The 144,179-nt window shown below is 41.8% G+C and overlaps 4 protein-coding genes across 7 annotated transcripts; 3 read left to right on the top strand and 1 right to left on the bottom strand.

The window, feature by feature from the left end:
• The first annotated feature begins 2,551 nt into the window (after positions 1–2,551).
• C1H2orf76 (chromosome 1 C2orf76 homolog) lies at positions 2,552–20,757 on the top strand. 2 transcript variants are annotated; one of them, XM_032215647.1, is made up of 6 exons: positions 2,552–2,894; positions 6,423–6,576; positions 8,901–8,951; positions 16,963–17,000; positions 18,115–18,196; positions 20,324–20,757. In XM_032215647.1, the coding sequence occupies exons 2-6, from the start codon at positions 6,444–6,446 to the stop codon at positions 20,398–20,400; spliced, it is 381 nt and encodes a 126-aa protein (XP_032071538.1). In that variant the 5' UTR covers positions 2,552–2,894; positions 6,423–6,443; the 3' UTR covers positions 20,401–20,757. The 2 variants fall into 2 exon arrangements, with proteins under 2 accessions (XP_032071538.1, XP_032071544.1); XM_032215653.1 differs by lacking the exons at positions 2,552–2,894; positions 6,423–6,576 and adding an exon at positions 8,047–8,470.
• An 11,050-nt stretch (positions 20,758–31,807) lies between these two features.
• On the bottom strand, positions 31,808–61,741 carry STEAP3 (STEAP3 metalloreductase). The gene is given in 13 exon segments (XM_032208832.1): positions 31,808–32,541; positions 36,068–36,453; positions 38,664–38,698; positions 39,358–39,575; positions 39,577–39,668; positions 39,671–39,980; positions 39,982–40,017; positions 41,225–41,245; positions 41,247–41,273; positions 41,275–41,292; positions 41,294–41,508; positions 41,511–41,721; positions 61,484–61,741. Coding segments are annotated over 12 exon segments (1,851 nt in total). The 5' UTR covers positions 41,713–41,721; positions 61,484–61,741; the 3' UTR covers positions 31,808–32,250.
• Positions 61,742–106,898: 45,157 nt separating this feature from the next.
• LOC116502816 lies at positions 106,899–112,833 on the top strand. The gene is made up of 4 exons (XM_032208759.1): positions 106,899–108,198; positions 108,712–111,750; positions 112,152–112,237; positions 112,717–112,833. Exons 1-4 carry the CDS (start codon positions 106,899–106,901, stop codon positions 112,831–112,833), a joined length of 4,542 nt encoding a protein of 1,513 aa, XP_032064650.1.
• A 20,077-nt stretch (positions 112,834–132,910) lies between these two features.
• C1QL2 (complement C1q like 2) lies at positions 132,911–142,173 on the top strand. 3 transcript variants are annotated; one of them, XM_032234475.1, is made up of 3 exons: positions 132,911–133,404; positions 133,498–133,729; positions 141,994–142,173. In XM_032234475.1, exons 1-3 carry the CDS (start codon positions 133,028–133,030, stop codon positions 142,171–142,173), a joined length of 789 nt encoding a protein of 262 aa, XP_032090366.1. In that variant the 5' UTR covers positions 132,911–133,027. The 3 variants fall into 3 exon arrangements, with proteins under 3 accessions (XP_032090366.1, XP_032090364.1, XP_032090363.1); XM_032234473.1 differs by having other exon boundaries at positions 132,911–133,448; positions 133,479–133,729; XM_032234472.1 differs by having other exon boundaries at positions 132,911–133,729.
• The last annotated feature ends 2,006 nt before the right edge of the window (positions 142,174–144,179 follow it).

The raw sequence follows: 144,179 nt of genomic DNA, 5'->3' as shown, positions 1-144,179 counted from the left end.
CTGCACTGCTAATCTGCAGTGTATTTCTTGACTGCTTTTGCCTTTACTACTGTACTGATGGATAATCTTAAGAGACAGAAGCTATCCACCACGTCAGTATCTTTACTGTCATTTCTAAGGCTGGTTGTTCTAAGACTAGTTTAGCCTTTTTTGTATTTTATAATTTTAGTCTCCCCTTTTCACTGTGCTGCTTGAATTTTATTACTACAGTTTGCAGATCTTTTGCATTTTTGGCTGGGGCTGTAGTGTCATCAGCATAACAGAAGCTATTGATGTTTCTTTCTCAAGTTTTAAAATCATGTTAATCTTTATGTAATCCCATTTCCCTAACTCAGCAGATAGATTGAATAATAAGGGAAAGTGCCTTCTTCCACTCCTTTGCCAATCTGGAGCCAGTCTGTTTCATCATGTTCCGTCAATATTGAAGCTTTCTGACCTATATATAAATTTCTCATGAGGATAGTGAGATGTTCTGAGAGTCTGCCCTCCCCCTTACCACCTTACCAGTACTCCCCTTGTGGAGTACCGTGAAGTCATTATCATGGCAACTCCACTGCACTGTACAGTAGAAACCATTTTAAGGTACAACAGTCTGTATCTTAACAGAACACACACCCTGAAGGGTGTTAGGGGTGTCGTACCCCCACAGCACTTGTTTCCAGAGAGTAAGTCATCTGTGTACCAAGTTTGGTTGAAATTGCTTGAGGTATTATGCTGGAACACACACACACACACACAGCCATTTTTATATATAATCAGTGAAGCACATGACTGTTTTTTTTTTCCTTTCTCAATTATCTAGCATGCATTGACATGTCTTGTATTCATCAGGTTCTTTGAAAGTCAGCTTGAACATATGGCATTTCTTTTTCAATGTAGAGTTCTAATCTGCATTGGATGATCCTAAGTATTATTTTGTTAGCATGTGAAATGAGGGACCTAGAAAGTGTCTCTAGAGAATTTTGTATCAAGAAAGAGTATGGAGGGGTAGTTCAGAACTAGAAAATTCTGGACAAAATAGGTCACAGCATTGATTGAAACTCCTATTGCCCAGTGATTTCAGGTGATAGAAAACTCACTGAAAACTAAATTTGCTTTGATAAATACAATAGCAGAGTATATCAAAATATTAGTTAATTAAAAACAGTGGATATAAGAACAGTAGACTGCCAGATTAATGTAGATTTCTAGCTAAATGCTTAATCTGTAGAAATTAGCAGATTCTTTGAATCAAAAGGACTGTGTGTCTCTAAATCTTCCTAGTTCGATCTGCAACCATAGGTTCTTCTTTGATTCCTAGGATTATGCATTTTTAAACGCACTTTGGGTCGTGGTTTGCCAGCACTTCCAATGAAGGCTGCCTAAGGACGTTTTCATGAATATGCAAATGTTGTTCACTTCGTTGCTCTGTTTTCAGGAATTCTCCTGCATTCGTCCTGTTCTTCATCCTCTGGAAAGCAGCCTATATGTTGCAACTAGGAACCCGAAGTCTAACTGCGAAATAATTGAGGTTAACTCTTTGATATGTCACTCGTCTTCCACCCAAGTCAATCCGCAGTGGAGGAGGATTATAGGACCCCATGTGGCCAAATCAGAAAATGCAGTGGAAATGATGACACTCAAGCGATTTTTAACCAAGAGAAAGTTTTTGTCTTGCAACTTCTTTGTGTATAATAATGCAGATAGACAAGTGGGGGAAAAATCTAGTGTTTTATAAAACTGTGATCGTCCCCAACAAGACAGCGGTCTTTTCTCTTCTGGTCCAGGTCTGATTTCTAATCAAATAAGGGGATCACAAAACTTAAGAACCTTGAGGTTGGAGAGGCTGCAAAATGGGCAAAGTGGGGAATGGTGTAAGGACATTTTATTTTTATTTGAGAATTCTAGCCTTTGCTTTCACGACTATATTACTGCAGTGCTTTGCATAATTGTTGGAAAATGCTCTTTCTGCTGCAATAATATTTTATTATTAGATTTTTATGCCGCCTTTATTACTTTGTAAGTAACTCGAGATGGCAAACATACCTAATATTTCTTCCTCCTGGTTTTCCACACAACAATCCTGCGAGGTGGGTCGGGTTGAGAGAGAGTAGTGATTGCCTCAAAGTCACCCAGCCAGTTTTGCAACTCAGACGGGAGAATAAGCCTTTCGGGCGGGGAAGAATCCTACCCCAAACACGTGCTGAGAAAGTGGCATTATTTGGAAGTAAGGCATACTTTGATTTAATTAGGCACCTGAGGCTATTTTCGTTGTTCACAGAAGTTTATCCCAATAAAGTCGGCATAGATACCAAGCGCGTAACATTCTCCCTGAAAGTTTTAGAATGATTAGCGGAAAACAATTCACTGAAGAAAGGTAGAGGAAGGACAGCGGCACCTTTCACTGCAAGGCAAAGGCAGTGAAAATGCGAAAAGGGAATTCTAAGCTTTGTCATTGGGTGGAACGCAAAAAAGTAAGAGGAACAGCCAATCGCTGGTGAGAGGGGCGGAGAATAGTTAGCAAAAAAGGGAAAGGGAATTATAGGCTTTGTCAATAGAGTGGAAGGTTAAAGTGGGAGGAGCAGCCAATCGCCGGCGAGAGAGGCGAAGAGTAGTCGCAGAAAGGGAAAGGGAATTCTAAGCTTTGTCATTGGGTGGAACGCAAAAAGTGGGAGGAGGAGTTAATCGCCGGCGAGAGGGTCGGAGAAGAGTAGAAGACGAGTCTTCTTTCTCCACCAGGAAATGACAGGCGAGAGGCGACGAAGCCTTCTAGCCACGTGATTCGAAGGAAGGGGCGGGATTCATTTGACTGACTTCTCTGGGGCGAAGCGGCGAGGCGAGGAAGTGAGGCTCTCTTGAGGAAACTATAGGATTCTTAGCGAAGCCGTCCCGGGGAGTGGCAGGTGATTTCAGAGGTAAAACAATAACATGCACGGCGATGAAGCTGAAAGTGATGTGGACAGCGGTGCCTGCCTTTCCCACGTTAGCACGTGGGGAAAAGCCGGTGCGCGCAACTGGGTGGGCATTTTTGAGTAGAGCCCATTGGAGTTGGGTGGCTAACAAAAAACAAATGAAAATAGTATTCTTTTTCTAAGCTTTTTATTTTTTTTATTTTTCTACAAACAAACCAGAGTTACATCTTAGTACAAATAAAACAATACTCTTCATACTTAACACAATTAACAATCTTATAAACTTTTAGTAGTAATACACATATTTTGTTGAATTATAATCTTTCCTTAATTATTCCATATTTCAGTATAAGATTTTTATGCCAATCTCCATATTCTCGACATTACTTCTTTTACTACAGATATAATACCAATAATCATATTTGTTATGTTTAACAGACTTATTTAATTCTAATAGTAATACACAGATTTATATTGAATTATAATCTTCCCTTGTTCCCCTTTCTGATTTTTAGTTATGCCACTGTTATATTTTTAAAAAAATCCCCTTTCTAATCTGTTTTTAAAACAAATAAAACAATGTTCATCTTAGTTATATTTCACAAGTTAAATAATTATAATAATACACGTTTTGTTGAATTATGATCTTTCCTTATTATTTTGTTCAATAACTCTGGATCCACACTGTTCACACAATGATATGTTTGTAGAAAAATAAAAAAAATAAAAAAACTTAAAAGAAAATAGTATTTTCTTCTACTAGTAAAATAAGTCAATTAAACTCTGCTCCGTATAGTTGTAATGTTGTTATTACACTGGTGAGCTCGCAGGGGGCTTATGTCATGCATGCATACACACACTCACATACACGTGTACCCCAAAATGCATGTACAAATAGGAACTTGCAGTTTGTATTTTAATTAGATTACCCTTCCCGTTCTGTATTGACTCACGTGACGCTTGATCTATTATGACTGTCCTCCAATCTTGTATGGTTTTTTTTTGTGTAATGGTTGGATTACTGTTGCACTGGATTACTAGAGGTACCAGATGTGGCCTGAAGGAATCTGGATGATCATGAAATCTCAGAAAATAATGGCTCAAAATGGAAGGGCATCTCTCTTGCCCCCTACTGGTCATTTGGACATTTGCAGGCCAGATCAGGTAACCCTAGGATTCTGTCCCAAGATGGATGAAATCTGTTTTCTTATATCTGTGAACTTCCTGTATCATATGAAATATGATACAAAGTTTGGGATCTGCTGAGAAGATTGTTAATTTTTTAAAAACAATTAATGGGGCAGAGGAGGAAATGATAAGGGTAAGTTGTGGACAGTGAGAGGAAGAATATGACGGTAGAATAGGTCAGTATTGCAGTCTAAATATTTTCCGCATGGTTTTAATTTTACTCCTTCTGCCAACTTAACAGTTTGTTGCAGCATCTTGAAAATTAATGTGCCCCATGCGTCTATGTAGTAAATGTATGCATTCATCATGGGGGTTAACATTATGATAAGCTGTGTTAGCCTTCTGGCCATCCGGTATAACATACAAACCATTTTTTAAAGTAGCAGTAACCCTATTATCCTCCTTTTCAATGATACAAATATCTCCCCTAAAGGTTACCACATAGCCAATGTTAAGCAGAGCCCTAAATGATTGTAAGTTGAATTTCAGGTTAGGGACATATAACATTGGTAACTGCTCATTTAGGAATGAACAACATGCATTACCTTTACTGGACGCCTTCACCTTCCATCCATTTGCCAGAAATACATGTTCCTTGCTTGTGGTCATTTTTACAAACCTTTTTCTATCTCTAGTAATGCACTGTGATGCTCCATTATCAATAACCCACAAATCATGGTTTATTGGTGCATTGCTAGACATAGCCAAAGTAGACATAGCTAAGTTGACATTAGCATTTTTTCTAGCTCTTCCAGCATTCTGTTGTTTTGCCTTTTTACAGAACCTAGCTATATGTCCCTTAGCCCCACAAGAAAAACACTTTCGAACAGTATAGGCACTAGAATGTGATTGTGTTGGTTTTTCTCTCAGTTGTTCCCTTTCCATCCTTCTTCTTGACTCTTCCAACAGTCGTGCAGTAATGTCACTCAATGTTAGTTCATTTCCGGTTAGGACTTCAAGAGAAGTCCAAAAACATCATAACTCTCATCCAGTGAGGAGAGTATGATATAAACTTGATGTAGCTCAGAAAAAATTAGTTCTTTTTCATTTAGTTCCTGAAAAACCCCTTTCATGAAGTTTAAATGAGCTAACATATCTCCACCTTTCAGAAGACGTGCCCTAAACAGTTTGCATGTGAGATGTATGTGTGCACCTACAGTGTCACGTACATAAATTTTCTTCAAATTCTCCCAACATCTTGCAGCAGAATTTTCTCCACGAATATGAACTAATTGTTGGTCATTCACTGTTAGACGAATTATACGTAACACCCGTTCGTTGCATCGCTGAAAATCTACTATCCTCTTGGCATCATCATCGTTATCTGGATTCCAAACAATTACATCCGGTGGATTCTGTACAGCATCCCATAAACCTTCCCTACGCAGGAGTAGACTGCATTTCATAGACCAGGAAACATAGTTTGTTCCATCCAACCGGGTTATCATCAATAGACTTGGTGATGGGTCACTCTCCATCTTCTCCAGGATAGTGCAATCACTAAATAAACAGCTGTCTATATGCGGTATTGCTTATCAACACCAACTCTCCTTTAGCTATGTTTGGTACACTCTGGGCCCATAACCAGTGTTAGGTAAACTCCCCGTTGGGAGAGCGAGTACGTTCAGTGGGGCGTTGTGAGAGTTGTGTTGGAGAACACACAAACCAGCATACAGAGACACTGCAGTTTAAATAGGCTTTTACTTTTGTGGAAATAGAAGTATCAGAGTCCATAAAACATTCCAAGTCATACACGGATAAGACAGTCAGTCATCAATGTCTTTCAGTTAAGGGATAATCCAAATAACATAGTCCAGTATTATATAAACAGTCCGGTACACAAATTTTGCTAGCAGTTGCAAAACTTACAATAGCTCACTTTCTAACAGCCAGCTTCCAAAACATTCAGATCAGATCAGCCCAGCATCTAACAGAGAGCTAACAGTCATTCTGGCTCCCTCTTATGGCTGATTGAGGAAAACAGCAACCAATCACATTTTACAGTATGATTTAAAGAAACAGGTACAGCATTGCTATATGATTTATATATTGCCAACTCAACTGTTAGACCATATTCCTAACAATCTACTAAGTAATTTTCTATTAACATCACTGTTTTAGGGCTACTTTTTTTCATGCAGCTTTTAATGCTTCTTTTCAAAATAGTATTCAAATGTTTCTAAATTTCTGAAATAAGGATTACTGTAAATGAATAAAATAATTATGTACCTTCTAAAAATCTCTTTACGCCTCTTAGTTGATCTCTTATTTTCTTATTTTCCAAAGAAGTTCAGCTCTTTCAAAGGCAATAATTAAATGTTTTGTTTTGTTTTTGCCTTCCAGGTAATTTGCAGTTAATTTCACATGTCATCCGAAAGTATGATAGTTACCGTTCGTCTTATTCGCTCTTTTGAACATCGTAATTTCAGGCCCGTTTTGTACCGCAATGTTAACCTGGACCAGACTGTAAAAGAATTTATTGCGTTTGTGAAGAAGGGTAAGGAGCTGTGAAAATTGACTTTGCTGGTCAGCGCACTGAAAGTCTAATTGGCAGAGGGGAGGGGAGGAAGAAAGGGAATTTTCTGACAGCTCTCTGGGAGAAGAATTGGAGCATGCACATTTTTGCCTGCAAAATGCTTTTTTAGGCAAGCTGGAGGAAAAAAAAACAACCCAGAACCAGTGGTGGGATTCAGCCAGTTCGTACCACTTTGGGAGAACTAGTTGTTAGGTTTCTGAGCAGTTTGGTGAACTGGTTGTTGGAAGAAATCATTAGGGCAGAGAACCACTTGTTAAATTATTTGAATCCCTCCACTGCCCAGAACTAGAGTGCTGCAGTCAGCCAGTCAGGACATCAGTCATGTATGTGTTGGTTGGGCCAGTTGTCTGATTGGTTTATATATTATCTCCTTCGTTCCTATAGCCTTTCTGTTGGACCATGATTTGGAAAAGTCAAACTCAGTAACATTTTATTTCTATCAGAATATATGCTTTCTAAGGGATAATCAACCTACAAGGCAACTTTTTTTACAATATCATATGTTAAGAGATTGTGAGAGCCAGTTTAATTAAGACACTAGGCGAGAAACAGAGGGATGGTGAGTTCTGGTCTTCTTTTAGGGATGAAGTTAATTGACTTTGGGCCAGTCACTCTTTCTCCGCCTTAGAAAAATGCAATGGCAAACCACTTCTGGTAAACTTTGCCAAGAAAACTGCAGGCAAACAGTCTAGGCAGTCACCAGGAGTCAACACTGACTTAAAGGTTGCAGATAAATTTTTTAAAAAGTCATGTCAGATACTGAATTATAACATTTCAGTCTATATGATTGTTACAATCCATTGAATGGATTGGACAATGTTTACAGGTAGTCCTTGTTTAACAATGTTAACAAAAAACAACAATATCCCAATCAAGGAACTAACAATTCAGATAAACAAGCTAACAGTAAACCCAGTCAAACCCAGAACAGCCCAATTAAGGAAACACCAAGACCACTCTCACCAACAGTAAAAGCCACTAGTATATGAAATGAGAGCCAACCCACTCCCTTCTTGCACTGATGATGCTATCTAGTTGAGTAATAAAATGTCTGCAACAAAACAACCAAGCTCAGTGGGTGCTAATTGGAATCAGAAATTCCATGGTTAAATGACATGGGCGTAAGTTGAAAGACAACACGACTGCACCACTTAGCAAATCCTGGTTGCTGTTGTAAAGAAAGGATTAGGTGGGTCATTGAATGAAGACCTTACGTGCTTCTGGCTTGTAACCTCCTGCTGACTTTCTTATTGACTGTGCTTATTGGAAACCAGCAGGAAAGAAGGGCACAATTAGAATATATTGTATATCTTTTAGTTGTTATAGAAGAGGAAATATAAGAGGAAAAAATGGTCTCTCTGTGTGCGTGTGTGCGCACTGTAATATTTGTATTTTTTCCTTTTGTTTGTATTTAGATGTATATGGCCTCTTTGTATTTTTTGTATTTAAAATAAAAAAAAATATTAAAAAAAGAAGAAACCAGGAAAGGTTTCCAAATTGCAACTATGTATTCCAAGACCCTGTGACATCATCAGTACGAGGGCTGGTTGTAGCTACCGCTCATTCAGCACCGTTGTAAGTTCAAACAGTCATTGAATGAGTGGTTGTTAAATGAGAACTACCCGTCTTGGGTGTAAAAGTGAAAAAACAATAAACCCACCAAACCTAAAAATGGTAAAAACGTTTCATGCTATTGCCATGCTATTGTCAAGACATCAAACATGCCTTTATTAAAATATGACGATCCTTATCGGCCTGATACCAATCTCTGATACTTATAGCCATCCAGTTGTCTTGACATGGGAGTGTTTTGTCATGTCTTCTTGGGCGATGCTTTCTTTAGCCGATATTTCTGGTAAGTTCCCATCTGAGTATTAACGAGTTCTGACCCTGTTTAACCTTTCAAGATCAGTGAAAGTTGACTAGGTACTGCCACCTATTGGTCTCTTTGGGAGAAGATCTCATTGTTACCTACCATATGTATACGTCTTTTGTGAGTTCCATTGGATTTGGTGGAGTTTGACTGGTATTGAAAAGCAGCTTATTTTTCTCTTGGTCTAAGACACGGGTGTCAAACGGCGGCACATTGCCATCATGTGATGTTTCGTGACATTTTTCCCGTCACGGAGCTGGGGTGGGCGTGGAATGCGCATGACACATCTGGCATCTGGGCTGCCATTTTGACACCTCTGGTCTAAGATAATGGTCCAGGTGCTTATGTACATTGCTAAATTGCTAAATGTAAGGGAACACAATGTTGATTTTTATTTTTGCTCCCCCTCTAGATATCACATCGAGGACAGAACTTTTGCCGCCTTTCAGAAAATATACTTATGGTAATTTCCTTTCCTTATTTTTGAAACAACCTTTAAATATTAACACTAATTCTGCTTTGAATAAAGTAAGGTGCAATCCATGAAAGCATGGATATCTATTTGTCTTGGTTTTCTAATTCATTCAAACTTTCTTTGAAGATTTAACCCATAAAAGTCAGGGTTGGAGATCAGGGAATTAACATAGTGAGGTGGGGATCAGTGGTGCCAGATGTGGTGTACATTTAATTTTGTGTCTTAAACAATGATCTGAACGGTAGAAATGTGTATGCTGCGGAGGACCTTGTGGTTGGGAAGCAGGTGATTGAAATCAATTATTTCTGAAGACAATTTCATTTCTTTTTTCCCTCCCCCCCCTTTTCTCCCTTTTAATTTGCCTCTGGTTTTAAAACCCTAAATCAATAAATAAAGGCTTGCAATCTTATTGACTTAGTAATGTTCATGCAGGTCAATGTTACCAGTCTTTAATGCATGTATTCCTGTGAGTAAAGCTATTGAAGGAAGAATTTCCATTTGCTTCCTCTTGAGTAAACAGCATAACTGAATTGGCTTTTCTCTGGAGCTGATGGTAGTTGCATTACCGACGTGGGTTTAAAGATTTCCTGGTAGGAACCAGAGAAACCTGCTCCATCACTGGACAAGGTTGGTGAGTTATTAATGATGTCATCTACATTTTTGGTCTGCCCTGATACGATGGCAACATTAATCATTTCTTCAATCAAATTTTGTATTTTAATTTCCTGCTCATCCATGCTTCAAACAATTTTCTTAACAAACTTTGCAGATTGCATCACTGTATTTGTAAATCAGTCTTGCCTGTCATCTCTTTATTTGTGTTGATGCTTGTGACAATTAAGATCAAGAAAACAACGTTCTCTAGTATGATACCTGTAGAGAGGATAAAGTAGAGAAATGTCAGAAGTAATGTCTCATGGCAGAGGGTCAGGGATCTGGGTACTCAAGTTATTATAAGACATGTCATCAGAATATCTCCAGGTGTTGGGGAATGGAGACCAAGTTTTACTCAAAAATATCCCTGGCAGTGTATCAAATGTTTGAATTATGACCAAATCATTACTAAGATGTGCCACTAGCCCAACTGCAGGTGTTGGGTTGTTTATACCTCTATTGCTGGAGACAAGAGGCCCCTCTTTGTGAACCTATCATAGACTTAAAGACATAAAGAAAGGTATTATACCACTGCCAACTGATACACCTTCAGAGGTACACCTGCTGTTGTTCTGAAGGTCCAGACAAGTTGAAGGGATGTAGTTTGGCATGGTCTTTTCTTTGAATGTTTAATTATCTTTCCAGAAATTGTGAGTGCTCCACACTGGAGGTTTTTAAGAAGTGATGGGACAACCATTTGTCTGAAATGGTATAGGGCAGTGATGGCTGACCTTTTTGGTGCCAAGTGCCCAAAGCATGCATGTGTGTGCGCGCATACATCTCAAAATACAAGGCGAGGGGCTCCTGTGCATGCATCCTTCCCTACACATGCGACCCACCGCTGCGCATATGTGCACGCCCCTCGCGCATGCAACTCCCCCCCCCCATTTTTGGCATCCAGGTTGGTGCAAGCCTTCCAAGCCCAAAACAGGGTGTGGGGTGGTGGTGGGGCGCACACACACCTTCAAAATACAATGCAGGCGCCTCCCCCCACGCATGTGCAGCAGAGACCTAACGACCAGCTGGCCATTGCGAGGTGCGCATACATGTGCAATGGAGCTGGGATGGGGCGATGGCTGGCATGCCGGCAGAGAGGGCTCTGTGTGCCACCTGTGGCATGTGTGCCATAGGTTCGCCATCACAGGTATAGGGTTTCCTGCTTAAGTAGGGGTTGGACTAGAAGACCTCCAAGGTTTCTTCCAATTCTGTTATTTAGTTAATAACATTCTTGCTTGCACTGAATTCTATGACTTGTTAGCTGCCATCTTTCCACTGCTAGCGAGACCAGGAAAACACATTCCTGACAAAATGTTTCCTATCCAAATTTTTAAAAATAGGAAAAAAAAATTCCCATCCAACAAAATGAAATTTAATGTGGAGAAAAGCAAGATTTTACATCCATGCAGGAAAAATCAAAGGTACAAATACCAGATGAGGTGAAATCTGGCTCAAAAACAGTAACTATGAGAGGGGCCTTGGAGTGCTAATGGATGATCACTTCAAGACGAGCCAGCAGTGTGCTGCAGCGGTTTAAAAAGCGAATACACCCTTGGTTGTATAAGCAGAGGCATAGAATCAAAATCGTGTGAAGTATTAGTCACACTTTAAAAAACCTTTAGTAAGGCCACATCTGGAATACAGCATCAAGTTTTGGTCACCACGTTACAAAAAAAGATGTTGAGATTTTGGAAAAAGTGCAGAGAAGAACAACTAGGACACGGGTATGAAACTATTGTGTCACGTGACGTATCATGACATATTGCAAAGTTTTTTGCCTTTGCAGAGCTGGGGTGGCCATGGCCTGCACATGACACATCTGGCTCAAGGGCCGCAGTTTGACATTCCTGAACTAGGATGATTAAAGGCCTGGAGACAAAAACATGAAGAAGAGTTGCAGGATTTGGATATGGCTAGTCGAGAGAAAAGAAAGACCAGGAGTGACATGATAGCTGTATTCCAGTATTTGAGGGGCTGCCACAAAGAAGAGGGGATCAATTTATTTTCCAAAGCACCAGAAGGCAAGACAAGAAGCAATGGATGGGAACTAATTAAAGAGAGAGAAAACCTGGAATTAAGGAGAAACTTCCTAACTTCCTAACCAGTGGAACAACTTGCCTTCAGAAGTTGTGGGTGCTTCATCACTGGAGGTTTTTAAGAAGAGACTGGACAATCACCTGTCTCAAATTGTATAGGATCTCCTGCTTGTGCAGGGGGTTGGACTAGAGGACCTCCAAGATCCCTTCCAGCTGTACTCAGATTGATTGATTGAAAAATATCAGGCATTGCAATTCCATTGTACCGAGAACTTTTCCTTCTGGAATTGTATCTTGGCATTCAACTTCCACTTATTAATTATCAGAGTTGTCCTTGGGGTATGATTTTTGTAATATGATCCCAAAATGCTTTTTGGACTTGACTTACATGCTGAAATGCCATTCACGACCCACAATCTTTTGAACTCAGTTTCTTCCATGCTTCTGCATTTCAATAGCCAGCAACTAATTGTGAGGTCAAGAAGGGGGAATCAAGTAGGAGCTGGAAGCAACAAATAAGAATTATGTGCTGAAAGAATTTACATAGTAAGTAAGGCGCAAATGAGAGCAGAGACAAACAAACAGGATTCTAAGACGAAGTAATATTTAAATCAAAATGAATCAGTAAATTAAAAGATAAATTAATGAATTGTAATAGTCCAATTATGCCAATTATACAATAATGGGATGGTTTGAAATAATTAAATGTTTTGCTGTATATCTGTTAACATTCACTTAATGACCATGCCAGGTTTTTCAGTAAATAAATTTGCATGTTATAATGTAATGGACCATGCTAATGTAAAAAGAATGCACTAGCTGGCAAATGTTTAAAAATAAATCAAATAATACATCCCTTTGGATAAATAAAAAATTATACAGTATACCTAGACGTTTTATGAATGTCTGTTATATAGTATTTAATTAATTCGGAGAATATAATGCTAAAATATATGAACGTTAAAATTCTCCCAGGAAAATTGCATCACGTTTTTGCAGGGTTTTTTTAAAAAAAGCAAAATATACTAAACTGACAGAATTTGTTTTTTCCGAAAATAATAAGAATTGACAATATTGTATAACCAGCCTGTTGAGATTAAGAGACAGTAGATGGCAGAGTTCTATAGTAAAGCTGTTGCATGGTACACTGAGAGTAAAGTTTGAATAGGAATTAGTATGTTTTCAAGTTTTCTTTATTTGTTTTTATTTGTTATTATTAATTCATTTTTATTAAACCAACAAATTATGGGTTAGTGTTAAAAAAATAAAAGGGGACTTTTAATAGATGCTAGGGGATGGAAAGTAGAGGAGAGCCCCTTGAGGATTTGATTCATTTTCTCTTTGTGGTGAAAACAGTGTAGTTTTTTCCCCTTTTGGAAACATTAAACACATCTGGTATTTACAAAGATAACCGCAGAGTTAAGGTCTTCCCTGATGAGTTGATGTCAAGGGAATAAATTTTTCCTTCTGTTAGATCTACTCTGGGTGGTTGGGAAAGCAAGATCAGATAAACAGAAATGTGCTTATTAAACTTTTGCTTACTTCCCAAAGATAAATATGGTAAAATCTGAGTTTGAATATATATCTGTATATTAGTTTTGATTTCTAAATTATCTGAAGCCTGGTACAGGTGGCCCTTGATGACAACAGTTGAACTCAAAAATTTCATTGCTAAGCAAGACAGTGGTTAAGTGAATTTTGCCCAATTTTATGAACTTTTTTGCCCTAGTTGTTAAATGAAGTAAGACTATTGTTAAGTGAATCGGGCTTCCCCATTGATTTTACTTGTCAGAAGGACCCACAGGACCAGTGGTGGGTTTCAATTTTTTTTAAAACCTCTTCTGTAGGTGTGGCCTGCTTTGTGGGAATGGCTTGCTGGCCATGTGACTGGGTGGGAGTGGCTTGGCAGCCATGTGACTGAATGGGAGTGGCTTGGCAGCCATGTGACTGGGTGGGCATGGCCAACTTGTAAAATGTGGTGAAACTCAGTTAACAACGCTCTTGCTTAGGAACCAAAATGTTGGCTCAGAAACTCTGGCATTTGAAGCATGCAAGTCTTAAAGCAATCAAGTTACAAGACCCTTGCACCCCTTACTCTTTAGAAAAAAAAAACCAGTGGTGTTCAAAGTTGACAGCTTTAAGAGTTGTGGACTTCAACTCCCAGAATTCCTCCTCTCGCTCTTCATCTTGATGATGTGTGGACGGGTGGGGGGAGGGAGCTGGAACTGGTTCTAAACCGCACTATAGATTTGTGGAACCTCTTTTATAGAAGAGGTTAGAACTGGCAGGAACCCACTCCTGCACATGACCCTGGGACACTGCAGCCATCATAAATACATGCCAGTTGCCAAGCGTCCAAATTTTGATCACAAGACCATGCAGATGCTACAACTAGCCATCACTGTTTTTAGTTCTGTTATAACTATGGATGGTCACTAAACAAATGGTTGTAAGTCAAGGACTACTTATAATTCTTAGCAATATTTTATAATTAGGTGAGGGAAAAAAGTAGTCATTCTCTAAGGGGATAAATTAATGAATTTGAAGAATTTGTTCATATTTTTAAGATAGTTTAGGATTTACCCACTCCCCCCAATAAGTTGATCGACAAGAAAATACAGCTGCTGTAATGGCAGCACAGTTTCTTGATATGAACAAAGTTCAAGGTAAACCACATTCTTAGGTTGCTTTATATCAGGGGCAATGTTCCCTCTAATTTTTTTTCAGTGTGAGCAGAAAAGTATAGTGTTTGAGTGGCATATTTTCATGCCTGAGCACCTGAATTTTTTTCACAGATGTCACCTAAGACAACAACGAAATCAGTATTATTTGAAACTCAAAGTTATGTTTATTCAAGGTACCCACTTAATTAAAAGTGTTATATAATATCAGTATCACTTAACAACGCTCCTGCTTAGCAACCAAAATGTTGGCTCAGAAACTCTGGCATTGAAGCATGCAAGTCTTAAAGCTGTCAAGTTACAAGATCCTTGCACCCATAACCCTTTAGGGAAAAAAACCCCCAGGGGTCTTCAAACCTGACAGCTTTAAGATTTGTGGACTTCAACTCCCAGAATTCCTCCTCCAGTCATGTTGGCTAAGAAACTCTGGCAGTGAAGCATGCAAGTCTTAAAGCTGTCAAGTTACAAGATCCTTGCACCCATAACCCTTTAGAGAAAAAAACCCCAGGGGTCTTCAAACCTGACAGCTTTAAGATTTGTGGACTTCAACTCCCAGAATTCCTCCTCCAGTCATGTTGCGGCGACGTCATCTGCGTGGATCTGCTCCATCTTCGTTTTTTTTCACAGGGGTCAGGGCTGCCGCTGAAGATGCCAACGAGCCCCCGCTGCCACTAGAATAACTGCTGCCGCCTCCTCCTCCTCCAACATCACCAACACATTTTCTGCCCAGCGCTGCAGCCGAGGTGAAGTAGACAAAGCTCCCGCAGGCACCCCCGCCCATGGCAGCGGTGGCGGTGCCTCCCCCTCCCCTCGGAGCACCTCAGCTGGGCTCTGGGTTATCCCTGCCGCCGCCTCCACTGTGCTTTTGAGAAGCCATGAGGTCTTTTTTTCCTGCCTCCGCCCCCTCCGCCGCCTTCCTACTAGCTCCCGCGGCCTCATGGCTCCTCAAAAGCGGAGGAGGAAGGGGGAGGGATAACGCGGGCCCAGCTCAGGTGCTCTGCGTGGAGGAAGAGGCACCACTGCCACGCGCGGGGGTGCTGACGGGAGCTTTGGCCGGGGCAAACTACTGTCAGTCACTCCGTGCTCATCAAAACAAGTCTGGGGAGGTCCTTTGCGGGTGGCCAGTTCTAGCTGCCTGCAAAGGACTTCCCCGCGTTTGCTTTGCTGAACACGGGGCGACTGATAGAAATGACAGAAATCACTGCGCGGCAGTTAGAAATGGCTGTGCGGTGTTTTCTTGCCACGTACGTGTGCGGCTGCTCACCCGCGCACCTTAGAGGGAACAGTGATCAGGGGTGTCAAACTCAATTTCATTGAGGGACACATCAGGGTTGTGTTTGACCTTGGGGGGCTGGGGTGGGAGTGGCCAGCTCAACATCACTCGTCTCGGGGGCGCCTGTAGTGGCCTGAGCACTCTGCTAACGAAAACAGGCTCCCAAGCTCCATTTCCGGTTTTGACGGCCTCCTGCAACCCTCTACCAGCTTGGGAGGTCTGCCCGCGCCCCTTGCAAGCTCCATTTTTGGCTGCAATGGTCTCTTGCAACCTTCCGCCAGTGAAACGGAGCTTAGGAGGGTCACACGTGGTCCTTCCGAGCTCCGTTTTTGCTGGCAGAGACACTGTAGGCCAGTCCTTTGCTGTTTCTAGGGCGGCCTAAGGTCAGATCTAAGCACCCTGCAGGCCAATTCAGCTCCCGGGCCTTGAGTTTGACACCCCTGCTTTATACCATATATTTTTACTTTGTGTTTATAATTAAGCACATGCATTATAAAAGGAGGAATAACGAGTAAAGTATGCATGATAGCAGAATTTTTGTGTCGATAGCTGGACTGGCTAAAGTCTTAAAACATGCTGAATTAGGTTATTAAAAATCACTGTCCACATGCTCCCAAATCCCATGATGATTACTTGACTGGAAGTAGAAATAATCCTAACAATCTATTCTCTAAACTAAAATATATTTGTATGGTTTCTCTTTTAACCATATTACAATAAAACAAGAATAAGAAAACCGAACATTGAAATTCACATTGGAGCCTGAATTTAACTAATCTAAAGACATGCTGGTTGTTAACCTTAACAACTTTGTTCTGTGCGTTTAGTGTATTTCAGGTATATTTATATATGTAATTTGAAAACATGTTAAGAGAGAGGTCGTAGTTGATAACATTTTTAAGGCTGGCAACAAATTAATAGTTAAAACCCATGCAAGGGTGTATTTATACCAGTTGTATTGATTTAATTTGTTTATAGTGCTTTTATGGTGCAATGAAACAGACAAATATAAGTGGTTTATAATTTTATAATTTAAACAAACACTTTTGAAATAAATTCTAAAGCCAATGTTCAAATTAATCATAATGAAATAAATAATGACTGGCTGTAAACTTTCCATATTCTTATTTGGGGTCCATTGATAACCCTAACCCTTCTTTTTTATGGGTTTAAATTTATCCCTAGTGGCATCACTATGGGAAAAAGTGGTTTTATATTTCAAACTGTGATACCTGTCTAATTCTAGCAAAATGAATAAAAGTAATACTCTGCAGAATGAATGAAGCATGCACAAAATCAGAGAAGTGTCCATGAGTATTTAAGATCAAACCTGTCTCAAAGTAAATAATCTCTTTCAGATACAATGAAGATTATCCATCAAGCGCATGGCTCTAAGGTGCGTTTATCATTGCTTCCTTATTTGCCTCGGATGATGATAATGATATTATCCATTCTGTTGTGTCCGACTGTTGATGACGCAGGTCTCTCCACATCTCCCAATCTTGCACTGCTTCTTTGAGTTTTTCTATGCTGTGGCTGGTGTCAGCTTTGATGGTGTCCAGCCATTGTGTTCTTTGACAGCCCAGTTTCCTTTTTTTCTTTTTTTTTGCAAGAATTTTTTATTTTTATTAAACAAACAACACAAAAAAAATCATCTTACATTACATCTTGTAGAAAGTATGTCAGTTGGTTACAATTAACTTTCATGCATCTCTTCCACAATCATTACTTATTATTCATATCAGATGTCAAAGATTCTTTCCTTTATTTCTGTTGTGGCCTGTTGGCCACTGGCCCCTCCAGCAGCCAAATCAGATGAGGGGGAGGCATGGGAGTTGGGATCAGCAGCAAGGCAACCTGAGAGCTCCGAGGGGGAAGAGGGAGTGGAGCTCTCAGAAAGAGAGGGGGGGGGGAGGAAGGGAGAGAGAGAGAGAGAGAGAGGGGGAGGGAGGGAGGGAGAGATGAAGAAGAGGAGGAACAACTGGGTCCAATGCCTGATGCGCAGATGCTCAGAGGCAGAGGACAGGAGAGCAGTGGAAATCTGTGGGCTGATCCTTGGGATGGAAGTGCCACCGTTGCTAGCAAAAACCCCACCCTAGCTCTGGGGATAAAAAGCAGGGGGTGGAGTTGAATAGATGTGGCATACAACTATTCATCTTCCTGCCGGACAAATTTGTTAGCCTGCCTTGAGGGAGAAACTTTTTGCTGGTGCTCCTAATAAAGGAATCACTGATTGATTTCAGAGGGTTTGTCATGTTTGGGGAGCTGGGTCAGAACAATATCCCTCTAAATCAGGGATGGGGAACTATGACCCTTTTATTGACCTGTGGACTTCAACTCCCAGAATTCCTGAGCATGGCTGGCTCAGGAATTCTGAGAGTTGAAGTCTACACATCATAACAGGCCCTTAGTTCCCCACCTTTGCTCTAGATCATTCTAATGTTTATTTTCCCTTGAGCTTAGAAAATGTTGACACTCTCATTCCGCCCTTCCTTTCCCCATATTTCTAGACCAATGAACTTGTTCTGAGTTTAGAGGATGATGACAAACTCATCTTGGTGGAAGACAGCACCTTGAAAGCAGCTGGAGTAGGTAGGTTGCTCGTTTGAACTGACGGAAGATGTGGTTCATTGTGCTGGCCTTTATTCTGAGAACAGCTGACCGTATTTGGATAGCCAGCCGAAAAGCAAACACTATTTCTGGTGTGCTCGGTGCACAAACTGGTAATTATTCAGGAGCGGGAGAGGAGGCTGGCATAATGTACGTTCAAATTATTGGACTTGAGGGCACCCTGCCTCTCCCTACAGAATGTTAACGAAGGCATTCCTTTAAAAAAAGAAAAGAAGGTATGCCTAGAACTCTGTGGAGAGTAATTTTAAATGATTGACAGTTTGGTTATTAGAATTACATCTGCTCCGTCTTTTCAGTAACATTTAAATGGAGGTTTGGTTGGAAATTTAAGAAGGGGACCAGCGAGGAGATATGACAGAGGCATCTATTTAATAAAGCACAGCAGTGAAATCATCTCAATGTTTGAAGCGAAGTGCCCTTGTGGTATGTTACGCAGCAAGAAATGTAGAGAAAGAGGATTGTGTAGGCCAAACCAGGTGGCTGCAGGGTGCCAGTTAAATATTGATTTGGCATTGCAGGTAATCCTTGTTCAGTGACTGTCTTTATTTATTAAATTTGTTTGCTGCCCATCTTGCCACAAGGTAACTCTGGGATCAGCAGCAAGGCAACCTGAGAGCTCCAAGGGGGAAGAGGGAGTGCTTAATTCATCTCACTTGAATAACAATAACCAGGGCTGTGACCTTAAGAATAATTATAATGTATTAAAATAAGAAGTCATAATAATCATTAGAAAAAGGAAGAAAATTTCTTCATTTGAAAATTTTTTTGAATAAGGGTGCAAATCTGAAGCTTGCTCCTCATGGTGTCAAGGGTCTACAAACCCAGATGTGACCTCCTCAACAGGTCCTCTCATTGGAGAAAAACAAATTGTGAGAATAGAGCAATGTTTTAGGAGCAGTTATGATCTGATAAGCAAGGCTTAAACAGGGTGCAATTCAGGGATGGTATTCACTTACCTTCCCTACCGATTCGCAAATGTGAGCGCACGCAAGTGCCCATGCACGCATGCTCCCCTCCGTGCTTGCGCTCAGCTTCTGCGCATGCGCTTTGGCTTGAAAATGTGGGCAGGCCCACCCGCGATTTCGACTACCAGTTCAGGCGAACCTGTCCGAACCAGAAGAATACCATCTGTGGGGCAGTTCACCTAAAAGTTTTATACAAAGTGTCTGCCTTCACTTTTGATTCCTCCAGGACCCTCTTTTCTCTTTCTGCAGATTTCCTAGTCGATATTCAGTCATAGCTCTTCCCACTCCTTGCTCCTTTCTTCACGACACAGGCAGACTTCATTAACTTAACGGTTTAATTTTGAAAAGCGAGTGCCGAACTTGGTCGCTTCGCACTTCAAAGGGCTCCCACGTCTTCTAATTGTGATGACTTTCCATCAGCAATGTGTCTGCTCTGAATTAGTAATGTTGCTGACTTACTGTTTTAGAAGAAGTCCTTGACCTGCTGGTGGGAAGAACTGTGCTTGCTCTGAACCTCCGTGGTTCCTTGAGCTCTGCCAGATCCCCTGTGAATAATTAGAGGCATTTGAAGGTATTGCTGGAGAAGCCAATTTGTGTCTTTCACTTTGCATATTGTTGAAGCCTCATGAATTAATCATTGGCAGGAGGGGGGGGGGGAATTAGCTGCTTCAGTCTCGCATTTGATGGGTCATGAGGGAGAATGTAAAGTGACCTGTAAAATATTCTACTGATCCGCTAAGTATTAAATTATTACTGCTACAGGTTAATTTCAGGGGGAACCTGCCTCCCTTCTCACTAAATAGAACAAGGAAGTTTAAAATATGGGTTTAGCTATTTCTTATATTTTGAAACGAGAATACAATGAAAGAGAAGGAGTGGTGCTTTCAGCTTGTGGAGTGCTGTCTCAATGTTTTTGTTTTGAATTTTGTGTTTAAGCAAGGGTGCTTTCCTGTCCCTTCTACCAAGCCTACTATGTCTTCTTGCCATTGGGATCAGCTGTAAAAAGATGTTGAACCAACAACAACCTTAAATGACAGCTTAATTATTGCTATATTTTTTTCCACTATGGGAAAATTCTGGTCTTTCTCAAATAGGTGAAATAGGTGTGTTTTCTTCATTTCAGCGAATGAAACAGAACTCGCATTTTTCTGCATGGAGGATTACAGAAAATACAAGACCAATCCCGTTGCTACCTGGTGAAGACCAAGAAAATTGAGGAGGGGGGGAAATCTGCACTGTTAATGAGATAGTTTATCCTGAAATCCAACATTTATGTTAACAGGCATTGAGACTTTTATTTACAGCAATGCAAGACCCATTGAAGAGCGGGGGAGGGGACTACAAACAATGACATTGCTTTCTGACAAGACTAATTTCTCTTCCTGAAATGTGTGATTTTGTAAAATAATAATAAGCATACGCTGATACATTCTCTGTATGGCTTGCAAATAGGAATTTGTATGTAGATTGACAGAATCATTTATGTCAAAATGAAGATGTATCAGCTTCAGAAAAGAACCATGCATAAAAAAAACAAACGCCGGTAATCTTACCACACTGCAGCTTTTTTTTTAAAGAGTCCTTTGTATTTCTTCCCTTGTCTCTCCACAGCGTTTTCTTCAAGATTGTGAGGAATGATGAAAAATGCCTTATTTCGTTTGGCAGATCCATGCTTTATGCTGGGCTTGTTTCAGGGTTTATGCTGCTTTTAATGAATGAGGCAGAGTGCCCAAGAGTTGTTTATATAGTGCTAAACCTGTAGAAAGGGGAAAAATAACTTAAAAAATTGTCATTTGCAGAGTGAGCATCTAACAATCACCAAGTAACTTCTCCTATTGCCTTTGATTTTGGGCTGGGTAAAACTTTCTTCAGTGTAGCCATAACTTTTTCTAGTTCTCGTCATGGTAAGAGTTGGCCACTGTGATTTATGAGATATGGTCATTGTGGTATGATAACTATGATATTTGATACCAGAATGCATTTATGCTATTAAAGGAGCCCTTTGCAGTAACTACCCTGTTTCCCTGAAAATAATGATCTCCTCGGATAATAGGTCCAATCAGGCTTTTGAATTTAAGCCCTCTCCGAAAATATTGCAATACAGCAGCTGCCATGAGGTGACCATGCTTGCCACCTCCTGCACCTCGAAAATAATAAGACCTTCCTGAAAATAAGGCCAAGCGTTTATTTTGGGGGTCAAAATAAAATAAGACCCTGTCTTATTTTGGGGGAAACATGGTATTCTGTATCAACATGGTCAAGAATGAATGCTTGTTATTTCTGCTGCTCTTCTTTTAAGGATATAACAATGGTTTGGATTATGTTCAGACTGGACAAAATTCCTTTCATTATGAAAAGATACTGTCTCTAACGCGTTAACTTCCTTTGGAAGCTGGGTTGCATCACTTCACTTTCTGCCTGATGGTTTAGTTGTGCTGGCCTGCATTGAAAAACATTAGGAACCAACTCAAAGGGAAGTGTTAATATTGCTGTTTCATAAAGAGCACCAGGTTATTCCCAGGACTGAACAGTGGGGCAAATTATGGTCTTGTTAATGATGTTTCTGTATTTTGAATAGCTCTTTTTTAATTGGTCTCAACAGATGGCAACACCTGGCTGACACTGACTTAGCCTGGAAGCTAAGTAAGATTGGTGTGGGGTAGTGCCTAGTGAGAGACTTCCGGGAAACAGAGGCTGAAGACTAGATGGGGAACAAGGGGGAACATTCCAGAAAGGAGGCAGCGTGAAACACTTCTGCATCGCTGCATGACTATTGCCATGGAGTTTTCAGTTTTGGGCTTGACTTGAAAGAGACAATCTTGTAATCCTCCTGTAGTGGCCAGTTTTGCTTGTAGCACCGTGATGGCGAACCTATAGCATGCGTGCACACGGAGCCCTCTCTGCTGGTACGCGCGCCAGGTCAGATCTCCGTAGGCGTTTCTTTTGGGAGTTTCTGTTTCCCTGCAAATGACGAAGTGGAAACTCATGAAAGAAAAAGATCTTACCTCTTGCCGTGCTGTCGGTGTTGGGATGCCCCACTTGGTCTTCGAGTCTTTGCTGCGCATATCCATGCACGTGTGTGTTTGCGTGTGTCGTTGCATGTCCGTGTGTGTGTTCATGCGCATGTGCACCTTTCAGTTTGGGCATGCACACACAGGCAGTTTAGGCACTCAGTGCCTAAAAGGTTTGCCATCACTGTTGTAGCATATACAGAGAGTCCTGGACCTATCACCACAATCGAGCCTGCTGCTAAGAGAGACATTTGTTAAATGAGTTTTGCCCCCTTTTACGATCCTTCTTGCCAAGAACTACTAAAAAATACAATAAACACTACTTGGAGATTCATAATAGAGAAACATCATTAACAAGGCCATAATTTGCCCCACCGTGTGTTAAGTGAATCACTGCAGTTGTTAAGTTAGTAACACGGTCATTAAGTGAATCTGGCTTCCCCATTGACTGGTTATCAGGAGGTGGCAAAAGTTGTTCACTAGACCCCAGGACATTGCAACAAATCATAAATATGAGTCATTTGCCAAGCAGTTGAATTTTGATCATGTGACCATTGGGAGGCTGTAACAGTCATGTGAAAAATGATCATAAGCCACTTCTTTCTGTGCCATTGTAACTTTGAATAGTCACTAAACAAACTTGTAAATGGAGGACTATCTGTACATAAAGAAAAGAAGGAGAAATAGGTGCTCAGACTGGCTTTGGAGGGAGGGGGGGAGCAAGGGTTGATGTGGCCCGCTTCATGCAATTTTACTAAGCCAAAGTAAAACTCTTATTCTGATGTAGTAGCCACTTCAGGTTCCACCACAAAAGCGCGTAGGACAAAATCGCGCTCGACAAAAGCGCGCTGTGACGTCATCACAGCGCGACGAAAAAGTTCGAAAAATGTAAAAATAAAGCGAAAACCTTACCCTAAGCCCCCCAAACCTAACCCTAAACCTAACCCTAAACCTAACTCTTAACCTAACCCTAATCCTAACCCTAACCGTTAAAGTAACGAAAAACCTAACGCTAACCCTTAACCTAACCCTAACGCTAACGCTCTAAAGCTAACCCTAACCCTTAACCTAACCCTAACCCTAACCCTAACCCTTACCTTTATGTGAATCGGCTTGCTTTAATTTAATTTTTATTAATTTTTATTTGAATTTTTCAATCTTTTTCGTCGCGCTGTGATGACGTCAAAGGCGCGATTTTGTCGATCGCGCTTTTGCCGTCCGCGCTTTTGACGGGTCACGGCCACTTCATACACCTTTTAAGATAAGTATGACTTCTTTTATGAAGAAAGTCTCTATTAAAAAGTCTCTATTAAAAAAGCGCTCAGTTTAGGCCACCTTGATTAAAAGAAGAACTTAAACGAAGATAAGTGTTCAGTTGGGAGATACCTTTGGTGCAAAATACACATCTGAACTTGGCAACGAATCAAGAATGTTTGGGATTTAGTGGTTATTTGGAAGAGAAAGGAGCCTTTTGAATGTGAACTTTTCACTAGCGAAATGATCCAGGTTTTGCATTACACTATAGGATTTCAGCATTTTTGGAGATAAAAAAGATGATTTTGTCTTTGTCACATGAGAAATAACTTCTCTTCTAGAGAAATTGGAATATTTAGTTGATCTTTGGCTTCAGGGTAAAAACCAAATTGCTGGATTCTAGAATGAATACCAAAATTAAATTAATTAGCTATAAGAGTAATGCTGCAAAGAATCCAATTAGCTGTAAGAAGAAAAATAACCAACCATAGTTGAAAATAGGTCTGCCAGATCTGACTGTAAAAGCCAGGCCACCCCAGTAGAGCTATATAGAAATTTCTAACTCTTTTCTGCCATCTAGTAAGGACTTTTGCAACCTAGCTATACTAGGCCAAATGTATACTGGATTCAGCGACCCAAGTTTTTAATTTGGTATGAATTTTGTAGCTAGAATGCCAAGAATGGGACAAAAAATACTGGCAGGTCACCCACCATTTTTGGTATTGGCCCTTTAGGAAGTGTTTGGAGGAAAAATTCACCCACTCTCTTTAGATGGCTGAGATTCCCCCCCCCCCCCCAATTTTTATAATTAAGAAAAGATATTGCAAGATCCAAACTGGGTCACCGGGACCAGAGGTTTTGTCTTTCTTCCGAGCTTTTAGACTCATGCTGGAGCCCATCCTCTGGAAATTTCTCTCTACCAGAATATCTGCTTTGAGCTATTCTATGCTTTGGGTTTACGTGGTGCCTTCCTATTGATTGATTAGTGAGTTGATAGCCTGTGATTAGCAGTTTTTTTCTTGTGCTACCAAGTCCTTGGCTCTTAAGTACTTGATAAGCTGGTGGTAAATTAGCACTCCGGTTGACTGACAAGAGGCCATTTCCCAGGCTTCAATCATTTCCTTGGCTGTCTTTGTACCAACACGGCCAACAATCTTAGTAGCTGCAAAATGTATGTCCTTATTCAATGAAATGTGAGGCTACCCGTGATTACCTTTATAAAAGAAGATACACTATATTGCCAAAAGTATTCACTCACCTATCCACAAAATCAGACTCAGTTGTGAGCGAATACTTTTGGCAATATAGTATATTTCCATATCTTTGATTTCACATGATATGGGATCAACCCAGTCAAATTTTGTTAAATTTAATTGGATAGATTTGAAGTTTGTAGTTAACTGAAATATGATGCAGGCAAGTTATTTTAGTTTGCAGGTATTGTGGCCTGCCAGTGGCCAGCTGAGCTGGCAGCAGATTCGGACAGTGAGGAGGTTGGGGAGGAACACGGGCCAGTCCTGGAGTCTGGGGAAGGCTCTGATAAGGGCGCTGTGTCAGAGGCAGAGAGGGAGCCAGAGCTGTATGCCAGTTATCTTCAGAGTCAGACATCAGTGAGGCAGACGAACAACTGGAGCCTGTTCCCAGTGTGTGCATGCACAGAGTTGCCAGATGAAGGGAACAGCTAAAGAACAGGGGTCGACTTAGGAGTAAGGTCACAATTGGACCATGAATGGCCCATCGCAGAGGAAATAAAAGAGGAGCGAAAAGGGAGTGGAGTTTTCAGGAGAGAATTAGTTCTCTTAATTGGTTTGTGACTCTCCGAGACTCCTTGCCAAGTTTTGCAGATATCGGTCTGTCAGCTCTTCAAGCCAGATAAGTTCTGTGACTGTATATCCTCCCTTGAAAGACTTTGATGGATGTAAAATGAGCAGAATTCACAGCAAATTAATAGAAGAAGTTTTTGTCATGATAAAGGAGTTTGCTTCAGGCTCTTGAGAAGCCTAGGTCAGAACAGTAGGACTGATGTTCTCAAGTACTCTGCAACTCCTTGGAGTCACCCGGTTATTACCAAGCACCTGGTTTTTTCACATCAGGCACTTCTACAAGAAACACACTACCTTGAAATAGCAGTGTAGTTTACACAAATGCTAGAACAAAGTACTATAATGGATTTTGTCTTCAGCCAAAACCACAAGGTGTCAGCACAACTTTTCTTTCATGTAAGAGTGTGGAAAAGATGTACAGAATTGAGTGTCTAGTGAGGTACCAAAGGCTGCTAAGAAAAATTGTATGCCGTAAGTTTTTTTTAAAAAAAAGTTTAATGCTGAATTGCTACTAATACACAAATGAATGTAAACCTGTGAATATCATGTAGCACAGTTGTCTTTATATGGTGATCTGTTGTGAACTTGATTTCTTCATACATTTAAATAGTCATGTCCCGTTTGCTACTATATTACCATGTCATCTTTAAAAATGTTTAAGGCTTAATCTGCTCATTTTTCAGGGAGCATGCCCTGGTACCCTTCTTTTGAAAAAAAAAAAAGGTTAGGTTTCATGTCTCCGATTTGATTTCACTCCAAAATTAATTGGAGTGCTACTTTTGAATAAATGTGGACCACATGTAAAGCTTTAACTTGTATGTATAAATATATAACATTTCTTGTAAAGGTACTCGGTACTCAAAGATTCCAAATAATTACAGTTCTTTGTATTCATCCAATAGAATTGTTGGTGGGAGTTGTCTTAACGCAGCTGGACCAAAAATATAATCCCTTAAATCTCATATCAAATTAATATTGTGGCTTGGGAATTATTGCTTTAAAGAAGAAATTGAGTTTAGTGGAAACAAGTACAATTGCTAAAATTCCAGTTGATACCTAGGGAATGTTATAGGTAGTCCTCAATTTACAACAGTTCATTTAGCGACCGTTCGAAGGTACAACGGCACTGAAAAAAGTGATTTATGACCATTTTCACACTTATGACCATTATATGTAAACTCACTGAACAAATGCCTCATGTAGCAACAGAAATTTTGGGCTCAATTGTGGTCATAAGTGAAGGACTTACCTGTATAAGCTTTACCTGCAGAGATTAAGTTTTGCTGCCTGAATTTGAAACAAACTCATTAAAAAAACAAAACAGCTGCCAAATAAGCTCATTAAAATCCCATGTCCTCTTAACCAAGGGATTTGGATTCTTTTGAGGTAATTGTTAAAAATTAAAATGATGAATCTTGAATATTACCCATTGCCATTATCCCCTACTATTTCAGATGCATGCATGCATGCATGCATGTATGTATGTATGTAAATATTGAAGAATGACTCTTTTCTAAGTGGTCATTAAAGTGGGCCAATGCAATCTGCTCTGGTTCTCAAAAGTACTATGTGGACCAAGGACAAACCCCTGCCAGAGCATTCAGTCCATTCAGTTCTTTTTTAAGCAGGAATTTTCAACCTACTTTAGGAAAAAGCTCAAATTCCAAATTTTCCCAGGAACTTTGCAACTCCTGAGATATCTTCAGTGCCTTTCCCCTCGTTTCCCCAAGTTTGAAAATCTAGGATAAAATGAAAAGGAGATCTAGAAATAGTCTTTTACTGCAAATAAGAAAAAAGAGAGAGAAAGAGCAGGTTCTTTGCATCAGTTCATAGATATATCTTGATTACATTTTTTTTACAGTATCATAACAAGAATAATAAAATGTCCACTGTAAAGCAGGATGGTAACTTTACAATTCCCAAGGCACAAATTAGGCAGTGCAGAAAAACATTGACATAGGCAGTATGTTACCATTGTTTAGTTTTGCGGCAGATACAGAATATAGATATAAAAATAATTTTCAAGCGAGCATTACACAAACCTTTCTGTCCCAATATTGATTGGTTAAAAATGCAGAAACTATTTACAAAGAGGTTGTGTTTCCTATTGTGACGAGCGAGGGAGGGAGGGAGGGAGGGAGGGGAGGGGGAGAGAGAGACGGAACATGACTGGTTTCTTTTACAAAATCAAAGTCACTTTTAAAATGCTTCATGGAGATGGGAATGTTTCACAAAAACTAAAGCAATTCTGATGCTTTGCAACATGTACATGTGACATTCTTGGCAGCAGTCAACGACTAATGTAATAACTGTATGGACATCTTTGGATAATAGAGACAAAGGATCTATTAAATTGTACTTGTCAAGATTGTATATCCTATATACACTGTATGAAAGAGGACTCTGCCTTGCACTGCCCTGGCTGTTTAACAAGGATTTTTGCTTCTATTGGATAAAAACAGACACCTGCTAGGCTGGATGCTGCCACATTATTTCTCGCCATCAGGGTCAAAGTGATCAACCCTTGCACCATTTTCTTAGTGATGATTTTATGCCAGTGGTGTCAAACTGCGTGCAGGCCACACCCTCCCCAGCTCCACGAAGGGAAAAAAACATATAAGTTTGACACCCATACTTTAGGCTGTATTTCATCAATCCAAGTGCATTCTCAGCAATGGCCCTAGCCAGCTAGAGAATTCTAGGAATTAAAATCCTTACGTTGTGGGAGACATCCAGGTTCCAAAAAATGTAAAGTCTTTGCTATAGGGGAAAGTGTATATAAAAAAACCTCTTTGTAAAAATTTTAAGCAGCCGTGTCATTTGTAGGGACTGCGTGGCTGGCTTGAAAGCTCCTTCCCACTAGCCCTATACAGTAGGCTTGACACTTACTGAACTTCCACAAGTTATAAAGCATCATTTCTGGAACTTCTAAAGAGTCTTAATACATAAGCACAACCTTTCATACTACTCATTAGTTTCTATTTGCCAGAAAGCTTCTCAAAGGAGATCTGAAATTGGCTTAAGTGACTGTGGCACAGAACACATTTTGAGGTTTTTTTGTTTTTTTTGGAAATCCAAAATGTCAGAGTCCAAATGTTAAGTCGTTTCTAGCCCTTAACCACAGATGTACTATTTCGGCTACGCTATTACAGACGTGAGGTCATAATGACCACTCATACAATTTTCTTAATCTATGAAAATAATAGGTAGGATATGTTGGTAGATTTACTTTGTAAAGTTAAAATTTTCATTTATTGATCAATGTTTCATGGTTGGATCTAAAATTGATATATAGAGCAGTAAACCCAAAACTTTATTGATCTCTATAAAAATCACATCGCACAGGTCACTTTTCGTTTCTCTATCCTTGAACTTCAATCTTTCTGCTCCAATGTTTACATTGGTCCACTGAATGATGGTGCTAATAATTTCTTTGGAAAATTATAATTTCCAAATCTCTGAGGGGGTAGGTAGATTCCCGAGATTTCTAGCTGCTGGCCATAGTCCAGGTAATAGAGTACAATATTGTGACTAGCAGTTGTGGATTTATTGCTTCCAAAAGGTGCCGAAGACCATTTGAATTTGTTCTTGCCATATAAATTATTGCATGATGTAGATTGTACCTGGTCATCAATTTCATTGGGAGCTTCATCATCGCTGATGTCAGAATTGGCGGCAGATTCCTCATTGTCCATGACAAAATTTTTGTCGCAATCCGATTCTACTTCACTCAGTTCACTCTCTGCTTCTTCATAGCATTTTAGAACAGTTTCTTCGAAGTTTAGATCCCCAAATCGCACACTTTTTGGCAGAAAACTTGATCCCGATATTTAAAAAATATACGTTAACAGAGTTCTGCAGTCAAAAGACCGAAACTGAATTCAAACGGCGCTATAGTAAAAAATCAAATAACTAACGGAAGTGCGATGCTGCATACACTCTTATTGGTGGGAAAACAAAAGCTATTTGCAACTGGAATGGCCCATTTCTAAAAATAGGGGTGTTCCAAACATTTTGGAAAACTGTTGCAGTCACTATGAGCGTGGGTCTGTGGTTATGGGCTAGGATCCCAGATGCAGGCAGACAAGAACCAGATTGAAATAATAGGTAAAGAAACGATAAGCAGCTGATTCTTATGGCTACTTTGCAGTTATTTCCAGTCAAGATCCATGCCAAGATTGTGAAATAATTACAGAAATTATATTTCTTATTGCCAGCTTCCATGGGAACAATGGCTCAGGACCAAATTCTGCAAAGTTACCTGAAAATCTTTGCTGCATAACTTTATAGCCTGTTTAAACTGTGCCAGCCTCAGCAGAAATTTGTCTGGTAATGTAAGGAATACTATATGTATGTGTTCAATAGCATTAGACTTATATATCACTTATGCTAGACAGACTCCATGTGTAAATAGATAAATGCCACCCTACAAGGATTTGTGGATCCAGCAGGTCACTAGATTTCTGTGCACTCACCTAAATCTCAATAGTCCATTCACCTTTAAGCCAGCATTTTTACCATGTTTGTTGATCCAAGTTGGTTATATGAAACTAAGCCAAATATTATATATATTGTCTTACTTTAGTGATGTGTGTGACCCAAGCCAAGTAGCTTGTCAATGGGACTCGGTTTCCTGACTTCAAAATCTGGAACAAGCAGGTCTTGCTTCAAATGTGACTATAATACAGCTAAGTTCTTCATTGGATGATTACACACTTTCAGAATTGAAAGATTTGGCAAATTATTTGTAGCTGGGCCATTCAGTAGGCTCAATTCATATTAAAAGCAGACGCTTTGGAGTACACAGAACCTCTCTGTTAAAGCACCTTATGACTTTTCCTTGGATTATGTGGCAATTGCAACTGTTTTCTCTATTGTGCTCCGCTGCCAATTCTTTTAAAGTTCACACTGAAACTAAAATTATTTTAATATATATGAAGAATTGGCATCGCAATGCAGAGGCTGGGTGGGTGTACAGCCATCAATTAATAACAATGTCTATGTGCAGTAAGACAGCATTGGAACACTTTTCATTCTTCAAAGTTGTAAGACCATTCAAAATGTCACATTTATTTTGTTAAATTTAAATCTGTTAAATGTATTTACCTGCCTAGTTTAAGTTAACTTCTCTGCCATTGTATACGCTAATAGGTTGCCGGTACACAATTGCTGCCACTTGTCCCATTTATAGGCCCAAGCTTTATCTTCTTTGGGCAGTTTCTGCCCCCATCCGTTCACTGCTGCCATGGTTAACTGAGGAAAGGACAGCCCTCACAAATCTAAGCAGTCTAATCAAACTATTCAGGAAAATCCAACCCTTCATTCTGTGTTACCCTATGCCTGAGACAATGAGGAAATAAGAGAATGTAAAGATGCAGGATAAAGCACTCAGAATGGGGTAACTACAATACCTCTTAACAGTTGCACACTTGAGGGCCAGCTCTTTGGAATAGAAGAGCAGCTTTTGCTAATACTAATTATAAAAGGAATCCAAAGTCCATTTTATCTAACTGATTGAAGTGCTAAAAGGCTGCTGATCTAGAGCAGCCATTCCAGAATTGTCCTTTATGTGGATTTACTATGTCATTAAATGCTTTTCAAGGCCACTGTAATGTAGCATTTGTGGACAACTTGGCATCTGCAGAATCATATATATATATATATATATATATACACACATATATATTGCAAGAGAACAAGATCCAATCTCAGATTGCCGTGAGATCATGATATCTTAAAGCTCATGAGGTTCTATGCAAGATGCCAACATTTTAGGAGACCTGGTGATCTCCCAAGATTTTGAAATAGATGGAAGAAACATCCTTCCCTCCTTTCTTCCCCCCACCCCTAACCACACCAGGGAATACAAGTGGCATACCAGCTTGAATGTGGCATACTTATTGTTGCATTTGCTCAGAAGAATCAAGTAACCTGTGTGTGAATTTGTCCATGTAAGAGAAATGTGATGAATATTATATGTTGCAGCTATGTGTACATATGTAAAATATTTAATTCTGTCTCCATAATGGCTGATATTGTAGCCCCAAAGCTTCTTTGCCCATACCATGTTGTATATAGAACACTATGCTGAAAAGTTTTGGAAACAAGTGGAAGGAGTTAAAACACAGTTGCTACATCAGTAGCTGCAGCAGGGATGGGCTCCAGCAGTTACTATATCCAATTTGCTTGTGGGTGCTTCGTGCATGCGTGTTTGATGCGTGCTGCACGCATGCACAGAGCAATAAAAATTGCTCTGCGCATGCACAGAAGCAAAAAAACAAGAGAACCGGTTCAGGGGAGTGGTAAGCCTGGGTCGCTGCTGGTTCCAGCAACCCAGGCTGCCAAACTACTACCGGTTTGGCTGAACTGGGAGGAACACAACACTGAGCTGCAGGGTATTTAAAATAACCCTCCCTGACCTCTGTTGACTAACCTCTAGGCTGATTCCCCCTTCTCCTGTGATTTAAAGTATTTTCTTTAATAACCAGATGTTTGTTATTTGTTAGAATTAGTTCTCATTGTTTAATGGATAAGGGGCTGGGTATAGCTGAAAGTCCGTTTCACAGAACTTAAACATATTGTTTTTGCTCAGAAGGACGTCCAGATGTTATTCATGAGTGTGTGTCAGATTGTAGCCTTATGAGAAAAAAAAAAGACTGGTATCAGGGAAAAACAAAATGTTTCTAGTGTTGTGTTTTACCTTAAAGAAGCAGAATGCTTGTGTTTCCTCAATGATCTAAGTGAAAATTCTGCACTGATGTTTTTAAGGCAACCTTTTTATAACCTAGGAAATTATCAGTGCATTCTCAATGTTACTCTGTTTGATAACTTTCTCCTGAAATAAGATATTGCCCACCATTTAATGATCCCAAATAGGCTTTTTTAAAAAAAAACACGCACCCAATAAAAACAGAATCATAATGCTTCTTCACAATTGTAATGGAAACAGAGGTTCATCAGCATCACACAATGCTGCTGCTTTCTCCACTGGAAAATTCCCCGGATGCTCTTGGCAACGTGAACTTGACATACCTGTTCCGCTCCCACCCACCCCTGATGCGCTGCAGTCTTTGGCTCATACAAGGAAAGTTGAAAAAGAGCTTAGCTAGGATTATGGTGCATGGTACCAGGAGGGTGAGGGTGAAAGTGGGAGGCAGGTAAAACTTGTATTGGTTTTCATCAAAGGCTCTTGTCCATCCGTAAGTCAAGGTGTGGAATGTGCTGATCACCAGAGCAACAAAACCGAGGGTAGACTGAAAAAAGTGGGGAGGAATAAAGACCTGTTATTTTCTGTAATGTTAACTTTTATACTCTACTTCAGAGGTGTCAAACTAATTTCATTGAGGGCCACATTAGGGTTGTGTATGATCTCGGGGGTGGGGGTGGCTGGGCATGGCCAGGATGGATGTGGCCAGCTCAGTGTCACTCATGTTGGGGGCATGAGCGCTCTGCCAGCGAAAATGAAGCTTGGGAGGGCCGAACTCAGTTTTTGCTGGCAGAGGGTTGCAGGAAACCATCACAGCTGAAAACAGAGCTTGTACTGTAGGCTAGTCCTTTGCTGTTTCTAGGGTGGCCCCGATCTAAGCATCCTGCAGGCCAGTTCCGGCCGCGGGCCTTCAGTTTGACACTCCTGCTCTATTTCAAACATACATCCAGATCTGGAAATTTATCTTGATTCACTGCAGGCACTTAGCACTGAATCCTTGACTCAACAGAATTTAGTCTCCAGTAAACCCACAAGCAGTTAACTTACACATGAAAAATATTCCTGAAATGTGATATTAATTCTGTTGAAGTCAATGGAAACATAACTGTTAATTTTGTTAGGGTATTCAACCCCTTTCCAGTCATTTAGATGAGCAATGGACACCTGCACCCCAAGTCCAATGAGATTTTGAAAAATAATAGTGATATAGGAAATTGGAAGGCTCTGGGAGGAACTCTGATCCCATTACCATTTGTAAACTGAGCACATCATGGGTGCAAAAGGTTCATTTCTGCCCCTTCAAAAGACTTAAGTTACCACTTATAACCTGGTAGAGATGGGTTGAGCTGAATGCCAGGTGTGCTTCAAACTAAATGGAGATAAAGCTAGATGTTGGCCTGAACTCTCTCCTCATCAGCAGCCAAAGATATGGAGGAGGCCCGTGTTTACAGTGACACAGCCAGGGACTGTTACGAGTCCCAAACGATATATTAGACTGCAAATCTGGCTTGCTTTGACTTTTTAAAACAGTAATGTGTAAATATGCAAGACTCTGACATACGTTAAAGCATCTTGCCCTGTGCTGAATTGTAATAGACGGATTTGGGAAGGAAGTGCATTTTTTTAAAAAAAGAATCATTATGCCATTTCTTCTAGAAACAAGGACTGAGCAAATATCATGAGGGAGCCGTAACTGGTAATATGAAATATGTGCTTGGTTTACAAGCAGTTGCCATTTGGGAGGCCTGAGGCTCGCATGGCTGAAAACTTCCACATGGCTTCATGTGCCATAAATCTGCACATAATAGACATAGGTAGCTAAGTTAACAGAGCTCTTAGTTCAAATATCATCGAAACCTCCTTCAGACCTAACCCAATATATACCTTGAATCAAATACGTGGAGCAATAACTTTGGAGCCCTTGTGTGATGTTGTAATCTTTTTAGTAGAGCCTCAGCCAATAGAAAAAAATTCAACAGGATCAACCTTTGCTGGAGAGGGACATGGGTCCCTCTTTATCATTTATGTTGATAAATTTAAGCAAATCTATGTACGTATGGATTTCCCCCCTTTGCTTAATGCCTTAGTATGGCTGAATTCAGTCACTGTGACTTAACTGTATGCAGCAAATCATAATTAGAACAAAACCAGGGCTTTTGTCTAAGGACTCAACAAGCATCCTTCCTGAAAGGATTACGGTATTTTCAGCTAGTCCTTTATGTATTCCACATTATCTTATTACAACACAATGGTACAGCAACCATCTCTGAAAGTGCACAAGGCTGTCTGGCAGAAAGATTCCTTGCCTGTCAGAGAAAGTCATTAGCATTGACCTTGAAAAGGATTTTGCTTTTCTGGCTTATTACAGGAGTGCTGTAATCAGAACAAGAGCCCAGAAAGCCATGTCAGAGCAGGAAACAGAAAGACTAACCTAAGTGGATGTACAGAAGTAATTGGTGACATTGTTTGATTTTGTTAGAAACTTAGGACTGGTTTCAAAACCAGGAACATCTATTTATATTCTGGGTGATTTTTTCCCCCCCCAGTGCTCTGGTGTTTTAAGCTATATCTCTGTCTCATTAAACTGGATCAGCTTCTTGCTAGGATCTCTTTTGACGATGAGACAGCTCTGAGTAGCAAAAACTCTTCTGAGAATCGACCTGCTTTCATTCATCAGTATCCCTTTCCGTTACCCTCGTTTTCTTCAGCCATGGGGGATGCCTGCAACATCCTTCACCAGAGCAGTCCGCTGGATGTCAGGTGAAGGTTGTAGTGAACCAATGTCTCTCTTGAAACCAATGAAACTGTCAAGGTTTCCTATAGGAAATCTTCTTGGTACACTACAGTGGAGTTCCCCAACCTTTCTGGCTTGGTGGCCTGGAGGGGGGGCAGGTGGTTTTATATGCACATGTGCAAACGGCTGCAAGTGGGCGTGATGTTCGTGGTGATGGCAGTGTCTGCGGTGAGGGTAGCATCTGCACTACGTTCATGCAGTGCTAATGTAAGTGGGTGAATTGTGTGTGCCCATGCATGCCCACTGGCCAGCCACTCATGTGGCCTGATGGCCAAGGCCTGGTAGTGGGCTGTGGCGCACAGGGTGGGGACCCCTGCACTATAGGATCTTCTTGATGCACATGTGCGGTTTGTGGAATTTTGTCATCACTGAAATATTCACCCTCGCTGCCAAAAGGGTCCTTAAAGAAGTAAAACTGTTGTTATTATGGGGCTCTATTGAGAAAGATGTTTTTCTAGAGCCACCAACATTCCCCCCTCCTCAACTGAACTTAGGGATCCCAGGGTTTTCGGTCTTAATTTAATCCCCACTTTTGACCACTTATTCTTTCAGCCCACCCATCTCACAGGGCGGTTGTGGTAGTAAAGAAATAGGAGGTGGGGACCTGGGCTGGGTTCCGGCAGGCACTACTGCCGGTTTGCTCATGTGCGCACTTCGCACATATGTGCAGTGTAATTAAAATTGTTCTGCGCATGCACAGAACTGAAAAACAAGTTGGCGCCGCCCGGGGAACCGGTTCAGGGGCGTGGTAGGCTTGGGTCACTGCTGGTTCCAGCGACTCAGCTGCCAAACCACTACCGGTTTTGCCGAACCGGTCTGAACCGGTAGTACCCACTACTGATGGGGACATAATAGGTATGTATATATGCTGCCTTGAATTGGATAACATCTGGATGGCCAATCATCAACATCATGTAATAATCTGAGTTTTTGGATTCCACTTTCTATCTCGCTCAGAACAGAGGGTGGACTTCATCTCATCTAGGCCTATTTAATGCAGTGCTGGGCAATCTTCGTGCAGCTGGAAGATTCCCTGTGGCTTGGAGCCAAAGGCATTCTACTTCCTATTTATGTGGGCATCATCAGCATGTTGGTTCTCCATTCGAGGGATGCTGTCACAGAAGATATATTCACCTATGGTGGTTAGCAACAAGGCTGGATAGTGATGAAATTCTTTACGTGTATACTGAATGGACCTAAGAACACGGTCTCCTTCATCACCAGTCTGGCTTCAGGAATTCATTCTTTCTGTAGAACAACCTTGAACTGTAGCACTTACTTGAATGAAGCTGAATTCCCTCCAGTTGAGAGAGTTAGAGATGGACGGGAGTGAGGTTATGGCAAGTAACGAGAGCAAGCCCAGAGCCATGATACCAAAAGAGATGTATATCTCCATCCTCCAGACTTCCTCTTCCACCCAGGCATCTGTTCTCCTCTCCACCTGAAAGAACAGTTGGAAAGTCATGTTGAATAAACCAAGAAATGGGGAACAGGATGGTGAACTGAATAAAAGCTCGAGGGCAGGCTTAATTTCCATATAATGTTTGCCAGCTTCAGGATATCTTGAAACTTTGGACAAAGGAAGCCTGTCCTTCAGCCAACATTTTTTTCTGATCAGATACTGATTCCTAACCTCCATTTGACTTGAAGAAATAGGAGTGGGAACTTTTCATATCTGGGAATAGTCACAAGGGTTCCAACCGTCAGTTTTGGCCCCCTCCTACCATTGCCCCAGGCAGCTTCACACAGCTTGCATACACAATGTGGGGCTGTTTCATAATTGTTCATCAATGATAGTAAAGTTTAAATAGTTTAAGCTGGCACATGGTTAATTCCCATAAGTGACGTACAAGTGCTTCAGTTGTGCCACTGGCAATTAGCTAACAGCTTCCTTCCTATTGCTCTTAATACTGCATAAAAGGAGGGTTCACCTGTGTTTTCAATGCAGTACACTGTTTGTGCATGTGTTGGATTTTTAGTACTGCCCTCCCAAAGTTTCCTTTAAGTCACTTATTGGCATCTAAGTGTACTTAGGGTTTTGCTTCTCCTAGGCTGGATGGAAAGCTCTTTCTGGATCACAATCTGTTTAGAAACAATTTTCCTAGAGATGAGCATGTATCAATACACCAATCAACAACCATATATCTTGGCATAAAAATATTGCAAAGGAAAAGTTTCAGAGCTTTTGTAATTGTGCCATGTGGCTTAGGGCTGGGCAAAAACTTTTGATCAATCAGCAAGATTTAACCTGTTCCTTTTCCTGGTGGACACATGCGGATTGAAACAAAAATGTGAATTTAATTCTGCTGCAGGAGTGTCTCCCACTTACCTTCACTTACCATCTGGTACCAATAAAGAGAGTGAAACCTATTTATACCCACACGTAGGTATCTGGATGAGGCTGACAGCTGGATTGGCAACAAAACTATTATTCTAAACCCAGTCACCCGTATAGGAGCCACCGAATTGATTCCCCCCTATTGTTGAAATGCGGCAGAAAGAAAACAGAATGTCTATAACTCTCACCGACCTCTGCAAGTTTGTGCCAGGAATTTGGTGCCTGGAAGATCAAACCACACTTTGCCATTTGAAAGGTACAGTTAAAATGGCAAAGAGGCTCTAATTTCAAGCAAAGACCACAAACATCACTCTCTGAATGCTGGACAGCTTAAGGGCTTAATGGGATTTGGTTTAAATGCTTTTAGGAGAGAAGTCTTCAGGCTAATGGGGAAAAAACCTCTCAGAAATGGGATTTGTACTATATTACAGAGACTGACACTTAGCTCCTTCCATTTATTCTGTTAAATCAATGTGATTCATGAAGCTTGGGGGTGGGGGGGTAGGGATAACTAGCATAAGAAGAGAAAACAAACAGGCCAGGAAAACCTGCCTGAGATTATTTACAAAAATCACCCAAAAGAAACAGGAACGGAATTAAAAGCTATGGTGGGGATATTGTGTTCCTAGCAGCAAATACAGGAAGGCGAATGGGCAAGAGATCATGCAGGCAAGCTAGAATGGAATTGAAATTCTTGTTTTTTCTACACTGCATCTCTTATTCACTTACTTAAGTAGAACTGAGGTCCACTGGCATCAGTGGTAGGATTCAGCCAGTTTGTACCACTTTGGGAGAACCGGTTTAAGCTTCTGAGCAGTTGATGCAATGGGTGTTGGAAGAAATCATTAGGGCAGAGAACCGGTTGTTAAATTATTTGAATCCCACCACTGCCTGGCATCCACTTCATCAAGTTTATAATATTTATTGATAGGAAAAAATACCTGTAGTTCAGGGTTGAACTATGGGGTCCTTGCTAATTTAGAAACTGAAATGAACCATATATTGAAGTGTTCCATAGAAATCATCTAATCATACCTTAGATTTTGAGGTTAAGCATGGATCTTGACTTCCACATAGAAAGAAAACCACTTTTCTAACTTTTCAGAAGGGCAAAGGAAAACCAGGAATATCCACAGTTCACACTGGATAATGCCTTCTGACCCAGCTTTCCTCCTACTGGCTCAGGTGAATGCTATGTCCAGGATCTCCTTCTTTTCATCCTTGGAGAATGGGAACCTGGGCTAAATCATTCATGTCTCATTTCATGGGAAATACTTGGAAGCCTAAGCTAGCTAGAATATAACAGCCAGTTTTCTGGTATCTAGAATATAGACTAAGAATGGCTATGGAAATTTTGGGATGGAAAATCCAGAAAACAAGTGTGGAAGGAGACTAAAATCTCTTTGTTTTGTTGCATGGTTAATCAGAACAAAATGCCAGAAAGAACCCACATTTTGTATCTTTTAAAGGTACAAACATCATAACAATGGAGTCCTCAGAGCTCTCTGAGCTGTTTTCTTGCAGGACCTTTCATTACCGAAGTAGGTAACATAATTAGTGCTAATGAAACATCTGCAAGAAAATAACCAAGCTTAGGGAAGCACCACGGTTCAACCTTGAGCTACAAATACTCTCTTCTTTGATTACAACTATGGAATGAATGAATGGTGGGCAATCCAAACTTCCCCGGCTGAATGTGGCCTTAGGCTCCTCTATTCAATGAAGTCCTTCTGAGAATATTCAAAAACTTTAGGGCTAATTCCTGATAGCAGCTCAATGAAGTGTTTTCTGTCCTTAAAGTAACAATCTCCAAACTATCTCACTCCAAAGCTAAGAAAAAGCTCCCATGACATTCTAATCCTGGCAATTTGGTATCCACCATTCTACTGCGGCTCCCATCCTGCCAAAATATATTACAGTAGTCCTTGTCTTATGATCACAATTGACCCAAAATTCTCTTACTAAGACAGTTGTTAAATGAGTTTTCCCAATTTTATGACCTTTCTTGCCATGGTTGTTAGTTAGTAATCTAGTTGTTAAGTGAATCTGGCTTCCATACTGACTTTGTTTGTCAGAAGGTCACAAAACGTGATCCAATGACCCTAGGACACTGCAACCATACAAATCAGTTGCAAGCATCTGAATTCATGATCATGTGACCACGGAGATGTTGCTAGAGTTCTATTGTAACTTCGGTCACTAAACAAATGGTAGTTAAGTTGAGGGACTACTTATACAGCCCACTAACTAGCACAAGGTTGCCGGCAACTTGGAATGAAGCAGTGGAGCTAGGGATTCCTAAGATCATGCAATAAAAGGAGTAAGCAGCCAGCTTTCCAATTTCCTTCCTCAGGGTACCGTACCTGCTTGACGCCTCGTTGAGCACAGATAGCCGGTGGGACCGGCGCATGGGTAGGCACAGACTATAGACAGCATGCAATGCTGCGCAGGAAAAAGCTCAGGAGGCCTATCTGCTTCCGGTGTTGCAGCCACTGGTCAAGCCAGTCAGGGAAACGCCGGTACTTTGTGCAGTGGTACAGCTGAAGATGGCTGCGAGCACTCCAGGAAGGTAGACCAAGGAGAGCATGACGTAGGCCACGCAAGGCAAGGTGGTGTTGACGATCTCCACAGGGATCTTGTAGAATTTGTTCTTCTTCTCTCGAATGTAAGGATGCAAGACTTGCCGGATGAAGTTGTAGGTGTAGAAGCAGAGAAAGAGGCCCAGGGCCAAGAAGACGGGAATCTTCCAGGCAGGGAGGAGACGCAACGGAATATTCTCTATTTCCCGAGCTGAGAACAAGGCACCCATGTCCACTGGGATGAAGCCCAGGGCATGAGCAATTTCAGCAACAGCCCTGTTTGGCTTCTTGGTTGTCAGAGCAAATGAAGACCTGCAACGAAAAGAGGGGGGGGGGGAACATCTGGGAAATTGCAACCAGGAATCCAAGGCAGTTGTGCAACCAAAGGAATCTTAACAGGATAGTGTTGTCTAGTAGTTAAGGTTTTAGAATTGGACCTGAGAAGCCCAGTTTTAAATTCCTATTCAACCATGGGATTCATTGCTGATTTGGAGCCATTTCTTCTCTTTCACTCCAACCTACCATACAGAGTCAAGTGAGAGGAAATCCACTTGGATACCGTATGAGCTCTCAGGTGAAAGAGAGGATATAAATGTGGATGAATGGGTGGATGGATGACCACAGCAGCAGCAGTAGCAGCAGTGAAAAATGATTCACCTAACAACATTTTCTTTTCTGTTCCTGGATGCTTTTACTTCCCATGATAGTCTTATTCTTGAATGTGGAAATAAGCATTCCCCCAGTGAACCATTATGAATAACAAGCTTCTGGTGAGGGATCGTAAAAAAGGTACTGAAGTACTTTATATGAATTGTAATGAATCAATAATTTCTATAATGATGACTACCTCAATTACAAGGCCAGCCAGAATTTGATGCCTGAGCCTAATATTTTATTGGTTGCCCATCTATGAACAGCGTGTTGTCGTAAAGGTAGAGCTCAGGCTTCACAAGCAGGAGACTGTGAGTTTGATCCTTGGTAGTGGCAGATATTCTCTCTCTGGGAGCAAAAAGAAAATATCTGCTGTGAACTCCACATAGGGCATTCAGTCAGGAAATGCTCAGCTCCATTCAGCAGCCAGATTCCAGCAAGGGATTACAGGTTTTGTTAAAAGAAAAAAAAATTGTTGCCAATCTTACACAAGATAACTTTGATGACTTACAATCATACATATATGATGTATGATGGAGGATATATGTGTGTGTGCGTGCACCACACACACACACACACACACCACACACTCATAATAAATTAATCCAATTGCTAAAAGTCAATTATAGATGGGGAGGCAGGGTGGGAAGGGGAGATGGGATCTGTTATTAATCGATCAACTTCCTCCATTGGGGTGGAGATGGTTGATGCTTTTCCCTTTTTTTCCAAGCTAAATTCACACAGTTTCTGATGGGTCTAAACCTTACGCAGAAGAAACTGGTTAAAAAACTATGAGGAGGGGAAATCTCAGAATCTCAGAGACGCCGGTATGTCCACAATGTACCAAAGGGGGGGAAAAAAACATTACCTGTTTGTTCCCATCTCTGGAAACCTGACTGCAGGGTCCAGGCTGAAATGAACATTAAATCCTTTGACCCACTATGCAGGTTGGCAAAAGCGAGGCTAGATACTCTGCATTGGATTCTTTGTGATGATTTATTTCAGCATTGTTGCTAACATCCACCAGTACTTTGCCAGAAAGCTCGTTGTTGAGGTCACAGAGCGTGGTGTAGTGTTCTCTGAAAATTGCCACAAAGATGATATCGGCCTTCTTTATGGCGTCTGCCTGGCATGTTACCTCAACTGCAGAAGAAAGAGGCTGGTGTTGCGCTTCGGGTTCCGGCTTCCGACCACCACTTTGAAACCTGAGCACACCAGGCGCATAGACAAGGAGCGTGCAAAGTCTCCACTTCCCAGAATCCCAATTGTCCTGCTCCCAGCAGCTGGGGCCAGACTTAAATTACTGTCCGTGTTCTGATGATCTAGCAGTGGTTTGGCCATGTCGCCTCCTGGCATCCCGTAAAGCTAAAGCAAATAAACACAAGGTCATATCAAACATCCACATTGGGTTTTTTCATGAAGCATCTGCTTGATTATTGACGGTATATAGCTTAAGTCCCACACTGAAAGTTCTTTGAACATCTCAAATAAAAATCAGAATAATTTCTTTATCTCATGCAGCTGTACACTATAATATAAGTGTTGAATGTTATTATAACATTTATAATAAATACTTAAACACTTAAATCAGTAAATACTTTAATCAGTAAATACTTAAATCAGGCTTCAGAATTTGTCATTAAAATGTTGAATTATACTTAAGTATTAACTCATTAAGTAAAGAAGAAAACACCTACTTACAAACTTCATTTAAACTTACTTCTAAAATCTTTGGTGTTTCCTGATGAAGAGCTAAATTTTACTTTAAAAGCAAGTCTTAATATGTTTTTATAAATACATAGTGTTTAACAGAATATTTTTAGCACTTGAGTAAGTATGAATTAGAAAATATTACACATTTCCATGATTAGCTCATAAGAATTAAATTTCATGATGTTTCTATGCATATTAGTTTATTTAAACATTGTCCAACAACCTTTATTGTTTTTGCATTATCTTTAGAGAAAACATCAAAAACCTATCTGCAATAAAGATTCTGGAATAAATACAGATTAGAATTGCATTTCATAATATGAAACCCCTGATTTGAGAACCCATTCCTGTAATTACAGCAGAAACATTCTTATATACTCATTTAATCCAATGAACAAAATTATCAGCTTAAAAACAGATCAGTTTTTGAGCTCTATTTCAGAAGTTCCTTTTAAAAGCACTCTTAAAAGCTATACTCTTAAAGCAGCATGAGTGACATGCAGTCCTTTAGATGACATCCGATTATAACTCCCATTATCCCTCACTACTGGACATGCTAGCTAGAGAAGATTGGGAATGAGACAGCTTCAGAGCTAATTGTTGCCCAGTTCAGACTTCAAACAAACAGAACCTTATCTGTCTAAGTGAAATTAAGATATATAAATATTCAGTAATGTCAAGATAGAATTTACCTAGAGATTTGTCTCATGAACCAGTGATGCCTCAGTGCACAATGCAAGCTGTTCTCCCCACGGATAAGGAACTGTCCTAGTCTCTTTTATAGTCTGGCACCTGTGTTTTGCAAACTGCCATTCAAAATGAGCAAGGGCAGATTTGCAAAGTTTTAAATTAAACATTGTGCTCTCTTGTTTTGATTTGCCAAGAAAATAGATGATGCAATCCATCTAAATCTGAAGCATTACATTCTTTGAAAATAAAAGCAAAAGAGTGGTATTTTTAAAAGGAGAGAACTAGATGAAGTCTGGACTCTCATTAATGGTAGATTTAACTAAGACCATTGTTTGAAGTCAACATGATTAAGACAGCTTGTTCAAAGATTCTTATAAAGGAGTGTGGTCTAGTATCTCACCTTAAAACAGGTGAGTCAGACGCCATTGGTGGTCCACTAAGCCTTTATTTTTGCTGATTCATATGCAGTGCTTATCTGTAGCAAGACAGTGTTGGATATACAGAGATACCTTGTTCCTGCTTTCCAAAATTGGAACTAAGGTAAATCCAATGAAAATGACTCCCTCCTTGGTGCAACTGTACCCTTTGTTCTGATTTTGTTTGGAACTCATATGATACTGATGGGGAAAAAGCAAGGCGGTTTTTTTAAATCCCAAATTTTTAACTGCAATCACTTCTCCTTTCTTTCCAATCACAGCAGTAGCAAGAAAGATCTGGCATCTTGGTACAGGCAGAGAGAATAAGCAATGGCCCTGGAGAAGTTCTTAAGTGACTAAACACAGACAAGATCGTATAAAGTTAAGATAAAAGGCTTACTCTGTCCAGTCATGTCGGATTCGGGGGTGGTGGTGGTGGTGCTCATCTCCGTTTTATAGCCAAGGAAGCCAATGTTATCCAAGACAATTTCTGTGGTTATGTGGTCAGCATAGCTATATGCCAAAGGCGCATGGAACACTGTTACTTTCCCACCAAAGTGGTACCTGTTTGTCTATTCTCATTTGCATGCTTCTGAACTGCAAGGCGGGAGGGTATTAGTTTTGCACAATTTATTTCTCTCTAGGGCTGCATGGAAACATGGATAAAGTCTGTTTTTCAAAATGCAATTTTTGAAATATTTTAAAAATAAAAATCACTTTTAAGAGCAGTCCCAAAATTACCAGGAGTGTGATACTAATGGGAATTGCTCTGCATTTGGGATTATGGTTAGGCAGTTGCACTTGGGGTCCATATCATACTAATTTACATTTAGCTGGTATATATTATTGGGTTTTATTTCATTTACTGATATTGTATATTCTGAGGAGCCAATTTGGTGTAGTTGTTAAAGCACCATCTACAAACTGGGACACTATGAGTTCTAGTCTTGCCTTAGGCATGAAGCCTTTCGTGATTAGTCATCACTGCCCGGCAAGGACAGATTCGGATCTTAGGTCAGTCACTGCCTCGGAAGGAGGCAACGACGAACCACTTCCAAAATCATTCCAAGAAAATTGAAGAGACTTGTCCAGGCACAGGAATGAAAATCTCACTTGGAGGAATACACCCAAGAAAAGAATCTTGAAACCTCTAAGTAGCTTGTACTCAAGTTACACGAAGGACTGCTTTTTTTGCATTCTTAGATCAACAGTAAATCTATTTTACTAACCTACTAGTAACAATCATTACCCTGTCGATAAAATGGAAGGGTCAGTGATTGCTCTGCATTTATGGAACTCAGTTTTAGTAGGAATACACAGGGCTCCATTCCCATATTTTAAAGCTTCATGGTATTTATTTTGATCCTGTCTTTGTTAGTTTTTATAAAGAACTCAAGCAACAACATTTCTAACAGTCCTTCCTTCTCCTATTCTTTCTCCACAACAACCCTGTGAGGTGAGTTGGGCTGAGAGAGAATGACTGGTCTAAGATCACCCAGCTGGGTTTCATGCCTAAAGTGAGACTAGAACTCACAGACTCCTGGTTTCTAGCCTAGTTATTATAGTATGTATTTAGTATTTCTTTATCTTCTGTAAATACTATGCAATTCTAGCTGTATTGTATTTTTTAACAAACCATGTTATGAATGCTCATTCTGAATTATTTTTTTTAATACTGCAATGCTTTATGCTTTAAAAAATTCATAGTTGATTATTTATTGTAAAAACATATGCAGGGAGCTGTATTGGGAGGTTTTATTCTAAATGGCAGTCTGCAAATCTTTTAAATAGATAAATAATTACAGGCTATGAGAGAGGTAGCCAAAACAGTCTTTATAAAAGGAAACAACTTTGGAGAGTTAAGCTTTTATTGTTGTTGTCTAATGCAGCAGATATTTCAGGGCATTTTAATCTGCAGCTCCTTATTGTTGGAAATATAAAGGGGAGAACATCATCATATCCAGCACCTAGCAAGGATGTTGTTTGGACACAAAATAAAAGAAACCAAATTACTACACAAGGAAATAGAAGCATCAGACAGAGCAGCTTCCCTGAACATGGATGACCTGGATCATCTTAAACTTAGATGGTGACTTTGGTGTATGTATTCACAAGTTTTCCCATGAGATTATTAAAAGCTTGGTGGAACCATTGAAAATTAGTTTAATCACTTATCTTCGGTGAAGGAGGGAGAGCGGGAGAAAAATACTAATAAATACAGGTAGTTCTTTACTTAATGACTGTAATTGATTCCAAAATGTTTGTTGCTAAGCAAGGTAGCTGTTGAGGTGTGAATTTTGCTCCATTTTGCAACCTTTCTTAAAACAGTTGAGTGAATCACTACAGTTTTAAAGTTAGTGACGTGGTTGTTAAGTGAATCTGGCTTTCCCACTGACTTTGCTTGTCAGAAGGTCACTAAAGGTGATCACATGACCCCAGGATACTGCAACCATCATAAATATGAATCAGTTGCCAAGTGTCCAAATTTTGATCATGTGACCATGGGGGATGCTGCAATGGCAGTAAGTGTGAAAACTGGTCATACGTCACGTTTGTCAGTATCTTTGTAACTTCAGTCACTAAACAAATGGTTGTAAATGGAAGACTACCTGCAACTTCTATTGCCTCACTTTACAATACAATACAATAGCAGAGTTGGAAGGGACCTTGAAGGTCTTCTAGTCCAACCCCCTGCCTAGGCAGGAAATCCTATACCGTTTCAGACAAATGGCTATCCAACATCATCTTAAAGACTTCCAGCATTCACAACTTCTGGAGGCAAGCTGTTCCACTGATTAATCGTTCTAACTGTCAGGAAGTTTCTCCTCAGTTCTAATTTGCTTCTCTCCTTGATTAGTTTCCACCCATTGCTTCTTGTTCTACCCTCAGGTGCCTTGGAAAATAGTTTGACTCCCTTTTCTTTGTGGCAACCCCTGAGATATTGGAACACTGCTATCATGTCTCCCTAGTCCTTCTTTCTCTTAAACTAGACATACCCAGTTCCTGCAACTGTTCTTCATATGTTTTAGTCTCCAGTCCCCTAATCATCTTGCTCTTCTCTGCACTCGTTCTAGAGTCTCCACATCTTTTCTACATCATGGCGACCAACACCAGAACAATTCCATGAGAAGTTTCCTGATAAGCCGAAGGGTTCCCCTGGGGGGAAGAGGTGGTTAATTGTGTTATGTTAACTTTTATGTTATTCTCTTTTCAGGAAACGTTTTTCTTCTGAGGAGAGGCCGCCTGTCAGGCCTGCAGTTATATCCCTTTTAGGATCTCTTCCACACTCTCTCTTATTTCATTATGCTGTTTCATTAGTGTAGTAGTTGGGAGGGGGGAATAGAAAGGAGTAGAATTGTGGAATGTGTTGTTGTCATTCTTTTCTAGAAGCCCAAGGTCATCTTTTGTCTCCGCACCTCTGCACCTGAACTGGAACCAGTTGGGTGGAGATGCCAGCATGGGCGAAGAAGATTGGACCATGTGATGGATTTATGGGTGTGGGGATAAGATCATGAACTTTCAACTGGGTGGAATCCCAGGAAGTTTCAGATTTGGGATTCCACAGATGTAGCAAGATGTCTAACTTATTAAATTGGAACTTTAAGGATAGTTTTGCCTTGGACTCTGATTTAATTCTGCATGATACTTGGAACGCTGACATGGTTTGCTTAACCACTGCAGCATTTACTTAACAACAAAGTCATAAAATTGGATCATGTCACCCACCCGTTTTTAAAATTATCATGACATAACGACCATTATGAGCAGGCTCCATTATGGTTGTATATCAAGAACTACTTGTATAACCCCATGATGGAACTCAGAGAATTCCTGACAATTCCCTTGCGTATTTCAAAAAGAACATAAGGTTCAGTGGACTTAGATAGGTCTCCTATGAGTGCGAAGGGACGCCAAATTAAGCCAAGCAAAGTTAGGTCTGGTACATGGAGAGAAGACGACCAGAGAATCTAAGAATTGTCAACCAGACTGGGAAATCTTAAAAACGTCTTGAAAAAAAGAACAATGATCAACTTTAATAATGCTGCTAAGAAAACTATATTACAGATGCATCTATGATGCATGGAATGGCCATGGGATCATGTATGGCAGGGATGGCGAACCTATGGCACACGTGGCAGAGATGGCACACAAAGCTCTCTCTGTGGGCACAGGCACTGTTGCCAACTGGTCTTTGTGAGCACTGGAGCACCAGGAAATGGCCTGAAAACGGCCAAAAAATCACCCCCAAAACAGGCTGGTTTCTGGGCCATTTTCAGGCTGTTTTGGAAGTCATTGAAAATGGCCCAAAACGGCCTGAAAAATGGCCTGCAAAATGACCCAAAATCACGCTGTTTGTCAGGTCCTTTTCCGGCTGTTTGGGGACTGTTTTTTGGGCCAAAAAGATCCAAAAATAGCCTGAAAACAGCCTGAAAACTGCCCCAAATGCCCCCAAAACAGGCAGTGTGCGCTGTCCAGCTGGTCTTTGGGTTTTCGGCACTCCAGCACGCCGACATGCATGCTCATACACTCCGGTTTGGGCACTTGGGTGCTGAAAAGATTCATCATCACGGATGTATGGAATACCATGGGATGACCTCAGTTTGAAAAAGAGTTCACTTTCTTTTACTTATCTGAAGTCAAACAAAAAACACACACAAGATAAATTGTGGTTTAAGGCTGCATAATTTTGATTTACTGTTGCCAAATTTTGCATATTAGGAATTTTCATTTCTTATGTGGGTGTGGTCCTGCTTCTCTATTTTCTGCCCTTGACTTTCAAAGTGTTCTGTTACTGAGGCAGGATTGCAGTACATTTCTTCAATGGCTTTGGAAATGGGAAGGTTTAGAAGAACAGGCCATGGCTCAATGCCCAAGTTCTTTTAACCTAGATTGAAAGAAAACCAAACAAAGTCATTCTTGGCTAGTTTTTGAATGGGAAACTAGCAGGATATCACAAGTTGTAGAGTACATTGAATAGTTGAATGAAAATCAAGAAATGGTCTATCACTGTATCATAAAACTTCAACTTCTCCATGGAGTCACCAGGATAGGAGTCAACTTGATTAAGAGAGACTCACATTCCTTACTTCCACACATTCAGATGTACTCCCAAATCCTCACATATAGCTCACTCATAGTGCCTGGATGCTTAATTAAATCCTGGCACAATAGGATGAATTCAGTGGTGGGATTTAAATAATTTAACAACCGGTTCTTTGCCCTAATGATTTCTTCCAACAACCAGTTCACCAAACTGCTCAGAAAGTTAACAACTGGTTCTCCCGAAGTGGTGCGAACTGGCTGAATCTCACCACTGGCTGAATTGCCATCAGTCCAGCTAGCATAGTAAATACTAAACAACTATGACACACACACACACACTTTAGTCCAACAACTGAAACTCTAATGTTACGTAGTTTGCTCTCTAATGCTGTTCACTGGAGCACAATATCCATGTTTAAGGCATATTATATAACCTACTAGGCATAAATATTCTGTAGTTGCTTCTATAGAAGCAGATAAGGAATTAAGGAGTGATACTCAGCATTCTCTTCTGCACTGACACAGCTACTGAATCCCTTTGGAACTAAATCATTTTTCTACAGGCTTAGCTAAATCTGCAGATTAAAATAATAAATGGTTTGTTGTAGGCAAGACACATTCAAGGCCATCTGCAAAGGTTGCTAGCAAGTAAGCAGGCACAACAAAGCACCAACAGGATACAACACAACAGCCTGCTTTTGGCACACACACACACACACACACACACACACACAGCCTGCTTCCTTACACAGCCTGCTTCCTTGCCCGCAACCGCTAATGACTGATCACTTAAAGGTACTTTCAATGCATTTGCTTCTTCCTTTTTAAAGGGCACCAGGCAATTTATATATTCTACCCCCAAATTCTGCACTGCTTCTAGGAAGTCACATTTTCCAGAGCAAGCCAAGTCCCGGATTTTGTACTAGAGAAAATATAATACATATGGCTGGTGGACTAGTTGGAAAATGATCAGCTTGATGCTCTAGGGCCTTATGCTGTCCTTGGCCTAATTAAAACAGCCTCCCCACCCACCCAGTGACTAATTGGGACTGTTGGCAACAGCTATTTTCCCCCTTCCTGGTAGTCTTTAGAAGAAAGAGTGGAAAGAAAGCATGAAGGGATATGGAAGGAACGAAGGAAATTTTGCTCATATTTGCCATTATTCTCATTGGCTTTAAAGCCTCCCACTGATGGCATATGACTTGATGGCCTGGAGGGGGAGGGGGAGAGGGGAACCACCGGCCCGCCACTTGCACAGACCAATTCCAAACAGGCCACACCCAATATTAGGCGGTGACCTGGGGTAACGGAAACCTGGAAGTTTGCGCGCCGGAACACTGCTCTTTCAGGTTTTGGTGCTCCTGTGTGCATGAAGGCTAGCTGACCAGCATGCGTATGTGCACAGGAACACAGAAGAGGCACCAACGAGGCCATGCGTCCCACACAGGATGGCTCTACGTGCTGTTTCCTGCATGCGTGCCATAGGTTTGCTACCACGTATTTATATCCTAAGTTCTGATCCTGGTCAAACTGTATTCACTGTTCAGACAGGGTGCTTTTATTTTTCTAAAGGCTTTATTTAGCTCTCTTCACTGCTCAACGCCTTTCCCCCGAGGGCACCTTTTTCAAAAGGTATTTTGGCACCTGAAGTTGATCTGTTTTCCTAGGCACGGTTTCTATTCAAATTTGTGACCTAACATGTTTTGCCTCTAAATAGCAGTTGGAAAGTTGTGACATCAGGTCTGTTACCACAAACTCTCCTGAAAGGAGTCAGTGCAATGCAAATGGCACCAAAAAGGGCTTAGCGGAAAGACTACACAATGCGGGCAAAAGGGTGGCTGGTCCTAGCAAATCCACTCTAACACCAACATCACGAATCCGATAATAGCCCTGTGGGTTGCCAGAGCAAAATCAAGCTTAGTTTCACAGGTCATTATTATTATTGAGTTAACTAGGCCTTTGGATATACTGTATTTATTCATCCCTTAAATTATTTCCCTGTGTCTGTTTGCAAAATATTATTGCTTGGCTGACTGTTTCCTCAACAATGAAACCCGTTGTTTCCCCCAAAATAAAACCAGGTCTTATATTAATTGTTTCTCCAAAAGATGCATTAGGGCTTATTTTCTGATTAGGTGTTATTTTCAGGGGAATACAGTACTAAATGCATCCATCTGGCTGATGAGCTTAACTGGGACTTATTTTTGGAGTAGGGCTTATATTATCAGCATCATGAAAATCATGCTAGAGTTTATTTTCTGGCTGGGTCTTATTTTTGGGGAAACACAGTAGGATATTGCAAGGTTAGCATACATGAGAAGCCTGGCTTTTTTCTAGCCTAAGCAGGACCTAAGAAATCCTGAGGCTGGGTTCACACATGCTTAAACAGAGTGCCGAAAAGGGAGCACATGTGCGCTCAACGTGGCACTGAGTGCCGAAAAGGGAGCACTTCATGCATGCTCGTCTTGGCCACAACCAGGAAGATGAGCTGCCCAGGGGGCATGTGCATGCTGGAAAATGTACTTCTGGTTTCTGGTATGTGCGCCAACTGGCAAGTTTTCTGGTTACTACCACAAATGTGCATGCGCCAATCAGCTGGCTGGCGTGCATGCTCACACTGGAAAATGGAAGACCAGCTCTTCCAGCTTCCGGCACTGCCACATACACAAAGGCCAGCTGACTGTCGCGTGCACCTGTGTGCCAGAAATCTGGAAGAGGAATGGGCAACATCGAAAGAGAAATGGACAACCTATGGCGTACCATAGGTTTACCATCACAGTGCTAAACCAATGTTATAAAACATTCTTTGCCCAAACAAATGATTACTTAATATAATTATCTGATTCATAGCACAGTGAGCCAGAAATCATCCAACCCTATTTAGCCTAGTCAGGTGTGTTTTGTGTACTAAACCTGAAGAAAACTAGGAGACACTTTACATTTACAGAATTTGGCAGTATAGATAGTCCTTGACATACAACCCAATGGAGCCCAACTTTTTCTGTTGCTAAACAAGGCAAGTTAAATGAGTTGTGCTTCATTCTTTCTTTTTTTGCCGCAGTTAAGTGAATCATGCAGAGATGAAATGAATCTGGATTTCTCCATTGACTTTGCTTGTTGGAAGGCAGCTGGGAAGGTTACAAATGGTGATCACATGACCCCGGGACAGTACAACTGTCATAAGCACATGCCAGTTGCCAAGCACCTGAATTCTGATCATGTGACCATGGAGATGCTGAAATGGTTGTTAAGTGTCACAAAACCCATTCATAATTCATTTTCTCCCCAGGGCCTTAGTAACTTCAAACTTCAAATGATTGCAATCTGTACAAGGCTAGGTCTTTATTGCAAAACACTGGAAAAAATTCGTTAGAATGTTCTACTGGATCCTCAGTATTTAAAAAATTAACACGACAGCAAAATTAATGTAGCATTGTTAATCTATAGCTTGAAGTTCAATTGGCTATTAGCTTTATTAACAATTCCTACAATCGAATATCCACATGTGTATAAAGATCATTTTGGACAAAGCTATCAGATGGATGTTTAAATGTGTTTGTAATCTCTCCCTCCCCCCCCTTTCTCTCTCACACACACACATATATTTATGTAAATAAGAATTAATTTATTATTAAATAATAAAGAAGTCAATCAATTGCTGCTTTGGAAAAAGTATTTTTAGAGAGTTATGTACTTAAAGGAAATAGGTTGAGTGCCATGGTGTGTGTTTTGTATGTGTGGGTAAATGCATTGAATGAAACCATGAACCCCAATTTGATGGGGTTCCACAATTCAATTCAATTCAATCTACTTTATTTGTATGCTGCCCTTTTCCCTGAAGGGACTCAGGGCGGCTCACAGTTCAAGGGAGGGGAAAACAGACAAAATTACAAAACATAAAGACCATACACAGTTAAAAAGCACAGCAATCATACCATTCGAGTGGGGCAGCAAGTCTTTAGCCCCAGGCCTGTCGGAACAGCCAGGTTTTAAGGGCTATGCGGAAGGCCTGGAGGGTGGTGGTACGAATCTCCACGGGGAGTTCGTTCCAGAGGGTCGGAGCAGCCACAGAGAAGGCCCTCCTCCGGGTAGTCGCCAGTCGACACTGGCCGGCTGATGGAATTCAGAGGAGGCCTAATCTATGGGATCTTATTGGTCTAGTGGAGGTAATTGGCAGTAGGCAGTCTCTCAAGTACCCAGATCCAATACCATGAAGGGCTTTGTAGGTGACAACTAGCACCTTGAAGCGCACCCGGAGATCAACAGGTAGCCAGTGCAGCTCGCGGAGGATAGTTGTTTCGTGGGTGCACCTCGACGTGGGTGAATCGAGGTGCACCCACGATCGCTCGCGCGGCTGCATTCTGGACAAGCTGAAGTCGCCGAATACTCTTCAAGGGCAGCCCCATGTAGAGCACGTTGCAGTACTCCAGCCTAGAGGTCACAAGGGCACGAGTGACTGTTGTGAGAGCCTCCCGGTTCAGGTAGGGACGCAACTGGTGCACCAGGCGAACCTGGGCAAATGCCCCCCTGGTCACAGCTGACAAATGGTGTTCGAAAGTCAGCTGTGGGTCCAGGAGGACTCCCAAGTTGCGGACCCTATCTGAGGGGCGTACTATTTGACCCCCCAGCCTGAGAGATGGAACACTTGGCCAATTGGTAGGAGGGAAGCACAGCAGCCGCTCGGTCTTATCTGGATTGAGTACAAGCTTGTTAACTCCCATCCAGTCCCTAACAGCCTCAAGGCCCTGGCTCATCACGTCCATCGCTTCATTGAGTTGGCACGGGGCGGACAGATACAGCTGTGTATCGTCCGCATACTGGTGGTATTTTATCCCGTGCCGTCGAATGATCTCACCCAGCGGTTTCATGTAGATATTAAAGAGAAGGGGGGACAGGACCGAACCCTGCGGCACCCCATAGTTCAGGGGCCGAGGGTGGCGCAGTGGTTAAATGCAGCACTGCAAGGCTACTGCTAGAACAGCAGTTCAGCGGTTCAAATCTCACCGGCTCAGGGTTGACTCAGCCTTCCATCCTTCCGAGGTGGGTAAAATGAGGACCCGGATTGTTGGGGGCAATATGCTGACTCTCTGTAAACCGCTTAGAGAGGGCTGAAAGCCCTATGAAGCGGTATATAAGTCTACTGCTATTGCTATTGCTATTGATCTCTGCCCTCCGACTAACACCGACTGCGACCTGTCCGAGAGGTAAGAGGAGAACCACCGTAAAACAGTGCCTCCCACCCCCACCTCCCGCAGTCGTCGCAGAAGGATACCATGGTCGATGGTATCGAAAGCCGCAGAGAGGTCAAGGAGTACTAGGATGGAGGCATGGCCTCCATTCCTGGCTCTCCAGAGATCATCAGTCAATGCGACCAAAGCGGTTTCCGTGCTGTAGCCAGGCCTGAAGCCCGACTGGAATGGATCTAGATAACTGGTCTCCTCCAAGGACCGCTGGAGCTGAAAGGCCACCACCTTCTCAACAACCTTCCCCACAAAGGGGAGGTTAGAGACTGGACGATAGTTGTTTAGGACGGCTGGATCCAAAGATGATTTCTTCAGGAGGGGTCTCACCACCACCGCCTTTAATGCGGGGGGAAAGACCCCCTCCCGAAGGGAGGTGGTAACAACCGCCTGGATCCAGCCCCGTGTCACCTCCCTGCTGTTAACAACCAGCCAGGAGGGGCACGGGTCCAGTACACAAGTGGAGGCACCTACAGCTCTCATGGCCTTGTCCACGTCCTCAGGGGTAACAGCCTGAAAATCAATCCAGTGATGTCCTACCAGATTATCCCTTGGTGCCTCAGCTGGTTCTGCAGGATTGGAGTCCAGGTCTGCCCGAAACCGAGCAACTTTATCCGCGAGGAATTGGACGTAGTCCTCAGCTCTGCCCTGCAAAGGATCGCTCGCATCCCTCCTATTTAGGAGGGAACGGCTTATCCTGAACAGGGCGGCTGGGCGCGACTCAGCGGAAGCTGAGAGGCAATGTACTGTATATACTCGAGTATAAGCCTAGTTTTTTCAGCCCACTTTTTGGGCTGAAAAAAGCCGCCTCGGCTTATACTCGAGTCAGTGAAAATTTGCCCGAAATGGAGGAGAAAAAGGGGCGGGGCCATGCCGCTGGGTGACACTCGTGAATGGCCCAGTGCCCCTGTGAGTTTCCCCTCCCTCTGTGTCAGTTTTGCCGCGCAGCGCGCACCACACCATCCCCCCTCCTCACGTTCTAATGTAATGCAGGGCTGTCTTACGATTCCCCTTCCTCCCCCTCCTGCCGCTCTGCAACGATGTCCCACCTCCTCCTTGTTATGGCAAGCAGCCACATAGCGATGTCCCACCTCCTCTGGTACAGTGATCCAATGATAGGAATCACTGTGCCGTGTGTCATAGGAGGCGGGACATCGCTCCCGCGGCTGCACGGGACATCATCATCACAGCGGGACATCAGCATCATGAGGTGAGTGAAGTATTTCATTGAATACACCGCTAGTTTACTGTTTTTCTTTGAAATAAATATTCAAAAACATTATTGGTATCTATTTTTATTTTTGAAATTTACCGGTAGCTGCTGCATTTCCCACCCTAGGCTTATACTCGAGTCAATAACTTTTCCAGTTTTTTGTGGTAAAATTAGGTGCCTCGGCTTATATTCGGGTCGGCCTATACTCGAGTATATACGGTATGTTCTTGTCTCCCTTCTCTTCCAAACAGCAGATGTAGGGAGGCCCAATCTATCTTTTTATTAAAAGATGTAAAGTTAGACCCCTTCCCTCCTTTTTGTCTGGTCAAAAAAATAAAACTTAGTGTGACTTCTTCTCCTTGAAAAATAAAATTGAATTGCTATCTGAATGACAAGAAGTGCACAAAAGCAATTACCTCCAAATTGTTTTTCCTAGTCCAACTCCTTAATTCATATCATTTTGGATTGAGGGGTGAGGAATAACTGCTTTTGGAAAATGTTTTTCTATCCAGATAATTGATACTCCCTAACTTTCTATTAACAAATCTTTACTTGATCAATCACTAAAGCTGAGACAATTTTATTCCATTGCAGCAGTATTGTCGTATATTAAATATGAGTTATTAAATTTTTGATGAACTGCTTAATTTATGCAATCAATAAACAACATTCATCCAGTGAAAGACCTGTTGTTTTGTATGATCACTGTTCTTTTTTATTTCTTTCAATACAGCAATGCAGTACGATAGGAATAAAATGATAAAAATGTAAAAAGATGCAAGTAATAATAATAAAAAAAACTATTATGGCAAATCAGAAGTATTTCATAGTTAATTCAATTGCTTATCTTGGCCATAATATTGATATGGAAACTTGGACATTTATTTAGTGTGCAGAATACTTTTTTTCTGTCTTTAGATTTTAAAGGATTCTTTTAAAATTACTTTTGGGGATCATTGTGCTGTCAGTAATAATCTGAAAAGGGGATGGATTTAAACTAATTCTCCCATGTCAGGGAAAGACCCTCAACTGCTTCCATCACCATGTTCTCAGCAAACTGAAAACTCACCAAGTTTAAAGGTAATTTATTTGGAGACAAAATGTGGTTTTTCTTTCGGTTAAATCTAATGGACAGTTTTATCTCAGGTTTGCTCCCCAAAAATACTGCAGTAAAGAACAATTTAAATTGACATCACCTACTTAAATTCTGTATTACAGTTCATGCTCCCATTTCAGAATCCAACTACTTCATCCATCAGCAAGGGAACTAGTTTTTTGCTATAAATTTGGAATTTTCATTTCTGAACCAGAGAATTGCAAGGATCAATCTACAATAGGGTGCAGGCCTGGACTGATTAAACTTGTGCTCAGGTTTTGTTCTTGATGAAACAGTAGCTTCATGGAATCCTTTTCCCTCAGCATTCATTTGGTATGACAATAAAATAAAATACAAGTTGTCCTCAGCCTACAACAGTTCCTTTAGTGACCATTCAGTTACAATGGCACTGAAAAAAGCGGCTTATGACCATTTTTCACAGTTACAACTGTTGTAGCATCCCCCTGATCATATGCTTCAGATGGTTGGTAACTGGTTCATACTTATGACCGTTGCTGTGTCCCTAGATCATGTGATCCCCTTTTGCGACCTTTTGACAAGCAAAGTTAGTGGGGAAGCCAGACTCACTTAACAACCGGGTTACTAACTCATCAACTGCAGTGATTTACTTAACTGTGGGGGCAAAATTCACCTAAATGTCTCAAGTAATAAGAGAAATGTTGGGTTCAATTGTGGTTGTAAGGCAACCACAATTCTTGACCTACAGTGCAGGGCTGCTGTGAAGCTACATTTCACTCCACCCCACCATCTTTATATGGAAAAGTTAGCAAAATGGATTATAAATAAGTAATATGGACTTAGCTATCAATCAATATATTTCTGCCGTTTATATATTATTTAGAGCATTTATACTCTGCTCTTCAGCCAGAAAGGCTTTCAGAATGACGGGTGTGTGTCTGTGTGTGTGTGTGTGTGTGTTTTGCTACTGAAAGCTTCTATTGGACTGGATTCAAAATGTGAACTGATTTGGAAACTTGGATACCTCAGCTGCATTAGATAAGAAAAATGGGTCAAAAAGAGATATGTGGAAATTCAGATGTTTGCTGTTCTCTACTTTTGTTGTAAAATTACCTATCCCATTGCTTACAAAAAGACTTAGGTAGAATTGATCATATTTTCCATGACGCTTGGTCGTGCTCATTATGGGTAATCAGGTAAGAGAGCCTTAATTGATCTGAAGTCCCACCTCTGGCATTCTTTAAAGTTAAATCTCTTGGACATTTGCCCAGTGACAGTAACAAAACAAAAATCAATCCCCCTATTAATTTCTAATAAGAGGTAATATATGACTGATGCTTCCTGTTGCTTTCTTTTTAATTACTCAATTCCTGTACCTTTTTATTCTTCATAAATCAACCATGATTTCAGTGTCACAAATTCTGTGTCTTAATATTGAAGCTACTGATTGACGATCTAGCACTGCTGAATTGGGCACAGCAAACTAAACACTTTTCAGAATTCCAGAATTCTTATTGTGGATTACTTTCTGAAAATATTTTGGGAGAATTTACTCTGGGAAGCTAACAGAGAGAAGTCAGTGGGGAAGCCAGGAGGCACCTGTTAGTCTGAGTCTAGCAAGCAAGCAAGTGGCTGCTCCTGGGTGAGAGAGGGGATGAGGGGGGTACATGGGTTTGTGGGAGAGGTGCTGGATGATTGGGAAGGGTGTGTGGTAGGTGCCATGTGATTGGGAAGAGTACATGGGTAGGCAGTATAGGTCAGGAAGGGTGCTCGGATATCCACAAAAGTTAGGTAAGGCACACAGGAGGGCGGTGATAGCATAGGCTGAGAAGGATGCATGGGGGTCACGAGGATGTGCAAGAGTGCTGCATGGGTCAAGCAGGGTGGACAGTCAGGGGATGGCATAGGTAAAGAATAATGAATGAGGGTCACAGGAGTATGTGACAGGTGCCATGCACGCCAGAGATGGCATGTGGGTGGTGGCAATGTGGATTGGGAAAGATGCCTGGGAATGTTTAAGAGTGTGCAAGAGGTGCCATGCAGCTCAGAGATGGTGCAAGGAGGCTGGCAAGAGGTGGGAAGGGTGCATGGACTACTCAATACCTGCTGCATGTCAGGACTGATGTGGATTGAGAAGGGTGCATGGAGGGATTCAGGAGGTGCTGTGTGGGTTAGGGATGGAATATATACCTGGAGATTTAGTGGGTTTTGGCAACCAGAGACAGGCCCAGATTAAGAGACTGCTTTCCCAGAGACAGGTCCAGATTAAGAGACTGCTGGATGGGAGAGGGAAGATGATGTTCAGGGTAGCCGTGTGATCCGGGGAAGGCACACAGGGTAGCCTCCCCTTTCCATTAGGCAGGTAATTTCTGGGTAAGGTGGGAATGAGTGACTGGGAACATGTCTTCGATTGTTGAAAATGCAGATCACATGACGGCAGCAGCAGCCCATGGCACATCAGCAGTCACAACTTCTCCAAATAATGGGTCATGGGTTCCAGATTTTGGACACATTCTGTAAGTTAGCATACTTGTGGTTCCCAGATTCAAAATTGTTGACCTATGACACATTACTCTGTCCAGGTAAAAGCCATGACGACAGTTTTAGTAGTACACAGCTTGTTTCCTTGTATAATTACTAGTGCAGTCTAATGCTTGTTTAATAGGATGAATTTCCATATTATAGCAGTTAGCAATAGCAGTTAGACTTATATACTGCTTCACAGGGCTTTCAGCCCTCTCTAAGCGGTTTACAGAGTCAGCATATCGCCCCCAACAATCCGGGTCCTCATTTCACCCACCTCGGAAGGATGGAAGGCTGAGTTAACCTTGAGCCGGTGAGATTAGAACCGCTGAACTGCAGATAACAGTCAGCTGTAGTGGCCTTCAGTACTGTACCCTAACCATATAAGTGTTACCATAGAGCCATTCTGATACACAGAGAGAATGTGGGACACTTATTGTCGCAGGTACCAAAGTAGCTAATGGACGTCTTAAGAACACTGAAACTTAGAATCAATCCATGTATCCTCCTGCCAACTGCTACCAACTACAGGGAAAAAACAGTAAATGGAGCAGTTTCAACTTTTTCCTTTGAAACGAAGGATATTGCTACTATCCCCCACCCTTCCCCCCTCCCAAGAAACAAGTTTCTTAACAAAGGCAAAACACTCAAGTACAACGTTTCTGACAAAATTCTACTCTTTTTAACTTACAGCCTGACTGTTGGCATTTTGCCATATGTAACAACCAATATAAACATATGCTCTCTTAATCATTAGCTTTTTTTTTTTTTTTTGCCTTCCAGTCAATGTTGATTCCTGGCAGTTTTCTGGACAAGTCTCTGCTGGGTATTTTGGCCAGATTTTAGAAAAGATTTGCCTTTGCCAGCTTCCTATGGCTGAGAGTGTGTGATTGGTCCAAGGTCACCCAGCATTTGCTTTTTTTTTAAGGTAGGACTAGAAGTCACTGTCTCCCAGTTTCTAGTCTGGTGCCTTAATCACTAACTAAGCTAGCTTTAGGCCCAAATGTGTCTCAACCTTGGTGGCTTGAAGAGGTATGGATATTAACTCACTCAACATGCTGACTGGAAAATATTGAGAGTTGAAGTCCACATATCTTAAAGCCGCCAAGGTTGAGGAACATGGTTTAGGCAAAGAAAGATGTTGTTTGTAAGAGATACTGGCAGTCATAAGGCCAATCCTTATCAAGAAAGGTGCAGTAGGGAATGTTTGATGTCTGATAATTTGCTCTATTTTGTGATCACATTTAAAAAGTTAGGAAACATTTAAGAATTTGATGGCAGAGAAATTCACGAGTAGGCTGAACAACGCGTATATTGTTCAGAGCATTTTTTTTAAAAAAATCTTAAATGAAACTTTTCATTCATAAAACTTATGCCAACCAGCATGGCCTAAAATATGTACTCTCAATAAATCCTGAGGTTACCGAACTGGGAAGGCTAGTTTATGCCCACAATAAAAACATTTAGAAGCAAGATGGGAATCAATTGAATGTTTCATTCAAAAGCTCACCTTTTCCTTCATGTTATTTCACAGAAAGAGTGAAAAATTTCATGCCTTCCTAATCTAATCCACTGTTTACAATAGATATGAAATAGTAGCGGATAGATATAATTTTCTCCTCAATAGTTTAATCCAGCATTCAAGCAGTTAAGTATTTTGCGGCTGCCTTACTCAGATGCCACCATCTAACTCTGCTTTGTGGAATTAAAAAATAATAATAACAGGGATGTGGTTAATGCTTGAATGGGGGACCACCAGAAAATCATAAAGCTGCAAGTTAGACTGGAAACTTATTCTTGACAACAAAATCATGTCCATGGTCATTAGGAATAGAGCCCAACCTCAGTTATTTTTACAGATCTTGCTAATAGACTTAGAATTTACTTCATTGTCACTTTGAATGTACACTAATAGGCATCCATTAAAATGAAATTTTATCTCATACAGCTCTCAATGGGTCTTCCCTTTAAGATATAGAACTGAAAAAGTATGTGTTTTTAAAAATGACCTACTCTGACATATCTTCTCATTGTATTCCTTCTTTGCCATTGTTTAATTTATTTTTCTATTATTTTACTACTGTTCTGCTTACACTCCTTTCATTTTTCTTCCTGTTTATTATAAGCCCCTAGAGTACCCCCCCCCCCACGGCAACAGCAAATAAATTCAACAAATAAATAAATCGGTGGTAGGTAAACGTAAAAGATTTTTACTGGAAACTCCCCCCCTCCCCACTAAAGTCGACTAGTGGGACAGGGTTGCTACAACAGAACGAATCGAAGCAACACAGCCTATAATATTAAAGTAATCCAGGTGCACCAAGGGGAAAACCAGGAGCAGGCGACGGAGTAGCGCTACAAGCGATATACACCCCAGACCGACATTCATCCAAAACAGGTTTCAAGTCGCTCTTACACCGTCGCTTTAAACAGCACCCACAAACCGGACCCTGCATACACGCTTCAGAAAGCGGGAGCCCGGTAAACGGCCCTCTTTTTTTTATCTTAACGCCATGCAGATTATTCCTCTAAATCTAAAACATGAGAGCGGCCGAGCGATTAGTTTCCGGAAGGAGGGGAAGATGAAGGAGAAAAACGGCTCCCCCTTCCCCCCACTCTACACGCCAGACTCTTTGAAATAAAATAAAAAATCATTGGCTTTTAGAGTAAAGCGGAGCAAGAGAGAAACACAAGCGGGAGTGGAGAGGAGAGAGACTCGCCCGGAAGGGAAGACGAGGCGAGCGAACTTGGAGAGGAGGGTGAATCGAGACGGGAACCGACCAAGCCGCGTGTCTCGTAGGGATTTTTTTGGGAGGGGAGGCGTCTGGCTGCGAAGCCCTTCCATTGAGGGGGGGGGCATCCATTGAGACCTGCCATTGAGGGGCGCGGCCTGTGGCTCGCAAGGGGACCCAAGAAAGGGAAAAGGGGGCTTCCCTGGGCAGCAGGAGGCGAAGGCAGCGTCGCCTGTCGACCGGGCCCTTTCCGGCGCCTTAGGGGCTCCCCTATAAGCGCCCCTTCCACCTTTTTTCTTCAAGCAATAGCTCCTCGCTCCCTCCCACCCCCTCCCCCCGCTGGTCTTCCACGCACGGCCAGCAAATGGCATTCAGCCACGCAGCGCGAGAAGCCGCGACCGAATTGGGAGTCCAAGCCCAAGGGACGCCTGTTCGTGGTTCCCCCGCTGGGCTCCCCGCGTTCGGCCGGCTGTTCTACTCACCGCTCTACGGGGTCCGGGAGGGCAGACGACGAAGCGAGGTTGAAAGTGGGCGCTTTTTATTTTTTATTTCTTCATTTATTTGGCCGCTCTCGCAGGGCGAGGGAATTAAAAACGGCGGACTCCTCCCCTTCCCCTCCTGCCAGCTCCGTGTTGCTTTCCCCGCCTCGCTCCACGAGCGAGCTCGACCTGCCTGCCTCCTGATCCGGGCCTGGCACCGGTGCACGTGTTATGTGCGAGGGGGGCTTCGGCCGCTGTTGAGGAAGTACCGCGGTGCCCTTCGCCGCCTCTCCGGGATCCGAGACGCTGGGGGAAAGCGGCAGGGTGGGTGGCTCAAAGCCCCGCCGCGCTCTTACCTCTTGTGGGACGGTGGATCCTGAGCTCCGGCTCCTGGCACAAAGAGTCCAAATCCGTCTGGCTTTTTGATTGCTTTATCCGGAGAAACGCGCGTGCAAATGGCGAACAACCAGGTTTAATTTAAATAGGCAAACCTAGTTAAAAATCTACCCGAAAGGGAGCTAATTAGGTCGTTCATTCGACCCAAATCGGTTTTGGTTTGCAACAGATGTGATTCCCCCACGTCTTGAGAGGCCAATAGATCTCAGGTGAATCTATCTCCGTCTAATATTTTGATGCTGAAAAGTAATCTCACTTTGAGCTCCGAGAGATAAATGCAGTCAATATTATATAAAAGTTGTGTCCAATACAAGGGAGTCTCTAGTTGATTTTGAAAAAGCTGAGCGGGTTTTGAGTTGGTTCCTCCTTGGGAAGGAGACCACCAAGAAATCCAAGGCTGTAGGGTGGACTCACAAATTAATATCACTACTACTAGAAGCCAGCATAGGGAAGCCTCCTCAGTCTTGCTCCAAAGAAAAGCTTACACTGAGTTGAGAAGCTCAACAGGGACTTGAGGTTGGGAAATGCTGTTGCATATTAAAGAAAACTCTTCTGATTAATTGTATGTGTGTAAATGAAACTGACATTTACAATTGAGAGACATTGTTGATATACAGTCTCATCTCAGGTTTACTAGTCCCTATATTTGAGCTCAGCTTTTCGAAGTATTCCATCGCTCAGGCTGGGGGGTCAAACATTACACCCCTCAGACAGGGTCCGCAACTTGGGAGTCCTCCTGGACCCACAGCTGACTTTTGAACACCATTTGTCAGCTGTGACCAGGGGGCATTTGCCCAGGTTCGCTTGGTGCACCAGTTGCGCCCCTACCTGAACCGGGAGGCTCTCACAACAGTCACTTGTGCCCTTGTGACCTCTAGGCTGGAGTACTGCAATGTGCTCTACATGGGGCTGCCCTTGAGGAGTATTCGGCGACTTCAGCTAGTCCAGAATGCAGCCGCGCGAGCGATTGTGGGTGCACCTCGCTTCACCCACATAACACCTATCCTCCGCGAGCTGCACTGGCTACCTGTTGATCTCCGGATACGCTTCAAGGTGCTACTTGTCACCCATAAAGCCCTCCATGGTAGTGGATCTGGGTACTTGAGAGACCGCCTACTGCCAATTACCTCCACACGACCTATTAGATCTCATCGATTAGGCCTCCTCCGAGTTCCATCTGCTGGTCAATGCCGACTGGCAACCACGCGGAGGAGAGCCTTCTCGGTGGTAGCTCCGACCCTATGGAACGATCTCCCCGTGGAGATTCGTACCCTCACCACCCTCCAGACCTTCCGCACAGCCCTCAGAATCTGGCTATCCTGTCAGGCCTGGGGCTAAGATTGTAACCCGCCCGAATGGTATGAATGTTGTGTTTTAATTATGTATTGTCTTATATGTAAAAAGTCTGTTTCCCCCCCCTTTCCTTTTTGGATTGTGAGCCGCCCTGAGTCCCCCCAGGGAAAAAGGCGGCATATAAATAAACCTTCTAAATCTAAATCTTACAGGAATGTTGCAAAAACAACAGGGGGTGAACAATACGTGGATAATCAAGATTTAAATAAAACCGGCAATTGTACATTTCTAGGGTTCTTTTTATTGTTAGCTAGCTGATAACCTGGTGCTGCCCTGGTATTTATTTATAGGGGAAAAATGTCCAGACCAAACATAATTTCTAATGTTGGATTCCCCCCCCCTACCAGAGGGAGTCCCCTTGTGGAGTACTGTGAATCCATTACCATGGCAACTCCACTGCATTGTACAGTAGAAACCATTTGAAGGCACAACAGGCTGTATCATAACAGAACACCCCCCCCCCCTGAGGTGTGTTAGGGGTGTCTTATCCCCACAGTATTTGTTTCCAGAGAGTAAGACATCTGTGTACCAAGTTTGGTTGAGATTGAGGAGTTCCAGAGTTATGCTGGGATACACACATACACACACACACATAAGATTACATCAATGTATAAAGCTTCCCTTCCCATTTATGATTCTGAATAGGAAAAGAATTAAAAACAAAAGCATCAATTAATGAGATAAATAGAAGCCCAGTCTGCGTATTTAAAATTGATAACTTTTGCTATAACTATGTAACTCTATGCAATTTACCAGAACTAATCCAAAAACAAATTTAGAATAATTGAGGAAAAGTTTTTCATTTCTCAATTAGTTTCAGCTTCAGCATTTCATCAAGTCTTTTCTGGAATTATCTTTTTCATACATGACAATCGTCATAAATATAATGTGAGCTAAAAATGACCACAACAGGTGGCAGCGCATAGCTGACCTTGGTTGACTCAGAACAGAGATTAATCTATAGATAGAGAAAAAAATCATCCTGTAGGAAGGCAATGGTGGTCACTTAAGTGTAATGTTTCCCAACCTTAGGAATTTTAAGACGTGGACTTCAACTCCTAGAATTCCCCATTCAACATGGCTGGCTGTGGGATTTCGGGAGTTGAAGTCCATACATCTTGAACTTCTCAAATTTGGGAAACTCTGCCTTAATATCAAGGAAGTGACACAGACATATCTGTATAGCTATTATATTTGATGCAGGCTACTCTGATATCCACAGGATAGGGTCCAAAAAGTCAAAATAGTGGTTACAACAGCACTGACAAAACTATTCATTTTTATGTACATTGGTGGTGCCTGCCATCTTGACTTTTTGGACCATGTATAAATACTCCTAGATGTAAGCCATATTTATATAATTGCATGTTGTTTTTTAAAAAAAGTATCAAGAGCAAAGCTGGAAAGTGGAACATAAAACAGGAAGAGTATAAAGAAATGCAGAGAATGCAAGAAGCTTATTATGAAGCAGGAATGGGAAGCTGAAAGAAAGAGGCTTTCTTAGGCTGAGCAAGGATAGAAACGAGAGAGCAAGAAGATGGAAAGGAGCCATTACATTGGATGCCCCCTTTTCTCTGCAACTTCTGATTCTCCTGCTCTACAGCAACACACACAGATCACATCCATAAAGAACTTGTTTCTCCCTGTGTGTATAATCTATACGCATGTAGAACATGCCAGAGCATAAAAAGATGCCATAGTACAAATACCTGTTTCCCTGAAAATAAGACCTCCCCTGATAGTAAGCCCAATTGGGCTTTTGAGCATATGCGCTAAAATAAGCCCTCCCCTGAAAATAAGCTGCCCCGAAAATATTGCAACACAGCAGCAGCCATGAGGTGACCATGCTTGCCGCCTCCTGCACCTCAAAAATAAGACCTTTTCCAAAATAAGTCCAAGTGCTTATTTTGGGGGGTCAAAATAAAATAAATAATTTTGGGGAAAACATGGTATATATTAAGTTTTACTATGACAGGGTGGGCAACTAGAGCAACTTGACCTGTGGAATTCAATTCTCAGAATCCCCGAGCCAGTATGGAATTCTGGGAATTGAAGTCCACAGATCATAAAGTTATCATAGTTGCCCACTCCTGTTCTATGATATTTAGGAAAGGGCTTCCTGCCTGTTATCAAACAGTAAATGTGTTTCTTTCCTTGTCTTTGACCTTTTCAGCCTTTTCCTTTTCCTTTTGGAGAATAGGTATGATGTTTTCCTGCAACTGGGCTTTTAAAAAACTTCCATTGCTTTTAATAAAAGAGAACTTTCTTCCTTCAAGCCTAATTGTGGTATGGAGGATGCTGCAAGGATCAGAGTCTCAGGTCTATTGACACTATTTTTCTCTCTCTAAGCCTAATTGCCATATAGAAAGTGGTGAGACCAGAATTAATTATTTCCTCTCCATTGGCAAATCCGCTGCCTCACCTTTCTGGAGTGGCAATTAGGCCTGGGCAAAAAGCTTGCTGCTTCTGCCTTGGTTTAAAAAGGTCATCCAAGCCTCATATATAGGTTGGGATCTTAGGCCCCAGGTAAACTAATATCTCTGCCTTTCTGATTGCTTTGGTTCTCAAAAGCTCTTCGATGTTGATATTTCAAAAGGACTCAAAAGGGGAGGCAATGGCTCCTGGTGTAGGGAATTTTAAAAGGGGATTTCTGAAGAAAGCTAAATGCACTTGCCAAATTCAGAGCTGGCTTTTGCTTCTTCCGAGGTTTCTGCAAGCGATTCTGTTAGGAGTAGCACCTAAAACCCAGGTCTTAAGTTTGATTTCATTAGCAGAAACTTCCGTATTTAAATTGAGGTTGTGGAGTTCTCTGCTTTTCTTACTTTGTTTACATTCAATACTGAAAGGAGGGAAAGGACTGAAAGAACATAGGAAAGTGCACTTAGGGTAATAAAGATATATTATTGCTGTAGGTGATCCGTTACTCATTCCTTGTGATCTGTAGATTTTAAATTTTTTTAAATCTGTTTTTGTTACATAACCAGCCCATTTCCATTTCAATTCTTTTACTCTCTTGATGATATCATATCTTTCGTTTGTTTTCTAAGACATGTGCAGGTCTTTCTATCTTGCCTTGTAATCCTGAGCATGCATTTTTCCATGGCTCTTTGTGCCACTCGTAGCTTTTATAAGTATAAGTATAATCTTTATTGTCATTGTACTTAAATACAACAAAATTGGTTTTAATCTCACTGGTGCAAAATTATAGCAGAAACGAAAAAAGAAAGAAAAGAAAAAAGAACTAGTGTGTGCATGGAGTGATTGTGGTTGTCCAAGGATAGAAACTACCTTTAAACCTATTTGTTCGGCTGGCTATACTTTGATGCCTTCTGCCCGATGGTAAAAGTGCAGAGAGACACTGACCAGGGTGTGAATCATCTCTGAGTATCTTCCTTACTCTGCTAAAGCAGCGAGACCTAGCTATGTATTTTGTATCGATTGTGAGGTTAGTGTCCATGTTGCACCGGCATATTTTAGAACAGGTAGCACACACTGATTGAAAACTTTTCTCTTCAGCATGGGGGGAGGTTGTTCTTGAAAATTATGCTTGCTTTGTTGAATGCCTGCCAACCACACTTTAATATGCTGTTCAATTTCCTTTATTGTATAACCTTCCATTGAGATCCTTGGCACCAAGATTTTGAAGAAGCAAAATAAAATAAAAAGTTTTTGCACTCTGCAGACCTCCCCAAAACGGGCCCATTTTTGTTTAAAAAAGGGCATGCATAGCCTTTAGGAGGCTTATAGAGTGCTCCTAGGGACTGGGGATGGGGGGTGGGTGGGTGGGAAATGAGCGAAAAATGGCCTGTTTTTCACTCATTTTTGCCCTCCCCAGTCCCCAGCTCTCTGAAAGCCTCCTAAAACTATGCACGACCATTTTTGCAAAGGGGGCGGGGCTTCGGGAGGCCAAAAATGCTGTATCCAGTGTATAAGATACACCCAGATTTTCACCCTCTTTTTTTGAGGGAAAAAGGTGTGCCTTATACTCCAAAAAATACGGTATGTAGTGGTCTGCTACATCTAGTTCTTCTCCAGATATATGCTTTTTCTTTCTTTTGTGAATTTATTAAACATAACCTGGCTCTTTTTTCAAGTTTGTTTTTAAATCAAATGGTTCTCCTGCTTTGTGCAACTCCTGTATGTATCTTTGTAGCTGTTCTGGGTTCTGTGAGAAGACAACATCATCGTCTCTTAATGGCAGGTGGACCAAGGCAGTCATAGAATTTCAGACTGAAATTTCCTCTAGGATACCTGCTGTACTAGCTTACATCCCTACACCCAAAAGAAGCCTTTTAAAAAGCATATTGTTGAAAAAGAGCACTTTCAATGGGTGCGGTGTACTGTACATTTGGTGAGAACCCAGATTTAAACCAATAGCATTTGAGAGAGAGGAAATGGGCGAAGGAGAGGGCTTCGCTGACACTGAGCTGATTATAGGCAAAATCCAGTTTGCAGAAACCCACAGAGAAGAAATAATGACGGGTGGATTATGCTGCCATCAGCATGCTGTGACAAGATAGTATCAGTTTCTCTTCTTAGACAGGACCCTGACACATGCTTTAATTTTCTATTAGCAAGCCCATTTTATACTGCAGATATGTGGCCTGTTTCTGTGGGAGGGTGTGATGATTTTTTTTAAAAAAAATGTTATCAATAGCCAGTCCTTTACAGCCCCCGATGTGCCAAAAGTTATAAAGACTGATAACAGAATTTACCCTAGCTGAATGGGAGAATGCTGTTGACCTGAGAATAAGATACCGTATAAGACACACCTTTTTCCCTCAAAAAAGAGGCTGAAAATCTGGGTGCGTCTTATACATTGAATAGAGCATTTTTTGCCTCCCAAAACTCCTCCCCCTTCACCAAAATGGTCGTGTAAAGCTTTTAGAAGGCTTTCAGAGAACTCCTGGGGGCTGGGGAGGACAGAAATGAGTGAAAAATGGCCCATTTTTTGCCCCCCCCCAACTCTCAGCAGCACTCTATAAGCTTCCTAAAGGCTATCCATGCCCTTTTTTTGATGCAAAACAGGCCGTGTTTTGCTTGTTTTTGCCCCCCCCCCCCCCCGAGCACTCTACAAGCCGCCTAAGGGCTATTTTTGAAAACAAAAAACAGACCCGTTTTCATGAAAAACAGGCCGTTTTGGGGAGATTTGCGGAGTGCAAAACCTTTTTTTTAAATTTCCTCTTCAAAACCTTGATGCGTCTTATATACTCTGAAAAAATACGGTAAATAACTTGGTGCTTTCTTGTTCTTTTCGATTAGACCCCAAATGCTTACTAGGATTGCCAACCAAAGGCAGGGAGAGACAGGGTAGGTAGTCCTTGACTTACAACTATTTGTTTAGTGACTGTTTGATGTTACAATAGCAATAGCACTTAGACTTATTTGGGTAGTCCTAGACTTATGACCACAATTGACCCTAACATTTCTGCTGCTAAGCAAGACAATGGTTAGGTGAATTTTGCCCTATTTTATGACCTTTCTTGTCACAGTTATTAAGTGAATCACTACAGCTATTTGTTAAGTGAATCTGGCTTCCATTGACTTTGCTTGTCTGAAGGCCGTAAAAGCTGATTGCATGACCCTGGGACATTGCCACCATCCTAAATATAAGTCAGTTGCCAAACATCTCAATTTTGTTTATATGACCATGGGTCGTAAGTGTGAAAAGAGGTCATGTCACTTTTTTCACTGCCCATTTAGTCAATGGTCACTAAATGAACTGTTGTAAATTGAGGGCTATCTGTCTACCACTTCAAAGTGGCATTGTAAAAGTGACTCACACAATTGTAGCATCTCCAAGGTCATGTGATCAAAGCTCAAATCCTTGGCATCTGTTCCATATTTAGGACGGTTGCAGCGTCCCAGGGTCATCTGATCACCTTTTGTCAGATTCACTTAACAACTGTGATATTAACTTGCAATGATTCACTTAACTGTGTCAAGAAAGGTCATAAAATAGGGCAAAACTCACTTAACAGCTGTTTCACTTAGCAACAGAAATAGCTGTTTCACTTAGCAACATAAATGTTGGCTCAGTTGTGGTCATAAGTTGAGAACTACCTGTATTATACCATAATCAAGAAGATTATATTTAACCCTGCTGTGAAAAAAGGGAAAACTTGCGAATGTAATCATCTGATAGCAAAGGGTTTAGCTACAAACAATAATATCGGTATCAGCAGTAATATCAAGCTGCAAAGCAAGACAAGATGTACAGCTAGGTTGTATAGTCCTAAAGGGCTTCTAGGAGAGAAAATTTAAGCTATTCACCCTACAGGCTCAGACTTGATGCTGTAGCATGTGGAAATGACCTTGGGAGACAGGGAAGAGCCACAGCCAAGCTGGAAAAGAGGCTGTCTAGAAAATTGTCAGGAGGATCTTCTTCCTCTGTTTGGAAGAGTACAAGCGTATTGCCCCATTAATATCAGTCTAGTGAAGTAGTCCAGGGAAGACACTGAGATGAATGAATTCTAGCAAGATTACAGGAACAGAATCTTGCAAATTTTTTCCATCCTTTCTCATGGTCACTTTTACAGAGACTAGGGAAGATCCATTCTGAGATATTTGCAATGCCTACATTTATGCTGTGGGCTAAACTGCCTCTTATTTGACCCTGGCCCTGGCTGCCGTCCTTCCCTCTGTCCCCCAAGGTCATTTCCACATACCATTACAGACACATACATCATTTAAAAAAATGAAGGTGCAAGTGTTGGCTGTTTAAGCTGTAATATTAACCGCATAGGATATTTCCGTAAGAGATTTTCAGGATATAATCACCCTACATCATTTCTGGAATTTTACTAAGCATTTAACAAAATTGCACTCATGAAATCCCCATATTTCTTCACTTGTTTTGTCACTTTTTTGTCCTATAAACAAATCAGTTTAGAAAAAAGCAAGTATAAGCACAGTGAAGATTAATTACTAAAGAGAAAAACTTTCCACACAAAGCATTTTATTAGCTATGATGTTGGAAACTCTAACAAGCATACTTTGTAGTGAACAAAATTGTTCAAATAATGCTGGGTTCATTCTCCCCTATTCTGATGCCATAAGTAAAAAATTAGAAACTTTTCCTCTTTTCTCTAAAGTGAAAGTTGAGATTTGCAAAAGTATATCATACCAGACTGCTGGATATGTTGATTGGGTGATTAGAAAAGGCCATTCTATATTTGCAATGCAATATTTCTCAGGGGTTAAATATTTGCAAGCTTTTTGCCCGTTAACCTACTTTAACTGCTCGTAGTGCTGTAGTAGCATCAGAGCAAATGATTATAGATGTATGCTCTCCATTCCTGTACAAAGAAGCTCTATTTGAGCCAGGACTTTATGAGTCGTATTAGGCGAATTCTAATACAGTGACTTTGTGGGGCTAAAAATTCAGCCAGTCCCTCATTTATTTATTAATTATTTTAAAAGATGCATAAGTCTATCCAAGGGACGTAGTGGCTCAGTGACTAAGACGCTGAGCTTGTCGATCAGAAAGGTTGGCAGTTCAGCAGTTTGAATTCCTAGCACGGTGTAACGGAGTGAGCTCCCGTTACTTGTCTCAGCTTCTGCCAACCCAGCAGTTTGAAAGCGCGTAAAAAATAGGAAAGTAACAGCGTTCCATACACCTTTGGAGTTTAGTCATGCCAGCCACATGACCACGGAGATGTCTTTGGACAGTGCTGGCTCTTTGGCTTTAAAACAGAGATGAGCACCGCCCCTTAGAGTTGGGAACGACTAGCACATATGTGCAAGGGGAACCTTTACTTTTATCTTTAAGTCTATCCAAATGAAGTCAGTCTCAACAGGACATTAATAATGTATTCATTCTATAATGCCAGTGGCATTGTATGATTTCTTTTTTAATGACCCTATAGTCCCTTGATTCAGGGTGGGGTCATTGCAACTAGTTGGAGCTTAGTGTTGCCCAAGCAGAGTTTGCAGCAGATATTTTTCTCTTTGCTCTCTAAGAGAGAAACACCTGCTGCTGCTACCTAGGTTTGAACTCTCAATCTTCTGAGTGGGAGACAAACATCTTTACCACTAAGCCAACATGCCACTTTCATTGCATTGTTTATCTGCTTGTAATTTTCTCATCCTCTTTCTACTCTGTTTTCTAAGTGTTCTTCACTAACAGTTAAATACCATGGTTACTCCAAGATTCTGCTATAAAGTCAGAGTTTTGGTACATTTCAGAATCATAAAGGGATTTACAAATGAAGTTCACAATTAACACCCATACTTTGCTCCAGGAAATGGAGCATCATTATTTACTCAGCATGAGAACTGCAGATGAGATGACTTGGATATTTGCATAAATATAAAGAAAAATGTTTGTTTATTCTTTTCCCTGTCCCATTGTCTTTATGAAAATGCAGATCGGGGAAGGGGCCAGTCTCATGGAAGCCAGTAAACAGAACAGATTATAGCTTTGCTGTTTTTATTTTTGGCTGCTACCCTAAAATCACTTTCTAATCTTGGAGGAATCCTGGCATTTAGTCAAGCAGCCTGGGGACAAAGGATGAAGGGCAGTCTGTTGGCTGGCAAACTAAATATATAACATGGCCTGATGCCTTATGGATGCCTGGACCATGGGAGCTTCCAGCTAGTACAATCTGCTGAAAAATGTCAGGTCCATGCAGAATAAGTATTCAATCATTCCTTCACCCACCAATCTTCTGAACAGCTTCTCCTCCCTACCTCCTGCCCTTAGTTTTTTTTCTGCCTTATTCTTCTCCGCCCTCCTCCTTTTCTCATCTACCAATCAATCAGAATAGAACTGGAAGGGATCTTGGAGGTCTTTTAGTCCAGTGGTCCCCAACCCCCGGTCCGTGGACCGGTGCCGGGCCGTGGAGTACCTGGCACCGGGCCGCGCAGCGGCCGGGGGCCATGATCGCTGCAGCGGCCGGGGGCCATGATCGCTGCAGTGGCCGGGGGCCATGATCGCTGCAGCGGCCGGGGGCCATGATCGCTGCAGTGGCCGGGGGCCATGATCGCTGCAGCGGCCGGGGGACATGATCGCTGCAGCGGCCGGGGGACATGATCGCTGCAGCGGCCGGGGGACATGATCGCTGCAGCGCAAAGGCTCCTGGGCCGTGCGCAAAAGCTCCTGGGCCGTGCGCAAAGGCTCCAGGGAAGAGAGCCCCGCGCTGGTACGCACGTGATATATAAACAATCAATGTGTCGTCGCGAACAACGCCCCCCCACTCCTGCGCGCGCTCAGCGGGCCACGGTAAAATTATCAAAGGCTGACTGGTCCGCGGCGATAAAAAGGTTGGGGACCACTGTTTTAGTCCAACCCCTTGCTCAAACAGGAGACTCTATACAATTTGAGATAAGTGGCTGTCCAGTCTCTTTTTAAAAGCCTCCAATGATGAAACAGAACTTCTGAAGGCAAGTTGTTCCACTGGTTAATTGTTCTCACTGTTAGGAAGTTTCTCCTTAATTCCAGGTTGCTTCTTTCCTTGAGTAGTTTCCAGTTGTCCTGCCTTTTTGTGCTTTGGAAATAAGTTGACTCCCTCTTCATTGTAGCAGCCCCTCAAATACTGGAATATTGCTATAATGTCACCACTAGTGCCTCTTTTCTCTAGACCAGCCATACAAGTTCCTGCACAATTCTTCATGTGTTTTAGTTCCCAGGCCTTCGGTAGAAATCAATCTACTCACATTCATTTTCATATTTTGCTCTCTCGTTTGCATCTACAATCATACATGTGAAATAACATGAGACACACAATAAATTGAAAAATCATGTCTAACAGTTGCTGTGAACTCCTACAACAATTTCCCGCTTCTCCATAGCTCCAGCATTGCACTAAGTAGCCTGAAGATGGGTCATAAGGGGCATTCATTTTGTCAGATGTCTGCAAAAGGTGGGGAGAGGGAGGGAGGAAATCAAGCTTAAAAGGGAAACCAATGAAGGAAAAATGCTTGGAGTCAGGAATGGGAGTTACATAGAATAGCACTCTTTGCTATGAAAAATATACGCAATGTTTAAGTAATACGTAGGTAGTTTGAGAGCTCTTAATTTGTTTAAGTGACAGGACAATCTAAGAACTGTAGCAGTCTTCCCTTAAGAAGTTTGGAATAGCTGTCTTTCTAGATTGCAGCAACTTGTTCTGAGATAAGCAGAACATGCTCTCATCTGGTATAAGGAAGGCCCGTTAACCACGTTACAAAGACAGGAACCCACAATTCTATCGTTGACCTGCTCCCAACTCATTGCAAAGACAAGCTCCACCTGTCCTTGCTTGTGCCACATATAAGGCCACACCGCACAAGGCCTGCTGTATGGCCTGTATGCTGCCCTTCATTTTCTAATAGGAAATGTCCTTCATTTCTCTGCTCTGATTGGCTACTGGATGTTGAGGTGGAATGACTCTTCACTCTGGTCAGGGGTGGGTTGCTGCTGGCATTACTGCCGGTTTGGCGTGCAAAACTTTTTGTGCTCACTTTGCTCGTGAGCATTTACATCTAAGAAGGTCTACGCATATGCACAGCGTTAGAAAAGGGAAAAAATACATGTTTGCAATGAAGATTGTTCTGTGCATGTGCAGGCCCAAAAATCAAGTTGATGGCACTAACAATAGAACTGGTTCGGGGGCATGGCGGGCTGAGTTACTACCTACTTGGCCAAACCGGTCCAAACTGGTAGAAACCCACTTCTGCCTCTGGTCATCAATTGTTGCTCCCTATGGTCAATTTATCCAGGGCTTCTGGACTGATGAAAGGCTGGTCTTTCCTTTCCTTTTTAAAGAACCAGTTGACATTTCCCCTTTTGATCCTAGTGAATGGGAGGTTAGATAAAACCCTTCCTTCCTTCCTTCCTTCCTTCCTTCCTTCCTTCCTTCCTCATTTTAAAAGGTGAAATTGACAATTCTGTCAGTTTCCTGTCTAGCTAGGATGAGAGGAAGAATGATAAAACGACTATACTTTCTCTCTCTTTCTCTCCCTCCCCTCTTCTTATGGAGTAAAATTGGCAAGATTTATTCCAGTTTCTTCTTCTGGGTGAACTGAGATGATCTTTTCTCCACCAGTGGACACACCCAATGGGAAAGTGCCAAACACACAAATGGGAGCCCATAGAGGTCTATCAGTGGAAACCATACATGCTTAAAGAACTATCTAGAAACGTTTCCTTTCCTTGCACAGGAGCAAAGGACAAAAACCAAGGAGAGTCCACAAGTGGTATTCTAACTGGTCTAAGGAAAACATTTGTTCAGTTTCATTGGCAGAGCTTGAAATCCAGGCATTAATTTCTTCAGATGGTTTATTTCTAACTGGTATCCACAGTTAAGCAGCTTAAAGAGGCCATGTGAAATTGCCCTAAAATTCAAGGATTCTTTTTTGTTGCAGAATATATTAATTAATATATTCGCACATTGGCTGTTGCTAACATTCTTCCAATTTACTTAAAATATTAAAAATTACTATGACAAAGAAAATCCGAAGGAATTTGGTTCTAGGAATATAACATGACCAATTCCTCTACCTCTCTTGCTGTTTAAGTGTGTAGCAAAAAGCCTCTGTCACAAACAGCTTCCCAGTGAAAATACACAAAAGGGTACTACCAATCTTCAGCAATTCATGGAGTTACATGGGAGATTCCTTATCTGAAATATGCCTTCTGTGAAATGAGAGAGAGAGGTTAGGAAGAAGGCTATCCACCCACCAGTGTTTGAGGTGGAGAATTAAGATAAAAAATAATTCAGAGGGAAAGGAAATGCAGGAGTTGCCCACAGTGATATTTGCCTATGGAAAGTAGCCATTTTGTAAAGATGTGGGTAAGCAAATATATGCAGGTGAACCAAATAGACTACGTTTTTTTTTGTTGTTTTGTCTCCAGGCAGCATCTCTTGAAATCTGTGCACAGGACGATGACAGGTTAAGTACTGGCACTACTTAACCCATTTTGTCTGCAACATGAGAGGGCAAAAGTCACAGTGAAAGGATTTGACAATTGCTGCATGAACTCTGCTGGGGAACTGCAAAATGGAGCAAACCTCTAAATTGGTGCTGAACAATTTGGTGAAATAGGTCACGAACTAGCTTCTTATTTCAGTTCATATTCCGTTTAAGTTTGTTTCTTGGGGATGACATTTCTTTAGCCTGCAATACAATTATAACAATTTGTGTGACAGAGATATATCTAACATTCTCATTACAAGGAAAAGAGCTGAAAGTATTCTGTTGAATATAGTTGGAATGATCTTTCTGATCACCACCTAGTGGATAAAATGGATTTTTTAAAAAACTTCAGAAACATTTCAAGAATGCATTTCTTGTTTTTCTCGAAAAAGAAACAACTGTTGGTAATGCATTAACAAATAATGATTCTGACTTATTCACCTATAGTGATAGCTGAAGAATTCATTACCACAATGGCTACCACTTAGAGATAGTTTCCAAAGAGATTAGATAAATTCCCGAAGAACAACATTATTATGTGTTGGTATCTTTTATTATTATTAATAATGTATTAATTTGTATGCCACCCAACCCTCAATGACTCTGGGTGACTCACAACAATCAAGCAAATAAATTACAATAAAATCAGTAAACCGTAAAATGTAAAAACAGGGGTCTCTCTTGGACTTGCTGGAGGGTTGGGAGAAAAGTCAGGACTTCAGTCTTAATGATTGCCCTAAATAACAGCAGTGGGGCAGCATCTGGATCTCAGGGATACTTCATTCCAGAAGACAGGTGCCGTTTCAGAGAAAGTATGCTTACAGGTTCTGAAAGAAGACGTTTAATCAAAGCAGTCCTGAGCGAACCAACCTTACAGGATCAAATCGGTCAGACTCTGGTGGGAACACTGACTAAAGGAGAAGGAGGAGTAATGAGGTGTGTCAGAATGGTTCCAGTGGAGGAAAGTTCATAGACTAGACTAGTGAAGCCTTATCTACTGGTTCCCAAAGGGAATACAGCCAACCTGGCAAGATTCTTGTAATACAGGTGATCAACAATAAAGAGACTGCTTTGACCTAGTCATGAATTTATTTTGGTTCCTTGCACCTATCAACAATCTCCTGCATGCCTGTTGTACAGGAGATGCAACCTGATTGCTATTGTTTCCAATAGTGCCAGGATAAGAGACTGCTGGGAATCATAGTGCTTATATCTTGTTGATGGTGTGTTTAAAGCACCAGACTGCTAATACAGGAACAGCAACACGGGCTAACAAGGAATACCTGGTGTGCTGATCAGTTGTTTGGTGGCCAGCAGAATGGCAGCACTGTTGGAGTTCATGTGATGCTTGGAGCCAATAAAGGTGCCCATATTGGAGGTGGGCATGGTGAATTTATGATACTGGTAAATGCTGGTAATCTGCACAAGGCTGCTTGTATGTTCTGTACTGGTCCTTGTGTATTCTTGCATATCGTCGTATGTTCTGCAGGATTGATCTGGAGTCCCCAACCCAATTGAATATGATGAGTATGGGGGCTCATTTATAGAGCAAAGGCAACATTTATCTGTGACTGACAGTCTTTCTTGAGCACCTAGATATTGCTTTCTTTTAGTTTGATTAGAAGTTGAAGGAAGAGCTTGCTTAATATTTAGGAAGCCCTCTGCACAATGGGTGGCAATGGAGGGAAGACAGTAGTAATTAGTATCAGATCAAAGAGAATAAAGGAAAAGAAACACCTTAATAACAGCTTAATAATAAAACAAAAACACCATTCTAACCATTGTGTGATGGCGTAATGGTTAGAATGCAGTACTGCAGGCTATTTCTGGTGACTGCCTGCTGTCAGCAGTTCAGCAATTTGCTTCTCACTGGCTCAGAGTTGACTCAGCTTTCCATCCTTTTGAAGTCAGTAAAATGAGCACCCAGATTGTTGTTGGGGGAATATGCTGACTCTATAAACCCCTTAGAGAGGACTCTAAGTAAAGCACTGTGAAGCAGTATATACGTCAAAGTGCTATTGCTATTAATATCATTTTCAAAACAAGACACAAGTTGTAAGTAGGGGCTGAGCCATTTGAACTGAGAAGTTATCCATGTTTAATCAACAGCTTCTTGTTTTCAGAACTTACTCTCTGGTAAACATTTTTAGGCCTACAGCCTAAACTCCACTTACAAAGGAATAAGTCCATTGAACACAACATAAATTAAAAAAGAATGAGGTTTACCCAGTTATTCTATTGTAACTCTATCCTTAAATCAGGAATGCAAAGATTTCATGCTTTGACTAGGGCAACATTATCAGAGTTATAAGTAGCTCTTCTCCCAGAAATCAAGGTGCCCCAGATACATTCTGGAAGTATTTTGATTGATGCCAATGGTGTCCTAGACCAGTGTTTTTCAACCACTGTGCCGCGGCACACTAGTGTGCCGTGACATAGTGTAAGGTGTGCCGTGGAAAAATTACTTTATATATAGTCAATATAGGCACAGACTTAAAATTTTTTAACATTTTCTAATGGTGGTGTGCCTCGTGATTTTTTTCATGAAAAAAGTGTGCCTTTGCACAAAAAAGGTTGAAAAACACTGTCCTAGACACAGAGCAGTTTTGGCATGGTTAGCAAACTGCAGGGTATTATTTCTGTAGGCTAAATTAGATTAAATTAGAAGAGTTACAATAATAGAGCCTCTCCCCTTAATGTGTACACTTGATGTGTCTGCAGGAATAGCAATGCAGTTCATTCTTTTAGTCAAAGAAGACACTTGTGTTCAAGCCTTGCCATTCTCTGCAAATGACAGCAAAACATGCTTATGGAGAACCTCTTCACAGGCCAGAAAAGTCTTAACACATCCCCTAGAAGCTGTTCACACTTCCTTAGGGAAAATCATCTTCACTTTGAAAAGGATTAGATGAAATGGCTTTTTAAAACAAAACTCCCTGAAACATCATTTAATTAGCTCATTCAGTGAAGTGGTCATTGAAGATTGGCAAAATATTTTGAGCAAAGAAAGAGAGAGGCAGCTTCTTTGGAAATTGCTGTAAGCTCATATCAACAGAGAAAATACATGGAGAGCTGTGTTACCATAATCCAATACTGGGGTCATTGATAGCAGTGACCCCAAGTTCATCAGGCAAGAAGAGTGGGTGATAGAGACCAAAACTACATGGATTAGAAGGTAAGCAGATGCAACTAAGTGTGTTTCTGGAGGAAGGATACAGTGATGGATTACATGCCTCTCAAAACCTGTAGTAGCTTTGAAGAAGATCTTATCTAGATAGGGAGAGCTTCACTTTGTAGAAAGCCACAACTGTCCTTGCCATGGCTGTGAATTCCAGGAGTTGCAGTCTAGACAGTTGAAGGATCCCCTAACTGAGAAAGGATGACATAGTTCAAAGACAGACCAAGGTTTTAATTCTCATTCTTTCGTATGAATGAATGAAAGAAACTCTTGTATTTATTTTTTGTCTATCATCAGAAACCAGAAAGATTGTAGGTGGATTATAGAATGTACATATAACATTCAGGACAAGTCAATATAAAAAACAAATAATGACTTAAATCTTCAAAGGATAAAAAGAGAACCTCCGTCGCTTGGGAAATGTACACTTTTCCATAAAATACTACCGTTGACTTAATGAAATACTACAGCTGTGTGACAAACATCTAGTTTTGGGAGTGGATTGTAAAGGTCCCTCAATGCATCTGATGAACAGAGCCCTTTCCAAGAGACCTGAAAAGGTGGAATTCAGTGACTGTTTCCCCCAAACAGTCTCTCCTATGTAATTCAATTTATGCATGTTGCCAAAATTGAACTTGTCCCAGTCTGGTCATTTATGGACGACCTGCTGAGAATATCTCTCCTGCCACCCCCAAACAAACAGAACAAAAGAAATATATATATGGGTGGCCAAACTATTAGACCTTCTTTCCCCAAGGAGATATGCCCATAGCTAGTTTTGCTCCTTGTTAAAACAACTAATACAGGATACTTGGGCATTTTGAGATTTTGTAGATTTTCTTTTTTATGTAGCAGATCTCATAAAAGGGATTTGTATGTTTCACTGCACATATATCTTCTGTACTAATTAAATGTATCTGGCAAAAAGAGAGTGGATTTCTACACTGGAAAAGCCTAATTCCTTGAAATTAGATAGAAGATATGTGTGATTGGAATCAAATTTGAGCATGAACTGAGCAAAAGTTTTTCCAGACCAATTTCTTCCCTGACCTCCTAAATCGAACACTTTAAGGCATCTTCTTGAAACCAAGATTTGTAAACTAATGTATCTTTGGTTCAGGGGAAAAAAAGAGATTTAAATTAAGTGTTGAATAAAATTAGGCCGTGCTCTGAATTTACAGTTCAGAGAAGCACTAAGAGATCACAATAATTCAATTTTATTGAAAGAGTAGATAAAAGAAAAATGAGACTAGAATATGAAGAACTAATTTGAATTGGTAGGGGAAGAAATCACTGCCTGCCTGAAGAAATAATGAAAAACTTTGAATATTGCTATTCGTACCACTAGGGAATTTGACTACAATTTTCACAACTGAACCTTTTCTTCTACATTGAAGCACCATATGTCTGGTCAATGTTGAAGGATGAATAAGCAGCATCTATTAAAACTACTTTCATTTTTACTATTTATTTCTGTGAGTTTCAACCCCCCCAATCAAAACTACATATAGTAGGAATATAAGATACTTTTTTTTCAGTGGAGGGCAGAATTTGGAAATAAGTTGATATTTAGGCAGGCAATGAAACACCATATTTTATTTGGCTGTCAACATATTTTGCAACTTCTTTTTAAAGACTCTCTTCCCTCTTATGTTGCCTTGGTTTGTAAAATATGTTGCGGCTGTTTGTTAGGGCCATAGTGCCAGACAGCAATGCTTTTGTAGAGCTAAGTGAATAAAGTAACAGCTGTGTTTATACTCTGAGCTATCACCAGCTCACTTTGGAATATACAATGCACTTTATAAAAATTCAACTATAGGGTCTTCTCCTAGCGTTACTTCATGCAGGGACACAATTAGCTAGATATTGTGGTTCACCGGTTAGCATCTCCCCAAGTGATATTCCAAATGAACATTGCATTTTTGATATTTACAGTTCAAACATAAAGCTTAAATTGCTAAAACTCTGCATTGTGACAAACAAAATGATGTTTACGTGTACTCATGTTCCATACAAAGGGTCACAGAATACAGAAACTATACTGTCTGCTCATCTCGTACTAAAAAAGAAACATCGTACAGTTGCTTGGGTGTTGATTAATCACACCGCACCTTAACAGAAAGGAAATTACAGATGTGGGAGGTTGCATCTTGTGCTTCCTTGCCAAATGTAAGCTCACAGTTGACATATGGAGTTGTGCGGGCCAATTAAGTAAGGTTCATCTCTTCTCACTGGTATGTGACTTCAGAAAATGGGCATAAGTTTATATATCAACTGCCTCTCAAAAGTACGGCAAAGAGGATGCAGTTTCAAACTAACCTATGCTCACTATCCCTTCTGCTGACTTCAAAAGAGAAAAATATCAATAGCCAGACAGAGCTCACATGCCAATAAGAGAATTCAAAGGCCAAAATCCAATCAATGTCCTGCTACTTCAGTTACTACCAGTCAGTGGAGGGTTGCTTTCCTGTTGCTACCGGTACGCTGCTCGTGGTCTGTTCATGCACACACTGGATGTGTGCTGTGCACGTGCCAGACATGCGGTACACACTCCACTGCCCCTGCAACACCTAGCTGCTCATCGGAGGTTGCGCAGATGCTGCAGGCTGTATGCACATGTGCAATTGGCCCGGTTGCTTCAAAAACAGGTATGGAACGCGGGTGGACCAAACGATCCACCGAACCGGTACGGTGGCCACTGCTCCCAACTACTACCGGTACGACTGTACTGGGCCGTACCGGCAGGAACCCACCACTGGTACCAGTCCTGAAATAACAAAAATCTTTACACATGATTCTTAAAAATCAACACACACACACACACACACACACACACACACACACACACACACATTTTTCAGCCCGCATATTTGTTTGGTGATTTTTCTTTCTTGGAATCTACTGCGTGAGAAAGAATTTAGAAAGCAAAGGAGAAAAAGGATTATCGGACAAAGGAGGGTATCAGAAAGAGACATTGAATTCAAGCATTGTACTAAACCATGTTTGCTCTAACTATTGTTTCTTGAATCAGCCATGGTTGGCTGACTTTTTATAACATGCTAAACTAAATCACACTTTATGGCTCAGCGTAAGAGGTCGATGAGCCTTTACAAATGTCCATCCTCACTTTTGTTTCTGTCTGCGAACACCAGGTAGCACCCAACAGACTACCTGAGGAAATGAAGGCTTTGACAGACACGATTTTTCCTTTGGGAAAACGAATGTAATCTTCCATTCACCTATTTTACCCTACAAGGTTGTGTATCTCCAGGCTGGCAAGAAAATTGAAGTTTTATCAGGTCCCTAGAGAACTGCTATTGTAGCTGGGGCATTACATTCATCTCGGTAGCTTGCAGATTGCACAGGCCTGCTGCAAATGAGTGTTTTCAGAGCCACGGCTCAAACTGCCTGTGGCCAACACAGCTCTTTTACATTCCCATCAGCAACTAATGGGATCAAGAATTGCTTTGAGTGACATGTATGAAAATGCCCTCCGTAGGTTTGGAGAGGGAACCAAAAAAATGTAACTAAATGTGTTCTGCCATCTCATTGAAAATGGAAAGCTTGCAAGGCCTGGAGCAGGATAGTTGCCCCATTCTGCAGATGCAGTTTATATATCTACTTATGACTGATTTCAAGAATCATTCTGATTAGTAGATTGCAGGCCAGGTACGGGATGAAATAGAATCAGTTTACTCAATAGTGTGTTACTCAATAGATAGAGATGGTGAGTGCAGGCATACATTCACTGAGACCAGCTCAGGTGTTCTTAAGTCCTGCTAGACTCTTCTTTGCAGAAATTCAAGGAGTTTGCATACAGTAAACATACAATTTAGGAGTCGCCACATTCCAATGACACCCTGCCTACTCAGATTCCCTTCACCTACTTGTTCAGACTGAAAAAGCTGCTTGGATGGGCAGTGAAATGCCTCACACCAACAAGAAGGCAAGTCCAGTTGCCGTGACTCAGCTTCCAGATGACTCCACCTGGATGGCTGAGAATCTTCATTGATATTCATACACAATAAACTTACAATGGCCTGGCTGCTGAAGAATGGAAGCAAGTATCTCAGTCAGGAAGGTTGGTGAAAACCAAGGAACAGCACAAGCCAGTAATATTGAAGGATGGATTTGCAGCCCATAGAGCTTTGTGATTTATGCCTCCCTCCCTCCCACCGCAATCTACATAGGGAAGGGAAGACCCTCAGAATGTTAGCTGAAGGAACATTCTCTTTCTCTCTCTCTCCCTCCCTCTCTCACACACACACCACACACACACACACACACACGGAGGGAGAGGGGGGAGAGAGAATCATACAGAGTATTTAGCATGGGTAAAAATTTAAGCTTTTTGAAATAACATAAAAAGAGCAAAACAAATATATTTTACTTTCTTATTCTTCTATACATAGATTACCAAAGAGCAAAAAAAAATCCACACAGAAAGTGCTTTGATTAAAAACTTAACAATCTGCTGGAAGAAGGAGATAGACTGTCTTGTAATAAAGTGTCCAAAAAAGCAACATCTATTAGGTAAAAATAGAAAATAGTACAACTGGACTTTCTGTTATTCTTGATGCTGTAAGGAGGGTTGAGAGAACAAAGTCACTGAATGAAACGTAGGGTCTCTCATCCACATATGTGATTTGAGAAACATGTTTTTTAGGCAGGAAACAAACTCACTCTTAATAGCCCCCACCATCCTCAATAGCCCACAGCAGATGTCCACACTTAAGAGATAAGGAGATAGCTAGGTCTATTCATGGGCAAATGCCCTCACTCAAGATCCAACAATGCTACACATCTCACCACATGTCACCTGAGAAGATTACATCACCCAGCAAGGCTCAATGAAGTCTGGGACTCAGGACAGCCTATAATAGCGTTGGTGAACCTTTTTGGCATTGAGTGCCGAAACAGGAACGCGTGCGTGGGAGAGTGCTGGAAACTGGAAGAGCATTTCCCCGGTGCGCATGTGCACATTGGAAACTGAGCTTCCAGTTACCGGTGTGCACATGTGTACCAGTCACCTGGTCTTCCGGTTTATGGTGCATATGTGTGCGCGAAGACCAGCTGTCCGGTGCATATGCATGCACCAGAAACTAGCTCAGCTTCCTGGCATGTGCATTAGGGAGCTGCTCTTCTGGTTTCTGGCACTCCCGCACATGCGAAAACCAGCTGGCTGGCACGCATGTGCATGTCGGAACCTGGAAGAGTAACAGGTGACGACTGGTGTGCCTGGAGAGATGGCTCTGCGTGCTACTTCCGGCACGTGTGTCATAGGTTCGTCATCATGAGCCTACAGAGTTGCCCCTGCATGGCCCAGTCTGACAACCAATCAGAATACAAGCTCAAATTCAAAAGCCCAGAGAGGACATAAAACTCAGGCACCCTCAGCATTTCTTCACCTTTTTTTTCTTCACCCAATATCTTCAAAGCATGTGATCCTGTCCACCATTGAAACCATCTTTCCAAACAGCCACCATGTTTCCAGTGTCTTTCTCTCCACTTGGAACTGAACCCAGAAGGACATTTCTTCTAACAATGGCCATAGATGGTAACACACTGACAGAATAGATAATCAGAAAGATGGTAAGATGGCTCACAGTTCTCTTGTAGTTACCTGCATTTGCTTCTGTTTGCCTTCTTTAAAAAAACCTGGAAGAAATGTTTAATCCAGGTTTTTAAAGTGCTATAGCATAGATAGATGTCTGGTGCCAATTAGAATGCTGATGGTTGTTAAATTGCTCCAGCCCTTTTTTCCCATCTGGAGAAACAAATATGAATAAGGCTTCCTGTATCTCTTGACGTGTTTGGAAGAGGAACTCTCATCAGATTTGCTAAACTGTAAAAAGCTGCAATAAACTTTGTCTGCTTTTAAATTACAGAGAAGCTGCTCACATATTTGTTGCCAAGTAGCAGGAACCTGGGTGTTTCTGTTTCTGCCTCACAATTTAATCTACAGGTATAATCTGTGAAGTTCTTCCTTCCTTATTGACATATCAATTGAGCAATTCCTTTTATAGGTAAAGGTGGTAAAGGTTCTCCTTGCACATATGTGCTAGTTGTTCCCAACTCTATGGGGAGGTGCTCATCTCCGTTTCAAATCCAAAGAGCCAACGCTGTGCGAAGACGTCTCTGTGGTCATGTAGTCAGCATTACTAAACAGCGAAGGCACACAAAAAGCTGTTACCTTCCCACCAAAAGTGGTTCCTATTTTTCTACTTGCATTTTTACATGCTTTCGAACTGCTAGGTTGGCAGAATCTGGGACAAGTAATGGGAGCTCACTTACGCAGCGATAGGGATTCGAACCACCAAACTGCCAACCTTTCTGATCGACAAGCTCAATGTCTTAGACACTGAGCCATTGCATCTGATAATTTCTTTTATACGCTTCACTAAAAGTACTGGCACAAGGCAGGTCACAGCCCAGGGAATCAATCTTCCTCCACTGTTTCATAATAAAGCTTTCCATATGAAAAAAATATTGTATTTTCCTCAAACATAAGTTGCTTAGGCCAGGCTGAACTAGATCAGGTTACCAGTCTAGTGAAGAAGGGAAGACAGCAGGACAGTGCAGAAAAGAGTGACAGGTGCTCACCTTCTCTCTCTCTTGCTATTGTCACTGACTCTGACTGCAGCTTGAAAGAAAAAAGGACCAGAAGTTGTTGTAGCAGTTATTGTTTCCCTATTTAAAGGAGACTGATGATACCCACAGGCTTGGCAGCTGGAAAAGTGCTTGGGCCACCCCAGGCGCCTAACATGAGTGATGTCAACCTGGCCACGTCCACGTTGGCCACGCCCACCCTGGCTCCCTGAGGTCAAACACAACCCTCAATGAAATTAAGTTTGATACCTCTGGTCAATGGAGATTTTCAGTCATCCAGCTCATGGTTGTCCCTTTGCAAATGACCAGCTGTCTCCAAGGAGTATAAATCCTTCCTTTCCCCACCATCCAGCCAGAGATGAAGAAACTTCTTGGATGAGAGGTGAAATGTGTTCAAAGAAAAACCAGTCCAGTTGCCTCTTGAAAAAGCATGTTTGGAAGGATCTCTATGTTTTAATTCTCTGTTTACATTAATTACATTGTTACTAGTCACAATACCCTTAACTGCTAAACAGTCTTCCTTGTTTTCATGTCACAATTACCACTCTCTTGATGTATGTTCTTCTGGAGTTGCAACCTTTGGTAGATGTAGTTTGCAAATCAAAAGACATCTAAATTATATTTACAATTTTCCCCATTTTAAGTGGGATGCTGGATCAAGAAGTTAAACACTTGGTTGGCAATCATACTCTCAAAGGTTAAGTGCCTTACATTATGAAATGTTCTTTTTCTGGACACAGGGATGCCGTTGATTACGCTCTTCACTTTAACAGCTGCACAACTCATTGTAACTTGCTAACTTTAATAAACACATTTTTGGATCTTTTCTAGGTGTTGCTATGTTCTTAGCTTTTTCAACCACATCTTCCTTGAAGTTCTTTATATTTCTCATTGTAGTTTCTTGCTGATGTCGCATAAAACTCTGGAAAAAATTTGCTAACATTTGTTTGCTCTGCATATAACTTTATAAAAAAAAAGCTTTATAAAGCCGGTCTCCAGTGATTCATCTAAAGTTGAATTTCCCCAACTATAAACCATTCAAGTAGTTTGCAAAACTTGCAGAACAATTGATAATATCTGAACTTGTCTCTAGATTGTGCCAGAGCTAAATTATCAAAGCTGGAATTTTTTAAGAAGGGATGGGAAACCATTTGTCTGAAATGGTATAGGCTTCCTGTCTGAGCAAGAAGTTGGACTAGAAGACCTCCAATGTTCCTTCCAACTCTGTTGTTCTATATCCTGTATCCTGTATATAGTTGAAATCCCACAGTATTCAGAATAAAGATACAACATGGGCATTTGCGTCAACAACCATAAAGAATTCACTGCAATAAATGGAATGTACTGCATAAAATGGTTGTTTTGTTGATGCTATTATTGAATATTGAATTCCTAACATGACCAGAATGCCAATGGCCCTCATTGGTCTGAGGTTATTAGAAAGAAAAAAACACCCCAGAATTTCTGTGGAAAATATTATTTGTTTTGAATAAAATAGGAGTTGTGGAATACTAGACCCGAGAGCAAACTTGAACAGAGAAGTCTAATTTGAATCTTTGCTCAAGCAAGCCTATCCTGAAACTTCATAGCCTGATCTCTCCCATCACTGTACATTGCACTGAGTTTTTAGAAGATGGAGAATTCAGAAGCATACAATATTAATAATAAAATATATTGTATATTTACTTTTGGAATATTATCTTGTAAGCACATTCAGAACTTAAAGGGAAAAAAACAGTGCTGGGAAAAGGAAGGAAAACAAGAAGATACTAATTCCAAGATGAGTAAAGAAGAGAAAAAGTAATTTTTAGGAATAAAGAACCTTCTCATTATGCAAGTCCTTTTCCCAACCTGGAGAACCTCCAGGTGTGTAGATTTCAACTTTCAGAATTCCCCAGCCACTGAAGTCATTGTTGAAAATTCTGGGAGTTGAAACCCATATAGTTGGAAGGGACCAATGTTGGGGAAACATGGTATAGAAACTTTTCTGTCAATATGTAACTCAGAAATCAGTATGCATATTTATACTTGTATACTTTAATATACTGGTATACTTTGTCTGATAGTAGAAACAAATCAGCCAAAGGTTCCCTCCCATGGAAGCAAGAACTAGTGCTTGAAAGATGGACTCATCCCATCCACAACAACTGTTTGACTTGGGGTCCTTGGTGCTCTTTGATCGTGGTTGTTTTCTTGCAGATGTTTCATTACTCAGCTGGGAACATCATCAGTGCACATCTGGAAGGTGCCATAAAAATGAAACTTCTGCAAGAAAAACAACCAAGCTCGGAGAACATAAGGAGCCCACAGTTCAACCCTGAGCTATAAATATTCTATTTGATTGACTTTGATTCCATAGATACATCAGCAACTTCCTGGTATGTGTGTGTCTTTCACATTTGATTTCCTCTGAGTTTGTAGAAAAAACGTCTCTCCAGTGTACCTAAAATAGACTGAAATATATTGACTAACATAATAATAGAGTTGAAAGGGATCTTAAATTAAATTAAATTAGATTACTAAAAAATAAATCTTATTCCAACTTTTCACACAGGTCCATGTTCTGCTGTCTGGGTTCAAGGTTCATTCAATACTTCTCTTAATTTACCAGCATTTTCATGGCTTCATGGATTTGACGCTCAGGCTGGTGTTTGGTTAGGTGATTCACACATGAATTTTGGTCCTCCTTTGGTTGGGAAACCATAGCACTCGGTTTTGGAAATACTATAATCAGCTGAAATAAAACCCCATCAACATACTATGTGTGATTTCAAATTATTTGGAGAAGTCGGTGTCTCCACTGAATTCCTATTTGAATCACATTGAATTTCTCTATATTATATTATATCTCATCAGCAGTTTTGTTATAATCCTATGGTACAATGTCTCATCAGTTTATGCAGATTCTATGTACAAATCAAAGTATCTAATGTAATGTACAGCAGGCTTGGGAGGTCAGGCTTTCTTTAACATTGGCAATGCAAATATATAACCTTCCAAATGTGTCCCGAACAATACAGTTATATTTTATTTAATAATAGGGCTTGTTGCATATTGTTAAAATGACAAGCACAGAGGGGAAATAGGAATCTAATGTGACTGCTGGAAGCTTCTCAGTCAGATCACCTTGGAGTGAGTTTGACTGAATGAGATTGCAATGGCAGAAATTGTACTGAACAAATTAAATGTAAATTGATAGCAATTTGCTTGATAGCAACAGCCTGGTCTGGGCCAGTGTGAAAATAGAGAACTAAGCAAATACAATAATGTAGGTACTTTTTCCCCCCTGTAGTGAGATAAATCCACTAGGTAAACTCCTGGTATAGAAAAAAAAAACCTTGACCTTCAATAATATTAATATATTTGCTAAGAAATAGGGCAAGAAGTCTATTTAGCAGAAGCATCAAAGTAAACTAGCCTTGGATGTGTATGTATAGGTATTAGACCTCAATTTGTGACCACAATTAACCAATGTTCCCTCTAATTTTTTTTCAGTGTGTGCAGAAAAGTATAGTGTTTGAGCAGCACATTTTCATGCCTGAGCACCTGAATTTGTTTCACAGAGCAATTGATTTATAGGATCCGAATTGGAATGGAGAAAAATAGTTTTGTGCGTGCCTGAGTGTGTGTGTGTTTGAGTGAATGAGGGATCCGGTAATGGAACTGCGCCTATTTAGAAAAGGTAAATTATGATCAGTCGAAGATAAGTATGGGGACAGGTTGGGCGGTAGAGAGAAAGTGATAAAAGAGTGGGAGAGAGGAAGAGAGGAAGAAAAAAGAGGGCAGAGAGACAGAAAGAGACAGAGAAGGAGAGAAAAAGTGACAGAAGAGTGGGAAAGAAGGAGAGACAAAGAGAGACAAAGAGAAAGAGGGCGAGAGAGACAGAAAAAGACAAAGAGGAGAGAGAAGGGAGAAGGAGAGAGAAAGTGACAGGATGGAAAAGAAGGAGAGAGAAAGAGAAGAGAGACAAAGAGAAAGAGGATAAGAGAGACAGAAAGAGACAGAAAGAGACAAAGAGGAGAAGGGAGAAGGAGAGAGAAAGTGAAGGAAGAATGGAAAAGAAGGAGAAAGAGAAGAGAGACAAAGAGAAGGAGGATGAGAGAGACAGAGAGAGAAGAGAGGAAGAGGAAAGAGTAAGAGAGAACATCTCATTTCAAGCCGGGTCATTCCTTCGAAGAGGCAACTTTCCCATCGAATGACTCACTGCCCTAGACTTGAGGAGACCTTCTGCAGTCCCTCTCATCTGGCCAGGATTCCAGCGAAAGTGTTGGGCTGAAGGAAGGAGGGATACACCCGCTCATGCTCCCTCCCTCCCTCCCTCCCTCCCTCCCTCCCTCCCTCTCTCTCTCTCTCTCTCTCTCTCAAATGGCAAATCCAAGCAGCCACTACTGGGAGCCCGTCCCATGTCTTCTCCCAACCCCACACCCCTTCTCTCAGCTACTTTCTGCCTTGTGAACTGAGAACTGATTGCTGTCTCCAGGCTGTCTCTCCTCTCCTAATATCGTGGAAGGCGTCTCACAAAAACTACTGCATGGCAGTTGGAAACTGCTGCACGGTGTTTTGTTGCCATGCGTGCGGCCATGCAGCCGCGCAGCTTAGAGGGAACATTGCAATTTCTGCTGTTAAGTGAGACATTTGTTAAGAGAGTTTTGCCTCATTTGATGGCCTTTCCTGCTGCAGTTAAGTGAATCACTGCAATAGTTAAGTCAGTAACAGGGTTATTAAGTGAATTTGTTTTCCCCTTTGACTTTGTTGATCAGAAGACTTCAAACAGGACACTGCAACTGTCATGATTATGAATGGATTGCCAAGTGTTTTACCAACTTTTCCATATATAGATGGTGGAGTGGGGTAAAGTGTACCTACAGTGTAGGCCACAAATACAGATAGTCCTTGCTTTACAACCACAATTGAATCTAACATTTCTGTTGTTACCTGAGACATTTGTAAAGTGCATTTTGCCCCATTCTATGACTTTTATTGCCACAGTTGTTAAGTGAATAACTGCAGTTGATAATCCCTAAAGAGGACTGAGAATGAAAATAAGTAAAGTAGGGTGGAGGATGATGGAATAGCCTTAAAGATTATAGATATTTTATTATCCAGGTTATGGTTGTCCCAAAGGTACTTTTGAAAGAGGCAATTGGACTTTCCAAACGGAAAGTCAGTTGTCTCTTGAAAAAGCAACTTTAGGTTGAATAGGTTTAAATCCTGATTACTCCAGTCAAATAAAACAGTTAATATTTCTAGCTATACTATACAAAGCTATACAGGTAGTCCTCTTGCAACAGTTCATTTAGTGACCATTTAAAGTTACAACATTATACTGAAAAAAGTGACCATGACCATTTTTCACACTTACAACTCAGTGGTAGGTTCCAGATCCCATCGCAAATGGTACGCTACAACAGCGCCGGGCAGCCACCACGTGCCGCGCATGCATGCACACCCACCGCTCATAATGTTCCAGTTGCTTGGCGGAGCATTGTGCAGTTGCCGTACGCTGCATGCGCATGCACAAATGGCCCAGTTGGGTCAAATACAGGTAAGGAACGCAGGCGGGTGGGTGTGTCCTTCGAAGTACTGTACCGGAACTGTGCCTGCTGCTCCCAGCAGGCACCAGTATGCCTGTAGCGGGCGTCCTGGCCGGAACCCACTGTTACAACTGCTGCAGCATCCCCATGATCATGTGATCAAAATTCAGATGCTTGGCAACCAACTCATATTTATGATGGTTCCAATGCCCCCCACAATCATATAAGTACCCTTTGCCACCTTCTGATAAGCAAAGTCAAAGGGGAAATTAGATTTACTTAACAACCGCATTAACAACTGCAGTGATTCCCTTAACATCTCTAGCAAGGAAGGTTGTAAAATGGGGCAAAACTCACTTAACAAAATGTTCACTTAGCAATAGAAATTTCGGCCTCACTTAGTCTAGTACTGTAGTCTATGTATCTTCACCTGAATACCATGAAATTACTTTCAGTGCCACAAATGTATGACCTCTTTGGATTTATATCTATTTCTAAGATAAGTTTATCCGGCATGACTTTTCTCCTCTTCCCATTGTTGAAACCACTCTAATGTTTGTGTATGCATGTGCAGTTGTGAAATTTTCTTATATTTTTAGACATTTGACTTTCAAACTAAATCATGTGTATGAGTTACATATTGCTAGTGATACCTTAGATAGCCACAGAGCAGCTTTGGAAATTTATGATGCCGTTCCTTGCAGAATTGACAGATAACGTTTGAAAAACAAATGTCAAAATGCATTTAGATTTTCCTCCTTTTTCCTAACAAGCCCAGAAGATTATACAAACCTTTCTTGACAGAATCAGTTCATCAGACTCCTTCAAGCCATGCCTTAAGTGTTCAGGAAATTCTAACTCTTCCAGCGATGACAATCTACCACTGGTCCACAAAACAAAAATCACAATACAACACAACAAACCCACCAAAAAAAAACAACCCCTAAGCTCAGAGGCAAGATTGTTTAAGAAAATTTTGATTTGGTTATATGTCATAACCCAAATGGTAATTATAGTAAGCATTTAACTAATTGGGCAACATTAATTCTAATGCCTATGAAATCCTTGAGTTGGTGTCATAGAATATCAGGAGCTGTACCAACTTGTCTTTAAAAAATAAGCTGAAAGCCGCATGAACAATTTCCTGTTGGTTTACAATTACGTATTTTAATAAAACCTATTTTAGGCACCAGGCTAGGACCGAGGAGACTGTGAGTTCTAGTCCTGCCTTAAGCTTGAAAGCCAGCTGGGCAACCTTGGGCCTGTTACTCACTCTTGGTTTAACCCACCTTGCAATGTTGTTGTTGGGGAGAAAATAGGAGGAGGAAGATTAAGTATGGTCACTGCTTTGAGTTATATATATATATATATATATATATATGTATGTATGTATGTATGTATGTATGTATGTATGTATGTATGTTTGTATGTATGTATGTATGTATGTACGTACTGTATATACTCAAGTATAAGCCTAGTTTTTCAGCCCACTTTTTGGGCTGAAAAAAGCCGACTCGGCTTATACTCGAGTCAGTGAAAAATTTGCCCGAAATGGAGGAGAAAAAGGGGCGGGGCCATGCCGCTGGGTGAGGCTCGTGAATGGCCCGGCGCCCCTGTGAGTTTCCCCTCCCTCTGTGTCAGTTTGCCGCGCAGCGCGCACCGCACCATCCCCCCTCCTCACGTTCTAATGTAATGCAGGGCTGTCTTATGATTCCCCTTCCTCCCCCTCCTGCCGCTCTGCAACGATGTCCCACCTCCTCCTTGTTATGGCAAGCAGCCACATAGCTATGTCCCACCTCCTCTGGTACAGTGATCCAATGATAGGAATCACTGTGCCGTGTGTCATAGGAGGCGGGACATCGTTCCCGCGGCTGCACGGGACATCATCATCACAGCGGGACATCAGCATCATGAGGTGAGTGAAGTATTTCATTGAATACACCGCTAGTTTACTGTTTTTCTTTGAAATAAATATTCAAAAACATTATTGGTATCTATTTTTATTTTTGAAATTTACCGGTAGCTGCTGCATTTCCCACCCTAGGCTTATACTCGGGTCAATAACTTTTCCAGTTTTTTGTGGTAAAATTAGGTGCCTCGGCTTATATTCGGGTCGGCCTATACTCGAGTATATACGGTATTTGTGCTGATAAATAAATAAAGGGAGACTAGTATAGATCTATTTCAAGCTATTTATACTAGATCTATACTAATCTCCCTTTATTTATTTATCAGCACAAATACAACAAAATGTAACAAAAAGGCAACAGTAAAAATATTGGGTTTCTGCCTGGATGGTCTCTTGTGACGAGCCGAAGGACAGAGAATGGAAGTAGTGAACTTCCTCCCATATTTGGGCATACCGGGGGTTGTAAAAAAAATCTTTTATATATTTATATATTTATATATTTATATATTTATATATTTATATATTTATATATTTATATATATATATATATATATATATATATATATATATATATATATATATATATATATATGTGTGTGTGTGTGTGTGTGTGTGTGTGTGTGTGTGTGTGTGTGTGTGTTTATTTGTGCTGATAAATAAATATATATATACATTACAAACAAAGAAACGAACAGACCTGCTTTGGGGATCTGTTGGCACAATACAGAGCAACCAAAATGTGTTAGTTGTCTATTTATACCCCTGGCGTTTAGTTTATTTGCAAATGTATCCAATGTAAAAAGGCTACCTTAGTCCAACCTTAAAGATCTGGAGAAATTTTCTAGAACCTGCTAATAACATGTTTAGGAGGAAGAAGAACACCAGGTGCATTCCAGCAAGTCTTGATGGACTTGAGAAATAATTTGTAGCAGCAAGCATTCATTTATTTATGTATTTATTTCATGCTACAAGCTCTCCTGGTTGCTGGAGTGAACTCTGGGCCCCTCAAAAGTAATTGTTCACCAACGCTACAAACTTTAATGGCATGCATAACCATGAAAGTGTAGACCAGGGGTGTCAAACTCAAGGCCTGGGGGCCGGATCCATCCCATAGGATGCTTATATCTGCCCCACGGGGCTGCCCTGGAAACAGCGAAGGACTGGCCCACGGTGTTTCTGCCAGTGAAAACAGAGCTTGGGAGCCCGTTTTCACTGGCAGAGCGCTCGGGCCACCACAGGCGCCCCCAACAGGAGTGATATCGAGCTGGCCATGCCCACCCTGGCCACACCCAACTCAGCCTCCGAGGACAAACACAATCCTGATGTGGCCCTCAATGAAATTGAGTTTGACACCCCTGGTGTAGACATTTGTTCATCTCTAAGATGCCCTAAGGTTTTTGTTGTTATTGCAATAAGCAAATATGAGCAACTGCCTAGCAATTCTTTTTCTATCCATCATTAATCTATGTTTGTTTAGATGCTCATGGTGGTATAAATCTGGTTCTATCAAGTCTTCCCAAAGTGAGGTGTCCCTACTTTGGGGAGGTATAGACAGAGACTAGGGGAATCTGAAGAATGTTTTAGTTGTACATTTTACAATAAATCCTTCTTTACCCAAGTGTCATTGCATTATTTTCATTAGTCATTTGTCTTCGTTTCGGTGATTAGATTTTTAGGGGAGATGTGTACATTAAGATAACACGAAAGGAAAGCAAGATGTCAAAATTTTTAGGAACCTCTGGTTTATACCGCTAGTTTCTCACCATGATCTTATGAAAAGAAGTTTATGGCTCTTATGGAAGAAAAGCAAGAAAATGGAAAGAGAACACTGATTTTTGGAAAATTCTGGATAAAGTGCAAAGAAGAATAACTATGATGATTAAAGGCCTGGAGACAAAAACATATGAACAATGGTTGCAGGAATTGGGTATGGCCAGTCTAGAGAAAAGAAGGACAAGGTGTGACATGACAGCACCATGGAAACTAATCAAGGAGAGAAGGAACCTGGAATGAAGGAGAAACTTCCTAACAGTGAGGACAATTAACCAGTGGAACAGCTGGACTTCAGAAGTTGTGGGTGCTTCATCACTGGAGGTTTTTAAGAAGAGACTGGACTGGCACCTATCTCAAATGGTATAGGGCTGGGATGGTGAACCCATGGCATGCGTGCCACAGGTGGCACGTGGAGCCATTTGCCATGGCATGTGAGCTGGCCAGCGTGCATGTGCTTGCTGACTAGGTGAGTGCAGCCTTTTTTAAAGCAATTTTTCACCCTCCCCAAGCTCCAGAGGCTTTATAGAAGCCTGGGGAGAGCGAAAAGAGCCTCTCCCACCCCCTGGAGGCCCGCTGGAGGCTTCAGAAGCTTCCCTGAAGTCTCTGGAGTGCAAAAAAACCCGGTCCTATGAGCAAACAGGAAATTCAGGAACAGACTTCCAGTTTGCTCGTAGGGCTGGTTTAAGTCTTCTGGAGCCTTCAGGGAAACCTCCAGAGGACGAAAAATGACCCTGCGAGCAAACGAGAAGTCACTTCCCGTTTGCTTGTAGGGCTGTTTTTAGTCCTCCGGAGTTTTTAGAAAGGCTTCCTGAAGGTCCCTCCGGAGGTTTCATCCTCCGGAGTCTTCAGGGAAGCTCCTGAATAGCAATAGCAATAGCAGTAGACTTATATACCGCTTCATAGGGCTTTCAGCCCTCTCTAAGTGGTTTACAGAGAGTCAGCATATTGCCCCCAACAATCTGGGTCCTCATTTTACCCACCTCGGAAGGATGGAAGGCTGAGTCAACCCTGAGCCGGTGAGATTTGAACCGCTGAACTGCTGATCTAGCAGTAGCCTGCAGTGCTGCATTTAACCACTGCGCCACCAGAGGGCCTCCAGGAGATGGCGAGGCTGTTTTTGCCCTCCCCAGGCTCCTATAAAGCGTCTTGAGCCTGGGGAGGGTGAAAAAAACATGCAAAAAATGGGGGGGGGAGCTCCTGTCATGTGTGCATGCGCACTGGGGGTGGGTCACACATTGCTTTATGGGTATGGAACGCCTGTGCACGACGCCCCCTGCGCTCCCCCTGGTTATGATACGCAAGCCAAAAACGTTTCGTCATCGCTGGTATAGTGTCTCCTGCTTAAAGAGGCGGTTGGACTAGAAGACCTCCAAGATCCCTTCCAGCTCTTGTCTGATTGAAATTTACACTCCAATCTGAATTTCAGACCAAAGCCAATGTACTGGTGAATGGTTAATGAAAGAAGTGTCTTTTAAAAGTGGACAATGCCCTAACTTGCTTCCCTCTGCAACTTTGCCAATTTCTACCCCTTCTGAGTGACCATAGGAGAGAACTTTGCAAATATCAACCCAATTTTGTTTGTTACAGCTCCGGGCCTTTTTCAAGTAATTTGCCTTCTGCTAAGCACAAAAAGACTTCTCTGCCTTTGGGATATTTGTCATTACATCTGACTCCCTGAGCCCTCTTCTCTGGCTCCCAGTGCAAGGGAGCAGAGCTTGCAATTTCAGGCAGATCAGGAGCTTAGACTCTAAAAGCCACGTTGCAACACCTGTGATTAGCTAGCCTAACCACAACATGTCACCAGCGCTCCACACAAGCTGTATTTGCACAGGAGAAGGTGCAGCACCTTTGTGTAGGCAAAGAGGGAGAATATGAGATGGAACAGCAGAAGTTGCAGCCGAGTGGGGAAGGAGCTCGAGGGAAAGGTCTTCCTGTCATTTTAAAATGCAAACCAATTGTCCTATAAATGTACCATCCATGCTACTCGGTACAAAGCAAGCAGAAATGGAAAATACCATCATGATGCCAGTGGCTGCTCAATAGCAAGTTTTAAGGGAAGCTCCTCCTCCTCCTCTAAACACAAAATAGTAATTCAGTACAACACTGTTAAAACCAGAAATAACTGGAAAAATGCTAAAATGTGGGGCAACAAGAACAAGAACAGGCTGGGATGAAAGAAAATGAACTTTGTCATTTGGGAGGAGCAAAATTACCATTGAATGTTTTAAGTCAGGGGTGGGCTTCAAAAATTTCAGCAATTGGTTCTCTGCCCAGTTGCTGGGTGGGCATGGCCATGGTGGCATGGCCTATCCAGCCTCCTGCACCACAGCAGGAGGGCAACGTTTCCCCTTCCCCAGGCTTCTGAGGCTTTCCTCGAGCTTCTGGGAGGCAAAAACTGCTTCCCCTGGGCTCTGGAGGCCCTCTGGAGACCGGAAATGGAACCTCCAAGAGGCCCATTTCCCCCCTCCCTGGCCCTCTGTGCTGGCACTACACTTACCTTGCATCCAAAACAAGCCACCTGGAGACTACTGGGAGGGGCACAGCGGGGCAGGAGGGGCCAGCCGGAGTGGGATTTGGAGGTTCTCCGAACCGGCCATAACATTAGCTACGTGTTCTTCCAAACCCGGGCGAACTCGTAGCAGCCCATCCTGGTTTTAAGAGGTTCAACACATGACCCAACCTACACTGGCTTCTAAGTTTTTAAGAACCTGTTGCCCTATTTGATCTTCTGTTTGCATTTTGTAAATGCATTAATGCCACTGAAGACAATGGTAGACTTTAGGAAGGGGAGAAAGGAAAAGAATCTGCTTTAAGAAGAGAATTTGCCTAGCCTTTAGTGTGAAGTGTGAACGTCTAAGATGATAGAATGGATTTTTTTTACTGAAATTCAAGGAAAAGCTGAGGATAGGTGGAATCAATTATAAAGATCCCTCGAGTGAACAAGAGCAGACCCAGTTTGTGACTCAACCAAGATTTATTGTTTATTTCTTCAAATTCTGGAAACCAAGGTTTCTTGTGATAGACTTGCATATGAAAATATATTGTAATATGGAACCATCAATTGCATTCACTCTCTATTAGATCAGAAAGTTCATATCATGCCAAAGAGATTAGCATGTTTTTCAGTTCCAGAATGTCAATGAAGAAAGAAAAAACAAATTCTGTCTAAACCAAACTGAAATTTTGTAAGACTCAAAATCTGTTCTGTTGTTTTCTGATCTCCATTCTAATATCGAACCCCAAGTTGGATGTGATTTTTGGGGCATTTTGTTGCTGAACCCAAGACAGAAATAAAACTCTACTGTTAATTTTAAATTGATAATTCAGATTGTAACTCAATTTATGCTAGCAAATTACACTACACTATGTACCTTTTCTAGGTACATAAGACACCCTGACTGGAACAAATGAAATACCTTCTATAGAAATGTTAGACAGTACTAATATGTTTGAATAAATATCATAGAAAAATTAAATAGATACCAAGAATAGCAAACTAGAGGAAGCTACAATGTTGAGAACAAAATGACCACATGGTCTTCAGGAACAGCAGGAGTTGGTCCCTCTATGTCAGAACTTAAGCCCTACCTGTCTTAGATTCTCTTAGTGATGGATGTCAATGAATGTTTTTCCAGAACTCTTCACTCCCCCCCTTCTGATTCTTTGGATAACTGAAAAACTTCCTTCTCTTAGGAAGACGTAAAAGCGAGATAGCATCATTTTGATCAACATAGCTTTCCCCAATCTGATGTCCTTCAGAAGTATTGGAAGCATAGCTGCTATATTTTTCAGTCAGTAAGATCTTCAGCCCTGCAGATGTGGTCTCATCACACCTGCCAGGCACTGGGTTGAGGAACTCTCCGACATGGAGTAAGAGTCAGGCATTGAATGGGAACTGCCCTGGTGCCGTTTAGAAGTATTAAAGTGAATGAGGATCCTTGGAGGGGAATCTCATTTGCCCAAGGCTGATCTATTTCTCTTGGCCAAGGAAGACATGTGGAAATTCACTAAGGCAGCCTTTTATCAGAAAAAGTGTGAGTATGCATCCATCAGATGTATCTTGGTGTATCTTACTTAAGGCTTGACGTTGAAAATAGTTTCTGAGTCTTCAACTGTGGCTCAGAATAAATCTCACAGAAAATTGTGTAATTGTTGAGAGAGAGGGGGGGAGGGAGGGACAGAGAGGAGGAAGGGGGGAGAGAGGAAAAAAATACAAATCCCATAACCTTCTTCCAAGCCAAACCAAACCCTTGGATGCAATAGCTTGAATGGAAAATTTCAGTAGGGAAGTAATTTCCTTTTAGACATTTATGACAAATACATGGATAAAATTATCTCCCTGCATATTTCAGATAAGACAAGGACATATGCATAAAGTGACTAGCCTATGTTATTAAGCAGAGTAGATTTAGCTCTTTTTGGCCTTCTGCTCAGCATTGCATAGTGCAGGTATTTTTCAAGGATGATTCTGAAAGATTCTTGTCCATTTCCTTTGTATTAATTTCATCCATTTGCCAAATATTTTCCCCTTCCACACTGTGTCCAAGGGCACTTTCTTCATTTAAGCAGCACAGTAGCTTTGCTTTCTAGCTAGCAAGTGGCTTGGCACACTCTTCATTAGGCATAATAGGGAGAGAGCAGAGACAGTTTGTAACTCTGGTCTAAATCAGAAAGCTGGTGCTTTACAGAAGTGCATCTATAATGCTCTTTGGCCAATTAACTAGGAAAAGCATCAAACTGACAATGGAGAGAAACTTTGATAAGAGGAGTGTGTTACACACATAATATATTTATACTTTCTGAAGATCACTGCATAAGTAGGTTCTCCTTTAGTGGGTCACATAGATATCAAATATATGTTGATATTTTACAGATTGTTAATTCTCAATGGATCATTAGAACTATAGAATATTTGGTACTGATATTTTTAAGGTACTGAATATATTACAGTTGGTCAGTCCTTCTTTTTATTAAAAAAATTAAGGCAGGACATTTTTTTATAGCTGTTGTTTCAAGTAACAACTTATGACTGTCAGACTCAGGGATTTAAGGAGACATTGCTTTAGGTGGCTATTTCCAAGGAAGTCATTTTAATGGAAGCCAGAAATCTGTTGGATTTAAGATCTAAATTGGATAAAATGGTAATCTGACGTGAATATTGAAAACTCCTAATTAGTAGAATACAATGCATTGCAAATGGGCTACCAAACAGTTTGAAGGCAAAAGGAAAGAGGGACGGCAGGGGATGAGATGATTAGATGGTGTCATTGATGCAATGACAAGATGAATTTGAGATAACTCCAGGAGACAGTGGAGGATGAGGGTGGGGGGCTTGGTGTGCTGTGGTCGATGGGGTTATGAAGAGTAGGACATGACTTAGTGACTAAACAACAATTGTATTTGTTTTGATAATTGTACCTTTTGCAGCTTGCTTTGTTAAGGGCAAACTGAAAGATAAGCCACCATGGCTGAATTGTCAGCTTAGAATGTATTTATATAATATGAGGGTGTACATATATAATATGTCTTAACAGAACACAAAAAAGGAAAAAGTTGTTTTGTCAATGAAAGCATGCCCTTAATAATTCCGACAAACAGCAGAAAATGAACATGCTGAGGCATGCACTGTTTCCCCAATCTTCTGGTCATCTTGGGCTTTGTTATTCCGGGGAAGTCATCAATTGTTCAGATTTTCTATTTGTTCACTTGTGTATTCATTAGCCTAATGCATCCAATGTAGCATGAAGGCTTCCCAGAGGCATTGAAATAGCCACCACAGAAGCAGGATTCCGGACCAGGTGGTCTCTTGGTCTTTCTAACAGGTACTTCTCACATTCTCATTTCAGAAGACCTGGGAACAATCTTGAAAAATGATGCAATTACAACTGGGGTTAGTAGTCTCCATGGTAGGCCAATGCTGATTCATTACAGCAATTGCAGTAAAGTGAAACTTCTCACTTGGTTTCCTCTGTCATTATTTCCTTATCCACAGCTAACATCCTAGACTCATTTCTGGATTCTCTCTTGGTTAAGGAGAAATGCTTTTGAAATGGTTCTGTAACTTGTGGATACTAATTGCAAGATGCTTTATAAGAATGTCACAGAAGGCTTTTTATTTGCTTTCTATCCATATATAAACAATCTCCTATTTGAGATGGCTGAGGATGTGTGACAATCTTTCAGTAAGCTCTCTACAAATATCTGAACTACTAACGTTCAAGGGAAATTAGCGGGAATTAAGAATAGAAAGCAATTCACAGTTGGCTGAACTTAGAACTCTTGTGGGCATGAAGGGATTCATGACTGATGATGCTTTTGACCCCTCCCCCTCTGGCTCAGCCTCGCTGTCTCCTACAGTTGAGGCCAGAGGTGGTATTTTACCGGTTCAGACTGGTTCACCCAAACTGGTAGCAGAAATCGTGGGTGGCCCCACCCACTTACCCTGGCTATAGAACCATTTAGGCTCCTTTTTTGCCAAAAGCGCAGGCACGAATGGCTGTGCACATGCGCAGAGGTGGTGCATGCACTCACATTTGCGAACTGGTAGGGAAGGTAACTGTATACCATCCCTGGTTGAGGCCATCTACATTTCCAAGTGGAGGCTGTCTATAAAGGCACAATGTCACAGAAAGTCTGCCTCCAGGGCCTCACCAAGTGATGCTGTTTTGCTGAGGGGATAAGGAGCATGCCCACCGTGGCAAGTCTAGTGGCATGGTTAGAAACCATCAGGTCTCACAACTCACCCCCTTTAATGGCCCCCTTTAATGGTGACAACCAGCACCTTGAATTGCATCTGGAAGCTCACTGCAGCTCATGGAGAAGAGGTGTTATATGGGCATACCACGCTGCACTCACTATAGTCTGCACCACTCCATTTTGTAGCATAACAACCACAGCCATATTTCATGAGATAGATGAAAATGAATTATAATTGTTCGCCCAATGTAATATAGCTGGGTGGCAATTTGAGTCCAAATCTCCCTAGCCTAATACTTCATTCACAGCACCACCACTGGATTACATTCTTTCCATCTCTCTTGCAATACTATTAACTAATGCAAGAGAACATCCTAAATCCTATTGTGGCAAAATTCACCTATGGCTGCTGTGTGGCCTCAGTCTCTCCTAAGCCACTGCTGGGAATTTAAATCATATGCAGATAGTTATGCGTACAATGGAGGGGTTCTTGTGTGTGATATCTATAATGAAAGATCTTTTTAAGCTGCTTTAAATCCTTCCATGGTATGTACAGTGAAGCATAACATTTGACTGCCATAAAAATCCACAGAATGAAATGTAATTTAAGAATGTGTTGGGGAGTCATAGTTTTGGGATATATATCCACCTCTATTGTCATTGCTTGCACAAGGCGTCCAGGTTCTTGTAAAAGAGAAGAGGCTTAAACCTAAAGCAAGAAATCTCTATTGTTCTGGAGAGAAGTATATCCTTGCCCCCACAAAAGGCAAATATAGGTAGTTCTCTGTTTACAGTTTTTCAGTTTTTCACTTATGATGGCACTGGAAAAAGTCACTTATGACCATTTTTCACACTTACGACCATTGCAGCAACCCCATGGTCATGTGATCAAAATTCAGACACAGGTATTTATGATGGCTGCAGTGTTCTGTGGCCATGGGATCACCTTTTGTGATCTTCTGACAAGCAAAGCCAATGAGAATGAGAATGTTACAATGTTACAATTTAACAGCCGCAGTGATTTACTTAACAACCATTGCAAGAAAGTTCATAAAATGGAGCAAAACTCACTTAACAATTGTTTTGCTTAGCAACAGAAATTTTGGGCTCAGTATTGTGTTGTTGCACAATATAAATAAGAAATATCCAGTACTAATTTGCAGCAAACCAAAAAGTAAACGGTTAACAAAATACTCACAATGGGACTCTGTGTGATTGCATAGGGTCTCTCTTGATAGCAAGGCATGAACTCATATATGTTCATTTGAATGCATGCCTGGTAGAGCAAAGGATCCTTCTTGGAGGCCAGCAGAATTACACAGTGTACTTTCAGTGGATACTCCTGAAGTGGGGACTTTTGAGGTCTGCCAGCTAATTCTAGCTGTATTTTTCAATCATACATTGAATACATCAAGCAACTACTATATGTATTGCAAAGAGAAAATAGCTTGGTCAACATAAACACTACCTAGCATATGGACTTGTATACTAATAGATTGGTAATGTGGTGATAGGGAAAGGAAGAGATTGAAGCACTAGTCAAATGAAAATGAAAAAGGAGAATGAAGCACCATGAAAATAGGAAGCATAAATGACAGTATCTTGAAATAAATCCTAAATGGTGGTGGCAGTGAAAAGGCTGATGGATACCAGACCTGTTGGGGTACGTCAAACACCTGTTCAAGCAGGAGACCCAATATCATTTCAGACAAATGGCTGTCCAATCTCTTATTAAAAACCTCCAGTATTGGAGCATCCACAACTTCTGGAGGCAAGTTGTTCCACTGATTAATCATTCAAACTGTCTGCAAATTTTTCCTAGTTCTAGGTTGGTTCTCCCCTTGATTGGTTTCCATCCATTGTTTCTTGTCCTGCCTTTAGGTGCTTTGGAGAATAGGTTGATTCCCTCTTCTGATCAAATGATTGGACTTGGCTTCAGACTTTGTAATGGCAGCCTCCAAAGATGTTCTCAGTTTACTCTTTGATCATTATCACTTCTGGACTCAAAAGTAGCACACAGCTAGTGGATTGGCTACTTCTACCAAGAAGAACAGGATAGTTCCAGCAAAAGCCCAGAGCATTCCCATCTGTGAACTAGGAGGAATAAATAGGTACCATGAAGGTATCATAAGAAATGTTCTTAGAGACCAAGGAAACCATGAATCAACCTTAGCCCAGAATTGAAATGTGCAAGCACTTTGGCTGCCAGAGAATACAAAGACATTTTTAAAGTTAACATGGCAGAGAAAATCCAGGCATAGAATGGAGAGATCAACAGGACAATTGAGTGGAATGAAAGGAAATTTCAAGAAATAGCTGGAGTCAGATGACATAAAAAATAAACAAGAATAGTTTCATTGCTTTAAATGTGATGGTTGACAAAAGCTACGTAAAGGAGGCATCCATTGACTAAAGTAAAGGTGCCATAGAAATGCTGAAACAGAATACCTAAGAGCAGCAGCATTATACTTTTCTCCTGCTCCTCTGCAAAGCGGACATTTTCAGGACTTTGTAAAATCTGTGATCCCCTGATCTGTAGTTTGTTTATTTGTCCTATCCCTAGTAAAGTACTCACAAACTAATATTTAGCTGGAGATTCAGTGCTAATCCCATACATCTGAGTTCAAATCCCATCTTGTTTATCGTAGGCAACCAATAAGCAACCCGAAGGAGATAAATATGCTCATCTGCTCACACACATTTATACAATTGCCTTGTTCCTTATTTGCTCTGCAGAAATTTTCCTGTTAAAGAGCTTCATGAATAAATGATGTTTCTTTTAGAAGTCTTGAATCTGTTTTCTGAAATGTTGGCAGCTTTAGGACAGTAAGTTCAGAAGCTGATGAAATTGGGAGGAAAAAAATCACAGTGAGAGAGCAGGAAAGTACCCAGCCTTGTGCTGTGACTAGCCAGCCTTCAAATTGTTTGAAAAGGAAAATCCCAGATATCTGGTCTGCATTTTGTAATGCATGTTTCTTTAACTGGAAGGAGGATTGGAAATGGATTTGGGGAAGATCTGTGAGTCTGTTTCAGGGCTTTGGGGTAAGAATGGTCTGAAATGTTTGGAAGCCGAGTGCAAACGATTAAAACAGCCTAGCAAACAGGAGGGACTAGCTCAATAAAAATAAAAAGTTTGCGCTCTTGAGACTCATCCAGACAACAGCTTCCCCTCTCTCTATTGCTCACCTGTGAGCATTGAATGGGCCATAAAGAAAGCATATCAGACCACTGATGGTTATGCCTTGGTCTGGACACATTCAGGCTAAGCTACCACAGTACACTTTCTGTGGGGCTGTTTTTAAAGATAGACATAAGATCAAGTGAAATTTGCTGATTAAGATCTTGGGGTCAGAGTAACCCCACACTCACGTCCTGTCTTAAAAGTGAACATCAGTAGATGCACATGATGATCACAGGTGAGGCAGTCTGTCAATCAATTTTGCTCACAGAATACTACCATAAGGATAACATGATCTCCCTGAATTCCTATAGGAAAGACTGGATAATAAATACTATAATAAAAGAAAAGACAGAAAGAAGGAAGCATAGCATTTTTTATATCAGCCTGATTTTTGGAATAAGTGACATAAGAATTTTAGTTTGTATGCCATTATATTTAGTCTATGATCATATGTTTTAAAAAACTAAAACCAAAATTTGGAATGGCATTGAATGTGTCAATACTCCTGGTAACAAAAGTACAAACAACACAAATACCACTTAAGTATGAGCCAGTAGTGTGCTGCAGAATACCTGTGGTACAACAAGCAGGTAGACAGTTCTTGTTGGCCTCCAAGGCAATTGAAGCTCTTCCAAAGCTAATTAAATTCAGGTGTCTCTTGATATACATACAAAGTTTTCCTTTATAGAAAAAAAAAACCCTTTTGGTTCAGTTGCTAGATTGGTGTTACTCTCTAGGACAGTGTTTCTCCACCTTGACCTTTTAAAAATGTATGGACCTTAGCTCCAAGAATTCCTCAACTCTATCTAGGATCTAAAATTCAGTCCAGCCATCCAAACTCATCTGTGCTCATGGAAGGCCTAATGTACATTTTTGTGCTTTGTGAATTTCTTTCTTTGCTTATTGGAAAGATTCCATCATCTGTCAATCGGCTCGTCACAAGAGTCCATCACGACAGAAACCCAATATTTTTACTGTTGCCTTTGTTACAAATAAATAAACAAATAAATAAAATAAAACACACACACACAAATATATATATATATATATATACATACATACATACATACATACATACATACATACATACATATATATATATATATATATATATATATATATATATATATATATAAAACGAGCCGAAGGACAGAGAATGGAAGTAGTAATCTTCCTCCCATATTTGGGCATACCGGGGGTTGTAAAAAATCTAATAGATACCTTTCACCCTGGCTTCGCTGATAACGGATAAGAGCCTGTGGCCTAATGGCTAAGTTCTCTGCCTAGTATGTAATATAGCCCAGGTTCAAATCCCAGTAAGGGTATGGCTAGTTGATGAGAGCTAAATAGCTTGAAATAGATCTATACTAGTCTCCCTTTATTTATTTATCAGCACAAATACAACAAAATGTAACAAAAAGGCAACAGTAAAAATATTGGGTTTCTGCCTGGATGGTCTCTTGTGATGAGCCGAAGGACAGAGAATGGAAGTAGTAATCTTCCTCCCATATTTGGGCATACCGGGGGTTGTAAAAAATCTAATAGATACCTTTCACCCTGGCTTCGCTGATAAGGGATAAGAGCCTGTGGCCTAATGGCTAAGATCTCTGCCTAGTATGTAATATAGCCCAGGTTCAAATCCCAGTAAGGGTATGGCTAGCTGATGAGAGCTAAATAGCTTGAAATAGATCTATACTAGTCTCCCTTTATTTATTTATACACAAATACAACAAAATGTAACAAAAAGGCAACAGTAAAAATATTGGGTTTCTGCCTGGATGGTGTCTTGTGACGAGCCAAAGTAAGGTGGGCTAAAAGGCCCAATTATGATCCACAGTTCTACAGGTTATGTTTAATATCAAAGACTCTGATTAAAGTTAAGGTTTTGCACCACTAAGCAGAAAACAATTGCTGACAGTTGCTGAAGGAGCAATATATATTTTTACACGTCCGGGAACAAGTCGACCCAGACAGGGAGTTTCCTGTCATCTTGCAAGATGTGTCCTGTTTATGACACCCATGATCTATAAGGTGCTGACCATGTATATTTTAACTGTTGGCCATCTGACATAGACAGTTTTTGGTTCCTCTCATTACCTTATATGCTTAAACACTGCCTCTATAGATGATGACGTAAAGTGCACTATAAATGTATGGCTTTCAGAACCCTTCGGGGTTCAAACTTATGATGCTTGATTTGGCATGTTTGAACCTGCGCATTCAATAAACTTTTCCTATATTGCATCGCTTGGCTTCATTGTCTCTTAATTCTACTACATTTCTGGCACCCCAGATGGGACAGAGAAGCTAAGGCAATATTTTGCTGAGGGCCACTTTGCCCCGTTGGGGTGTGGGGCTGCTGCTCCTTGCCTTCCAGGCGCCACGGGCCGTCTTTTGCCCTGGGAGCTGGTAACAGCAGCCCCGCCACACCGAGGGGGACACGCATTGTGAGTCCAAGAACCCTGCAAACTTAGGAAAGGAGCTGTGGTGTTTCCTGGCCAGGATCCGTGGGGAGACGACGTCTCAGGCGAGTATCTTATTAAGTGTATTGTACCTATCTCGTTTGAAGATAGAAGAGGGGGCCTGATCACCCCCCTGGACTCGGGACGGCGTTCCTAATGAAGTCCGTATAGGTTGTGTGGGTGGTTAAACCAGCGCAGTTCCTGCAGGTGGCCATTGAGTTCCGGCTTCTGGGGCCTCAGGTCGCTGGTAGTGTGTTAGGAATGGGTGGGGGTAGCAGCATACCCAGCACACCGCTGGACTGCATGATTAAAGGATTTGACTCATATTTTAATCACACTGAATATAGAGTCCCTTACCCAAAATTGACCAAGGATAGGCTTATTTACTTGTGTCAGAATCAGTGGCCACATATGGGGGTAGGATGGCCAATGGGAGGAACATTTCAGAACCAAATAATAGATGATTTAACTTCGTTAATTGCTGCAAACGAAGAACGCTATCCTAATCAGTTTCCATATATAGATCAGTGGGGAGACGCTGTTGCAGGACAGGCTGATGAATTATTACAGTGTCAAGCTGAAATGGTTCGCCTGTGTGTGGTGAGACCGAAGGAAAAGGGGAAGTTGAGGTCAGCTCCCAGACGTACCATAAAAATAGCAGCTTCAGAGGCAAAAGAGTCAGAGAAGAAAAGGATTTTTGCCCAGGATGAAGAGGAACTCTTCAGGCCTCCCCCTCCCTATGCCTCAGCACCTGTAGGCATTGTTGTGCCCCAGGCTATGGGTGCTGCTGCTGTAGCGGACAGTGGAGATAAGGACAGTGCTGTGGGGATAGGGGATCCCCAGGCAACAGGAGGGGCAGTGAGGAGAAAAGAGCCCAAGGAGGGTGGTTTAGGGGCTACGGGAATTAGGAGAGAAGGGCCAGTAACTAGACGATTGGGGGTGGAAAGGGCGAAAGCCGAGAAAGAGGAAAGTACGTTGTTGGAAGAAAAGGAAGGACTCTTTCCATTAAGAGTATCGGAACAACAGGTGGGAGTGGATGCCCAGGGGGATCCTGAATACCGCCCTTGTTTTCAATATATCCCCTTTTCAACTACGGATCTATTGAATTGGCGGAAGCATTTTGGTCCGTTGTCCGTGAAGCCCACGGAAATGACGGATTTGTTCCAAACCATTATGCATAGTCATAACCCCAATTGGCGAGATATACAACAGCTGTTAACAACATTGCTAACAGCGGAAGAGAGAGAGAAATGTAAAGCAGGAATGCGGGAGGTTTTTAGAGAACGATACCATACAGAAGCAGATAGGGCTCAGAAACTTTTGGAAGAGGCACCGGAACGGGATCCTGGATGGGATCCCAAAGTAGCCGGTGACCTGGCAAAAATACAAACGTATCAAACCTTGATAGTGGCAGCTCTCAAGAAAGCAGGGAAGCCCCCTGTGAATTTGTCTAAGCCCTCGTTGGTTATGCAGGGAGCGGATGAGAGTCCAGAGGCATTCCTTCAGAGGTTGATTGAGGCTTATGAGTTGTACACTCAAATGGACCCGAGGGCTCCAGAGAATGTAAGGATGTTGAATGAAAGATTTATTGTGCAAAGTGCATTGGATATTCGTAAGAAATTGCAAAGGTTAGAGGGAGCATTGGGAAAGAACACCACTGAATTGGTGGAGGTGGCTAGAAAAGTGTATGTTAATAGAGATAGGGTTGAGAAAAAGGACAAAGATGACCGTATGCATAAGAAGACAGAGTTGTTGGCGTTAGCCTTACAGGGAGGAAGGGCAGGCTTAGGGCCAAATCAATGTGCCCATTGTGGATCTGAAGGTCATTGGCAGAGAGAGTGTCCAAAGAGGTTAGCTCTCAGGGGACGTGGAGTGTTTAGGGGTCTGCCCGGGCGACGCCCGCTGGGCCGCAATATGGCAGGTCGAGGAATGACTGGGCGAGGGATGATGACAGGCCAAGGGGGGCCACCCAGACATTCAGGTCGTGGATGGGGGTCGCAACCGGCTCAGGGTCCAAGAGGAAGAGGGTTTAATGCTCAAGTAGGTGCAGAAGTAGAGGGTATTGGACTAGCCGGAGTTGGTTGGTCAGATTGACGGGGACCTGGCTTGGAGCAGACTCCCCCCGAGCCAATGGTTACTCTGAATATTGGGGGTCAACAGACTACCTTTTTAGTAGACACAGGGGCTGGACGATCGGTGATAAATAACCCAATAACTACCCCTGGTCCATACCAAATTCAAGTACAAGGAGTGTCTGGACAAGTTGTAGGACGTCAAGTCTTAAAACCAGTCACCTGTACTTTTAAGGGGTCCGAAATTCAACATGAGTTCTTATATATACCTGAATGTCCTGTCCCATTGTTAGGAAGGGATTTGTTGAGCAAGCTGGGAGCTACTATTTCCTTTGATGAGGGAAAGCAGTATCTCACTGTTAGTCACCGGCCGGATGAAATGTGGAGGTTGATGGTGGTTAGGACTTCTGAGGAAGAATGTTCGGACGTATGGAGGGAATTTGATGTACCAGGACTATGGGCTGAGGATAACCCTCCGGGGTTTGCAGCACATCACCCCCCTATTATTGTGGAATTGAAGCCCCTGGCAACTCCTGTTCACATTGGGCAGCAACGACCCTATTGGAGGGAAGCCATCCTATCTATATACGACTGTATTCTAACATACTTAGATGCTGGAGTATTGGTCCCTATTCAATCCCCATGGAACACCCCAATTCTGCCTATCCTAAAACCAGACGGGTCTTTCAGACCAGTGCAAGATTTGCGCGTGGTTAATGATAGGACAGTCACAATTCACCCGTCTGTATCTAATCCATATACTCTACTCAGTCTCATCCCACCTAATGCTACATGGTTTTCAGTGATTGATTTAAAAGATGCCTTCTTTACTATCCCCATCCATCCTGTTAGCCAGCCATTGTTTGCTTTTGAATGGGAAAATCCGTATACTGGAACCAGGAGCCAATATACCTGGACAAGGTTACCTCAGGGGTTCAAAAATTCCCCAACTCTCTTCGGAACCGCATTGGCCAAGGATTTACAATATTTTATCCCCTTCCAACAAGGAGATTCGGTTTTACAATATGTGGATGATGTGCTGGTTACTGGACAGTCACGGGACGGTTGTTGGGAAAATACGAGACGTATGTTGTGTTTATTGTTAGATTGTGGATATCGGGCATCCAGAAGTAAGGCTCAGTTAGTCCAACAAAAAGTCCGTTATTTAGGCTATGATATAATGCAAGGGCAAAGAGCACTAGGCCCGGAGAGAAAGCAAGCGTTGCTTAATCTGGCAAGGCCAACCGATAGGAGACAATTGAGAGGTTTTCTAGGCTTGGCAGGTTTTTGTAGGATTTGGATTCCAAATTACGCACTAATGGCAGCTCCACTGTATTCGTCTACCAAGGGAAGTAAAACGGACCCCTTTATTTGGACAAAGGAGCAGGATCAAGCCTTTGATGCAATCAAAGAAGCTCTGTTAAGAGCTCCGGCCTTGGCCCTGCCAAATCTGAGTAAGCCCTTCAATTTGTATGTGGATACGCGTAAGAATGTTGCTTTAGGAGTATTGACTCAGCAGCTCGGCCAGTGGCAACAACCGGTTGCATATCTGTCAAAACAGCTAGATGCTGTGGCGCAAGGGTGGCCGCATTGTTTGAAAGCTTTAGCTGCCATTGCGGAATTGCTGCAAGATTGTAATAAACTCACTTTTTCCTGTCCAATTAAGGTCCACACCCCACACTCTGTTCAAGCAATTCTTGATCAGAAGGGCCATTTGTGGATTAGTAACCAACGAATCATCAAATACCAAGCCATGATGATTGAAAACCCCCAGGTTCATCTAGTGGTTTCTACCTCATTAAATCCTGCTACTCTCTTGCCTACGGAAACGGAGGTGGAGCATGATTGTGTACAAGTGTTGGAAACCGTTTATTCCACACGACCCGATTTAACTGACATACCTTTGCCTCAGGTGGATTATAACTGGTATACCGATGGGTCTAGTTATATACACCAAGGGATGAGGGTTGCAGGCTATGCCATTGTTGATGATGAGGGGGTAATTGAAAGTGGACCGTTGGGAGCAGGAAAAAGTGCACAAGTGGCAGAGTTGTGGGCCCTCATTCGGGCATTGGAACGAGCTGAAGGTGAACGCTTGAATGTATGGACAGATAGTAAATACGCCTTTTTGACTTTGCATGCTCATGGGGCGGTGTACAAGGAAAGGGGCTTTAGGGATTCAGCTGGCAAATATATACAACATAGCCATTTAATTCAGAGATTGATAGATGCGGTTCAAAAACCAAAAAAGGTGGCAGTTATGCATTGTAGAGGTCATCAACGGGGTGATGATAGAATTGTTGTAGGGAACAGGACAGCAGACGCTGAAGCACGAGCTGCAGCATTGCGTCATGAGCCTCTACCAGACATGTATATTAATGTTGCCTTGGATTTAGGGGTTATACCAGTAGACATCCAACCCTCCTATTCCTTAACCGAATGTGATAAGGCAGTCAACGATTTGATGGCGGTCATCGATAAGGGCTGGTATGTTCTTCCGGATGGAAGAATATACGTGCCTTCTACAGTGGCATGGCAATTGGTTCGTTCCACTCATGAAACCACCCATATGGGGAAAACAGCTTTGGAATCCGCCCTTATGAGGGATTACTATATAGATGGGTTAGCAGGGATGGCGGTAAAAGTCGCATCTTCCTGTGAAACGTGTGCTAAAGTTAATCCTAGGCAAGGTCCTTCCCTTCCACCGGGAACTATACCTATTGCCTACTATCCTATGGACACAGTCATGGTTGACTTTACTGATATGCCGCGAAGTGGGTTTTATCGGGCTATGTTAGTTATTGTGGATTTATACACGGGATGGCCAGAGGCGTTCCCTACTAGAACGAAAAAGGCTCAGGAAGTAGCAAAGGTTTTACTTAAGGAGATCATTCCTCGATTTGGCAACCCCTCCTTTATTTCATCAGACAATGGCCCGGAATTTGTCCATCATATTAATCGAGCCATTGCACAAGCTATAGGGGTGAAATGGCGCTTCCATTCTTCTTTCCATCCACAATCTGGTTCTCCCGTGGAAAGGATGAATAGGACTTTGAAGGAAAGGATAACCAAAATTTGTGCGGAAACACACTTAAAGTGGCCCGACGCTTTGCCCCTTGCGTTATATGCGATTCGGAGTGCTCCCAGACGACAACATAGACTCTCCCCATATGAGTTGATGTTTGGTCGGCCTCCGACGTTATTACGGCGTAATTTGGCTGGATGGCCTGATTTGGGGCATAAGGGGGGAGTTTGGGCCATGGAAATGGTGCAGGAATTAAATAAACAGGTTGAAAAGTTGAGGAATTATGTATTAGAGCAGACCCCTCCCAGATTGGTAACTAGATGTCATTCCTTCAGGCCAGGGGACCGTGTCTGGGTAAAACATTGGAAAAAGGAACAATTAGAAGGGAGGTGGAAGGGACCTTATGAGGTAATTATGACATCTCCACTTGCTGTTAAGATTGCGGAATCTAAAACCTGGATACATTGGACTCGAGTAAAGAGGGCCGCTGACAAACAATGGACCACACATCCCAGCGACCAACCGTTGAAGTTGAAATTGATTCGTCAATAAAGTCCAACTATATCCTTTGTTGTATTGCCATAGGTATTGTGATTCTTGCTTTCATTGTGTGCATTATTTGTATTGTGAAATACGCCAACCTGACGGTCCAACGATCAATCGGTGGAACGGTGAGAGCGGTTGACTGGTGGCCATTTGCTGGCGTCCCCTTCGCTAACGGACAATTGCATACAGACAATTCAAGGGAAATCCAAGCCGATCCTGCACCTGAAGCAGATCCCGCACCTGGAAGGGAAGACGGAGAGCCAGCGCAGCATTCCCCCCGGCGAATCTTCCAAAGGTCAGCAGTGGAGAACCCTTGCTAAGTCACTCCGGAAGCTGACTTTCTTCGCACGGGTGAAGAATAGTGGACCAGCATACTAATCTTTATTTACTTTCATCCTTTACTAACCATATGTGTTGGTTCTGTACCTGTAAATGTGGATGCTGCTGCTGTGCCCACTGTATTGACTGTGTCCAGCATAGCTATTGTGACATTAAGTGCGATATAGTTATTGTAGAAGACGCGTTGGCACCCTATCTAATCACTGGATCCGGCCCGGCATACTACACACTTAAAGTAACCCCTACAGTTTTGCTTGCATTACAGGATCGGAGAGATCACGATGTGTGCGAACAGGATGCACGAAGGTATACCGCTCGGTTGGTCTATTACGCTATTAGTGATATGGTTATACGGTGTTGGGAGCAAATGCAATCTTGTTGATGTGGGCAACTTAGGATTGTGGAGCAACCCAGAGGAAAGACCCCATATTATACGATCTTATAATGTCGGATCCAGGGAAGGGGAGGGGACAACCCCCATTATGTTTTCTCCAAATTGTTGGAATGGAGTTCTACCACACCCTTGCAAACTCCCTGACCTATTCGATAAGATTGCCAGAATTACTTGTCAGTCTCGAGGTTTTTCCAACCCAGAGGTATGCCCGTATGTGGGATATCTAATGCGAAAGGGAATGTGTATAAAAGCCCGACAAAAGGGGGGAGAACCACCTCTAGTTTTGGATTGTGGAATCCCCCATTATTGGGGCTGGACCCGTATTACTTCCCCATCACAATTGAAATCGGGATGGCAAGGGGCATGTATAGTACAAATGCGTCCCATTGAATTTGGGGTAACTATACGAGGAAAAGCTAAGAGACGCAGAAATAAGAGAGAGGTGGGCCTTTATCAGGATAGACCACCTCTAAGCACCATTTGTATCAAGGGAGGAGGAGTTCAAAAAGGAGAATTCCAGTATTGGAGAACAACCCATAAGGGATGTGATATCACAATAGAAGTAACGCCAAAACTAGCTAAAAAGGGATTAGCCTGGTCATGTGGAAACCAAAATGATGAATGGAGGAAAGGAATTTACGAATTATGTAAAAATGCAACCCAGAAAGATCTCTATAATGGAGACCCAAGGTGCCTTTGGATTCATATAACCTTGTGGGCTAGTTGTTGTAGAACTACAGAACACAGCCCTGAAGATATACTATTTCTTTGTAATAACAAAAAGAGCCAAAACGTACCATTGGGATGGAGTGGGTTATGTCAAGTATTATGGGAACCTTCACGGGACATCAAACCCTATTGGAATAATGATAGCCCTACTCGAACTAAACGGGTACCAACTGCGGCAACCAAGGATGGGTCAGACGATTGCGCACCCTGCATTACTAAAGCTAAAATAGGGACGCGAACTGTTAACACCTTGGTATATCATACACAGCTACCTCAAGGATGTCAATCCACTAGAATGAATTGCCTGCATAACAAAACCATGTACAGCCTATGTACTTTACAAGGAAAGACTGTATGTTATAATCCCAACACTCCAGTTCGCCTCAATGTAACCCTATGGACAGGTTTGCCCAAAGTAGGTGCTACAAATGATCCGGAAGGAGATGGCAAGCTGTATTTCCTTAATTATACTGTACAATTGCAACAGGGCAAACAACCCCTGATTCTGTGGTTTGATGCATGCGCCGCCACTAAGAGAGGCTGGAGCGTGTCTTGTGGGGATCAGTCTTGGGTTGATGCTTATAAAAATAATCATAAATATCTATGTGAAAAATTGAACAGTTGGAAATATGGTAATCCTAACCAATGGTTACCTTGTGCAGGCACTGTGCAATGTACTGGGTGGCAGTGTGTTTGTGATTATACAGGAGGCGGATATAAAGGATGTACCCATATAACTTCCTTTAGAAGGGGCAATGGAAATATGATACAAATGGAAGTATCTCGTAACATCCCATCCATAGTAACGTATGGCTTTGGAATTGACGGTAAAGGATTGGACCCAAAAACATACCTGACTATAAAAGTTGAGAAGGTTAAGGACGGAGAAGTAAAATCCCTCGGATGGTCGGTGTATGATACCTTGCAAAAATTAGAAGACCCACTACCAATAAGTACCAAGGCAAATAATTTATTTATAGAAATGGCCGAACAGGTGGCTAAAACCTTGACTGTTAAAAATTGCTTTGTTTGTGGAGGAACTAACATGGGAGAGCAGTGGCCATGGGAAGCCATGGAAGCTGATCCTGTAATATATAACAATCTTTCCTATGCTGGTAATATTACAACAAGGAAAGAGTTTACTGGGATTGTATGGACCTTGTCCACTAATCTGGTAGGAAGGAATTGCTTCGTAAGAAATGGATCAGTTCATGTCGGAGATTTGATTTGCCTAGGATCCTGGAATCCTGACTATAGTATCTGGTCTTCGCCAGCTAACATTACTCAGCCCCCACGTTTTGATATGACTTATTTGACATACCTAGATTCTTCCTCTATTGATAACCTATGGAAAGCTCCAGAAGCTATGTATTGGATTTGTGGAAAGCTGGCTTATGAAACTTTGCCTAGAGATTGGTCTGGTTCATGCATCTTAGGATGGATTAAGCCCTCATTCTTCTTGTTACCCATGAAAGCCCGCCAAGTGTTAGGGATCCCATTGTACGAGAGGGTTGGTCTACAGACTAGAAGGAAACGAGAACTTGATACAGTTTTTACTAATTTCCTTTGTAAGGATTGGGCCACCTTGGAAGACAGTGATATTTGGAGTTCAGAGAGAATTGTATGTACGTACGGCAGGGCTACGTGGGCAGAAGATGGGTCATATGGATATCGCACACCCATTTATATGCTAAATAGAATTATTCGCCTTCAAGCAGTACTAGATTTAGCAGGCCAACGTATTGATAAGGCCCTTAATATAATATCCGAAGCTACAGATAAAATAAGGACAGCAGTGTATCAGAATCGCTTGGCTTTAGATTACTTGCTGGCTAAAGAAGGGGGCGTATGTGGTAAGTTTAATCTTTCTAATTGTTGCCTGCAAATAGATGAAACTGGAACTGTTGTTAAACAATTGACTACAGAAATGCGTCAATTGACTCATAATCCTGACCAAGTGTGGCGAGGATTCAATTTTAAAGAAACCTTTGGTTCCTGGTTTCCTAAATTACCAGGTTTACAAGCTATAGTTGCTTTAATAGGCTTAATCGCTGCAGGATGTGTATTAATTCCTTGTGTTTTACCTATTTTTATACGCACTATTTCTAATAGTTTATCCTTGGTAGCAGAGCGGAAAGCAACGGCACAGGTAATGGCCTTATGGGAATACGAAAGAATGCAACCAGTGGGAGAATTATCCACTGAACCTGAGTATGTGACTCTTCTGGACATGTCAGATGAGTCCCAAAGGGGGGACTAAGGTGGGCTAAAAGGCCCAATTATGATCCACAGTTCTACAGGTTATGTTTAATATCAAAGACTCTGATTAAAGTTAAGGTTTTGCACCACTAAGCAGAAAACAATTGCTGACAGTTGCTGAAGGAGCAATATATATTTTTACACGTCCGGGAACAAGTCGACCCAGACAGGGAGTTTCCTGTCATCTTGCAAGATGTGTCCTGTTTATGACACCCATGATCTATAAGGTGCTGACCATGTATATTTTAACTGTTGGCCATCTGACATAGACAGTTTTTGGTTCCTCTCATTACCTTATATGCTTAAACACTGCCTCTATAGATGATGACGTAAAGTGCACTATAAATGTATGGCTTTCAGAACCCTTCGGGGTTCAAACTTATGATGCTTGATTTGGCATGTTTGAACCTGCGCATTCAATAAACTTTTCCTATATTGCATCGCTTGGCTTCATTGTCTCTTAATTCTACTACAAAAGGACAGAGAATGGAAGTAGTAATCTTCCTCCCATATTTGGGCATACCGGGGGTTGTAAAAAATCTAATAGATATATATAATATTCTCCATTCCACACTGAAAGGCAGTATCAGTTTCCCATCTCTCAATTGGCTTATCTTGCCTTGCTTTGCTAAAGTAAATTCCAACCTGATTCTGTATTTAATAACCGCAGTAAGACTGCTGGTGGCGCAATACTGGAAGAAGGAAGATTTGCCTACTATTCAAGAATGGACATTAAAAGTAACAAACTTAGCAGAGATGGCTAAAATATCAGCATATCTCAAGGACCATTCAAACGAGAAATATAAACTGGAGTGGAGAAGATGGATTGACTATACTCAAAATAAATATGGGACTAAGAAATTCCAGATAGTTTATGACTGAAGAAACAAGGAATGATATAATCTGTTTAGAGCTAGCCTAGCAAAGAGGAGTTAAAGCTCAAATGAAAGATGATATTAACTTTTTTTAAAGTTTATTTTAGAATATTCTTGTTAAAGATTTATACCCTGTATTGGTTTTGTGAAGTCGGGGGGGGGGGAGGTTGGGGGGGTTGGGGGGGTAGGGTAGGGGGAAGAAAGTAAACATTTGTAAAAGTTTTTTTTTCAAACTTTTCATTTAAAAAAATAAACACAACAGCAATAAAATAAAATATAAAAGAATGTATTTCTTCTGCTTTTACTTCTTGAAGCCATTGTCCCATCAGTGTATTCCTACCTTGAATAGTACTATTCTGTTGCAGGAGGACATGTGGAAAAATTGAACTTGAGAAAATGGTTATCTAGTAACTTCAGAAGAACAACCTTTGTGTGGAGAAAATGAAAATTCTGTTTTTTTATATGACAATAATCCTATTGATAGTAGGTGAAAATAAATTAATATTCTAACGCATGAATGGACACCACCTATGGTCCTTTAGATATGACTGAGCTACAATTTGTATACTAGCTGGGCTGCAAAGTATTGTAGTTCAGCTTGTGGGTTTCCATAGCTGATCAAAAGTGAATTGGACTAGATGAATGATAAATTCAACCCCCAGCAAATAATTTACAATTTCAATACTGTATTGCACTTTAAATAATTGTTGTAGAATGTGTCAACTTAATTGCGTGGAACAGTGGAATGCACTATTATCATAGAATCTGAAAACTTTGTGTCAAGTGGAAAGGAGAAAAAGAGGAAGGGGAAGAACTGATGAATATGACAACAATTAAAAATACTACGATTACTATAGTAGTAATACTATGCTGCTGTTACTACTACTACTACTACTACTACTACTGTTTCAGAAAGAATGGATAGCATCGGAAATAACATGACTCAAATAGAGCTCTTTGTTTTTCTAACTTGCAATGTTCAGTATTAGCATTTCATTCCACTTATCTGAGTTTGTTTATTCCTTTTTTAAAAATGTCTTCCCATCCATCTTTTTTGCAAGTGTGGAATTGATCCTCATGCTACGTTCTCAAGGGCTCTGTCTAGGGTAATGTCCCTCAATCTTTGTCACAGGGATCCTTTCTTTAGTTGAGAAAAACAGTCTGAACAATCTGATTGCCATCGCTCATGACCCATGTGAAAAATGAGAAAATAGTAGGAAAAGAAACTGAGGCATTTTGGAATTGTTTCCCCCCAGCAAAGTGAAAAGGCTGTGTGTATTGACACAGCACAGATGAGTCTCTGCAAGAGTTGTGAGAGTTCACTGCTTTAACAATCCACAAAGAGCTGCCTCCAAAGGAATTTCCACAATCCTGTTGATGATCTTTAAAGGCCTAAAATATCGGAAACCCAGGATTTCCTATTTCAACTATATTGGAATCTGATGGAAACACAAAAAGAAAAATAAAAGCTCATTGTACCTAAGATCAAGGATCAGTGTGATGTAGAGGTTAAGGCACAAGGCTAAAAACTGGGAGTTGATTTATTTGATCAAAGTTAAAATAAAACATTGTTTTGATAAACGTTCTAACAAATCTTTATGGATTTTTTTTGCTGACATCAGGATTGACATATTGATTTATATTTATTGATTTATATTGACTTATATTTATGGATTGCTTATAGAGAAGGGAAGGAATATAGGATGAAAATATTGTAATCAGTTTGTAAGCTTTTTTGGGGAAAGTTCTTAATATATTTCTTTTTTCTTTATTATATTCTTCCTCTTCTTATTTCTTCTATTTTTCATCTTTTCAAGTTCATATTAGTATTTACAATTTTAATCGAAAGTCTTCATAAAATTTACATTTTAAAAAAAGAGAGAAACTCAGAGACTATGAGTTCTAATCCTGCCCTGGGCACAAAGTTAGCTGGTGACCTTGGACCCATCATTTTCTCTCAGCCCTAGGAAGGAGGCCATCTTGGGACATCTTTTTCTGTCAGGAGAAACTCTTGCCAAGAAAACTACATGGACCAGTCCAGGTAGTTGCCAAGATTCAACAATGAGTGAAATGTACAAAAAAAGCTGAACCAAAACAACAACCAAACCCCCATAAAATGAACAGGGCCCCATTTGGAATATTATGGACAACATGGGGTCATCTTATTATAGAAATTAGAAAGTGTAGTACAGAACCTGTAGGTGAGAATGAGTCAAATGATAAGGTAAAGGTTCCCCTCACACATAGTCGTTCCTGACTCTAGGGGACGGTGCTCATATCCATTTCAAAGCCAAAGAGTCAGTGCTGCCTGAAAATGTCTCCATGGTCATGTGGTCGGCATGACTAAATGCCGAAGGCGTATGGAACGTTGTTACCTTCCCACCAAAGGTGGTTCCTACTTTTCTACTTGCATTTTTATGTGCTTTCAAACTGCTAGGTTGGCAGAAACTGGGACAAGTAACCAGAGCTCACTCCGTTACGTGGCAATAGGGATTCAAACCACTGAACTGCCAACGTTCTGATCGACAAGCTCAGTGTCTTAGCCACTGAGCCACCGCATCCCTTGTGAGTCAAATGATACAGGAATTTAATTGTTCCAAATAGGTTTGAAGAAATGGCAGGGCAACTGTGTTTGGGAAAGAGAAGATTAAAGGCACCTCTTAAGGAGGCTGGCCTAAACCTGAAGAGAATAAAGAGCCCCTCTAATATATAAGGTGATGCAAGCAGCAACAGATTTGGTGACAAAAAATGAAATAAAGCTTAGTAAAGTTTAGAAAAAGGTACTTGCAATTAGAGCTGGTAATGTACAGGAAAATTACTACAAAGCTGAAAAAGAACAAGTGGGAGAAAATATTTTAGATTTGTTTTAAACAGCATTGGACAGACTAGATTCCTAACTTGTAATAATATCTATATCATCCCCCAACTCACAGACATTTAGAGGATGTTGGCCAGCATGGGAGCAATTAGTCATTGCATACTTTTAAATGACGCCATGCATGAGATTAATTGTGAGGATTTTTCTTCTTTTTTATTTCTTTTCCCACTCCCTGCCTGCCTGCCTCTTTACTTAGAGAAATGTAGGAACAAAGGTTTTTTTGTTTTGGTTTTTTGGTAGCAATTTGATTACTTATATATATTACTGTTGAGGTTCTACAAAGAAAGATTCACTTATTTGGTACACATTTAATGGAAAACTCCTTTTAAACAGAAATTCCCCTTCCTAATTGTTTCAAAGACAGATGGCTGAAGTGATATAAGCAAAAGAGACAAAACTAATGAAACAAAGGGATTGATATGCTTGACTGTTTTTAGCAGCTTGAGCCATCTTAAAAATCACTTCCGACAATTTCCATGCACAGAGATGATCTTGCTAAAAAACGTTTTGAGTGTTTAAGAAGCAGAATTTGGGGCACTTCATCTCCTGAGTGTGTTTGATTCTCCCTTTCTATATCCTTCTATGGGCAGACCCTTCCTTCCTTCCTTCCTTCCTTCCTTCCTTCCTTCCTTCCTTCCTCCCTTCCCTTCCCTTCCCTTCCCTTCCCTTCCCTCCATCCCTCCCTCCCTCCCTCCCTCCCTCCTTCCGGATGCTGCAATGGTTGTAAGTCTGAAAAATGGTCATAAGTCACTTTTTTGGTGCTATTATAACTTTGAAGGGCCACTAAATGACCATTAAATAAATAAATAAATAAACCAAGGAGTACCTGTAAATATCTTCTTCAGCTATCCTCTATAGCTCTCCCAAAGCCCATTGCTGCTTTTCTTTTTTGCATTACCAAGGAGCATCTCTTGGGAGCAAATGATCCCTCCCTTCCCCCAAAATATTCTAGAGCCAACTATGAGTAAGAGCCAGAGGTGGTATTCTGGTATTTTGTCCCAGTTTTTGCAAACCGGTAGTGGCGATGGTGGGAAGCTCTGCCCACTTGCCCAGATGTCATCATGGATGCTCTGTGCATGTGCAGAAGGTTGGGCGCATACACACATGCTCCCAGTTCCGAACCGGTAATGAAGATTAGAGCACTTCATGCCTGGTAAGAGCAGAAAGAAGAACAAATCTTTTAAGCTGACATATGTAGCTTCCACGTGCAACTGGTAGAGGACACGAGAGAGGGACTTTCAACTGCAGCTGGCTGGCCTCTCAATTCAGCACCGATTCATCAATGAGTACCCAGGGACATCATTTTGAGAGCAAAGAGGTGTGTTCCAGCCTGCACATCATTAATCCTCAGGATCATCCAATGTCTGGCCTGCAATCTGGTTCTGTATGGATTTCAGGCTCTGGCAAGGTCTGAGTGCTAACTCTTAGACACTTTCAAGGTTACAAAAAAAAACCCCACCCCCTAAACCTGAGAGATTTATGTTTTTTCGGTACTCCCAAATGACTGAATCAGTTTTTCATCCGGGTCATCCAGTCCAAGTGTGATTGCCTTATTAATGCAGCCCTAAAATGAAAGGTTTTTTTGTTTCCAAATGTTGTTGATTTAAATCCAGCAGGTAACCAAGTACTTCTATACAGGCAGTCCTCCACGTACGACCGCAATCAAGCCCAAAATTTCTCTTGCTAAATGAAACATTTTGTTAAGTGAATTTTGCCCCATTTTAGCACCTTTCTTGCCACATTTCTTAAGTTGAATCACTGTGGTTGATAAGTTACCATATTTTTCAGAGTATAAGACGCACCTTTCTCCCTCAAAAAAGAGGGTGAAAATCTGGGTGCGTCTTATACACTGAATACAGCATGTTTGGCCTACCAAAACCCCACCCCCTTTGCAAAAATGGACATGCAAAGTGTTTGGGAGGCTTGCAAAGAACTCCTGAGTGCTGTGGAGGGCTGTTTTTGCTTGTTTTTGCCCCCCCCCCAGCACCGAGGAGCACTCAAAGAGTCTCCCAAAGCTCTGCATGCCTTTTGTGTGTGCAAAAAATGAGCCGTGTAGAGGGTTTGGGTGGCCTGCGAAGTGCAAAACTTCTTTTAAATTTACCTCTTCAAAATCATGGTGCGTCTTATACTCCTGTGCATCTTATAGTCTAGAAAATACAGTAGTATCACAGTGGTTACCGTATTTTCACCCATATAACCCGCGGGTTATATGCGTTTTTTACATGCACAGCGCCCCCCCCTGCGGGGTATAAAAGTGGGCGGGGTATACATAAAATATTTTACACAGATTAACTAAAGGGAGAGCTTGGGACCACCACTTTCCTCGTGGCAGTGGGCTGGCTCGGCGGCTCGGGCTCCTTTTCTCCCTTTTCCTGCTTGGGTTTCGGGACGCCTTCGTGAAAACCCCACCCCTGGCTATGGGCGAAGCGACCAGGAAGAAGCAGGAGGTGAGAGGAAGCCCGGATTCTGCAGCCCCTCGCCTTCTCTGGGCTTGGAAGTCCGGCAGGAAGGGAAGGGGAGGAGGCGGCGGCGCGGCTGTGGCTCCGTTTTCACACACACACACACCCCTCCCTTCTTCTACTTTGCTCTGTGAAAGGGCTTCACTGACGAAGCATTTTGGTTTAAAAAAAAAACACCGTCCCTTTCTCTCTCCAGTTAACAGGGCCAACCCAAGTGGTGCATTTTATCTGGGAGATGCCACGCAACGAGGGAATCTCCTTTTGGGGGGGGGTGTGTGAGACGCTGACAGAAAAAGGGCAAGCAGTGGCCGTGTGAGGCGGCCTTGAGAGCTCCAAACGACCTACCGTACTGGCTGGCGAGGTTAGTTCTCTAAAGGCCGTTTAAAGCTCCGGGGAAACCCCTTTTTCCGCCCTCGGAGCCCCCGGTGCTTCCTCAACCCCCCCACACTTTTTCCTCTTTGGTTCACCCCACCCCCGCCCTCAAGGGCCCGGGACTCTGGGAAAGTGTGCAGCTGGGGGGCTGGGGAGGAGAGAGCGTCTACCGTTCCTCACGGGAGGCACTTCGAGCCCCACCGTATCTGAGAGGCTCTTAGTCGTCGGTGTGGGAGAGGAGAGAAAGGTTAAAATGTTTTTGAAACATAAAAAGAATCCTTTGTGGGCAAACTTAAAGCTGCTGGGCTGCACGGGCTTGCTGTAAATTGAGGGCATGTTTTGCCTTTATTTATTTTGCCGCCTCCCCTTCCCTTCCTCGGAGGGGAACGCTCGGAGCAAAAGGGACCCCCGCCTCGTTAAAGCCGCATCCGACGCTTCACCTACAAACGATCCCGATTCTCCCGCGTCCTTCCTTCCTTCCCTCCCTTCAATGTACCGTACTCTTCCTATAAAGAGAAGGGAAGCGTGAACAAACTCCGGGCAGGAGATGGGCTCGCGTAGAGGTACCAGACGTTTAACCGTTTCACCTAAGCCACAGCTCGTCCTCTCTTGGGACAGCCTTCCGCCGACATTAAAACGATGCGTGAACTTGCGAAAAACTGTGGCAGGCACGGAAGGGAGGGAGGGAGCGAAAAAAGAAGCGAGAAACGGATATTTTCTCCCTCTCGTGAAGGGGGGAGGATCTGGTGCTTTCCGGCTCGGGCTCCTTTTCTCCCTTTTCCTGCTTGGGTTTCGGGACGCCTTCGTGAAAACCCCACCCCTGGCTATGGGCGAAGCGACCAGGAAGAAGCAGGAGGTGGGAGGAAGCCCGGATTCTGCAGCCCCTCGCCTTCTCTGGGCTTGGAAGTCCGGCAGGAAGGGAAGGGGAGCAGGCGGCGGCGCGGCTGTGGCTCCGTTTTCACACACACACACACCCCTCCCTTCTTCTGCTTTGCTCTGTGAAAGGGCTTCACTGCCGAAGCATTTTGGTTTACAAAAAAAAACACCGTCCCTTTCTCTCTCCAGTTAACAGGGCCAACCCAAGTGGTGCATTTTATCTGGGAGACGACACACACACACACACACGACACGTGCGGCAGGAGGAGCGGCGTCCTCCGCGCTCTCGGCTGCCACAAACGCCACGCAACGAGGGAATCTCCTTTTGGGGGGGGGGTGAGGCGGGCGAGAGAGCATCTACCGTTCCTCACGGGAGGCACCGCCATATCTGAGAGGCTCTTAGTCGCCGAGCGGAGAAAGCACCAGAAGGGAGCAAAAAAATAAAAAAGGAGTGGAGAAAGCACCAGATCCCTCCCCCCTTCGCCAGAAGGGAGCAAAAAAAGAAGCCAGAAACGGATTTCTCCCTCTCATGAAGGGGGGGGGGATCTGGTGCTTTCTCCGCTCCTTTGGCCCTGTTAACTGGAGAGAGAAAGGGACGGTGTTTTTTTTTTAAACCAAAATGCTTCGGCAGTGAAGCCCTTTCACAGAGCAAAGTAGAAGAAGGGAGGGGTGTGTGTGTGTGTGAAAACGGAGCCACAGCCGCGCCGCCGCCTCCTCCCCTTCCCTTCCTGCCAGACTTCCAAGCCCAGAGAAGGCGAGGGGCTGCAGAATCCGGGCTTCCTCTCACCTCCTGCTTCTTCCTGGTCGCTTCGCCCATAGCCAGGGGTGGGGTTTTCACGAAGGCGTCCCGAAACCCAAGCATTTTTTTTTCTATTGAATTTCAAGATCTCTCCCTTGAGTTGAGTTCCTCCAACCCCTCCCCAGCTCGCCCAGGCTTTCTCCTCTGATTGGTTTTAATGGGTAGGTCCGATGGAATAGCGCTAATGTAATGTTTGCCGACGGCTTACTCGTTGCGGGTTATATAAGTGGGCGGGGTATACGGGAAACATTTTACACGATCTTGAAAATCTGTAGGTTATTCACGTGGGCGGGTTATTTGCGTGGGCGGGTTATATGGGTGAAAATACGGTAAGTGAATTGGGTTTCCCCATTGACTTTGCTTGTTAGAAGGTCGCAAAAGAGGATCCCGTGAACCTGGGACACTGCAAGTGTCATAAGTATGAGTCAGCTGCCAAGTGGCTGAATTTGATCACATGACCGTGGGGATGTTGCAGTGGTCATCAGTGTGAAAAAAGTCATAAGGCATTTTTTTCAGTGCTGTTGTAACTTTGAATGGTCACTACATGAACTGTTGTAAGACAAAACTACCTGTAGTTCTAATGTGACTGCTTTGTCTAACTTGTAGAACTTCATCCTGATTTTTTAGGTGATACTTTCTGTCCAACTAGGTGGAATGATATGTCATATTTTTTGGAGTATAAGACACAGCTTTTTCCCTCAAAAAAGAGGGTGAAAATCTGGGTGCATCTTATACACTGAATACAGCATGTTTGGCCTACCAAAACCCTACCCCCTTTGCAAAAATGGACATGCAGAGGGTTTGGGATGCTTGCAAAGTGCTCCTGATGGCTGTGGAGGGCAGTTTTTTTGCTCATTTTTGCCTCCCCCCAGTCCCCAGGAGCACTCTAAGAGCCTCCCAAAGCTCTGCATATCCCCACCTTTTTTTGCAAACACCGAGGTGTGCAGAGGATTTTGGAGGCCTGCAGAGTGCAAAAATTTTTTTAAAAAATTTACCTCTTCAAAATCACGGTGCATCTTATACTCCGGTGCGTCTTATAGTCCGAAAAATATGGTAGCTATCCTTATATTTGAAAGGAATTCTTGGGTTATGTTTTGTAGAAGTGGCATTTGGTTTAACATTTGAAGTTCAGACATCACCTTGCCAGACATTCATTTCCTTGGTCAACTTGCTTTTCTTCTCACCTTCTCCTGCTTGAGCTGGGGGCCAGACTAGAAGACCTCCAAGATCCCTTCTAACTCCATTACTCTGTTATACTCCCTTCTCAGATAGTATTTTGTAAAACCAAAGTTGGAAGCAAGCAAAATAGATGATATGGCTTCAGGCTCCAAACCCCACCTCTGTCTTCTCCTTAAATTCTTGGAAATCAATCTCACAAATTGCCTTATTTTTTTAAGGGCCACCCTCACCATGGAATAGATTTTCTGAAACAGTGAACCCTTTCCCATGGCAACCACTCTTTAACAATACCCATGATACCCTCTCCAAATTCATACAGTTCACTCTGGCCCTCAGAGGATCAAAAAAACTTTCTTTTGCATCTCTGCTTAATTGTTACCTTGATCGTTTGACTGCATTCTGTTACAATTGCAATCCTTTGTCTTGGCAGATTTTCTGTGAGAAGGAATTGGTATTTTATTGTTTTGTCTGTGATCTGACTGTAGCCTGGGAATTCAGGAAATATGTAGTTTTATGTATGATTATTTGGAAGCAAACTCTTGAAATATAACTTTCCATATTGGCCAAGGAAACATGGACAAGATGGCATGATAGGAACCCAGAACCCAGTGGTGAAATTCAATTTTTTTTTACTACCGGTTCTGTGGGCGTGGCTTGGTGGGCATGGCAGCGGAAAGATACTGCAAAATCTCCATTCTCACCCCACTCTGGGGCCAGCCAGAGATGGTATTCGCCGGTTCTACAAACTACTCAACATTTCCGTTATCGGTTCTCTAGAACCTGTCAGAACCTGCTGAATTTCACCCCTGCCAGAACTGCTTTGCAAACAAGTCTTTTTGGACTACTAGGAAAATGAAGACAATGTGTTTTTGTTCACAAATATTCATAAAAAGAGAGGTTGGGGATATTATGTTTTTAAAGAGTATAAGCTAACTTTCATACAGAAAAGTATTGGGAAAATCAAAGAAAGAAACTCTTAACAGAAATAAGGAAAAAAACTGCTATTCTTTCAAGGAACTTATATTATAATAGGGTGCTCTTTGAACTAAATATGGATGCTGTTTATATCCAGCTCTAAACTTGTCCAGTCTTTAGGCATTTCGCTTTCCTTTGATTATCTATGAGCTTGCCTTTAGAATCACTAAAAAAATCAAAACAATTAGCAGATTGATTTCTTTTCAGCACAAAAATGGGAACAAATGGAACTGTGCTTCCATCATCACCATCCATCATCCCTTGCTCCCTTCACATCTGGCGAATCAATTGTTTCCATTTTTCAGGATTGTCTAAGAGTGGGTCATAGGAGGCTTAGGCAGACACATCAAAAAGAGATTTGACTAAATGTTGTTTAACCAGAATGCTAGGAATCTTGTTTCAAAATGTCATGATTGCACCTAGAATTTGAGCATTCAAAGACTTTGATTTAAAAGCACTCTTCCTGACTAGACAAGCTTTTTTGTGACTTTGTAGCATAATCCAGCCATCATTAAGATGATCTAAAGCTTGGCTTCATTACAGTTTTACCAGCACAATGATGACAAGTTGATAGCAATAGCAATTAAGACTTATATACCACTTCATAGTGCTTTACAGCCCTCTCTAAGTAGTTTACAGTCAGCATATTATCCCCAACAATCTGGATCCTCATTTTATTAACCTCAGAAGTATAGAAGGCTGAGTCAACCTTGAGCTGGTCAGAATTGAACTGCTCGCAATTGGCAGAAATAGTGTGCAATACTGCATTCCAACCAGTGGTGGGTTTCAAAAATTTTTGGAACCTCTTCTGTAGGTGTGGCCTGCTTTCCGGGTCCACTGGTGGAACCTCTTCTAAGCGGTTCAGTAGATTTGATGAACCGGTTCTACCGAATAGGTGCAAACTGGTAGGAACCCACCTCTGATTCCAACCATTGTGCCACCATGGCTCTTGATGCCAGAAGATGCTATGCGTAGAAATGACTTAATGCAGCCATTGTATCACAATGCAACATTGCTATCACATTTGGAAATGACAGTTGATTCAGCCACAAAATTAATAGATGTATTTTTATCATCTGATCTGGTTTGTGTTTATGATGGAATTAATTAATGAGCAGGTATATCTGAGCAAAGATTTCCAGTTCTTAGACAAAGAGGAAATTGTGAAACTTCATCATCAACTAGGAGATTCAAAGACTTGAATGCTTTAATAGTAAATTAATTAATTAATTAGTATTAATTAATACTCTTAATTTAGAATTATGATTTGATTTTTTAAAGGCATGAAACCTGACAAATACAGTCAACTTAACTAAATACCTTGTAATTTTGCAGGAAAAAAAATCAAATCAAATCTTAATGTGCCATAAGTATGTTCCCAAACTTAACAATGTGAATAATATACAGCGGGAAACTGCATTCATGACAAACCATGTAAACTTCCACATCTATCAATTCTCTTTTGCAAATTCTTCATCTGGTGTTGCTGACCAATACTTCTTATCCTAATTCTAGCTCTAACCCTATTTCAAATCTTGGAGACCAGACTGGGGAGGCAACATTTTTAAAAGGCCTGAGTGCCTTTTATGCTCAAATGCTCAATTTGTGCACAACCTCAGCTAATTCAATACAGCAAATGTTGTGTTTTAGATTGTTTTAATTTTTAAAAAAGAAATATAAAATTTGCCTGCCTGCCTACCTGCCTGCCTGCTTACCTACCTACCTACCTACCTATGCAGGGATGAAAAGCTACTGGTTCAGACTGGTTTGCCTGAAGCAGTAGTAAAAAGGCTACCAGTTTGGGCGAACCGGTTGTTCCGATGATCAGTGTGATACACAATTTATATTAGCAGGAAATCCTGCTTTCTAGCTAATCTCAATTGCATGGCACAGCAGATTTCCCCCTCACTGTTCTCTTACCTTTGCAGGTGTGCTCTGCACATGCACGTAAGATCCTCCATGCGCTCACATTGTTACTGAACAGGTAGCAAAGGTAACTGGATTTCACCCCTCACTCTATGTCTATCTCTTTATCTATCTATCTGTGTGTGTGTGTCTATTTATGTATCTTCCTTCCTTCCTTCCTTCCTTCCTTCCTTCCTTCCTTCCTTCCTTCCTTCCTTCCTTCCTTCCTTCCCTCCCTCCCTCCATTCCTCCCTCCCTCCCTCCTTCCTTCCTTCTTATTGGAATCACCCATCTCCCTCACTCTGAGTACAGCACTCAGCGGTGTATAAAAGTTAAAACTTACAAGGGACAAGAATTATTAAAAGAATACTACAAATTAATAAAAAGGTGCAGAGTGGCCTTTCTGGGTGCCTCTCTCTCACTGCCTGTTGATTAGGAATGTTAAGTCTTACCATATCAGGTAAGCTTCATCTTCAACTCAAGGCTGTTTAATACTGTGGAAATCGCCATTTCTCAGATGTTTCTTCCCTTGAGAAAGACGCTTCTGTGCTATTTTCTTCTCCAGGTGCTTGAATCTTTCACTTGCACTTCTTTGTATAGAATAATGGGAGGTCACTAAGAAGGCTACCGCTGGGATCTCCCTGAAGTCCTGGAGATGTGGAAAAGCCAGGGAGACTCCAGCCCTGGAGAGAGGTGTGTGCAATGGCAGATGAGATGTTTATATTCAGTCCTTGATATTGCAGGGAAAATACCCAGGAGAATTGTTTTGCAAGGCACTGGCTATGATTGAATATACAGAGGACCAAAGCCGGGGGGGGGGGGAAGGTTGGTGTTTGCTCATTGCTGCCTGGTTGTGCCTTGTCATGCCTAGTCAGTTTCTGTGAATCAGGGTCACTTCACTCAATAGGTTTCGATTCCTCTGCTCTCTGAATATTAAATATGTTGTATTTAAAGGCAAAGCCAAAAAAACAGCATATGCGATGCTAATCCAGTGAAACGGGACAAGCTATGAATATAATAAAAAGAGAAAAGTTTAATAATGGAGATGAGAGGCTAACAAACCTTTCAGGTTTGACAAGCTGGCATTTTCCAAATTTAGGCTCAGCACCTCCTGACATCAGACACACTTGGACATCTGACACTGGACTTTGACATTTTCAAGATCCAAGCTTGTCTGTTCTTGGAATCTCAGCAGGGTCAATCTTGGCTAGTACTTGGCTGCTGTAGGTTGTCTCCCATGGATTTGTCTCCGTTCCAGCTATTGTGACAAAAAGGTTGATTGTGTGTTGTTAGAAAGGTATTCTCAGACTCACATAATATTACAAATATTTTATAATTCCTATATAAAATTACCCACTGGTTTTCTTATTTTCTTTTCCCCACCAATCTCCCCTCCCCTCAGCTTTTGCATCATGTTTTCTTAGATGGTAAGCCTAAAACCAGGGACTGACTTTATGATTTTACAAGTTATTTGGGGCACTTTTCCAGTTAAAAGAGCTGATCACATAAATACCTAAAATAAAATGAAGAACGTCAATAATTTAACTACCAAATCATTGAGTTCCCATATTTCAAGTGACAGGACATCCTGTGTCTATGTGGTTCCTCTTCTTCTTCCTGGAAAGCTAGTAAATTCCTGAGGATTAGATATAAAATAGTTTTCTTCAAGAGAATGGAGAGAGAATGGAACATGTCTTGGGTTCTTATGTTATACGTTGCATGTAATTTTGTTTGTTTGTATCCCACCTTTATTACTTTTACAAGTAACTCAAGGCAGCAAACATATTCAACACACCTTTTCTTATTTCCCCCACAACTACTTTTTAAATTAAAATTAAATTAAAAGTAATGTATACCATATTCCAGTGCAAATAAATTGCATAGGAAAGTTGCATGTCTCCTCCAGCTTTATTTTTACCTTAATTTATGATGTATCACTTTGTTGCTTGTATGGACACTGAAAGCTTATGCATCTTGTGTGTAAACATCCTATGTTATTAATGTTGATTAATGTTGATAATAAGGAAGAGATAGGTCCACAGGGTCTGGAATAGAATAGAATAGAATAGAATGGAATGGAATGGAACATTCTTTACTGGACAAGTGTGATTGGACACACAAGATGCATAAGCTCTCAGTGTCCATACAAGCAACAAAGCGATACATCATAAATTAAGGTAAAAATAAAGCTGGAGGAGACATGCAACTTTCCTATGCAATTTATTTGCACTGGAATATGATTGTAGGAATGGATGCCTTCAACTATATGGAGAAATATGCTATGAGACCATTTCTTCTTCACATGATAACTTCAGCACAGCAAGGGTCTATTTGCCCCAGTGAAGTTACCACTTCAGAGGCTGAATTTCAGAGACTACATTGACACTCTTCAGATCTAAACTGTTTCTTTCATCCACGTAGAGAAGTCAAGGGATTGTAACCAGACCTTTAAGGATGGCCAAGAGGATCCTTGGCAGCAACTGCTATCATTGCATTGCATTTTAAGTTGAACTGCTGCTGCAGCAGCTGTAAAAAATATGCTGCAAAATGAAACTGCCTGCTGCTGATTAATCACATATGGGAGGAGGGAAGCAATGATACAGAGCGCAAATAAATTTAATTCCCCAAAGCAATAAGGGGTGGAGGAATGAACAGGGACATATTCTTGTTCCTTCAGCACTAAGCTTCTCCACCATCAAGTGATCCTTATTATCGCCTTCTCCTAGTATTGTTTATCCATCCACCATCTATCACCCTATCATATCTATCACCTATCCTATCCTATCCTATCCTATCCTATCCTATCCTATCCTTCTATCTATCTATCTATCTATCTATCTATCTATCTATCTATCTATCTATCTATCTATCTATCTATTATCTATCTATCTATCTATCTATCTATCTATCTATCTATCTATCTATCTATCTATCTATCTATCATCTATCTGATTCCCAAAGAGCTGCATGCTTTTCACTTGTGGCACAAAGTTGGCTTTTGCCTAGAGCAAGCCATGTCACAACAAAACCACTCTGGTCCTTTTTGCATTGCTGAGGGGGTGGCCTGCTAAACATTTGGAGAATCTGCCATTAGTTATTCCAGTGGTGTATGGAGAGAAAGATTTGGCTAAGGAGCTCCCTAAACTCTCCTGATACACGGGTGTCAGAGGCACTGCAGTCCTGGTAAGTCCTGACATTGTTTTGGCGCTTGGTTTTTTTAAAATTCGGGGTGCGATTTTACGCATTTTTTTGACATACGCCTGCCGCAATGGATTCAGAGAAGCTTCATTACAGGTAAAGCCGTGTGGGATTATATAGGCGGTGTTCCTCGTTCGGCTTCTACGGGTTTTTTTTTTGGGGGGGGGGGGAATTAATCAATTTCTTGGCTTGGTGCGACATTCCTAGCTTCAGACTGACCACAGAGGCTGAGTTTTTGCGGTTAAAATACGCCAGTCAGATCGGGTTAGCCGGAAATAAGCTCCGTCGAAGTCGGTAGAGCGAAGAAGAGGCGTTGCGCGGGCACAAAGGGCAGGTTCGGAGCGCCCCAGCACATGCGGCCGCCACCCCCTCTCTACCCCACGCCCAGCAAATCTTCCTCGAGATCCAGGAGACACGTTCAGAGAAAAGCAACCTTAGGACGATGCGCTCCTTGCAAGTCCCGCCCGTCTACCTGGTAGCCGGAAAAAGAGGTAGTGGGAGAGCGCCAGGGAGAGAGCGAACCGGTTGAGGTGAGGCAAGTTGGGGGAAGTGAGGAGGGCAGAGAAGTCAGAGAAAGAGAAGAAAAAGCTCAAAGTTCTCGGAGTGGCGAAGGAAGGAAGGAGGGAGGGAAGGAGCCGTTCCCACCAGCAGCCGGGCGCTCCTTTCTCTTGGCGAAGGAAGGATGACGGGAGCGTCTCTGGGTCTCTGCCTCCATCCTGCCCCATGGGACTCCCGGGGTTGTGCCCCCGCGAAGATGACCGGGCCAGCTTTGGCAAGCGGCCGCGAAGGGGGAGAGAGAGAGAGAGAGAGAGAGAGAGAGAGAGAGAGAGAGAGAGAGAGAGAGAGAGAGAGAGAGAGGGAGGGAGGGAGGGAGGGAGGGAGGGAGGGAGGGAGGGAGGGAGGGAGGGAGAGACGGGAAAGGCCGGTCAGCTGCGCGAAGCATTCGACGATGAGCGTCTCGCCGTCGGTCAAGAGAGGTCGAAGCCTCTCCGGGGGATAGAGGGAACGTCTGGGGGATCACCCGGAGGAGCGCAAAGTGAGGCGGAGGAGGCAAGGGGGCTCTTTTCGGTTGGCTCCTTGTCGAAGCGGAGTGGAAGAGGAGGGGGGCGGGACGTGGTGTTCCGGCTGCCGTGCAAACCGGCGGAGGAGGGAGAGGGAGGAGAGTCTCAAGAACCGGCCGAGCTGGAGCGTCGTTGCGCCGCTTTGCCTGCCGGGGAGCTGGCCAGTCCGCTGGAGCTGGAGCGCGGCGCGCTTGGATCTGGGACCGGTCCGGGAAGCGCCGGAGTGAGTTGGGCCCGGGAAGGCAAAGCGGCAAGAAGAGGAGGGGTTGGAGGTGGGAATAAAGAGGGAGCTGGCTTCGGCTCGGCTGCTTTTATGTAAGTCCTCCCGAGCTCTCCTCTCATCCGGAGGGATGGACGGCACCGCCGCCGCCTCTTTCCACCTTCCTTCTGCCGCTCTAAAGGGCGTCGAATGAGAAACAGCCGGGGCGGAAAGTAAGAGTTTCTCTCGCCCGGCCGTGACCGCTTTGTTTTCTCTGCTTCTCTCCACCCCGCAGGCAGAATCGCCGTCCAAAGAGGTCACCATTCCCTCGCCTGACAAGGAAGACCTGTTGGCGCTCGTGGCCCGCTTCTGGCAGAGGAGGAAGCGTCTGGTCGCCGCCCTCGGGCTCGCCCTGGCCATGGGCCTCATCCTGCTCATCGCCATCCCCATCCTGCTGCAGGCGCCCTCCGCCACCCGCGCTCACTACGAGATGATGGGCACCTGCCGCATGATCTGCGACCCCTACAGCGCCAGCAGCGTGGCCGCCGCCGGACCCTCCGGCCGTCCCGGGAGCACCGCCGCTCTGGAGGCCCTGCAGGAGCTGAGCGCCCACCCGCCGTCTCCCCTGCCGCCATTCTTCCAGGGACCCAAGGGCGATCCTGGACGCCCGGGCAAGCCGGGACCAAGGGGACCTCCCGGGGAACCGGGCCCTCCAGGCCCGAGGGGTCCCCCTGGAGAGAGGGGGGATTCGGGGAAGCCGGGACTTCCGGGCCTATCGATGTCCCGAATCGGACCGCCCGGAGCAGCGACTACAGTCGGAGTAGGCGGGTCGGGCGTGAGTGGCAGTAGCAGCCCGCCGCCGGGAGGAGAGATAACCGGCGCTCTGAGCGCTGTCTTCAGCGGCCCCAGGATCGCCTTCTACGTGGGCCTGAAGAGCCCCCACGAGGGCTACGAAGTGCTCAAATTCGACGACGTGGTGACCAACTTGGGGAACCACTACGAGCCCAGCACGGGGAAGTTCACCTGCCAGGTGCGCGGCATCTACTTCTTCACCTACCACATCCTCATGCGCGGCGGGGACGGCACCAGCATGTGGGCAGATCTCTGCAAGAACGGCCAGGTGGGTGCGATCCTAGGCAGCCCTGTTGGGCTGGGGAGTGGCTCCAGGGTGGAGTTATCACGTGCTAAAGGGAGGCATATGAGGACAGATCCTCTAGCCCGGGGGTCTCCAACCTTGGCAACTTTAAGACGTGTGGACTTCAACTCCCAGAATTCCTCAGCCAGCGAGGAATGCTGGGAATTGAATCCACACGTCTTAAAGCTGCCAAGGTTGGAGACCCCTGCTCTACCCTGAACCTTAGATGGGACGTTTATTGTGGGGGGGGGGAGGAGGGAGGAAAGAGGGGGATATGAAATCTACTTTGGAGCTTTTTGGTACACAGCTCAGTAGAACTTGTATTCTCATCTTCCATTCCAAAACATTTTTTAAAAAATCAATAAATAAGGCTGTGAGAATTCTTGGTCTAAATGGGATCTCTATGGGATTCCAAAAGTAGAAAATTTGACCATTGTTGATGGGGAGATTTTGACTCAAGAGGCTCCCAAATCACCAATGAACTAGAAGGTGAACCCAGATCTTAAGCGTTGCTCCCTATTTGAAGATTAAGGCAATTGAAAGGAGAGACTGACTTTCTTTCCTCATGTATCCTTCTTAACTACAGGTGACTTTATTTACAGGTGTTCCCACAGTCTTGCAGTTTTATCCACACAGATGCTGTTTTTAAAATACTGTGTGCTCTCCGCCCCCATTTTAAACTGAGAATTCTCTTTAGCTGAAAAGGTACACTGAGACCAAAGGATCTTTTCTTAGATCTTAAAGCTGAGAACAGCTCACTGAATTTGTACTGCTTTGCCTCCCAATGAACTGACATATACTAAATGATTGGGATCTGAGGACCATTATCCACAAAGAAAGAAAGATGAGTTCCAGAACTCAGGAATTTTGGAGAGTCTTGTGAGAGTCCATGCTAGGTATTCCCAGGTTAAAAATAAAATAAAATAAACTTTGAAATTCTCTTTTAGTAATTGCCAAGTTTCCCTCTCCGCATAATGTCTTTTTTCTCTCAAGGGAAAAGAAAGGGGAATGTTTGCAAGGGCGTAGTTGTGTGTTAAATGTCACATGCAGCTAGATCTTCAGGAAATCATTTTTATGGTGTGTGTGTGTATGCAGCTGTTCTTCCTTCAGGTGAATAATTTAGTCCCTTCTTCCTGTTCTAAATGTCATCTTTGAAAGCCAAGTTTCCTTTCTTATCTTTAAATATCAGGATCTCCTTCCAATGGAATGGAGGCAGCCTGGCAGGACAATTTCAGTTCCAGGAGTGCAAGTGCCTAACTTACTATCCAGGAACTTCCTTCCAAAATGGGATCAGAAAGACTTCGTTTTAGAAAGATTGGGGGGGGGGGATTTAAGCAGGGGGGGCATTGTAGTACTAGTGTCTTTCTTACTTCATCAGGATTTGGACTAGGAAAGATTTGAAGTTTCTTCCAATATTATACCGTAGAATATATATTTTTAATAATGACATTATAATTAACACATATCTTTCTTTCCACTTCTGCCATTTAGATTTGTGAATTTAGAGAAACCCTTTTCTCTGTGTTCTCTGTTTGCACTTAACTGAGGCACAAACACACCTTGGTAAACATCTTTTATATCCCACTGAAGTATTCTGCAGTCACTGCCTTCATCGTGTCTGTAGCCCATGATGAATCAGGCGTAACCAAATCAATGATGAAGCACTCTTTCCTCTCTGCAAACACTGTCCAAGATATGCAAAATCTGTAAGGCTTTGTCACACTTTACCTTGGAGAGAAGTCAGAGACATTCATGGAGGACAGAAATGGACAATAGAAACCCTGAAACTGATGTAATTTCTGCTGATTCAAGGCTGGGTGGAAAACAGTTGAACTCATCTTCAGTGGAAAAGGTCATTTAGACTCTTTCACAGAGATCTTTGCTCGTTCAGGTCTTCCCTCTAAGTTAGGGATGGAGACACACTCATATCAGGGAAGGGAAGAATCCTTTAGCAGAAAATCCTTTCTACCAAAATGTGGCATTTAGGACTTAGGGATGGTTGATCAATGAATGTCTATGGTTTAATATCCATGACATGCATGCAATAACAAACAAGAGAGCAGGATTTGGGGGGGGGGGATTAGAAGGGAGGTGAGATATTTCGTGATGCCACCTGAGATACATTTTTTTAAAAATTTAACAGGCAGTTATATATCCAGTTAAGAATCAGCAAAATCTGGAGCAGGTGTTACACTTGTCCCCAAAATATAGCCATTGATTAATGGATATGTCTTATTCTAGTAGCAACATTTAAGAGTAATACAGTAATGTAAACATAGTAATATTTATGGTTTATGAAAAGATCACTATGGTTATAAGACGTGTATGGCTCTACTATGCCATGTCCCTAGTTGTGAGAAAAATCACAACTTGGGATGTTGGCAATTCCTATTTGTTTAACATTCTGCCTTTTCTCTTGTAATTCAAGGCAACTTATAGTACACAGGTTTCTCCATTTTACTTCCATTACAGCAACCCTGTGAGAATGCTGAATTGAGAGAGAGTGATGGATGGCTCATTTACTACTGTTTGTAGAGGAGTGCAGGTGAATAATGTGTGGAGAGGCAGGCTGATGCTATGGCTTTTACTTTGTATAATAATTACAAGTAAAGATACAAACAGAAAAACTAAAAGAATCAACAGAAAAAATAGGAAGTGCAGAAAAAAGTAGAATTAAAAGGGAAAAAAGAATATATAGTGAAGAAAAAGAAAAGAAATATACAAAGAAACGATTCCCACCCTTCATCACAGTATAAACAATTTTAACAACTTACCACCTCTCTTAAAATACCACAAATGATCTCTTCTACAATATCTCATCTCTTAGCTATAAAACACATCCTTAAAGCATTTTGTTCAGTTCTGATGTCAAGCAAAAGACCATTAAAGAGTACCAGAGAGTACCTTGATCAAAAAAACCAACTTTAATTCCTCCCTTTTGCTTTTAATGAACATAATATTTAATCACTTCAAATAATATCCTAAAATTTGATTTATTTTTTTCTTTATGCATTTCATAAAATTCTTAAAAAATTTAACAAGTCTTTTTGGTAAATCCAATATGGAAAAGTTATCCTTTTGGTTTGTTATTTGTATATCTCCCTTTTAATTACTATAACATTAGTCTGTTTCATTTGCTTATCCTGTGTAGAATCTTTTCATATTTCTTGCAGTCTGTCATTTTTAAATCCACTTTCAAAACTAGTTTAAACACTCTTAAAATGAACTTTTTGGCCCATTGTTCACATATACCCTACAATGTTAAATTACTTTGCTTTGCTGGGCGTTAGTAAATCAAATTTAAGTGTTATTTTACTTTAAATATAATCTTCAGTTCCAACCTTCAATGTCCATTTTTGTGTGTGTTAGAACTAAAAACAACAGCATTTTCCCATTGGAAGGATTATTATATTTAATTTCAAAAGAAATTCTTCCAAATCCATCTGGATCCTTAAGTCAGTTTTTAACTTTACAAAATCAAAGTTTTAATCACACTCTTGCTGTTTATTTTTTTTAAGTCCTTAAACTTGCATTTAAAGCTTTCACTAAGGACTGAAAGAAATTCACCTAGTGTTATAAAAACTTATTGTTACAAAGATTCCCAATATCTAAAAAACAATGAATAAGCAATTTTCAAAAGTGATTAGAAAGGAAATATGTAATCCAGGATCTGTTAAGGCTCTGAACAAAATTTGGGTGGAGATTGTATCTCTTGTCTCCAAGAGCTCTAAACCCATTGGAGACATCTATCAGAATAAAAGAAGAACAGCATTGGAAAATACCTTGGAGGTCTTCTAGTTCAACCCCTGCTCAAGCAGGAAACTCTATACCATTTCACAATGGTTGTCCAATGTGTTCTTAAAAATCCACAACTTCTTAAGAGCACCTACAGCTTCTGTCCCACAATGTCCTCATGAGGAGTAACTATCTGTACAATTGTAAGTGATCCAAGTAATCTTGTTTGAACAGGAATTTCAAGGAGCTTGGTCTGCTTGCTGGCTCTTCAATAATTAGTTTTCAGCTCCATTTTTAAATGAGCCATTTTCAGTTCACAATTTCTTCCCCAGAAGTCCAATGTTGCTCCTTTAGAAAAGGCCCCATATATTTCTCCAGTAAGTTGAAATTTTATTTATTTGCTGATTTATTAAATACAAAGGTTTTATACTGCTTTGGTTAAACAAAAATACACCTCTATAGAAAAGAATCTAAATAAATGTAACCCTTTATAACATGATGCAACTATATAAACTTGTGCTCTGTACATTACATAGCCACTAGCTAAATTAGACAGGGAACCACAATGACCAATTATTAGAATTTTAGGTTTACTACTTTTTTCCTCTGGGATTCCTTTCTGTGGTAGAAACTCTAAATTTTACTTTATCAAGTTCTAATTGCATGATGATGATGATGATGATGGTAGTGGGGGCCTGGAGTCCATAATTCAAGGCCAGGCTTTGCTTTAATGAGTTTTCTATCCTGAATCCAATTCTTTCGATTTCAGAATAAAACTGAAGGAAAGAAAGCGTAGACTTGGGAGGAAGAGGAAGACATTCATTTATTATTGTGTATGCAGGGTATGCTATAGACTGAAAGGGAAGTAATTCTTTTCTCTCCATTCCAGGGACTGTCACTTTTAGTTGAAAGCCTGAGATCAGCCAGTATTTTCTTTTTGCCTACCAAGAATTCATTTCCTATAACATTTTTATTATTAGAGTTTTTGTCGGTTTAAAAATTAACTTCTGGATTTGTGTGTTGATGGCCCCAAGCTTTGTAATGGGATTACAGTGGAATCAGGGTGGATACAGATATCAATAAATATTTACCATCATGCTCATATAGCATAAATCATATGAGAGTAATGTACCTCTCCACTCTATTTGCTCTAGTTGAACTGTCTCTGACATAGCCCAGCAGGGCTCTGCTAATGTCATCATAATAGTCTCCGTTTTATAAGTTTTTTAAATAAAACATCACCTCTTAGTCATGGGAGACCCTAAAATTGCTGATTGTAACAATTTTAGTGCTTCTTGATGAACTTTACCAATCTGACTTTTATTGTCATAAGATTTCTTTCTCCCATGGCCACTATCTTCTCCTTTTGTGTAGTATCATATCCTGGATTATTATTTGTAAGATTTTGATATGGAGTGTGTTTGTTTGTATGTGTGTATTGTGTTTATACACAGGTTAGACACATAGAACACACATATGTTTTTGCATGTGTGCGCATGTTTCTTTGACCCAAAAATGGAAACATGTCATCATCTTGTTTTTTAATCCACAAATCCTTTCAGTATAGAGGATGAGGAAAAAAGATATTCCCACCATTTTCAGTCATGTCCTAGAAACCTCTACACCTTTAGTTTATTCTATATGGCTTTACCTGTTTGGTGGCAGGTTCCCACGAATTCGTTTCCAGTACCATGGATAGCTCCCTAAAACCCAGAGGGTAGAAAATATGTGTAGATTGCAGTGTAACCAATACATAAAACTCATTCTCAAAATCTCAGACTCAGGCTTGTGCACACACTGTTTGTGCATTGCCTGGAGGCAAAAGTAAAATCCCTGCTGTATTCATCTAATAAATTATAGTTGTTTCTGACCATGATTTAGCAGAAAGTAATTAGTGGAGTCAGTTTGGGACAGTGGTTAAAGACACTAGGCTAGAAACTTGGTGACTGGGTGTTCTAGTCAGTTTTAGCCCTAGGAAAAAGGCAAAACATTCAAAAATGTCAACACAACAACAACATAGATCTGTCCAGGCAGTTGCTAGAAATCAAGGCATGTATTTTTCCTTCTCTCTCCCCTTCTCCCTCTCTCACACACAGAGTGTTAGGTAACAAAGAGTCCTATGTAGATGTGGTCAGCCCTTACAGAAACGCGACTCCTCTGGAGATTATGTGAATCCATTCAGATACTTGCTATGGCACTTTTATGATAGTTTCTTTTAGCATTAGGCAGACTAAATTAGATTAGGTTTTGCAGGATGATGCAAATTAGGGGTGCGGATTGCAGTAATTTTGGGGGAGGAAAGAGAATTCATCACATAATGGCTTGAGCCATTGATCAGTTATGGTGGGTGGGTGCTTATGTGCACTCGGGGAGGTGTAGAGAATGAAATTTGGGGGACTGAAAAGTAATGGTGAAGCTGGTTATGAAGGAAGGAGGAGAATAAAAGGCACAAGAGAGAAGATCAAGAAAAAAGCAATTGGATGTGGAGTCCAACAATTGATTTCATGCACAATTAAGCTGGTTATAAAAAAGCTAAAAAGACAAATGTTTTCATCTTATTACTGCTACAATAGTATTGGATTTTTGGATAATTGCAGAAGAAATGTTAACACTTTAAACTAAAAAAGCAAAAGGCTAACTAAGAAATTGCCCTGGAATTAACAAGACAAAGCAAAGCACATCTGTCTCCAACTTTGCTCAGAGGAGTGAAAGCTACAACTAATTTAAACATAAAGGTAGAGAAAAGTGGGCTATCATCTTTAGCATTATTATGATTTCTCATAAATAGGATGATGGGATAAAGTGGCAAGAAACTTTAAAATAAACCTTACACAATACCTCCTCAAAGTAAGTAATGTTTAATTAGGAAATGAACTGGATGGATTGAAAATATGAGGGAAGGAAGGAAAAAGTCAAAAGAAAAAGAGGAGAGCCAGATTAAGCGAGAGATAAAACTGGGAAAACCAATGAAAAGTCCAAAGATAATGGAGTAGTAGTTAGAAATGATGGTGCTGAAAGGGGTTTTAAAAAGCTCTCTTAGGGAAGGAGGTGAGAAAGAGAAGGCTTGGAGAAATTAGAGAATCTCTTGTCATTGAAGATTTTAACAAAGAGCTGGAATGGGTTGCAAAAGGACAAGTGAAAAAAATACTTCCCTGAGAAGAGGTTAAACTGTGTGTCTTCTACTGTCACATTCAGTGTTCTTTTTCAGAAGGCTGATTAAGAGAAAAAAAGAATATGTATGCATGATGGAGATTATTATTAATAGGAATGAACAAGGAGCAAAACCTAAGAAACAGTTGGCTGGAAGATAAAAAGGGGTCAAAGGAGAGGGAGGCTGTGATGGAAATGAAATAGATGTGAGCAGGAGACAAAGGTAGAGATTAATATCAAGGGAGGATCAGAATAAAGCAATCTGATGCAAAAGGGTAGCTCTGAAACTTTGTCTTCCTTTTTCAACTTAGGAACCATTTTGTGGGGTTTTGTTCAAACACTGTAGGCTTTTTTTGAGCATCCTTTAAATTTGACATGCTGGGACATATCACTGCCTTACTGATCATTGGCATCTCTAGAAAAGAACCCCTGGGTTTACTTAACAGGACTTGCATATAAGGAGTGATATCCCGATGGCATCTAGGAGCCCATGGCAAGATAAACATGTCATCGATTCCTAGAGCTCTTCCAATACATAAAATATTTGACTCTCTATCTCTCACCAGGCTTAAATCTAGGAAACCAACTTGAAATAATATACCACAGTCTTACAATCTAGATGAAGAAATGGTGATTAAGATGCTTCCATACTCCTGCACAATTCAAAGGGTGTTCATTCCAAAGTGCATTGCTAAATGTCGATGGAGATTCTCAGTCATCCAGGTCATGGCTGTCCCAAAGGTGCTTTTTCAAGGGGCAACTAGAGTTTTTGGAGCTGAAGAAACATCTTGGATGAGAAGCAAAATGTCTTCAAAGAAAAATCAGGAAGTCCAGTTGCCACTTGAAAAAGCAGCTTTGGTTGATTAAGATGGGTGGCTTTCAATAACCACAACCAAACAGATCACACAAATCTAACAAAACCACTTCCAGGAATGCAGTTGCCCCCCAAAAAAACGTGGAGCCACCTGAAAAGAATCAGGACAGGACATGCCAAAAAGGCAAAGCTCTTTAAGTGGGGAATGGCCAAGAGCCTGCAATGCCACTGTGGTGCAGCGGAAGAAGCTACAACACATATACCGGTAGTTCAAGAATGCACCCTCAGGAAATTTCAAGGCACCTGGGATGATCTCACCACAGCCCTACCAGAAGCAGTTAGATGGTTAGCTCCCTCAGATATCAAATCATAACATCTATCCTGTTGCAATTCTATGGCTCCCTGTTATGGTGATTTTATTATGGTTTTATTATAAATAAAAATCTTGGTAGCGGGGAAAAGAGGGGGTGAGCTGTGCAATGATGGTTTGGGGGATTTACAGGACAGAGATCTGAACCCTTCTTCCTTCTTGGCATGATGTGCTTTGCAGGTGCGAGCCAGCGCCATTGCTCAGGATGCTGACCAGAATTACGACTATGCCAGCAACAGTGTAGTGCTCCACCTGGACTCGGGAGACGAAGTCTATGTCAAATTGGATGGAGGCAAAGCCCATGGAGGCAACAACAATAAATACAGCACTTTCTCTGGCTTTCTTTTGTATCCTGATTGACAGCCAGGCATCCGAGCTGTGGTCCATTGCCTTGTCCCCACCATGCCTTCTCTTGGGGGTCTGCTCTTCAGGTCATGTCACATTGCAAGCTGTATTGTACCTTGATTGCCATTTGAAAGAGAGACTGTGACATCCTTCTAGCCACTGGTGTGTGTTTCTCTGTATTCTGTTGCTCACTAAAAGAGATGAGGCGAGTCGGTCAGAAAGGATTCATAGCGTAATCGGCACCACGGATTTGTCCACTTATGGAACATAGATTTAAAATGTGTGAGTAGAATCCCACGGTGGTGAGAAGGGCAATCTAGCACCAACAAAATCCTGGTTGCAAAGCTTATTTATATATGGTCCTTCGATCCAGGTAGAGAGTCTCAGCAGCACCTTTGCCAATGCCCATTCAGTCATGAAAATGTATAAACCCCTTTTTAAGTGAGTAGCCTTGCTTCAAAATCAGTGCCAGGATTCAACAATATCTGATTTTTGCTGATGGATTAAATTTTAAAAATTGCACTGCCCAGAAACTGGAGTGTCTGGGCCATCAGCATGTCAAGAAGTTTCAAATTTAGCTCTCCAAATTCACAAGAAGCCTGACCTTACTCCTACTGGAAAGATTTTAGTGATTAAGGCTCCAGCTTCATAGCAAATACTTTGCTATCAGGTTATAAGGCCTTCTCTGATTAAATAAGTGGCTCAGAAGCTATTGACCTTTGAACTCCCCTTTAACCACTGCGTAGTGCAGTCATCTGCTTGAAACCACTCTAGCACATTAGGTACGTTTGAAAGAATCCAAGGCAAAAATCATGATAGGCAGAGTAGAGAAAGGGGGTGAATCCTTGCACTATATTATTTTTCTTTATTACTTTGAGAATAGGAGAGAATTCCTTTTTCTAGACTGCTTTGTATATAGGGAATGTGAGCATAATCACTTTGGTTTTATGTGTGTGTGTGTGTGTGTGTGTGTGTATACACACACACACACACACACACACACATATACATACATACATACACACACATGTACACATACATATACATACATACATACCCACACCCACACCCACACCCACACCCACACCCACACCCACACCCACACCCACACCCACATAGTATATGTTTATGTTTATATGTTATTTATATCATCCACCCATGTGCAATGCAAATCTCGTGTGGGTGATGATGTTAACAACGTTTAATCTTCTGTCTCTACGTGAATGAAGAAAAAACAAAAGGAAATCTCATATTAAATTATCTTTTTTGAGATGGGTTTTCTGCTGTGTTCCTATATGGTGGGGTTGTAGAAGGGAAAGAGGAACGGTTGGGAGAAGGGGAATGAGGCTTCCTTAATTTTATATAGCAGGGGTCCCCAATCCCTGGTCCCTGGAGTGACACCGTCTGCAGCATACTGGGAATTGGGCCATGCAAACAAGCAAAGCCCCATTCGCGGGGTGAAGGTAGCACATGAAACTACGCCCCCTCTGGTCCACGGAGAAAACCTCTCTCCACATAACCAATCCCTGATGCCCCAAAGGTTGGGGGGCACTGATATACTGTATAGCATCCATCTTTGGTAGTGTGACCCAAAGCATCAAAGAGTTGTTTTGCTTCAATGGTGTTTGAGGTAAAGGGCACCTGGGAAATTGCTTCATGAAGTGGTGTAGCCAATTCTTCTACAAAGCCAAGTAAAAGTGTCGCATTCTTTGCCTCGCTTCACATTCTTTCTGTGGGCTGCGTCTGCTCATCAAGCTACAAGCAAGGTCTGACTTGAAATAGAAAAGAGGAGTACTGTACAGGTAATCCTTGACCATAACTGAATCCCACATTTAGTGAGTCAGTTCAGGGGTGGGTTGCTCCTGGCATTACTGCCAGTTCAGTGCGTGCAAAAATGTGCTCCGCGCGTGTGCACATTTGTACAAAAATAAGTCTGTGCATGCGTAAAATGTTTTAAAAATGTGCAATTACAATTGTTCTGCTCATGCGCAGAACTGAAAACCAAATGGTGGCCCCATAGG

The sequence above is a fragment of the Thamnophis elegans genome, chromosome 1 (assembly GCF_009769535.1).
Source record: "Thamnophis elegans isolate rThaEle1 chromosome 1, rThaEle1.pri, whole genome shotgun sequence".
In the NCBI taxonomy this organism is placed as follows: Eukaryota; Metazoa; Chordata; class Lepidosauria; order Squamata; family Colubridae; genus Thamnophis; species Thamnophis elegans.
Note: the sequence above shows the minus strand (reverse complement) of the source record. Positions and strands in the feature narration are given on the sequence as shown.

Excerpts from the sequence above, each read along its gene's own strand:
- C1H2orf76 (XM_032215647.1), top strand. The coding sequence starts at position 6,444 with ATGTCATCCGAAAGTATGATAGTTACCGTTCGTCTTATTCGCTCTTTT. Across the intron at positions 6,577-8,900 it reads TATTGCGTTTGTGAAGAAGG|ATATCACATCGAGGACAGAA; the intron begins GTAAGGAGCTGT and ends CTCCCCCTCTAG. Across the intron at positions 8,952-16,962 it reads TTTCAGAAAATATACTTATG|ATACAATGAAGATTATCCAT; the intron begins GTAATTTCCTTT and ends AATCTCTTTCAG.
- LOC116502816 (XM_032208759.1), top strand. The coding sequence starts at position 106,899 with ATGGGAGGAACATTTCAGAACCAAATAATAGATGATTTAACTTCGTTA. Across the intron at positions 108,199-108,711 it reads GAAAAAGGACAAAGATGACC|TACAAGGAGTGTCTGGACAA; the intron begins GTATGCATAAGA and ends ACCAAATTCAAG. Across the intron at positions 112,238-112,716 it reads AACGATCAATCGGTGGAACG|GATCGGAGAGATCACGATGT; the intron begins GTGAGAGCGGTT and ends CTTGCATTACAG.
- C1QL2 (XM_032234472.1), top strand. The coding sequence starts at position 133,028 with ATGGGCCTCATCCTGCTCATCGCCATCCCCATCCTGCTGCAGGCGCCC. Across the intron at positions 133,730-141,993 it reads ATCTCTGCAAGAACGGCCAG|GTGCGAGCCAGCGCCATTGC; the intron begins GTGGGTGCGATC and ends TGTGCTTTGCAG.